At 41.0% G+C, this 144,179-nt stretch overlaps 1 protein-coding gene and 1 pseudogene across 1 annotated transcript; one reads left to right on the forward strand and one right to left on the reverse strand.

Annotated features, from left to right (window-relative positions):
- Nucleotides 1-3,115: 3,115 nt before the first annotated feature.
- Nucleotides 3,116-116,574, reverse strand: SIM1 (SIM bHLH transcription factor 1). Its single transcript, XM_063917040.1, has 12 exons — nt 116,169-116,574; nt 114,843-115,368; nt 90,308-90,390; nt 88,228-88,321; nt 87,751-87,855; nt 87,557-87,642; nt 84,419-84,618; nt 83,264-83,370; nt 75,418-75,565; nt 35,811-35,973; nt 10,875-11,280; nt 3,116-6,967 (listed from the first exon to the last, which is right to left on the reverse strand). Exons 2-12 carry the CDS (start codon nt 115,015-115,017, stop codon nt 6,243-6,245), a joined length of 2,292 nt encoding a protein of 763 aa, XP_063773110.1. The 5' UTR covers nt 115,018-115,368; nt 116,169-116,574; the 3' UTR covers nt 3,116-6,242.
- Nucleotides 116,575-124,415: 7,841 nt separating this feature from the next.
- On the forward strand, nt 124,416-124,535 carry LOC134913181 (5S ribosomal RNA; annotated as a pseudogene).
- The last annotated feature ends 19,644 nt before the right edge of the window (nt 124,536-144,179 follow it).

Genomic DNA, 144,179 nt, shown 5'->3' on the forward strand with positions numbered 1-144,179 from the left:
GATAAAATCACCTTGAAAAAAACTTATTTTTTTACATTGTTTTTTATTTCACAAGAACATTCATTTTCTGTTTACCATTGTACTGTTTTACTGGTATTTACACTTCTAGAAGAATGCTTTCTTTGTTTGATTTATTTCTTTCTCAACAGAATTGGTCTTACCTATCTATATCTCAAGAGGATAAAAATCAATACAGCACGAAATAGCTATTTCTTTGTTTGGCCACATATTGCTGATCAGAGTTCTAATCTTCCCTTACTCTTACTTTCATTAAAAGCTTTTTATTGCATTTTATAGAAATTGAGAAACCACAGGAACACATTTCAGCTATACAGTAAATACTGCTGTCATAAATGTGTCCAAATTAAATTGTTTTTTTTTTATCTAGAAAGTAAAGCAGCAACAATATTGATTAAGGAGTCTAGTTATACATTAAGGGTATAATTTCTATTTGCTTCTTGTATGTTGGAACACATATTTAGGTATAGAGTTTTTCTGTACTTAGAAATACATTACAATGGAATTTGAAGGTTTAAAGGGTTTACTATTGCTTGCTTAACTACGATTTATTGTATAATTTGTTTCCATTTGTGTTCACTATATATTTATAAACATTTTTACATATTAATTGGAATGCACTAAAGTGAATTGAAAAGTTAATTGAAAAGTCTATTAATAGATCTTTATTGTGGCTTACATAACCATTAAGTCTTTTAGTTGTTATTATTATTATTATTATTATTATTATTATTATTTACAATGACACGTTACATCAGCGGTGGCCAACCTGTGGCTCTTGAGCCACATGTGGCTCTTTCTTTATTCAAATGTGGCTCCCAACACTCTAAATCATGTGACCACAACAGATACAGAAACCGCTGCACTCCAGCCAGACACGCAGCAGCACTACAAGGACTGAAAACTGAAGGAGTCAGATACTAGAGGTGAGACACCCACAGAGGACACATTAGGGACTGCTGCAATGGCATGTGTTGATGGGGGGGGGGGGCTGTAGTGATACATGGGGGTGGGCTACAGTGACACATGGCAGTGTCGGTATTCCGACCGGCGGGATCTTGACCGCATCCCCATGGGGGAGCAGAAGTTTATTATGTGAATCTGGCTTTTTCAATAATTTTTTTTTGCGAAAGTGGCTTTTTCAATGGATCTGGCTTTAAAAAAATTATTTTATGTTGTTCTGGCTTTTTCAATAAATTTTATACCAGGGGTGTGGTCTAGCAGGCACAAGGCCACATTCCATTTTTGGCAAGCGCTCCATCGGCTCGATGCCGGCTCTTTGACATACCTAACAAGGCTTTTTTTGGCTCTTTGTCACTGACTGGTTGGCCACCCCTGCGTTACATTATATTCTTTTACATGAACTTTTCCTAGTGGTCAGCTCATACAGGGGGAAATTCAATTAGCCCCATTAATTTAATGGAGGTGAAAAAAGTGATAGCCTCTGGCTTTTACAGTGGCTCATTGTATTCCCCCCAATTTGTAGTATAGCTAATATTACATTATCTTCTATTATAGCTAGTGTGAATATTATTTGAAAAAAGGAAGTGTCACACTTTTTATCTATTCAGTCTCAGAGTTTTCAAAGAATATTTAAAGATCACATGAAGAGAAAAATTAAAAATGTAAAGTTATCCTTTATGTAAAAATGGGGTAGACAAACAGTTCATGTTTTCCAGATGTACTCTCTGGTACTCAGGTGTATTAATTACTAGCTTACATATTATAAAAGATTCACAGGTGATCTGGAAACCATGAACTGTTAGAGGTGTTTGAGGACTGACTTTAGCCACCCCTGATAAAAGATATATAAGCGTTCCCTTGCAGTAAGTAAAAGAATAGTTCTATTTTAACACTGTACTCTTCAATTACAGAAGAAAGGACAAAATGTATTCATATTGGTAGGTTTATTGTTAATAACTTCCTTTGGCCTTAAGGAAAACAAAAAATAGACCTACCCACCAGTCAGTCTCAGATTATGAAAAGCCTTAGATTAGATTATGTTAAGTAACTCACTATTTTAGAATTATAGGCTAATGTAGATATGAATTGTCAAATTGCAAAAAATATATATAAAATGTAAAATAATATAAAAACACATTTGAAGATTCATGGTAACTGTTGTCACCTGAATAGTTGACATCGTAATAATCATTAGACTATTTTATTGGCTCATGTGATTCAATTTCTGTAGTCAGAGGTTTGTTCTTTAAACCTCATTAACCTGGTATATAGTGAAAAGTTACAATGTGTTTTTACATAATAAACTGCAAGAAGAGCCCATCTCAGAAATGGTTCGATCATTTCTGCTGCTACATGAGAAGTCTCTGTAAAGTATCGTGCATCTGAGAATGCAGTATTCACTTTCCCAATAACAAATGGGAAATGCAGCACTTATTTTTTAAGATCACATTGAGCAGTGAATTCTTGTCACAGCCTTACAGATTTATAGAGCATTCATTAAGAAAAACATTTTTTATTGTAGATACTAATAATTTATAATGAGGCATTCATATCAATGTACGTGAAAATATTGCTGATCGTACCAAGGATTCCCAAAACCTGAAGACAAACGCCACAGTCCCAAGGACCAAGAAAGAGAATGAGGCTAGGAGGAATTTTTTAAAGTATCAAATCCCTCTCATTTCATTTTATATTTTGTGAATTTTGGATTTCATTTTTCAAAACAATGATACAAAACTTATAAAGTGTATAACAGTAAGAATAATAAAACTTCGTTTTCACATCCATATATATGCTCAATAACCCCACTAAATGTTGCCTGTCTAATTTGTAATGCCATATATAAAACAAGCAGACCAACAATCCTCACCTTAATCTCAGTTCCTCAATTCAATCTGAATTTTGTTAGGATGAGATAATATAACAATCGATTTTAATGTAGAAAAGAAAAACAAGAAGTATTAAACTGACCATATTTTTTACACTTAACATATATTCGTGTAAAATTGAGACATAGTCTGAGACAGAAAGTCACACAAAATTAGGATTTTTTTTGTTATATTTTTAAAACAAAGGAAAAAAATCTTCACATAATAAATACAGTATATGCACAATTAACTTGAAAATGACCTCAGAAAGCTATGTACAATATAAATAATTATAAATGGGAATACTTTGCAAGATATCATTGACATAGTTTAGTCATGTTTCCTACATTACATTGCAAAAGATTACTTCAAGTTACAGATAATACTGTACAATGTCACTAGAGATATACATTGCAAGGCATGTCAGTTCTGACATTTGAGGCTGCACATCCAATCTCATAAATATTTCAATGTGATTTAGGGGCACCAGTCATAAAAGCAAACATAACAGGTTGAATTATTTTCATTTGCTAATGTCAGACACCATTTTATATCCAATGTAAACACACCTTTGATTTTAAAGTGCTGTCCACTGCTAATTGTGTCCACTATTTATTATAGCAGACAATACTTAAAACCCATTATTTTTCCTCCCAAAAACGCATTTAAAAATAATCTAAGCTGCAGAGTCTTGTTGTATTATTGTATTAATACCAATCGGAAAAAAAAGCATTTATTTGAAGGTGCATCATAAAATAATTTCAAGGTAATCTCTTATTTACATTTTTTTTCATATGATTATATTTAACAATGTATTTTGTAAGAGACAAATTATACTTCTTATTTTGTATAATGTGCACCTGTTATGTGTATAGTATTGTATTTTAGGTAGTATATTTTCATAGTCTGGAATTGCCATGGATTAAACATATAGACTTAGTCAAGCACTAGTAGCTCTCCAAATTTGGTAACAAACCAGAGATGACGTGTACAGAACAGAATGCTAAAGATAAAATTAAAAAGCTTCACTGCAGTTGAGTTACAAACAGAATTGACATGCTTGCCAGAGCAAGGAATTAAACAAAAAGGCATCTTAAATTAACTTTTATTAATAATGATGAATATTGTCAGATGTGTTTTTAATAATTTCTTTTAAATGACCAAACAGCTTTATAATATACTGAAGCAATGACACATACGTTCAGCTGAATAATAAATATTTAATGGAAGTTAAATTCTAACAATAATTTGAGCCATAATAAAATATTTTCCTTTTTTACCCCATTATAATGGCAAGGAGAATTAAATTACTTTAGTACTCAGATGTTACTTGAAACAATTTTCATGCAGCTCTTAAGACATTACACTGTGCCTCCACATACTTCACAACTTAATTTAACATAGGTTACTTTCAGGTGCTGAAATGCAAATAAGAAAATGCATATATCTTGGTTACAAAAGAATCCAATTTATGTTTACTTGGACATATTGTTTTTTCCACCAATGTTATTGTATGTGCTTGATTCTTTTTTTTCGAACACCTCAACATGTCATTACATTTAAAAGCATGTTGATTGCTATAGAACATTCTATTCTGGTAGAAATATCGCTGTTTAAAATAAAACACCAATCAACTAAAAATATATGATTAAATTAATAATCATATGTGAAATGCAAGTTATATTTAATAGCAAAGGCCAGTTATACTGAGCATGCATGCTGAAAAAATATTACAGCTATTTTTTGAGCAGTTATGCAATCGAAAGTAACCATTATGCCCAATAAAAATCTTCAAGAAATTAAATTATTAACTGACATATTGGTAAATGGTATTGCAAAATGACAGCTATCTGTGTGAGTGGCCAGTTTTCAACTGTGTAAAGAAACATTAATGATGACTAAAGTAAACCAGTAATCTAATCCAATTTGGGCATACATAAATTAAGCTAAAACACTGGTCCTTTTATTAAGTGCAGGCAAAAAGTGATAGGATTGGACCATGAGTCTTAGTTTACTGCATAAATACTGTATGAACAATATAGTTAGACACATTGTTCTTTAAACAAAGGCAATTATTTTTTAAGGAGACTCTGACATTACAAGACTGTTACAATAGGTAGTGCTCACTAGTCTGCTTAGTGTTAGTTGTTCATCCTATTACAGATGTCCAAGTAATTAATTAATTCTTATCAGATAATTTACCAAAGAAACTGCAAACTGGAACCTAAATATTGGTACCCACGAATTGGACAACTATGGCTAAATTCAAGAAAAATCACAGGCTTTAAAACCTTCAAAAGGCAAGAAAAACACTCCAGTGCATAGACATGTAATCTAAGTCCTATTTTATTCATTCTGTCCAGCCCATTTGCCAAAAAACACAATTATTTTAAGTGACTGTAATAATAACATAGGCTTTGCAAGATATTTGGAATGTTTTTCCCCTGATTATTTCGATGAAGAATTTCAAACACAATGAGTTCTTTTGTATGCAGATGTCCCATTGTTTTGCATACTAGCATAAAATACTTCTAAAATTAAACGTAGCCTATTTGAACAAGCATGAAACAAGAGAATTGTTGTTCCAATTTTAGGGAAATATATCTTATAGTGAGAAATACATAGTATAGAAATAAATTAAATATCAGGTCTCCAGGTGTCATTTGCATTCAGTTTAGTCAACCTGCATCAAATTTTGCACAAAAACATTTCTACAGTGAATTTAAGAGCAATTTTACATCATCATTATGAAAGCCACAGTGATAGTATGGTAAGGGAACGTATAAAAACAAGCAGTATGTTTTTATTATTAATATTTATTTAATATTCAGTAACTGTGCCCTTAATATAAGAAGAGGCTGGAAATGTAATGTAAGCAAACATAGAATGATGAATAAAGTAACAAATGTATTTTGTATTAATGCTGTTTTTTCATATCATAAACATATAAAGATCATGTGCATTTGTGCATGTGTATACATAAAGTTGCGTTGTACATTCAACTTTTCTTCAAGTTCTATGTGCATAGTTTTAGGGGATTTTGTTTTCTCTGTTTTATTTATTTATTTTTTATTTATTTTTTATTTTACTGGAAAAAGGGTCTTTATGTACATGCAAGTATAATTAGCAAAAACCTGTAGCATTTGAACAACAATTAATTCCTATTTTTAAAAAGCCCACGCAACTGGCTAGAATTAGACATATGACATGTACAGTTTCCTTAACATTCTCTTATGTAACAGTGTTATAAATATGAAATCCAAACCTAGACTCTCTTTGCGGTTACATCCAGTGCACAGTAATTCTTCAGATGCTGATTGTAATGGCATGAAAAAGACTTATTTTAATTCCATTGTAAAGATTATGGTGCAGATGATATGTCAAAGAAAGTCATCAGCTGCCATTTGTTATTATAACTGAGGTGCCCTTGTGCACCTGGGTAGGATCCTGTTGCATTCTTAAATGAGAAGTCACATCAAAGTGTGATCCACTACAGCCCAAAGAGTAGTTTCTAATAGAGTCAGTGTCGTATAGATGTTCAAGAGCATATCCAGTAAATGTGTAAGCATGCTTATCAAAATATGGACGGTGGGCACTGTAGTAGTTTGGTGATGCAGAGTGTTCAGCTGTTTGTTGAGGGGATACATTTGTATGTAAATAGTCTTTTGCTATAGTTACTCCTGTTTTAGAAATTCTATCAGAATTCGGACTGTTTATCCTGGACAGGGTTGTAGGACTGTTTTCAAATTCATTGTCATGTGGGCTCAGGATTTTTCCATCCCTTTGCTGTAGATGGTCACAGGGAGAAGTGTTAGTAACGGAAGGGCCACGACACACGACTCCAGTTAATTGGGGTTGTTGGTAATTTGCAAAGCAAACTGAATTTCTTTTTGCTGCTCCGTTAATAGACGTTAATTGATCTGGACTAGATTTATGTATCTGTAACCTATTTTCTTCCTCTTTAATCATTTGTTGAGTTGCACGTATAAGAGTTTCAATTTTGCTTGGTTCATGATGACTGTTTTGATATTGCTCAGTACGATAACGATCTCCTGATTCACTTGCGGAACCAGGATCCGGAGAACTGACAACACTGTCTTCATCCCAATGACTTCTCCCTAGAGATAGCAAACAAAACAATAATAATATCTCATAAAGTATAGCGAATTCTATAGGAAAACTGGGGGCTGGTCACAATTTTCTTTAAACAATCAATAACATATGATAAAACTTGAAAACAGATCATAGCTCTTAAAAAAAAACATTAAACGCCACATTTTTCATTCTGCACAAATAATGTACTGCAGCAGTGCTGTATTCATATAAGTTTAGCAATATAAATGACATTTCCTTTGGTGTAAATATGTCCCTGTAGCAGGATACATTTTGCTCACAGTCTTGTGTTTTTATTCAGCTTTGTGTAGCAGAGGCCTACTATTCACTTCCCTATATTACAACCAGCCATTTCAACAGTTGCAGGCATGTCAGTATGTCCCTCCCAGGTTTCGCACTGTCCTATGGCCCTCATTCCGAGTTGATCGGTCGCAAGGCGAATTTAGCAGAGTTACACACGCTAAGCCGCCGCCTACTGGGAGTGAATCTTAGCTTCTTAAAATTGCGACCGATGTATTCGCAATATTGCGATTACTAACTACTTAGCAGTTTCAGAGTAGCTTCAGACTTACTCTGCCTGTGCGATCATTTCAGTGCTTGTCGTTCCTGGTTGACGTCACAAACACACCCAGCGTTCGCCCAGGCACTCCCACCGTTTCCCCGGCCACTCCTGCGTTTTTTCCGGAAACGGTAGCGTTTTCAGCCACACGCCCCTGAAACGCCGTGTTTCCGCCCAGTAACACCCATTTCCTGTCAATCACATTACGATCGCCGGAGCGATGAAAAAGCCGTGAGTAAAATTACTTTCTTCATAGTAAAGTTACTTGGCGCAGTCGCAGTGCGAACATTGCGCATGCGTACTAAGCGGATTTTCACTGCGATGCGATGAAAAATACCGAGCGAACAACTCGGAATGAGGGCCTATGTTAGCAGGGTTGAGTGTATAGGAGATGCCACTTTATTATTCATGGTTACCTTATAATGCACTAGAAAGCTGCCCTTAATTGGGCCTGCTTGCTGCCTTCTTGCTTAACAAGGGAAATGAAGCTGAGGAGCACAGCCATGTCTTTCTGGGGCCTTGGTTCCATGTTAAATTTGAGCACTTTCAGTGCGAAGGACAATGCCCTTTAGTATAGCCGCTTCAAGCTTTTCTGGATACTGAAAAAGGAAAAAAACCAAACGAGAGAGCGCTATTCACATCTAATGTGGATTTTATTTTTTCTTAAATATTAATATATCTCAAACGCACATTATATACTTAAGGGGCCGGCCTGCAATACAACAAATCAATAAAATATCACAATAAAAACAATATTTATGCTCTAAATGCTTAATTTCATATGCACAATTGGGTTATAACCACAGCAACTCTAGCTTGTTACATCTCTCTGATGAGACAGATATTATGTGCAAAACATGTAACGAACTGTTATATTCAGATACATTGTAATAATTTACCCAGGTTAACAGTGGACCATGTACCTTTGTAGCAATCTTATATGGTACTTATGTCCATATGTCCATTGATCTGGTTAATAAACCACGTGTTAATAGCAATGAGTTAGGCAGTCTTAATATCAGCTTGTTTAGTGATATTTAAAGCAGTTCATGCAACAGCTGATTATGAAAGATAATCACTGTCCCGCAGTGATGTATGATAGATTTGTGTACCGTACATACGCCTCTGTTCAGTCACAATGCAAGTGACGGTCCTCCTGGCTAATCTTTCACGGGTAGCCTTTTAACGGAGTGAGACAAGTGTCTGCTTTTTCCACGGTGCGGTGACTTTTTCCCTCCCGGCCGGTGCAGATATTCTCGGCCTTATCCGGAGTCCGTGGGCAGGTGATTGAAGAGGCGTCCCCTCTGCTGTGGGGATAAACTCAGCTGGCCGGCTGATAAAGATTGTCCGCTGTAGTATGCAAACGGAGATGCTGACAGACGCGTTTCCCCGCCTACTCGCAAGCATCGGCGGCTTCCTCAGTGTTTATCCCCACAGCAGAGGGGACGCCTCTTCAATCACCTGCCCACGGACTCCGGATAAGGCCGAGAATATCTGCACCGGCCGGGAGGGAAAAAGTCACTGAGTCACTTGACACTGAGGAAGCCGCCGATGCTTGCGAGTAGGCGGGGAAACGCGTCTGTCAGCATCTCCGTTTGCATACTACAGCGGACAATCTTTATCAGCCGGCCAGCTGAGTTTATCTCCACAGCAGAGGGGATGCCTCTTCAATCACCTGCCCACGGACTCCGGATAAGGCCGAGAATATCTGCACCGGCCGGGAGGGAAAAAGTCACCGCACCGTGGAAAAAGCAGACACTTGTCTCACTCCGTTAAAAGGCTACCCGTGAAAGATTAGCCAGGAGGACCGTCACTTGCATTATGACTGAACAGAGGCGTATGTACGGTACACAAATCTATCATACATCACTGCGGGACAGTGATTATCTTTCATAATCAGCTCTTGCATGAACTGCTTTAAATATCACTAAACAAGCTGATATTAAGACTGCCTAACTCATTGCTATTAACACGTGGTTTATTAACCAGATCAATGGACATATGGACATAAGTACCATATAAGATTGCTACAAAGGTACATGGTCCACTGTTAACCTGGGTAAATTATTACAATGTATCTGAATATAACAGTTCATTACATGTTTTGCACATAATATCTGTCTCATCAGAGAGATGTAACAAGCTAGAGTTGCTGTGGTTATAACCCAATTGTGCATATGAAATTAAGCATTTAGAGCATAAATATTGTTTTTATTGTGATATTTTATTGATTTGTTGTATTGCCGGCCGGCACCTTAAGTATATAATGTGCGTTTGAGATATATTAATATTTAAGAAAAAATAAAATCCACATTAGATGTGAATAGCGCTCTCTCGTTTGTTTTTTTCCTTTTTCTTTTTCTATTGTAGGGGTAAAATACCAATTGCCCCTGAGAGAGCAGCATACACACCTATTTAAATCACAGCACCAGGAATCTTTCTTGTGTTATTTTCTGGATACTGTCCTAAGGTTGTATGGTTGCCAAAGGCATATCTATAATGGGTGCAGGGTGTGCAGTGCACATTGGCCCCTGGATCCAGGAGGCCCACACCACACACCATGCACCCACTCAAAATACTCACCTCTCCCTTGATGCTACAAATATCTTATGGCACTATTTTTCTGTAGATGTGCCAGAGTCTACTGGGGACATGAACCATGAAGAGGGATGGGGCACAGAGACTGCACACAGCCCTCCTCTTTTATACTGCCCTGAATCCTGAACATATTAATATTTTAGATACTGGAGTATGCTGCCATTAGTTTTATATGTATAGGGTCCCAAAGTCTAAATATTGCTCTAGAACTCTCCTAACACCATCGCCACTACATGTGAAGAGTATCTGACTGCTTACCCTTGTCTTCTCACCTAGTGGTCTCCCTTTGGCAGCCTGTTTATAACTCGGAATCTGAGCCCCACAATCTGTGTGTGGCTATTTGGCTTGCTTGGCCCACATTAGACTACACAGCACTGCAGTGGTTGCTGTGGATGTGAGAATATGTAATGCTTTATGGACAATTTATTTATCTGACATTTTGACTCAGACAAACAGTTTAAGCTTATTTTTACTCTTTGCTCCCCTTCACTTCAAAAGCTGGATATGCCAATATTTACATATAGTAGGAAATATAGATTGTAAGCTCTACTGGGGCAGGGACTGATGTGGATGACTATATAATTTTCTATACAGTGCTGCATAATATGTGTGCTATATAAATAGCTGTAAATAAAAAAGTATACAATTTTATCTATTTTTAATACATTGAAAAAATAATTGAATATGATGATAATAACGATAATAATAGTGCTCTAACCAAATTAATGATAATTTTTATCCAAAAATGTTCTTACCATGGACTCTCTGAACTGAAGTTATATGTGGCATGGAGTTCTCATAACCATCTCTGCTTTCTGGGGAAGATTTTGGCACAGGAAGAGCTGAACGAGAACCCCACCATGTCTCCCTGCCAGTTTGTGGACTTCCAAGAAAGTATCTACCAGCTTCACATCTACCACTGTCACAAGACTGACTATGATGGTGTCTTTCATCATTTAATCTTGAGTGGTCAAGGGCAAATCCAAAACAGAGGGCACTTCTTTCTGGATACTGTCGATATGCACAGGATACATCATGTTGCTGGGAGTTTGGTCTTTCTATTGGATCCAGAAGTTGTGGTGATGTGGTATCAGTTAGAGGGCTACCACCCCATTGACTGTCATGGTCTGATTCAGATCTTTCTGTGTGGAATCCAGAATACTAGGGGAAAATATAAAAAATGAATACATTTATCAATATGCATGGTGTCTAAGTGTGCATATATAGAAACTATTCTTATTGAACTATGGTTTGCAGAACATAGGGCTGCGTACAATATTCAGCAAGTACAGGGTGTGATCAAGTCCATCACATCTAATAGGATTGACCCCCCCATATGCTTATTTTGCCATCCTGTTGTTACTTACCACTGTATGGGAAAATCTAGCAATAAACTATGTTTAAACAAAAGTTTGCATTAAAATAAACATGGTGCTTATAATAAAGAACAATCAGAAAACAGATTAAGACAGAACAATAAACAACAGATTGCTAATTTATGTTTTTACACAATGATAAACATGCACTTACATTAATAGCTTAGAAAAAAAGAAACATTAGAACTGTATCAACAACATTTCCTCCAACTATCTCTGTTTCCATCCACTTGGTTCCCCTTTTGGATATTATATATTTTCCAATAGTTTACAAAAATGATCTTCCAGCTCCAAAATCATACAATGTAATTAAAAGTATCCACATTTTGTTTTGATTGAGTTTTAGACGTATAGTTATAAAATAGATATAAGCCTAAAATTAGTGTTTTTGCTGGAAATATTGCTTCTCCCTACTTAACAAGCACCGAGTTGAGTAGAAAAAAGCCATCACTGGGTATAGCGGGCTAAAGACTTCACTGGCTACTTCTGGTGACGGCGTCAGCATGCAAAGACCTATTTAAATTGGATGATAGCTGTACATGTCTCAGGATGGCAATAGCAGGTGATAAAACAATAAAAAATGTTTTTATTAAAATAACAAATTTTTCTGAAACTAATTACAGATTGATAAATCTATGTTTTCCATTCTCCACTTTTTCCTTTTTAAACAAAATTAGAATTGGTGCATGTGCAGTTCATGCATACACATAGCGATCCAAACTCACGGTGAAGCAGTGAGATCAGTCTTACCACTTGGAGTCAATATCACAAAGTAGCAGAGATATCCCAGAAAACTTTTATTGTTATGTTCCAGGAACAGATTTATATCACTGAGATAAGTAACGATCTTACTTATTGCCAGAGAATAACAGAGAAAGCCTTTGGTGCTTAATCTTGCCTATAGGTGTAACTATCAGGCTATGTTTATTTTAATTAGCAAATGTCATCTTAATTTTGCATCTGTTTAGTCTAAGAGACATGTGGGTTCAGATTTACTCCGTTCTTAACGCCAAAATTAATGTGAGTTCGGATTTATTCAGCTTTTTCTTATTGGCTATCCAAAACATGTGACATCAGAGAGCCACTAAGATGCCATTTTGAGATCCGGATAAATTCGAACCAGCACATCTCTAGTTTAGACCACTGTAAAATGTCCCACTTTAGAAATTCACTGTAATGTGAAAATAATACTGTAAAATCATTACAGCATTTCACTGTGTTACAGAAGTTTGCACTCATATCCTATTAGTATTCAGGTGACTGTCAGTCCATTTAAAAAAAAAATGCATAGCAAAGCGTATTAAGATATTCTTTTAAATATATGGATTGCTCTGTTAACTTGTAAAGCAAGAAGGTCATGAACTTAAGTGCAAACTGTGCAATTGGTGCACGGTATGACTGTGACTTAACTTCATCATATGTCAAATATATACGCTGAAATGTAATGTTCACTGATTGCATTATTAAATACATTTTTGATTAGTTTAAGGAAAATTTATTTTGTCAGGTTTTATGTGTGTCTTGTATTTTAGGGAATTTCGGGGACTTTTAAGAGATGGATGCAGATCTTTCTTCTGCAGCAAGATTTGCATCCATCTACTCACATGCAGGGGATCCCAGCACAAAGCAAGGCCGTCCAGCATGTGTGTTGCGTCGCCCCGCAATGCGGTTGCAATTTAATTGTGAACGCATCGACTAGAGGACGACCCCTGTCTGCGTAGCCTGGATGCGCTGGCAGGCAGTCTGGTGTCATCTTTTGTCTTGCGAAAATGGTCTGGATACACCTGAGTCGTCCAGGTCATGTCCACCAAACGCTGTGGCGCCACCCACCTCCCGACGCCCTCAACTGTCATGATGCGATCGCATATTCCGGGAAGCAATCGCATCATGATAGCCTGCACATGCGCACTACGGCCGGTGCACATGCGCAGACCCTCTAGATGCTGCCACTGTGCAGGACTGCGTCTGGGTCTGAATAAGGCTCTTAGTACATTAGGGAACTTAGACTTAGACTGCTTTTTATTTTTTCTAAAATGTGAAACCTATGTTTTTTCATGTTTATTTACTCTAAATAATGTGAGGAATAAAACTATTCATGTTTAAACAATCTACAAGATGAAAAGTAAAGGATAAAAAAACTTGAGTACCAACAGAATGGATATAATTCCTTTATCTGGGACTATACGAACAGCCCTTAAATCTGTACCTGAACAAAAAAAGAAAATGCCACAGATGTCTTGCACTCAGCCAGATGGTGGCCATTAAATCACTTTTATCTTATGTTTTACTAATGTAAACCTTAAAGTTAAAATATGTTTTTTGCATTGAATATTATAGCAAAATACAGCTGGCAAAAGTCTTCTGTAAAGTAACATAATATAACCATAAAAATAAAAGACAACATGTAAGAGCTTTTAATATGTTTTCTGTATTTGAAAATGTTTTAAAACTAAAAACACACGACCAAGCAAACATGTATGCATATTACTGCACTATCAAATACCATGGCCCTAATATTAAATATAGGGTTTGACATTTATTCACATTTAGATAATAACCGTAAATCATTTAAATAGTTGTATTGAAAATATTGTATTGTAATCTCTGAAGTCTTAGTAAGTGCAAACTTTCATTTTGCATGAAGTACTCAATTATTGTAATGTTAAATGGTTAGAAACCATTCACTCTATCTTTATTTGAAACTCCTTGTACATCCCATAATTTAACACATTGTAGCCAAGAAAATCACAATCAGCAGCAATGCATACAGGGCCTAATTCAGATCTGATCATAGATGTGCTAAGTTTAGCACATCTACGATCAGTTTCACAGACATGCCAGGGGATGCCAAGCACCAAGCTAGTCTGCCCCGCATGTCTGGCTCCACCCCCTCCGCACAGGTGCAAAAGCATCACACGGCAGCGATGCTTTAGTTCCTGATGAGTAGTTCCCTACCAGTGCAGCACCTGCACGATGGAAGACCGCTACTCACTGCATCCTGCAGTGTGATGACTCGCAACCACCGTGGCCCGCCCACCCAATGGTTCAGACACGCCTCTATTGTCCAGGCTGCGCCCCGCCAACAATGTTTTAACACCATTGGCATGCCCCCTCCCACTCCATGACCACCTCTGCCTGTCAATCAGGCAGAGGCGATCACAGTCCTGAGATGCTGATAGCATCTCACTGGGCTCCGGGGGTGCCCACGCGCAGTGCGGCCTATGCATGTGCACACTCATCAAAGTAATTTAGACTGCGATCGCTGCTGCTGCAGCGATGCAGTCTGAATTACCCCCACAGTACCACACCTAAGAGATTGCTCCTTTGTAGATCAATCACATGATTCTCAAATGCTACCCTAGAACAATCTCACTGGGCATGGCCTTTTGCTGCTGAGCCACATGGCAATAGTGTGATATACTATGTGGTGCTTCCATTTCCTTCCTATTCAATCAGAAAAACTATTCTTTTTCAGGAGCTAAAAAATTGTTTCTTTTTTGCTTTCATCTAAACTATTATTTAGGTAGAACATGCACACATTTATTTTTCACATTTATATTTTAAAAGAGATCGGATATCTCACATGATTGTCCATTTCATATACCATTGTCTTGGTGACAATCCCAGAGGGAGATGTATCAAGGCTTGGGGAGAGATAAGGTGGAAAAGTTGCCAAAGCAGCCAAATTACTTCCAACTGTCACTTATCTGGGACAATCCATAAGATGGTAGTTAGAGGCTAATTGGTTGACTTAATTTGTGAACTATATTTCCCTCCAAGGCTTGATACATCTCCCCTCTATTATTTTAATATTAAATTAAAACTGTGATAATATTATGTGGCACTGAATGGACAGGTGCTGTTGTCATTTATCCAGATATCCCCTTTACTGTACACTTTGCTGTATTAAGAATTGAACTGCCCTAGGTACTATAAGTAACTATAAAGTGGAGATGGATAAAGAGTGATAATTGACCAGCCAATCAGCTTCCTAACTGCAATGTCACAGGCTCTGTTTGAAAAATGACAGTGAGGAGCTGGGTGGCTGGTCATTTATCACTCCTTATCCCTCTCTACTATATCACTTTTTAAGGCTTAATACATATGGGTCAATGTGCTATATAAGTAACTGTGCTTCCACCTATTATCTATCCTACACTCTCCTCTCTATTATTTTAACTACAACAGTAATTCATTGATAAAGACCAAATAGCAACAAAAAAGGAAAAAAGTAATATGATAATTAAAATTGAAATAAACATTTCTGTGCTGTCCCCTAGACAGTGATTCCCTCGGCATGTGCCTAATTATTCCATGTAATAAATGTATCATTAACTTCACATCCATTTAAGAAGCATCTTCAGTAGAAAAAAATTATAAAAATGGATTAGAGAAACTTTTAGAATTATTTTCTCATTAAACAACAAGATTATTTTATATGTAAAACATGTGGACAAATTTCATTTTGAAAGGCTCTATTATTCTTAATACCACCAACAATTCTTTTTTACTTAAGGTAATTTAGTACTATTTTATGACAAATGATTTAAAGGGACATTTGTGACACATCAAATATATTAACATGAAGTCAGAACCTTAGAAAATGTGCATCACATAAACCATATGCTCAGTGCAGACAAGAGTTTACTTCTACAGAAATTCTAAGCTACATACAATATAATCATTCATTTATATAAATCATTTTAAAAACTAAAACCAGAAAAAGTCAGGGACATATCATGTGGTTTATGACTGGTTAAGAAATATATGTAGATATTCTTTGAAATTTTAAGAAATAGGAAATTCCAGAAATATATAATGGCATAATATTTATATTAAAATATATGGGGCTTAACCGTCTATAATAATTTTCACAGCATAAGAAAGGGTTCATCGGCTATTAATAATATGCTTATATTTAGGTAACATCTGCTGGTTAAAAAGCACAGAGTTTAAGAAGTAGAAAGATTTTTCACTGAAAAACAGGTGCTATACAGTTCTATTTGCACTGTTCAGAGTTAGGAATGGTCAGGTACGAGTGTCTCTAAAATACTAGCAACTTGCATTTAAAATGCTTTACCTTGGACATGTATAGTATTTAACGATAAAAAGCATAAACATATGGATGCATTATTCTATCTTGAAAATATAATGTCTACATTTCACACTTCCACATGCTACAAATATAAAATTAAACCGTGCACTGTTGACTATGTCTACTTCATTCTTTCTTAGTAACAATAAACAATCAAATATAAATGCCTAAGCTCTAAACATAAATGAAAAAAACACGCAGAACGTACTTAGAAAGCACTATTCTTGATAAGCGCTTTATTGCAGCTGCTATTACTCATACATCTCTTTATCCTACTCCCACCTATCCATCTTAACTGTGCTGCCTTACAAATGTACAATAATAAGACTTTTAGTAAACTAGAGATTATCACTATAAATGGTGGTCTTGGGGGTCAATGGAATATCTACGCATGTTCTTAGCTATAATGTAAAAAGGGACTGCTAAAGGTGAAGCCCTCAAGTAGTTTAGATCTTTTGGAATTCACCCTAGCATCAAAGATTAAATTATCAACAGAGATGTCCAGAAAACCGAATCCACACAAATTTGTGTATCTGACCCAGAACCAAAACCTGGGCCGGATTCCCAATGGAGATCCGATCTGAACACAGGAGATGGGTTCTCCTGGCAAAGAGGCGGAAGCAGAGTGATACTTCTGCTTCAGGTCTTCGGCACACACTGTGCATGCAGGGCCATTGTCAATCGACCAGCGCATAAATCAATGAGGGGACACAGAAAGGGATTCAGAGGATCCCTCCCAGAGCAAATCCTCAATACAGTAGTCCATAGGCAACCATAAGCAAATGCTGGTCTGGATTAAGGGGAAAGGGGCAGTCACCTCACAGCCCCTAACACAGAGGGGGCTCCACACAGGGTCAGTGTGACCCTGCAATTGCTGTGAACAGATGATCAATGGCACCTGTTCCCAGATGGGGGCTGCTGCAGCTCTGTGTTCTTCTTGTACAGTCAGTACTGCATACATCAGCTTCATGTGACACATCCCTTCCGTGGCGCTGATGAGGGAATTCAAAAGTCAATCTGCACTGTATGTTTTGTGCATGCAAAAGTTGAACACAGAGTCGCAAGCACGCAAAAGGAGCAGACCACGGGAGGTGAGGTGATTACTCAAGGACACTGTACGCCATACAGAGGGCATTGTGGGACAAATTGGAAGGGGCACTGTGAGGTATATTGGGCACTGTGTAGCATATAGGGACTGTGGGGTAGGGTGTCAATTTTATTGGAGGGAGGCCCCAGAAGTTACTTTGTCTGGTACCCCAGAAGCCTTGATCTGGGCTAATGTCATCTTCATATTGCACTGGATGACCGGGCCAAGCTACTAGAGCCTGGTAACGTGCAACACAGCAGCCTAAAAAAAACCTATGGAAGATGCTTTGTCATAGAAGTCAAGGGACCACATAAGATATCAGAGTTATCTACTGCAAACCCTCCATGGTACATCTGGGGGATACTTCATATTTGCGGGTATACCCCAAAGATGGATGCTTTCAGGGGATAGCCTGCAAGTATTAATTGATAAACAGGCCCCCAGGTGAGTTGTGCCTAGCATTGTGTATTGAACCTGCTGGGATGGCACCTGCTATTAACATCTGTCACAGAACCATGGGTACAAAATTTAGAAAGAATATTAATCACTCGAGTTGAGTGTCAACAGAATGCTTATATGGAATTATAGCAAAATTAGGTAATAGACTAAAGAATGCTGTGCCTATTATTATTTATACAGGGTGCAAGTATCCATGGCCTTATTTAGATGGCGAAGGAGTAGAGTGTACTGAACCTGTTATTATCTACCTGTCTATCACTTAGCTGGTTTATGGGCCTATAAATTGTGTCCAGTGATTATCCAATGTTTAGTATTGCTGTTGTCAGCCTGATGTGCTTACACGTGGACATCCGCAAACAGCAAAACTACTACAGCAGGTACTCACACTAGAGAAATACACTTGGGGATTGATTCCAAATTTTCTGCAGGTCTCTAGGTGGTCGCATTTAGTGAATTTTATCTAATTGTGAGTGTGCTGTAGCAAACATATGATCTTTGCATATATCTGTCTGATTATGAGTGGGTAAGATCTCAGCCATTGTCCTCTGTTTATGAAATAAGAGTTAAGTGTGTCAACTGGGCAGCAATTGAGTGTACACATGAAAGAAAGCATCATGGAAGAGTGTAATGGGAGATTTGTGAGTGTGCATTTCTATTCTGAGTCATGCGTTGGGCGAGGGGGCACCTATTCAGACATAAGGCCAGTATTGAGTCATGTGTTGGGCGAGGGGGGACCTATTCAGACATAAGGCCAATATGCGTTATGGCTAAGTGCATATACTAATGAATGATTGCTGCACTAGTGGATGGATAACAATGGGGTATCCGCATTCTAAAGGTGGCCGCATATGGACCAGGAAGCATTTCAGAATCAAGCAAAAATGTGCAATTTTCCCAACAGGATAAATTGGGGGTTTACCCTGTTGGGGATCCCGGTGGTCAGCATACCAACCACGGGATCCTCTGCAGCTAAAATAAACTGTTATACAGACAAAAGTTCCAGTTTTATAAAAGCAGAATCATATGTTCCGCTATCACAATATTTTAATAACAACCTGTATAGCCAGTGGCGGATTTAGCGGGGGGCGATTAGGGCGAACACCCCCCTTATAAACATACCGGCACCGGGATGGATGGCCGGATCCCGCCACGGTGCCGGACTGGAGAGCGGTGCAGCGCGGCGGGGGAAGGGGAGACAGAGCGGAAGAGTGACAGTGTAGGCATGCGCACAGGGGTTCCTGGTGTGCACAGGCATCCCCCCCCGCACACACGCCTGCTGCTGCCGCCGATTCCGTCTCTTCTTGACGCTGAAGGGAGGAGAGTGCTGCGCGCGCCTCTCCTGCCCACAGTATCCCCGTCTCCGGCAGTCATTTTAAATGTCTGTGGTTGTCAGCCAATCAGAGCTCACGGACCGGCTCTTGATTGGCTGCTGGCCCGTGAGCTTTGATTGGCTCACAAGCCGGCACTATATTTCAAATGGCCGCCGGAGACATGGACTCAGTGAAAAGGGAGGCGCAGGAGAGACAAGCGCTGTGCTCGCTCCCCCTCAGCATCAGAGACGGGAATTGGTGGCAGTGGACCTGGCAGCAGGAGGGTAAGCACCACTGGGGGCATATGTATCTGGCACCACTGGGGGCATTTGTATCTGGCACCACTGGGGGTATTTGTATCTGGCACCACTGGGGGTATTTGTATCTGGCACCACTGGGGGCATTTGTATTCTGGCACCACTGGGGGCATTTGTGTATCTGGCACCGCTGGGGGCATTTGTGTATCTGGCACCGCTGGGGGCATATGTATCTGGCACCGCTGGGGGCATATGTATCTGGCACCGCTGGGGGCATATGTATCTGGCACCACTGGGGGCATATGTATCTGGCACCACTGGGGTCATGTGTATCTGGCACCACTGGGGTCATGTGTATCTGGCACCGATGGGGGCATTTGTGTATCTGGCACCGCTGGGGGCATTTGTGTATCTGGCACCGCGGGTGGCATTTGAGTATCTGGCACCGCTGGGGTCATTTGTGGATCTGATGTGAATTTCGGCTCATTCTACGTGCTATAATGTGAATTTCGGCTCATTTTGTTTGCTTTAATGTGAATTTTGGCTCATTTTGTGTACTATAATGTGAATTTCGCCTAATTTTGTGTGCTATAATGTGAATTTCGGCTCATTCTGTGTGCTATAATGTGAATTTCAGCTCATTCTGTGTGGTATAATGTAAATTTTAGCTCATACCGTGTGCTATAATGTGAATTTCGGCTCATTCTGTGTGCTATGCAGGAATGGTGATTCGCCAGTCTGTATCACCAGTGTGCAGGGTTCTCTCCACTAACTGGCAACATTTTATTAGTAATGGCAACAATAGGAAATTTTAGAAGCGAACGGGAAGAGCATCTCTAAGTGGGAGGAGCTATGATTAGGGGGAGGAGTCATAATTCTTAAACCGCCCCCCCTAAAAGTTACGTCTAGATCCGCCACTGTGTATAGCCCACATAAGAACATACATTTAGATGTTACCTCAATGCTCATTACATTTACAGACCTTCCGCTTTAGAGATAGAAACATATTTTCAATCTGCCAGGGAAATATACTAAATACTGTTACAGGCATGCATAACTACTAATGACATTATGTTGTGAAGTAGCTTTTCATTTGCACCTACTGTAGTTTACCTCTGATGTGCCACCCACTAGAAGTTATTGATTATGTAAATGAGTCATTTAAAAATGAAATGAGCTAAAATGAGCTAAAACTGTTTTTACATCTTAGTAAGAATAATATATTTTATGTTTAAGGATGGAAATAATTATCACTAAATACAATTTGTGATTTTCAGATGCTATAGGACTGGTAAAAACATTAAATGTTTAGAATTAATGATGCTATGACTGATGGTTTGGCAGAGATGCTATTCACAAATCTCTTTTTGGTCCCACGGAAAACACATAAGCAAAAACAAATGACATTATTAAATTGTATCTGAAAAGAATTATTTCAAACCACGTTTGCTAGAAAAAAAAATCCTATGCAACTGATAAGGCCAATACAGGTATATGCAAGTCATATTGATGTTATATTCCTGCTCATCCGCCATGGAATTTACAAAAAAATTATTATTGGCTGTTTGTATTTTTTATGATAGGATACGGTTGCATGTTTCCTCCCTGAGTTACCATGGAATATTTATTTATTAAGGGACCATGGTCCTGCTTCAGAGGTGTATGCAGGGGTGGATTGGGATCGAACACCAGCCCGGGAAATTTATGGAAGCAGCCCTAATATGGGTGGAGTCTGTTGAGGGGGAGGGGTCTGTTAAGAGGGTGGGGTCACTCCTCAGAGGTCCTGATTCCAAGATAGACACAGTTGGGGCCTTTATGTTAATGTTTACCTGCGACTTTATGCATATGCTGCTACAATGCCCTTCCCTGATGTACATCCATACGTCTGAATATCCAAAGACTGATATGCCCACTTTCAGTGTCTACTTCTGATTTTATTGATTTTTAATTCTACAAACCCAATATGTTTCAAAGTACAAGGAGGGGAAGCACACACTACATAGAGCACAGTACAGGGAGGGAGCATTCACAAGTAGTGAAACACATCACAGGGGACTAGCGCAGCAGAATCTTACCCAGTGGCCAATCCACCCCTGATTACATACATAGTCACCACATTATTACAGGAATTGCACCACATTACACGAATAGCACCACATCACATATATAGCACTACATTACATGTATAGCATTGCACTACACATATAGCACCGCATTACACAAATAGCCCCACAATACATGTATAGCACCACACTACACATAGAGCACCGCATTATACAAATAGCACCACATTACACGTAAAACACCTCATTGTACAAATAGCACCACATTACATACATAGCCACCACATTACACACGTAGCCACCGCATTACATATGTAGTCACTGCATTACATACGTAGCCACCACAATACATACTTAGCCACTGAATTACGTTTTTTAGCGGCACCCGGAAGTCCTCTCTAGCCTAACTTCCGGATTGTGTTCCAATGAACCGCAAGTACTGGAAGCAGTGTGAGCCAGCCCAGCCTGAGTGTGAATCAGTCTGGCTGAGGGGGATATGTGACCGGCCCATGGGGATCTGTCATGGTGTCCTGGTGGGCTAATCCACCCCTGGGTGTATGCAATGCCAATGTTTACACAGTTGAGCTATTATCGGCTGACTGTGCACACGCCAAGATACCTTTGCGTAGTCGATTACAGCAATGTTTTATTCGCAAAGTGATTGATAGTAAGGGATCATTTGGGGGCAGTAACGGTGAGTTGCAGCAAAAACACAGATTTGTGACCATTTTGGGGGCGTATCTGAGTCTACATCTGCAATCTGGTAAGCAAAAAAGATGGTGGTAACATCTCAGTTCCTGTAGTTATTCTGCATGACCATAGGGTTAATGAGATTATTGGAGGCTCTGTAGCACAGATGCTGATATCTGCCAGGCTGTATGTTGGTATCTCAAACCATGTCCAGGCTGCAGCAGCATTAGCATATTTTTGTACACTACATCTGCTACGTACAGGACCGCAGCTGCGAATGCTTTAGCATCCATCTATTATTCAGGCCCTATGATCACAAAAATAACAAATGATCAACTTAAACTCACATCCAGACAGAAAAGGGCCATTTCTAATTAGGCAGTCTGTAAACTCCACATATCAGCATACAGGCAAATTTTAATAAATCAATGCCAAAGAAGGGAAAAGGAAGGCACCAGTAAATTTGGGGGTTTCAGGCACCAACCAGGCTTGAAGAGGTAACTGATAGAATCTCTAAAAATGTATACTCTAATGGTAATTAAATACCATGTGAAGGAAAGTGTTCTTCACAGTAAGAGCAGTAAGGTTTTGGAATTCTCTGCCATAATAATGGTGGACTCAGTTGATAAGTTTAAAAATGGATTAGATAAATTCCTAACTGAAAAAATATCCAAGGGTACAGCACTTAAGATTTATATTAGAAAAAGCATGAATTTTAGTTGATTTTAGACTAATAAACATAACTTCATCCGGGTAATTATAGTAAACTATAGTTACATTCAGATTAGCATAAAGATTACATTACAGGTTGAACATGATGGACAGTTTGTCTTTTTTCAACCTCATCAACTATGTATGTTACTATGTATGTTACTATGAACCTCACATAATCAGCTAATATGCAGTAGGCCCTCTGGTGGTTTGTCAAGTTTCCAGTTTTCTATTCCTGATAACAAATATCTACTCCCACTTACACATAATGTAAAACATTCTTTATTGAGATACGTGTGTAGAAAGTGACCTAAACAATAAATGAAATGTCTTCATAGATTTTATCTCATGTTTTAGTTGGCTTTTTATTATTCCGATTAGAGAAATAGGGCTTCCGATCCCCTAGAGATCAATCTCCTTTCTTGCGTACTATCTAGTGTTATGTTGTAACTTAGAAGGTAGCAGTAACCTTTAACAAATGTAAGAACATAAAGCCTAAACACTATCTCCAAATGCTTGGTTCTGCCTACACATAGTAGCGCGCTCTTTCTGTAGACACAGATGGAACTTTGTATAACTAAATTATGTCCAGAGAGATGATGGTGAGGAAATTTCAGAACATGTCATAAACTCTAATTTAAAAATATAAGTGATAACATCTGATTAAATGTTCTGCTATCACTGACTAATAAATGACATGATGCCTTTTTTTTAATAGAGGAGAGTGATTAGGGTTTTATTTTGCACCACTCTATATCTTTATTAGAAATTACATGTCAGGCTATCACAGCAGTTATCCTAATAGCCAAAGGGCTAACATCTATGTCATGCCCTACAGCTCCCTGCAGTGTATAAGTTGTTGGAAAGATTATAATTAAGAGAGAAAAATTAGATTATAATGAAGAAGAAAGTTCTATGTATTTATTCTTGTTATACATTTTGACCATTTGCTACAAGGTTGATAAGTATTAAGGTGGACATTTAACAAAAATGTAATGGAAACTTTATCTTAAAGGAGAACTATCATTTCTCATTACAAGCTACATGGTATGGGTAGGAAGTAGCATATTTATTTTCATTCTCAATTTAGCCCTTCGATCATTTTTCTCATCGCCACATATCGCGGCACTAAGAACTGAATTATAGGTGTAGTGTAACAAAGAACCACTGCAGGGAGAGGTTGTGATAGGAGCCGATTAATGCGAAGAGTAAAAATTAAAGTGATTGTGATGACTATATTACCAGGTTCCAATACAGGATTCTTACTGCACATTCATGGTCATATTGTGCCTACAGATTGTGTTACTAGAGTGACCTTGGTTTTATAGAATAAAGAAAACAATATAAATGAGTGTTTGCCACATCTTACAGTAGTAGAGTAGTCCCAGTCTAGGCATTGGGGACAAACCTGACATCATGGGGATATAGAGATGCCCCAGTCTAGGCATCAGGGCCGCACCTGACATTATGGGGATACAGAGTAGCCCCAGTCTAGGTATTGGGGCCAAACTTTACATCATGGGGATATAGAGAAGCCCCAGTCTAGGCATCAGGGCTGTACCTGACATCATGGGGTTGTAGAGTAGTCCCAGTCTAGGCATCAGGGCCACAGCTGACATCATGGGGATATAGAGTAGCCCCAGTCTAGGTATCAGGGATGCACCTGACATCATGGGGATAGAGAGTAGTCCCAGTCTAGGCATCAGGGCCACAGCTGACATCATGGGGAAATAGAGTAGCCCCAGTCTAGGTATCAGGGCTGTACCTGACATCATGGGGTTGTAGAGTAGCCCCAGTCTAGGCATCAGGGCCACAACTGACATCATGGGGATATAGAGTAGCCCACAGTCTAGGCATCAGGGCCACAGCTGACATCATGGGGATATAGAGTAGCCCCAGTCTAGGTATCAGGGCTGTACCTGACATCATGGGGTTGTAGATTAGCCCCAGTCTAGGCATCAGGGCCACAGCTGACATCATGGGGATATAGAGTAGTCCCAGTCTAGGCATCAGGGCCACAGCTGACATCATGGGGATATAGAGTAGCCCCAGTCTAGGTATCAGGGCTGTTCCTGACATCATGGGGTTGTAGAGTAGCCCCAGTCTAGGCATCAGGGCCACAGCTGACATCATGGGGATATAGAGTAGCCCACAGTCTAGGCATCAGGGCCACAGCTGACATCATGGGGATATAGAGTAGCCCCAGTCTAGGTATCAGGGCTGTACCTGACATCATGGGGTTGTAGAGTAACCCCAGTCTAGGCATCAGGGCCACAACTGACATCATGGGGCTATAGAGTATACCCCAGTCTATGTATCAGGGCTGTACCTGACATCATGGGGCTATAGAGTATCCCCAGTCTAGGCATCAGGGCCACAGCTGACATCATGGGGATATAGAGTAGCCCCAGTCTAGGTATCAGGGCTGTACCTGACATCATGGGGATATAGAGTAGCCCCAGTCTAGGCATCAGGGCCACAGCTGACATCATGGGGATATAGAGTAGCCCCAGTCTAGGTATCAGGGCTGCACCTGACATCATGGGGATATAGAGTAGTCCCAGTCTAGGCATCAGGGCCACAGCTGACATCATGGGGATATAGAGTAGCCCCAGTCTAGGTATCAGGGCTGTACTTGACATCATGGGGTTGTAGAGTAGCCCCAGTCTAGGCATCAGGGACACAGCTGACATCATGGGGATATAGAGTAGTCCCAGTCTAGGCATCAGGGCCACAGCTGACATCATGGGGATATAGAGTAGCCCCAGTCTAGGTATCAGGGCTGTACCTGACATCATGGGGTTGTAGAGTAGCCCCAGTCTAGGCATCAGGGCCACAGCTGACATCATGGGGATATAGAGTAGCCCACAGTCTAGGCATCAGGGCCACAGCTGACATCATGGGGATATAGAGTAGCCCCAGTTTAGGTATCAGGGCTGTACCTGACATCATGGGGTTGTAGAGTAGCCCCAGTCTAGGCATCAGGGCCACAACTGACATCATGGGGCTATAGAGTATACCCCAGTCTATGTATCAGGGCTGTACCTGACATCATGGGGCTATAGAGTATCCCCAGTCTAGGTATCAGGGCCACACCTGACATCATGGGGATATAGAGTAGCCCCAGTCTAGGCATCAGGGCCACAGCTGACATCATGGGGATATAGAGTAGCCCCAGTCTAGGCATCAGGGCCACAGCTGACATCATGGGGATATAGAGTAGCCCCAGTCTAGGTATCAGGGCTGTACCTGACATCATGGGGATATAGAGTAGCCCCAGTCTAGGCATCAGGGCCACAGCTGACATCATGGGGATATAGAGTAGCCCCAGTCTAGGTATCAGGGCTGCACCTGACATCATGGGGATATAGAGTAGTCCCAGTCTAGGCATCAGGGCCACAGCTGACATCATGGGGATATAGAGTAGCCCCAGTCTAGGTATCAGGGCTGTACTTGACATCATGGGGTTGTAGAGTAGCCCCAGTCTAGGCATCAGGGACACAGCTGACATCATGGGGATATAGAGTAGTCCCAGTCTAGGCATCAGGGCCACAGCTGACATCATGGGGATATAGAGTAGCCCCAGTCTAGGTATCAGGGCTGTACCTGACATCATGGGGTTGTAGAGTAGCCCCAGTCTAGGCATCAGGGCCACAGCTGACATCATGGGGATATAGAGTAGCCCACAGTCTAGGCATCAGGGCCACAGCTGACATCATGGGGATATAGAGTAGCCCCAGTTTAGGTATCAGGGCTGTACCTGACATCATGGGGTTGTAGAGTAGCCCCAGTCTAGGCATCAGGGCCACAACTGACATCATGGGGCTATAGAGTATACCCCAGTCTATGTATCAGGGCTGTACCTGACATCATGGGGCTATAGAGTATCCCCAGTCTAGGTATCAGGGCCACACCTGACATCATGGGGATATAGAGTAGCCCCAGTCTAGGCATCAGGGCCACAGCTGACATCATGGGGATATAGAGTAGCCCCAGTCTAGGCATCAGGGCCACAGCTGACATCATGGGGATATAGAGTAGCCCCAGTCTAGGCATCAGGGCCACAGCTGACATCATGGGGATATAGAGTAGCCCCAGTCTAGGCATCAGGGCCACAGCTGACATCATGGGGATATAAAGTGATACAATAAATAAAAAAAGGTTCCACATGGCTTTAATCCCTGTTATTCTACAATACACCTTTACTATTTTTAAGCATTATTAAAATGACCAAGAAGACACATAACATTCACTTAAACTTAAAAAAAAAAGAAAATTGTATAACTGTCAACTGTGGCTACCCCATTTATCCAGGGACATGTTTGCTAATGGTTTCCTCTGGGAGATTTTTGTCATGACTGTCATGATTATCTATGCAGTGTAAGTCCTCTCAATATGTACATTAACTGCAATTACAACTAGCTGTTTGTATACACTGGGCTTTATAAATTAATTCATATTTAAAAATACTATAAGAAACACAAACCAAAAAAATATACAGTATATAAATGTATGCATAGACTTTGTGTAGCAAGCTGCCTTACATCTGCCCCTTAGTAATATACCTAGAAAATAATAAGATTAAATAAGCATTTTTTTATTAATTGGCCTAATTCTGCTGTCCTCTAAAACATGCAGGCTGAGACAGCAGGCTTCAGGTTTACTTATAACTGACACCCTCTGTTTATAACCATGCAGATAGTAGTGATGAGCGGATTCGGTTTTACTCGGTTTTACTCGGTTTTACTCGGTTCTCAAAACGGCATCTTATTGGCTCACGGATGTCACGTGTTTTGGATAGCCAATAAGATGCCGTTTTGAGAACCGAGTAAAACCGAGTAAAACCGAGTAAAACCGAACCTCGCTCATCACTAGCAGATAGTCTCTGGATTATCTTCCATTAGCTGTGAGCTGAAACAGTTATCATGGTTCAGATCAGCATAAAATGTTTCGATGGGTTTTGTATTTCCATTGAAACAAATTCATTTAACAACGTGGCATCCTGTTATTTATAGATAATTTCATGTTCCCTACTTAGGTGTGAACTGTATCCTGTAATGAAATATATACACTACACTACCAAACCTATTTTTAACACTTAGTATTTGCTAGCAGGGAAAAAATAGATAGCTTTCCCCAACATGACCCATTTCATTCAGGTCACAATGTTCTTCACTTCTGATTCCAACTTATTTTCTAATTACAGTAACGTGAAAAATGAGTGATGTTTCTTTCCATGAATTTTATTTTCAGAAAAATCACCACTTTTCGATATTTTCCTACATACAGTGTAATAAGCCACATAAATGTGATGTCTCTGTGTCCATGACAAATCCTGCACAAACTCATGTAGCGCTTAATCATCATTCACCTATAGCACCGGATTGGGTTCAGAATGCCAGAGGTCAGAATACCGACCGCGGCATCCCGATTGTGAGAATCCCGACAGGGGAGAGGTAAATATACTTACCTTCCCCCACTGGCCTCTAACCCTCCCTTACTGCAGCTATGGGGGATATTCTGATCCGATCACACGCTGCAGTTTATCGCAGCGGTGCGATCGGGTCAGAACTAGAGATGAGCGGGTTCGGTTTCTCTGAATCCGAACCCGCACGAACTTCATGTTTTTTTTCACGGGTCCGAGCGACTCGGATCTTCCCGCCTTGCTCGGTTAACCAGAGCGCGCCCGAACGTCATCATGACGCTGTCGGATTCTCGCGAGACTCGGATTCTATATATGGAGCCGCGCGTCGCCGCCATTTTCACACGTGCATTGAGATTGATAGGGAGAGGACGTGGCTGGCGTCCTCTCCATTTAGATTAGAAGAGAGAGAGAGAGAGATTGACCTGATTTACTGGAGCTTAGGAGTACTGTAGAACTGTAGAGAGTGCAGAGTTTACTAGTGACTGACCACAGTGACCACCAGACAGTGCAGTTTTATTTAATATATCCGTTCTCTGCCTGAAAAAAACGATACACAGTGACTCAGTCACATACCATATCTGTGTGCACTGCTCAGCCCAGTGTGCTGCATCATCTATGTATATATCTGACTGTGCTCAGCTCACACATCTTATAATTGTGGGGGAGACTGGGGAGCACTGCAGTGCCAGTTATAGGTTATAGCAGGAGCCAGGAGTACATATTATTATTAAAATTAAACAGTGCACACTTTTGCTGCAGGAGTGCCACTGCCAGTGTGACTGACCAGTGACCTGACCACACTGACCACCAGTATAGTTAGTAGTATAGTATACTATATTGTGATTGCCTGAAAAAGTTAAACACTCGTATCTGACTGTGCTCAGCTCACACATCTTATAATTGTGGGGGAGACTGGGGAGCACTGCAGTGCCAGTTATAGGTTATAGCAGGAGCCAGGAGTACATATTATTATTAAAATTAAACAGTGCACACTTTTGCTGCAGGAGTGCCACTGCCAGTGTGACTGACCAGTGACCTGACCACACTGACCACCAGTATAGTTAGTAGTATAGTATACTATATTGTGATTGCCTGAAAAAGTTAAACACTCGTCGTGTGACTTCACTTGTGTGGTGTTTTTTTTTTTATTCTATAAAAAACTCATTCTGCTGACAGACAGTGTCCAGCAGGTCCGTCATTATATAATATATACCTGTCCGGCTGCAGTAGTGATATATATATATTTTTTATATCATTATTTATCATCCAGTCGCAGCAGACACACTACTACGGCTGTAGCTACCTCTGTGTCGGCACTCGGCAGTCCGTCCATAATTGTATACCACCTACCCGTGGTTTTTTTTTCTTTCTTCTTTATACATACATACTACTACTACTACATCTCTTTATCAACCAGTCTATATTAGCAGCAGACACAGTACAGTACGGTAGTCCACGGCTGTAGCTACCTCTGTGTCGGCACTGGGCAGTCCGTCCATAATTGTATACCACCTACCCGTGGTTTTTTTTTCTTTCTTCTTTATACATACATACTACTACTACATCTCTTTATCAACCAGTCTATATTAGCAGCAGACACAGTACAGTACGGTAGTCCACGGCTGTAGCTACCTCTGTGTCGGCACTGGGCAGTCCGTCCATAATTGTATACCACCTACCCGTGGTTTTTTTTTCTTTCTTCTTTATACATACATACTACTACTACATCTCTTTATCAACCAGTCTATATTAGCAGCAGACACAGTACAGTACGGTAGTCCACGGCTGTAGCTACCTCTGTGTCGGCACTCGGCAGTCCGTCCATAATTGTATACCACCTACCCGTGGTTTTTTTTTCTTTCTTCTTTATACATACATACTACTACTACATCTCTTTATCAACCAGTCTATATTAGCAGCAGACACAGTACAGTACGGTAGTCCACGGCTGTAGCTACCTCTGTGTCGGCACTGGGCAGTCCGTCCATAATTGTATACCACCTACCCGTGGTTTTTTTTTCTTTCTTCTTTATACATACATACTACTACTACATCTCTTTATCAACCAGTCTATATTAGCAGCAGACACAGTACAGTACGGTAGTCCACGGCTGTAGCTACCTCTGTGTCGGCACTCGGCAGTCCGTCCATAATTGTATACCACCTACCCGTGGTTTTTTTTTCTTTCTTCTTTATACATACATACTACTACTACATCTCTTTATCAACCAGTCTATATTAGCAGCAGACACAGTACAGTACGGTAGTCCACGGCTGTAGCTACCTCTGTGTCTGCACTCGGCAGTCCATCCATAATTGTATACTAGTATCCATCCATCTCCATTGTTTACCTGAGGTGCCTTTTAGTTGTGCCTATTAAAATATGGAGAACAAAAATGTTGAGGTTCCAAAATTAGGGAAAGATCAAGATCCACTTCCACCTCGTGCTGAAGCTGCTGCCACTAGTCATGGCCGAGACGATGAAATGCCAGCAACGTCGTCTGCCAAGGCCGATGCCCAATGTCATAGTACAGAGCATGTCAAATCCAAAACACCAAATATCAGTAAAAAAAGGACTCCAAAACCTAAAATAAAATTGTCGGAGGAGAAGCGTAAACTTGCCAATATGCCATTTACCACACGGAGTGGCAAGGAACGGCTTAGGCCCTGGCCTATGTTCATGGCTAGTGGTTCAGCTTCACATGAGGATGGAGGCACTCAGCCTCTCGCTAGAAAAATGAAAAGACTCAAGCTGGCAAAAGCAGTAGCACCGCAAAGAACTGTGCGTTCTTCGAAATCCCAAATCCACAAGGAGAGTCCAATTGTGTCGGTTGCGATGCCTGACCTTCCCAACACTGGACGTGAAGAGCATGCGCCTTCCACCATTTGCACGCCCCCTGCAAGTGCTGGAAGGAGCACCCGCAGTCCAGTTCCTGATAGTCAGATTGAAGATGTCAGTGTTGAAGTACACCAGGATGAGGAGGATATGGGTGTTGCTGGCGCTGGGGAGGAAATTGACCAGGAGGATTCTGATGGTGAGGTGGTTTGTTTAAGTCAGGCACCCGGGGAGACACCTGTTGTCCGTGGGAGGAATAGGGCCGTTGACATGCCTGGTGAAAATACCAAAAAAATCAGCTCTTCGGTGTGGAAGTATTTCACCAGAAATGCGGACAACAGGTGTCAAGCCGTGTGTTCCCTTTGTCAAGCTGTAATAAGTAGGGGTAAGGACGTTAACCACCTCGGAACATCCTCCCTTATACGTCACCTGCAGCGCATTCATAATAAGTCAGTGACAAGTTCAAAAACTTGGGCCGACAGCGGAAGCAGTCCACTGACCAGTAAATCCCTTCCTCTTGTAACCAAGCTCACGCAAACCACCCCACCAACTCCCTCAGTGTCAATTTCCTCCTTCCCCAGGAATGCCAATAGTCCTGCAGGCCATGTCACTGGCAATTCTGACGAGTCCTCTCCTGCCTGGGATTCCTCCGATGCATCCTTGCGTGTAACGCCTACTGCTGCTGGCGCTGCTGTTGTTGCTGCTGGGAGTCGATGGTCATCCCAGAGGGGAAGTCGTAAGCCCACTTGTACTACTTCCAGTAAGCAATTGACTGTCCAACAGTCCTTTGCGAGGAAGATGAAATATCACAGCAGTCATCCTGTTGCAAAGCGGATAACTGAGTCCTTGACAACTATGTTGGTGTTAGACGTGCGTCCGGTATCCGCCGTTAGTTCACAGGGAACTAGACAATTTATTGAGGCAGTGTGCCCCCGTTACCAAATACCATCTAGGTTCCACTTCTGTAGGCAGGCGATACCGAGAATGTACACGGACGTCAGAAAAAGACTCACCAGTGTCCTAAAAAATGCAGTTGTACCCAATGTCCACTTAACCACGGACATGTGGACAAGTGGAGCAGGGCAGGGTCAGGACTATATGACTGTGACAGCCCACTGGGTAGATGTATGGACTCCTGCCGCAAGAACAGCAGCGGCGGCACCAGTAGCAGCATCTCGCAAACACCAACTCTTTCCTAGGCAGGCTACGCTTTGTATCACCGCTTTCCAGAATACGCACACAGCTAAAAACCTCTTACGGCAACTGAGGAAGATCATCGCAGAATGGCTTACCCCAATTGGACTCTCCTGTGGATTTGTGGCATCGGACAACGCCAGCAATATTGTGTGTGCATTAAATATGGGCAAATTCCAGCACGTCCCATGTTTTGCACATACCTTGAATTTGGTGGTGCAGAATTTTTTTAAAAACGACAGGGGCGTGCAAGAGATGCTGTCGGTGGCCAGAAGAATTGCGGGACACTTTCGGCGTACAGGCACCACGTACAGAAGACTGGAGCACCACCAAAAACTACTGAACCTGCCCTGCCATCATCTGAAGCAAGAAGTGGTAACGAGGTGGAATTCAACCCTCTATATGCTTCAGAGGTTGGAGGAGCAGCAAAAGGCCATTCAAGCCTATACAATTGAGCACGATATAGGAGGAGAAATGCACCTGTCTCAAGTGCAGTGGAGAATGATTTCAACGTTGTGCAAGGTTCTGATGCCCTTTGAACTTGCCACACGTGAAGTCAGTTCAGACACTGCCAGCCTGAGTCAGGTCATTCCCCTCATCAGGCTTTTGCAGAAGAAGCTGGAGGCATTGAAGAAGGAGCTAAAAGGGAGCGATTCCGCTAGGCATGTGGGACTTGTGGATGCAGCCCTTAATTCGCTTAACAAGGATTCACGGGTGGTCAATCTGTTGAAATCAGAGCACTACATTTTGGCCACCGTGCTCGATCCTAGATTTAAAACCTACCTTGGATCTCTCTTTCCGGCAGACACAAGTCTGCTGGGGTGCAAAGACCTGCTGGTGACAAAATTGTCAAGTCAAGCGGAACGCGACCTGTCAACATCTCCTCCTTCACATTCTCCCGCAACTGGGGGTGCGAGGAAAAGGCTCAGAATTCCGAGCCCACCCGCTGGCGGTGATGCAGGGCAGTCTGGAGCGACTGCTGATGCTGACATCTGGTCCGGACTGAAGGACCTGACAACGATTACGGACATGTCGTCTACTGTCACTGCATATGATTCTCTCAACATTGAAAGAATGGTGGAGGATTATATGAGTGACCGCATCCAAGTAGGCACGTCAGACAGTCCGTACTTATACTGGCAGGAAAAAGAGGCAATTTGGAGGCCCTTGCACAAACTGGCTTTATTCTACCTAAGTTGCCCTCCCACAAGTGTGTACTCCGAAAGAGTGTTTAGTGCCGCCGCTCACCTTGTCAGCAATCGGCGTACGAGGTTACATCCAGAAAATGTGGAGAAGATGATGTTCATTAAAATGAATTATAATCAATTCCTCCGCGGAGACATTGACCAGCAGCAATTGCCTCCACAAAGTACACAGGGAGCTGAGATGGTGGATTCCAGTGGGGACGAATTGATAATCTGTGAGGAGGGGGATGTACACGGTGATATATCGGAGGATGATGATGAGGTGGACATCTTGCCTCTGTAGAGCCAGTTTGTGCAAGGAGAGATTAATTGCTTCTTTTTTGGTGGGGGTCCAAACCAACCCGTCATATCAGTCACAGTCGTGTGGCAGACCCTGTCACTGAAATGATGGGTTGGTTAAAGTGTGCATGTCCTGTTTATACAACATAAGGGTGGGTGGGAGGGCCCAAGGACAATTCCATCTTGCACCTCTTTTTTCTTTTATTTTTCTTTGCGTCATGTGCTGTTTGGGGAGGGTTTTTTGGAAGGGACATCCTGCGTGACACTGCAGTGCCACTCCTAGATGGGCCCGGTGTTTGTGTCGGCCACTAGGGTCGCTAATCTTACTCACACAGCTACCTCATTGCGCCTCTTTTTTTCTTTGCGTCATGTGCTGTTTGGGGAGGGTTTTTTGGAAGGGACATCCTGCGTGACACTGCAGTGCCACTCCTAGATGGGCCAGGTGTTTGTGTCGGGCACTTGGGTCGCTGAGCTTAGTCACACAGCTACCTCATTGCACCTCTTTTTTTCTTTGCGTCATGTGCTGTTTGGGGAGTGTTTTTTGGAAGGGCCATCCTGCGTGACACTGCAGTGCCACTCCTAGATGGGCCAGGTGTTTGTGTCGGCCACTAGGGTCGCTTAGCTTAGTCATCCAGCGACCTCGGTGCAAATTTTAGGACTAAAAATAATATTGTGAGGTGTGAGGTATTCAGAATAGACTGAAAATGAGTGTAAATTATGGTTTTTGAGGTTAATAATAATATGGGATCAAAATGACCCCCAAATTCTATGATTTAAGCTGTTTTTTAGGGTTTTTTGAAAAAAACACCCGAATCCAAAACACACCCGAATCCGACAAAAAAAATTCGGTGAGGTTTTGCCAAAACGCGGTCGAACCCAAAACACGGCCGCGGAACCGAACCCAAAACCAAAACACAAAACCCGAAAAATTTCAGGCGCTCATCTCTAGTCAGAACTGCGCATGCGCCGGTGCCACAGTGCGCTGGCGCATGTCAGATGGCCTAAGGCCGTTGGGCCGCTACGATCGCCTCTGCCTGATTGACAGGCAGAGGCGGTCGCTGGGTGGAGGGGGGGGGCGGAACGGCGGCGTTTGGCCACCGTTTTGTGGGCGTGGTCCGGCCAACGCAGGAGTGGCCGGACCGAATGGGGGGCGTCACACGCAGCCGCTGCGGGCCGGGGAGCAATGAGTAAAGCTGCGCTGGTCGGGAGCTACTCTTGAGGTGCAAAGGCATCGCCGCTGTGCAATGCCTTTGCACTTCTGCGGGGAGGGGGGCGGCACTGACATGTGGGGCGGGATAGCCCTGTGCTGGGCGTCCCAACGCATGTCAGTGTGAATGATTGTAGCTGTGCTAAATTTAGCACAGCTACGATCAACTCAGAATGACCCCATTATTTCTTATTCCTCACAAGGAAGATTGATAGTGCAGATTTCTGTAATCAAGTCAAACAACTTTCATTTATGTCCTAAACACTCTGGTCCTGTATATACATATTTATGAGACAAGCAAAGATTACTTTAAAAAATGTGTTTCTAAATACATGTATATCTAAAATAGAATGAAAAGGATGCTAAATACCTTTTTATGTTACACGTGTTACTGCTTGTTCTCAAAATGTATTAACATAAAGCTGAAAGTTGTAAACAATTATTTACTTATATATATATAAAAGGGAAAATCATAATTATATGCAAATGCCACTTACCTGCGGGTATGGCGATGTCCTAGGTTTTGACTTTGTACTAGGAAGACGTGACTTACTGCCCTTCCTACTGTCATTTATGGCTGGATTTGAACTTGCATAAGAGAATGTCGGCTTTGTGGTTACTTGATCCAATGATAGTTGCAGTCCTTTGTATTCTGTATCTCTGTGTAAAATATTAACATATAATTATTTTATTATTTTCAGATCCAAAGGGAAGTGCATCATTTCATTCTATTAAGTGCACTATTGTGCTGGACACCTCCTCACTAGCTTAAGACTTCTGACCAGGAGAGTGGACGGTGTGAGCCATTGTCACCCCAGTGTTATAACTGGCAGCCTGCAAACCTCATGTCATCTGCACAACATCTGACCACACGGGGATGTGCAATTGATAATTCTATCAGCATAACAGGAAACGTGAATGACACACACACACCCTTTCCATGGGGCAAGTTCCAACTGAACACAGACGTATCTTGGCCTGCGCACAACTCTCCATAGCCTGCAGTTGCATCAACACACCTTTGCTAAACTTTGTGATTGCCTTATTACCAGCCATTTATGCCCCTTCAGCCACTAGTGGAGACACTCTGCATCACCCATAAATGTGTGCTCCTCCCAGCTATGGAGCATGTGCCATGAAATAACCCACACAAATCCAGCCATTCAACTTTGTATCACCCCTTGGGTGAACAACATTACATTTTATAAGATTAAATTCAATGTTGCTGTAGAAATCATTCCTCAATGGCTACCAATGTATATTGAGGATTTGAAATACCTTTTCTTAGCATATAATGTTGTTTTTGACAATAGAAAAGTTTGACTGCAAACTAAAAGTACCACAAAAGAATACATTACCTACAGATGGGCATATACATCAAGTGTAAAATCATACTGAAATGGCTAGTTTGGCATTGTTTATGGAATTTTTTTATGTATGGTTTTAATTTACCAAGAGGAAATTATTCAGAATACAGTAGTACCGTAATTCTCATTGGGCACTGTGACGTGGAGCAACATATGCAATTTATTTGGAGATCGCTGAATATGGATGTTGAGACACTAAAGACTGGGTGACCCTAAAGATGCCAGGTCTGAATATGGAAGTTCATTCACTTGCAGGTGAGGTAAGAAAAAGGTGGAGGACTTCTCAGTGTGGCCAGTCATCAGGGGGACAGCCTCTTGCGTAGCAGTGATAACAGATGTTCAGTAATGGGGCAAAAATGCAGCCACTGATGAATTTAGCAATTAAATTAGCAAGATAGTCTCAAGGGTATTAAATGTTTACATATGCTAGCCTGTAGCATAGCTAATCATGGCAGGTGAAAAGAGATGATTGGATTATGGCCAATTTAAAGTACATAAATTAAATTGCAAATCAATTAAAAATTTAGGATAGGTGTAAAGGAAGGTATCAAAATGCATGAAACATAACATGGTTGCAGATCTCAAACCCTCTTTATACAACTTTATGTATAGACTACAGGGGATCAAAAAAAGAGAGAAAGAGGGGTACATTTACTAAGATGGAGTTCTATTTAAGATGGGATGTTGCCCATACAACCCACCACACTTGAAAAAAAAATCTTAAAAACATTCATGGAAACCCCTGAAATATTCTGAACTGAGGTAACACTTGCACTCCTATGGGGTGCAAACATAAACAATTAAATATATACGCCTGTACAGAGTTGAAGAGGAAATAATTGTTTTTCTTGTGGTGCACAATAAATCTAAAACATAACTTTTACTGGTAACTTTATAAATAACATAATAGTACTAATATCAGCAAATAAAATTATAGATTATAGGGCCTAATTCACTATGGATCTCTATTGAGGCTGAAATTGCGATTTTCCCAAAACTGCTACTGCTAAAAAAAAAAAAAAAAATGTGACGAGTGCCCAGAAAGGGTAAAAGACACCTATGCGAATGCATTAGCAGAATTGCAATCCATACGCAAACACTGAGTACCGTAGACAGTTGCGGCTGACCTATGCCTACTCAGAATAATGCAATTGCAGTCCCATTGGGGGACATGTTTGTCATCGCAACGATCGAAGATGATGTCAGATTCATGCCGCACAAATGGCCATGACACACCTGCATTTTCCCAACCACTGTCCACAAACGCCATGTTGCCATCCAAATACTTCCTTTCAATAAAATTGTGATCGCTTTTCACTTAGGCTGCAAATGCAGAGCAATTGGATTTTTCCCTTCCTGCATGCACAATGCATTTACAGCACATGCGCAGTCTGCCAATAAACGGTCAGTGTGTGCATTATCACAATTGCAAATGATAGTGACTCACGCCCATAGAGAGCATATACAGAAATGAGAAGCATGCAATTAAAAAGTTTGCTGTGCACTCTATAGTTGCTCTTAAATGTATATATAAGCATAATGTGTATAAGGAGCTCTATCTGGCATAATGTGTATAAGGGGCACTACCTGGAGTAAAGTGTGAAAGGGGCTCTACCTGGAGTAATGTGTAGAGTGGCACTACTGTGTGGTGTAATTTGAATAATGGAGACTACTGTGTGACGTAATATGAATTGGTATTATTTTGTGACCACCATGAAGCCACACCCCTATATTTTTTACACACACCTTCGGCGCACACTGTCCCTATGTTAAATGGGGGGGCACCAATTCTCTGGTTCAAGGCAACAAAATGTCTAGTTATGGCTCTGGGCACATATAAAGACCTCTGTGGATTGAGGGCACATTGGAGACAGGAAATAACTTTTTGAAAGAGTTGGAAAGTGCTGTATTATTCCTATTTGTTTCATACTGTATCAAGGAACTCTGTTGATTAGCTGCTTTATTCCTGGCGACATACAGTATTCCACACTCATCACTACTGACCTTTCTGGTGCCAGTCTACAACCAAACAATTGTCATTCAAACACAACAAAATGATCACAGAAATAGGGAATGAGTGTGCGGATGTGGTGGAAGATAGTGACCTGTCCGTGAGCGTAATTATGTTAGTGCTGGCATGCCTGCATGACACTGAGGTAAGCAGGATGATGCAGGATGAGAATAAGGAGCAATGCATCATAGCAGAACAGATTGGAAATGTTCATGGTTTGTGGTGTCTAAATTATCTTTAGATAGAACAAAATTCATGTATCCAAACTGTTCAATAAATAGACTCAAATGATGTTTTTTATCATAGAAAGTCTTTCATCTGATAGCAATATAACTGTGATTTCATGATCACAGCGGATTACTGCACACCGTGACTAGGGGGCGCTGACAAGGCTTTTTATCAAACAAAGAAGATTGTACGGGATCCTGAAAACTGGGCTCGCTTGGCGTCTATGCTCATTAATATTTTTTTTAACACAAATGTTGTACAACTCATATACCTGATTAAATCTCATCTGCAGCCAGCCATAATGTTTTGTGCAAACAGTTGATTCATGTCCCTGATATAATGCAATTCTTAGACAGCTCCGTTAATTACTTTCATTTATTTCTAATCTGCTTAATGCCTTAGTACAGTAATTCTTGACTAAATATGCATTATGCTCTTTTATTTAAACTCCTAAAACAATTTTCTGCTACGCCAAATGCAAACACTTCTTATACACACAGTGAGTCACAGTGCTATGAACAACAGTGCAGATGTCTAGAATGTATTTCTTATTTCCAGAGAAAAGCATCTTTTAGAAGTACTTGCTATATAGCTCATAGTTTCATTACCACTGTTTCAGCAGAGTTACAGTAATAACAAGACAGTCTGAAAACGCATTATGTAGTACATGAAAACTGGAGGTTTATTCAAGACTATTTTTATTTTGTATTATAATTTGTATTTTGATATGTGATACGGACTTCTATTGCTTTATAGCAATACCTCAGAGGACAGTAGCTTATACAAACACAGTAGTAAGTAAATTTGGCACTGGATATAAAACTAGTTCAGGCTGCTTTGTCGAAATATTGTCAGGCTGCTTTGTCGAAATATTTTAATACTACTTCCAAATTTTGCAATTTAGAAAGAAGAAAAACATCTATTGACACAAGAAAGAAAGCATATTACAGGTGACACTGTCATGTGTGTTTTGTCATACACGTTGACAGTCTCTTTTATAAGTTGATCCAGTTAATATATTTTATTCATGATAATTATGTTGCTGTTTAAACTGTTGTTTGCTATAGGAGGGCTAAGGCAAAATTCTGTTAGCCCCGTAAAGCAGGAACGTGCGGTGAGGTAAATGTCTCAGGAAGCAATGGCTAGTACCAGGGCCAGATTTACACACAATATATGAGCTGAAGGGTTCATGTGGGCATTATACACAGGTGCCGCAGTTTTGACTATAAAAATGATTTGAATAATACAAAAAAGATATTTCTAACATATTCTTTTCATAGTTTTTCAAATACTTTATTCAGTCAAAACTCCAGTGCAAACATTTAGTATGACAGGAAAGGCTCTGCCCCACCTCACCGCACGTCACCTGACGTAAAATGAATGGGGGTAAAAAAGGGTGGTACACTTGGCCTTTGTCACCTTGGACACCAATTCCTTCTTCTTTTTCACTTGATCCCCTTTTTAAAGCCGTTATATGACCATGTTAAAGGGTGTTAACACAGAATCAGTGAAAAGTTCATGGATTCATGCATTAACAGGATCATTGCACCAGCTAAAATGCTAGTTATTGGGTATTTTTTTCACGATAAGTGCTGCCGACGGGCTCACTTCAGGGCTAACTGAATAGCCCTGGGGATCAATTAGCCCACGGTAAATTACCGCAGCTAGTTGAATTTCCCCCTAAATTGGTTGCTATTCCCATATGCGAAGATAATTATACTGTATAATTAACCAGGTGTCATCTTTAGGTCAACGTTTGTTCTTCTGAAGTCTTCCCACTTATTTATTAAAATCACTTATTATATGGGCTGGACAATTAAACACTCTTAATAACCCCAAATGTACCTTATTATATTGACTTAATTTCCTGGTCCAAGCCTGTCACTAACCTTAGTGCTAAATAATCAGAATGTAATAAATGTATATGAGTACTGTATTACCGTTCCTTTAAATGATTAATGAGCCAGTAATATAAAAAGACAAGGTACTATATTTGAAGTGAGGACAACTTTATGGAGAGTATTTCATACCAGTTCTAAATAGCAACAGTTAATGTGTCTGTAATAGATCTGTCATTGCCAAATTCTCATCCTTGTGACATAAGCCTGCATTGGGTAGGCAGGGAAGGTTAAAGCCACTAACCAAGTTGTATGATTTTAAATGTGTAAATAACCTCTTGTCTCATTTACAGTAATAAGTAACATTAATATTGTACATGCTCTGCAATTTCTCTATAATAAATATGTTCACTAGAACGCTATGCCACATGCAGTAATGTACCCAAAGAAACTGGATTCTTCTAGAACAGAGCAATAAATATATATACTGAAGGCAATAACATGGGAAGAAACTGTTAACATCTGTAAATATGTCAGATGTAGAATATTCCCAATGCATTCCTATTTTCATCCACTTTTTATTTATGCACACTAAATTAAGGGGCATATGTATCAAAGCTTGCATAGCAATAAAGTACCAACCAATCAGCTCCTGTTTATTTACAGGATATGTTTGAAAAATGACAGTTAGAAGCTGATTGGTTGGTACTTTATCTCTCTCCCCTATTGATCTCTCCCAGCTTTGTTACATACACCCCTAAGTAGTATAAGTCATGGATAATCCATCTCCTATTATTTATAGAATCTAAAACCAGATAAGCCGGCGCGAGATGTGGCTTATCAGGGATTTGTTTCACCGGCAGATGAAGCCCTGTTTCAGCCAAAAACGGGGCTGTTTCTACCGAAAACACACAGGTTTCACTGAACCTGTGTGTTTTCGGGTAAAAAGGATGTTTTTTTCCGGGTGAAAAAACATTGAAGAAACTGCGGGAAAAATCAGCTTCTTCAACGGTAATTGAATACCCCCCTAATAGTTAAATTTACTATTCTTTATGCTGTCTAAAAAGCTATTGTTAGTTTATATCACTATTTGCAGAGTCGTAACTAGACATTTTGGTGTCCTGTGCCAGAAAGCACATTGGCAACCCCCCTCCCCATACTTTAGATAGGGGTAGTGCCCAAAAAAAGGGGTGTGGTACTGTGGGGAAGGGGTGTGACCATTCAATAGTACCCCCAATTCAAATTACAGCACACAGCCTTATAAACATTACAATACACAGTAGTGTCCCTTATTCACATTACACAGCACATTATTGGTGCTTATTCACATTACCTCACACAGTAGTACCCCATATTCACATTACATCACACAGTAGTACCCCTTATTCTTTTTAAGTTACACAGTAGTACCCCTTATTCACATTGTGTCACACAGTAGTACCCCTTATTCACATTACATCACACAGTAGTACCCCTTATTCTTTTTAAGTTACACAGTAGTACCCCTTATTCACAGTGTGTCACACAGTAGTACCCCTTATTCACACTGCATCATACAGTTCAGCCCCATATTCACTATAAGCCACACAGTAGAGCAACGTATAGTACATTATGCCACACATTAGTAGTGCCCCTTATACACATAATGCCCCTTACATTATACCCTTACATATTACGTGCCACATTAGTAGTGCCCTAATGCACATTATTATACACATTAATGCCCCTTATACATCATGCCCTTACCCATTATGCCACACATCAGGCCCTTACCCATTATGCCACACATCATGCCCTTACCCATTATGTCACACATCATGTGCATACATATTATGCCACACATCATGCACTTACACATTATACCACATATTATGTACTTATACATTATCTCTCTGAAGCCTGCCTGCCTGCCCTCCCAAATGCCGACCCGCAGCTCCTGTGGGAATGGGCTGGTACTGGGAGAGACGTCATGACATCTCTACCAGGAGACGCAAAGGGGTGGAGTATATGGGTGGGCAGCACGTATCATCAGGCACGAAGGTGAACCCTTAAGACTTCAGAATCAGAACTTTCACTACCCATATCTGGAAAGTATTGAGACTCCCCTTTTAAATATTAGTGAATACCATATCGGAAATAGAAACTAAGTTCCCTTTCTCCACTCTTCTTTTTTAAATTGTATATGAGAACACAAGGACTATGCACTCGTCGAAAGTAACCTTGATGGGACTCTGGAAACTATTTTGGTATACTGCATTTCATTTATTAATACTGTATTACTAATACTCATCCTATTCGTTAGAGCACCCCGGAGGGTGTTAACACTTTCTGTTTTGCATATTGTTACCCTTGTATGTGACTGGTGACACATTCACGTTGACACCCACTGTAGCTGCTCTAAAGTGTGCAAGGAATATCTCTTATTTTTTATATAGTGCATCAGATAGTATTGTTGGGGACTCTGACTGGCCAACTGCTGTAGGAGTACAAAGCCCAGCATGACAGTCAGGACCTAGGGTCAATTAAAGAAGAGGAGTACCAACTTTCTGGAGAGGGGGATACACAATGTGGGTCATCCTGGCTGCAGAGAGAAGTCCCTAGGACTGTCTGGTATTATATACCTGATATAAGCCATGCAGTCACTGTATCACACACATGGGAGGGATGACTCTGAAAGACTACAAAGCCCTGCATACCAGTCGGGACCTAGGGCCACTCTTTGGGAGGCAGCAGCTGTCCTGGCGTATAGAGACCTCACCTCAGTGCCCAGACTAATTATCGGCTGCTGCTTCCTCTCACCCTTTCCTCCTCAGGTGGAGCTGCGTGCAGGAAGGGGGAGGCGCTGAGGAACAAGTCCGGGGGCAGACATAGTTTACACAGGCACAGAAGTGTGTGAACAGCTACCCCCGCCCTATTCATAATTGTTCTAGTTGCTGGGGAGTAGTTTCCCTTTCCCTGGAGTCCACATTGGTGTTACTGAGGAGCGGGGACCTGCAGTGAGGGTTCTGTCTGGAACCTGGCAGTAGGTATCCCCTTAGAGCCCTGTCCTCTTCTGGTGGAGCTGTGTGTGGGAATGGGGAGGTGCTGGGGAACAGGTCTGGGGACAGACATCACTTACACAAGCACAGGAGTGTGTTAACGGCCATGGACCAGCACTCAGGAAATGAAAGTGGGCAGCTGGAGAGTCCATGTTCAATGCCCCTGCCCCATTCATTAACGTTCTACTTGCCGGGGAGGGGAGAGTTTCCCAAGAGTCCACATTGGTGGTGCTGGGGAGCGGGTACCTGCAGCAAGGGTTCTTGGACCTGGCAGAAGGTAGCCCCTTAGGGCTGAGAGGAAGGAGGGGAGGTAGAGTACACCCGGCGCGCATGCCCCTTAGTGTCCCCCTAGTTGCAGCCATGCACAAGGTTGACATGGACAAAATGTCAACATATGAAAGGTCAACACTGGAAAAGGTCGACAGGAAAAATTGTTGACAGGGTCAAAAGGTCATCATGACAATGGTTCACACACCTTTTTTTGCATTTTTGGGGTTAGTATGGATAGTTTTTTCATCTGGAACCCCCAATTGTAGAAACACTGCCCCTCATGGGCTTGCTTCGCTCATCACGCTTCGGGCATAGTGTCTCACTTCGCCGCCACTAGGTTACTAAAGGTTATGATTTGTGACATGGATAGTCAAGGTAGGAAAAAGGAGTTGAGGTCATATGGATCGGGAGCAGGATCACACCATAACACGGTTTTCCAATTGATTGTTAGATGGTATGTACAACTAAGGAGATGAATAGGAAAGTGCTGTTTAGTTCAACAGGCAATAAATAATTCATCAGGCCTGACAGTATTTGAAATTACCACAAAAAGTTAAAAATATATTTCTGTAATATAAAATGACTACTCATAACATGGACACAAATAATAAAAACCTGTTAGGTATTTATACTGTAATGGATAGGAATATTTAATATAAAGCTGTGAACATAAAAGAAAAATATTTTCCTTTGCACATTACATTTCCTGTGTTTGTCCAGAAACCCCCACTACTCAGAGCTAGATGAAGTCTTTGGGGGGCAGAGCTAGACTAAGGCTTTTGGGGGCACTAACCACTTAAGAGAAGAGAACTACCAAGGTATTGAATTTAAAGCACTGTGTGAATATTCAAAAAAATACTATGTACTGCCAGAAGGGTCATGGCCAAGACAGAGGGATTCTCCTAGTACAAGACCACAATCCAACCAATTTCCTCCCCATTCTTTCTGGGAATGCAGCAAATACATGCATAAACAAATCACAAGTAACAATAATCAAATATCTATAATAAAATCCAGGCTAATCATCCATCTAAAATCTACACACTAGAGTCGAAGTTATAGAATACCCCCTTATAGCTTATAGTGCCTGCAAGTGACAACACAATTCGGCCTCGTATTTCAGCTCACATGGCACTGAATCAATGTGAATCATTCAAGCCTCCTCTTACTATGGCTTGCACTGCCTGCAACATAGAAAGCTCCTCACACCCACCAACCAACTTATCTCTTCATTTGACTTTTCTGAGTCCTGGCACTAGGTCATTGCAGCACAGCACACCAGCATGTCTACACCCCAAGCTAGAAGATCTCCCCAAATCTGTTGCCACATACATTATTATTATTATTATTATTATTATTATTATCCTTTATTTATATTGCGCCACAAGGGATCCGCAGCGCCCATTACATAGTACATAATCAAATGAGCATTCAAGAAAACAGCACTTACAGTTCAAGACAATATAGGACAGGTATAGAAAACCAGGGTTTAGGTGCCATCAAAGGGAGTAAGGAGTGTACGATTGTGTAAGTAAGAAAAGGAAAGGCACATGAGGAAAGAAGTCCCTGCTCTTGCGAGCTTACAATCTAAAAGGTGAAGGGCTAACAGACTAGGGTGACACAGAAAGGGTAGACAGTGAGCATAGACAAGAGGGTTAGGAGGAGAGTTGACTGGGTTTAGTGAAGAAGTGGATCTTGAGAGCCCGTTTGAAGTATTGTAGAGAGGTGGAGAGTTGGATGGGGAGAGTTAAAGAATTCCAGAGACATGGAGCAGCACATGCAAAATCTTCTAGGTAGGAGTGGGAGAACGTAATCAGTTGGCAGGAGAGACAGCGTGCATTATCAGAGTGAAGACGATGGGTGGGAATGTAGAGATAAGGTCAGAGATGTAAGAGGGAGAAGAGTGGGTGAGGGTTTTGTAGGTGAATGTGAGAAGCTTGAATTGGATTCTGAATGGGAAGGGTAGTCGGTGAAGGTCCTGCAAGACAGGGGATGTGGATGTTGTATGTTTGGTGAGGAAGATAAGATGGGCGGCAGCATTGAGGATAGATTGGAGTGGAGAGAGGCATTTTTTAGGAGGAGATTGCAGTAGTCCAATCTGGAGATGACCAGTAAGTGGATGAGGGTCTTAGTAGCGTCCTGGGTAAGAAAGGGTCTGATCCTGGAGATGTTTTTGAGATGGAAACAGCAGGTTTGTGAGAGGTACTGAATATGTGGTTTGAAGGAGAGGGAGGAGTCAAAGATTACTTCAAGACATTGCACTTGGGGGCTAGAGGAGATAGTTGTGCCATCAATAGATAATGAAATTGTGGGAGGTGAGGTTATGCGGGAGGGAGAGAAGATGATCAGCTCAGTCTTAGACATGTTAAGTTTGATACGAGTGAGGAGAGCAGGGGAGAGGTCAGGGGAAGAAAGGTAGATTTGAGTATCATCAGCATAGAGCTGATATTGTAAGTCAAAAGATCTAATGAGCTCACCTAATGAGGATGTGTAGAGAGAGAAAAGGAGACGCCCAAGAACAGAACCTTGGGAGACACCTACTGGTAGAGGAAGTGGCTGGAGATGGAGTCATGAGAGAAGACAGAGAAGAAAAGGTCAGAAAGATAGGAGGATAGCCAGGAAAGAGCAGTATCACACAAACCAAGGGCGTAAAAGATTTGCAGGAAGAGAGGGTGGTCTACAGTGTCAAAAGCAGCAGAGAGATCAAGGAGAATAAGCAGAGAGTAGTGTCCCCTGGATTTAGCAGCAAGGAGGTCATTGCAGAGGTCCAGCAGTGAGTGGGAAGAAAGAAAGACAGTGAGGCGGTTGTAGACAATATGCTCAAGAAGTTTGGAGGCAAAAGGGAGGAGAGAGATGGGTCAGTAGTTGGAGAGATTGCTTAGATCAAGGGTAGATTTTTGAAAAATAGGGGAGACAAGTGAATGCTTGAAGGCGGAAGGGACAGTGCCTGATGAGTGTGAGATATTGAGAAGATGGGAACAGGCAGAAAAAGAGAGGAAGTGGAGAAGGCGGATGGGAATAGAGTCAAGTGGGGAGGTGGATGGGGGTGAGGATATACAGAGCAGGGTCAGGGAGAGATGCATGTAGGCATCTCCATAGTGCAGCTGGGGCAGGTGGTAGGTGCACTACACCATACTAAAAACAAAAAGACAGAAAAGTGCGCTTCAAAACAATAGTGCTGCAACAGCTGCTAGGGTGGTCACCTCACACCCAAGGACAAATTCAATCTAAAAAGGTTTGCAGCCATACGCACTTCTGGGATAGAGTAAATCAGTCAAATATAGAGTAACAAGGTGGTAATTTCAAACCATCAAGTTCATCAATTGGACCCAAGGTCTTCAAGTAATTTTCCTCCTCTTTGTGGTGTGATTTTTTGGGGGGAAACTAGTCCACACTCGTCCACATGGAAGAGAACAAGAAGGGCATATATAGTGTAGAACAGTTATTATAACAAATTTTATTTCATCATCCAATCCACAGTGTCCATAAAAATTCATGCATATACAATCCACCAATAAAGTGCCAATGTGCATACCGAATAATGTGGGGTGTTCAAAATGCCCACCCTAAACAGCGTGATGATAAAAATCAGTTCCTTCCCGGGTTCAGGACACTGCAGCAATTCTGGAATAGGGCAACTTAATTCTTCACACTAGAAGACTGGTAGGTCAAGCTGGCCACCAACGCGTTTCTGCTCACCAGGAGCCTTTATCAAGGTGTGTGGTGGACTGGGGTTATTACTTTTATATCCCCTTACATATGACCTGATTGGTCCAGAACAAACTTAATTAAGTCTCATTTACCTCCCATTTAATCTCCCTTCTATCTGTAGGCACATTGGCTCACAAACTTAAGCATTCCATACTGTATAAGTACAACAAAAACACAACACAACTTATAAAGCACATTAAAACTTAGCGTGCGTTCCATTTATCCCGCTGGTGGAATGCACGCTACTTCCGGATTTTACATCATATGCATGTGACTTCCGATTCTCAAAAGCGGAAGTTTGGGCTCCATCCTATTAACCATGCGCTTTCACGTCTCTCCCCGCATCACACATACTGTGTGACATACTTCCGGCTATTGAGTCGCAATGGTGAGGCTTTCCCCGGCTCTTGGTGTGCACGCGTCACTTTCGCTTATTAAAGCTGGAAGCGCATGCCGCATCCTGTAAATGGAACGCATTCCTCCCATGCTTCTAATATACCCCTCTTACAAATAATAGGTCATCTATTGTGAAACACATATTTAAAGTACAATAGTGGATCTAGCAGCAAGGAGCATGTAAACTCATGTAGATTCATAACAGTTCTTCCTGCTGGAGGTATAACTAACCTCCAGAAGTTGAACCGCAACCAACTAGTCTCTATAATTAAAGTGCATTATTTGAACTAAAACATTCAGAGAAATAGATTATCATATGAAAGGAGTAGCATAAAATTAACCAATATATAAAATTCATCATATAGCAGCATTTGGTTAAAATATAACAATTTAAAAATATATATTTTTTAAAAAGTACCTTATTATAAAAACCACTTAAGTTCAAAATCTAAATTAAGACCTTTAGGAGCTAAAGTGCTCATATCATATATCCATTTCATTTCTTCTTGTGCTAACCTTTCGTCTATATTATTCTTCCTCCAGTGGCTTTGTACAACACTAATTCCCAATACATTTTTTATTCCTGAACAACTCTTATTATGAATTTCTTTGAAATGATTGGGAACCGAATGTTTTTCAAAACCGTTATTTATATTACGGACATGTTCCGCCCATCGGTCTTTTAACAATCTTGAAGTTCTACCAATGTATTGTAATCCACACATACACTCGATAAGGTAAATACAATTCTTTCTTACAGGTTATAAAATCCATGATTTTATATGATTTTCCTGTAACCATAGATAAAAAAAAATTCTGTTTTACTTGATTGCGAGGTATGGCATCTGCACATCTTACATACGCCACATCTATGGAAACCTTTGGTCTTGATACAATTCGACCATTTCAGTGGTATAGCACTTTTTACCAATTTCTGTTTTAAATTAGGTGCTCTTCTATAAATAAATTTTGGACGATCAGTTAAAATTCTCTTTAAAATGGGATCTCTTGATAATAGATACCAGTGTTTGGTCACAATTTTTTTCATTTCCTTATATTGTGTATTATATGATGTAATAAAGGGAAGGACTATTTGGTTTCCATTGTCTTTTACCTTTGGTATGAGTAATACATTTCTGTCTATTTCTGATAGCTCAACTATGTGTTGGTCTATGGTTTGTTCCTCATACCCTTTTACCACAAATTTTTCTTTTAGTTCTTCTGCTTGTTCTTTATACATGGCCTCATTGGTACAATTCCACCTAATTCTTTTAATTTATCCTTTCGGTACGTTTTTTTTATCCTATTCGGATGATGACTGCTAGTGGTCGATATGTAAGAGTTACTATCTGTAGGTTTGAAGAAGGTTTTGGTTTGTAGGACTCCATTATCAATATACAGTGTTAAATCTAAAAAAATAATTTTGGTATTACTTAAAAGTCAAATTGATATTAAATCATTTTGATTTAATCCTTTGCAAAACAACTCTAAGTCTTCCTTCTTCCCTTCCCAGATAAAAATAATGTCATCAATAAAACGATACCACAATTTTATATGCTTTAAAAAACGATTATTATTCCAAATATATTGTTCCTTCCATAAATCCATAAAGATGTTTGCATAGGAGGGGGCAAATCATGTGCCTATAGCGGTACCTTTTATTTGTTTATAAAATTTCCCATTAAACCAAAACACATTATTATTTAAAATAAAGCCAATACTTTCTAAAATAAAGGGGATTTTCTTATTCTCAGCATCCCCCTTTTCTAGACAAGGTTGAATAGCTTGTATCCCTTTTACATGTTCAATTACAGTATATAAGCTACTGACATCCGCTGTCCCTAAAAATAATCTTGCCATTCTACTTGTGATCATTTTTCTAAAATGTCCATAGTATCTTTAATATGAGACCTAATCTTTAAAACCTCTGGCTGTAAGTGATGATCAATAAAATGGGACAAATTAGCAGTTATAGTGTTTGTTCCAGCTACTATAAGCCTTCTGGGGGGATTTTGAGAATCCTTGTGGATTTTTGGAAAAATATAGAGAACCAGAATACTTGGATCATTTATTTTCATTTAGTTCTCTTCCTTTTCAGAGATTATACCCTGTAATCTATATGTATTCAATAGAGCCTTCATATCCTTCTCTATTTTTCACTCGGATTACTCCTTAATGGCATATAGGTTTCCTTATCATCCAATTGTCGTTTCACTTCCATATTATATTTTTCAGTATCCATCACAATGACCCCCCCCCCACACACACACACACACACACACACACACACACACACACACACACTTTGTCTGCTGGTTTTATAACAATGTTATTGTTATTATTTAAACTTTATGGCTTCCCTCTCTTTTTTGGTCATACTCTGATGTTATATATCCTTTTGTAACATTTCCTCTAAATCTAGTGTAACTGCTTTGTTAAAACTCTCAATAAAACAACCTCTATTGAGGGTCAGATTAAAAGTTGATTTCTGTTGAAAGGGGTCTCTTGTTGTAGTGGTCTCCCCCTTTTGGGTTAAAAAAATATTTCTTTAAAGAGACCTTTCTTACAAACTTCTGGATATCTAAATACATTTAAAATTTGTTTAATTTATTATCCTGAGCAAATTTAAGACCCCTTTCAAGTACTCCTTTTTCCTCAGTCATCAAATGATGTTTGTTCAAATTACATTTTTAATTGTATCCTTTTCATGATGAATGTGCATCTCCTTCTGTTCTCTATCTACACTCTTTTTTCTCTTTCTCTCCCTTTTTTCTACACCCTTCCCTCTTTTCCCTCGCTTTTTAGGTGGTCGTCTAAAAACTAAAATTTTCTGGACCATCTCCTGCTCTGCCCTAAAAAATCTTCATTATTGAAATTATGGAATCTATTTTCATTTCGATCACCAAACTACACCACTCTGGCACTTCCATTTACTATTTGTGCTGAGCTCCCCCAATGCTATGGTGTGAGAGAGACAATTGAACAAGAGGAGAAGGAGGAAGCTAAAGTAGAATTAAAGAAGGAGGACTGCAATTATGACCTCTAGTGTCTGTCAGTGGAGCCAGCTGCAGCAGGTGCCCACACAGCCCTGGTGTCTGCTGCAGCCGGGTAGAGGAGAGTGGGGATCAGTAGTGGCTCTTGCCATGGCAGCGGAGGCGCCCTGGGGACAGCGGCGCCTCAGGCAAAAAGCCTGCTTGCCTGTGGCAAGAACTGCTACTGACTCTATATTCCCTATTACATGTACACCATACACATTCATGCTAGGGTTAATTTGTAGGGAGCCAATTAACCTACATGTATATTTTTGGATTGTGGGAGGAAACCGGAGTACCCGGAGGAAACCCACGCAAGCACAGGGAGAATATACAAACTACACCAGTTAGGGCCATGGTGGGAATCAAACCCATGACCTCAATGCTGTGAAGCAGTAATGCTAACCATTACACCATCTGTGCTGCCCCAAAATGTTATATGGCCTGTTTTATCTAATGCGCTGATATCTTCATAACAACACATTTTGGTGTTTCCAATCTGAACAAACAATGTTGTTCCAAATGTCACATACCCAAACCAAATACTGCTGTTTTATATTCATGAATTTATCAGCACTAATACATTGTCATCCAGTCAGTAAATCATTCCCAAACATAAAAGGTAATTGATGTATATAATCGATTAGGTCAGAGTATAATCACCCCACAAGGCTGTTAGTGTATCCCCTTTAAGATGGTTAGTGTTTATAACTGATTGATGACATGTTCTTTGGCAGCCAATCACATGTAGTTTAGGTGTGGTTAGGTAATTTTATATTAGTATCTAGCAGCCATTTTGTCTCTTGTCTTTTGTTGAAAACCTTCATGCCTTTCTCTTTAGGAGATATTTGTTCTGTGTGGTGGCAGTTATTGGTATATAATAATTACATCCCATCAGGGTATTTGAACCGCCCATCTGGGTGTGTCTAATATGGAGAGTTGTACACCATCTATTGAGTTTTTGTATGCATGAATGTGTCATGGGTTCTTGTCTGACCACATACTAACATTAAATAATAAATTTAAACTGAATTATATCACATAAAATGTTATCTAATATGAAGCCAACTCCTGTTGTGTGTTTTATTTTATAAGTTAAGTAGTATATATGTTTTAATATTAAAGTGGAGTAACCATGGCAATATTAGTCATAATTTATGAGTAATTCACAGTGCTAATTACTACCTTAATAGGTTTCAAAATGACACTGAACATTTTTGGTTTTCAAGGTAAAGTGACAAAGTAGCCTTTGGCTGACACAAATATTTATACTAAGTGACTTGTATATTACATATTTTAATATGAAATATTTGGTCATTTATTGGCATTGCTATTATGAGAGTGTAAAGAATTGGAAAGGTTATACTAGCATAATCAACAAATGGGACTCAATCAGTGATTGACCTCACAGACGACTTAAAATTCAATTCTCCAGTATTGATGTGGTCTACTGTTCCAGAATGGCAAATCATGTTTGCTAGCAGTGCAAGTTTTCTTTAAGGCTGCATCTACATCAAACGATATGTTGTCTTATCCCTTGAATCAGAGAGATGTGTCATACACATCGTCTGATGTGTACCAGTGATTGCACATTCTTGCCCACTGACATCGGGGTCATCACATCTGATGTTCTGCACATCAGATGTGATCATGTGGTGACCAACGGCATGCTTCTGGATGCATCTACTGAATGATATATCGTGCAGTCATGTGCTATATTGCTCTGTGTGTATGGGTGACCACTGTAATGTTACATCAGTTGTCCCATCGACCATGATCCAGGATGGTCTGATGTGTACCAAGCCTAACACCCCATAGAAGTGTGACAGAAGACTTGTGATATTGGTACTGCCATAACCGGCTGATATGTCTCCAGTCGGTAGCAAATAACAAACAATTGAATTCCTAACATAGACCAGAGTATAACAGAGAGTGGTCACTTAAATGAGGATGGAGCATCTTTGACTTTTACAACCTGAGGTCAAGAAAAAAAAAGAAAATTATAATAAAGCACCTCATTTGAAAATTTGAAATACTGGAGAAAAGAAAATGTTAGACTTTGAATATATGCATCCATTTCTTTAGAAGTGTTCTTCTATTACTAACTTACATAATAATTTAGATGCCATTTAATTTTATTTTTCATGTTAACATTTAACAGATCAATTAAGATGATTAGTTCAGTGGATTGTTTATTCTGAGGAAGGAGATCAATGATCTCAGCAGTGCTGTACACTAATCTGCTTAACTCCCCCCAGAGCTATTTAATAGTCTAAAAGTAATCTTATCTAGTCACCACGAGTGGACTCTGTTGCTATGCAGAATAAATATCTCAGTTTTTTTACACAGTATATGTCCATAATTTATATAAACCTTTTATTGTAAGGAAAATAATAAAATTGACCATTTTAAAGTTAACATTTGTTATTCAGTAAACTAAACTACTTCAAACAAAGGGCATAATTCAGACCTGATCACAGCCACAAAATTATTCTCTAATGGGCAAAATCATGTGTACTGTGGGGGGAAGGGCAGATATAACATGTGCAGAGAAATTTAGATTTGGGTGGGTTGTTTTGTTTCTGTGCATGGTAAATACTGGCTGCTTTACTTTTACACTGCAATGTAGATTTCAGTTTCAACACACCCCACCTAAATCTAACTCTCTCTGCCCATGTTTATATCTGCCCCACCTGCACTGCACGTGGTTTTGTCCATTAGAAAACAATTTTACTGCTACGATCAGGTCTGAATTAGCCCTAATGTACATATGGGTGGCTTTGCTGAAAATACTGCACATTGTATGTAAAACATTAGCTAGAAATATATTGACATAAAGCATTACTGTTATTGGAACATCATATTGCATAACGATGTACTTTTATTATTTGAGTATGATAGAATGCAAGACAACATGGGGAAAATATTTCACATACAAGGGGAAAAACATATCTAGGCTTCAAGATGATTCAGAGTTCAGTTTCTCATCATCATTTGATGATCATACAGCATATTTGTCTTCTCTGCTAGTTTATTATGCGTATGGCATGAAGGGTTCCCCGGAGAACTGATTACGTTACTACCAACTGCATTCGTATTTTCTACTAAACTGAAATTGCTTTTCCATGTATGGAGCCACTGACTTACTTGGAGATGCCCATGTCACTTTAACTCTTTAAGGCAATAGTGATACTAAACGAGTACAATGGAGCCATATACAGAAAACTCCAGCCAAAAATGAACATGCCATCAGAAGCAGTAAATAAACTGGCAGTATGTTTCAATCTAACACTTATAACTCCAACAGTTTCTAGCTCTGGGGTAATGGTCGCCAACAGGCAAAGTGATGAGAAAGGGCAGCTCATTTCTGCGAAAACCAATTGTGTTTGTGTTCTTTTCTCATGGAGGCTTTATCCAATTTCAGGCTATCATTTCACGTAATTAATTTAAGACGAACTATCTTGAAATTAGTTTTAAGAGTCATATGTCATTATAATAGTCACACAAGAAGAATCTATTGATTTTCTCCCCTCAAGTTCTAAGGTTCTAAATGGATATAGAATGGTCTCATATAGTTTGTGGTGTTGGTTACACAAGATTACAGTATGAGTGCAATTTGTGCTTATCATGCCTTGGAGTAACTTGATTTTACACTGACCAATCCTGAGCCCAAAGCTGCAGGATATGTGTTCATTTTGGAAATACATGGACAGGTCTATCTAACAGGTGAAGATCTATACTAAAACCATAGTAAACAATCAAATATTTTATTTTATTATCTATTTTGCACTCAGTTTAAAGATCATTGCTAATGGTTTGCGATAAGACAGACGTGCAGATTACAAGAGCAGGGAGGAGGGCACAATTCGTCTGGAACATGCTGCAATAACATCCAGTGGCTTACATCTAATAAGGGTGTAAGAGTTAAGCCTTCACCATACTGGCAATGTCATAGCAGGGCTAAAATATGTATTGTGCAGGTCAAGGGAAGCCGGACCAACAAGCAGAGGAATGCTGGTGCTATGGAAACTCCTGATGGCTCTACTAGTTGCCGGGTGAGTGCCCAGAGTGTCCTTAGGACTCTATGGGTGGCATGCTGCAAGCTAAATGTAGGTGCCGTGCCATTAGGCAGTGACAATGAAATCTCCTGGGCCTGGCACACTGCGCAGCAGCACCACTCACATTCTAGTTGCAGCCTTGCATATTGGTGTTTGCTTTATGAACATTTCTGTTTCATGATGCTTTTATCTATGATTTCAAATGTCTAATTAAACTCTGAAAATACAAAAAAATTGTTGTAATTAGATGATGCCACATAAACGTGCCTTACACACTATAGACACAAAATATCAGACAGCCTACTAAACTGGTACAGAAATACCACTTGAAATCTAAATAAATCTGTCTGATGATGAAAATAGGGTTGCTGTACTCCCCTTAAACAAAAACAAAACTGCAAGAAGAGAAGCACTGACTAGACTTAGGGGGATATTCAATTAGCCACGGTAATTTGCCATGGCTAATTGCTCCCCCGGGATATTTAACTGTCCCCGATGCTGGCAGTCATCTGGGATTTGTTTTCACATGCCTAAGGCGGTCAAAAAAAAAAATCCCGATAACCAACCCTATCATCCCAGATTTTTCCAGATCCTATGTGTTTTCACCTGAAAAATGAAAATTTTGCAAGAGAAAATAACAGGGATTAATTGAATTGCCCAAAGCTAAACATTGGGCAAAAATCATGATAAACCCCCATTTTGTTCTCCTGAAAAATGATCAGGGCCAATTGAATATATCCCCCTTAGAAGTGATATGATGAATTTAATAACAGATAAGGTAGATCTAAAGCATATATGAATAATACTAAACAATTACTAATAAAAATATAAAATATACAATTTGAGAGCTGCCAGTTTGTAAATTCAGTATGCTGTTGTGCTGGATAAATACTTCTTATTTTACAAAAACATTCCCAGAAAGAAAGGTGTGGATTTGGTAGAGCTGTTTTTTTTAAACTTTTCGGTATTTAAGTGTTATAGGGACTACAGGTCTACTTGGGAAGTAATCCTCAACATGTACAAAATGTCAGACATTGACTGTGTTGACAATGTGCATTACTGCCAGAGTAGGCTCATTACCAGATATCCAGAATTTATCCTGTTCTAGCTTCCTGTGCTCTGATCTGGTCCGTCTCACGATTCTCCTCATCTGCTCCTTTGGTACTGCTTCAAGTGACTTTCTGGGACCAATTCTGGCTTTTTTCTGATCTGATTCTGCTCTTCCCTTGGTATCACATTGCCTGCCTGTTTCTGATACATTTCGGATGACAACTCTTCAGTACACCTCACAGCGCCCAGTTTACTGCCTGCCTTCAGTTCCCCCAGAGTCCACCAGCCCCATACATTAGGAACACAGTCAGAGGGCCACAATCTGCTTATTGTGCGCAGCAAAGTTCAAACCTCCTTCCGGGGTTTGTCACATGGTGAAAACCACTAATATAACAGACTCTGCCCTCTGTTCTCGGTATTCGCAAATCCTACAAGTACTTGCAACCTTTCTTTATGAACTTTCATAATTATCACAGTACTGTAGGGAATAGCTGTGTTTATTAATAGATAATTAGATGAATTACTGCCTGTTTTTGAAACATTTGTCATGTATTAGATGTTTCAATGTGCTGCTGCATATCTTTGATTAATTTCTTGTTGCTGGTTTTCTTTGTAGTTTTTAATTTATTTATTTTTTTGTTTTTGTTTTTTCCATTTACCGTAAATTGTCAATAAATAACATTGTTAGCTTGAAGATAAGTAGTCTGTCCTGCGCTAATTTTGGCATACTGAAATTCTGGGAGCTTCCCCTTACTGAAAGTGAAGCAGTGTCTTTACTGCAAAGTAAAGGTGTTCTACCAGCAGAAAGAAAATGCAGGAATGGCCATTGTGCCACACATTTTGGGACTTGTGTTTTCTGGAAATGCAATCTAAAAATATGCCATGGCAAAAGATATATTCAAATTGTCAATTTCTATGATAGGTGTCACCTTCCAGCATCTACCTTTGTCAGCATCATTTACTGCTGGTGTGCGGATATGACCTTTATTAAATGGTGTAAAAGACAATTAGACATGGCTGATAAGGCCGTCATGGTTCTGAATAACTAGCTGAGGGAAATCAGTTCGGCATCTGTGTAGAAAATGACTCCAAAAAAACATTGGAGGAAAAAATCTGATCATTTAAATTGACAAAAGCTTATTTTTTATAAAGAACAGCCAACAATGCAGGGAGAGAATTGCCTCACCAATGGGTCTGTGCGGTATTTATCAGGAAAGTAGCGACATTTTATTTCTTACAGAACTCCCAGATAGAAGCGCCAAAACTCTGTTACCTCTGGCAAAGCAGAATTTTACTGAGAGATCCATTATCTACGCTGATTCTTGCCAAGCGTACAAGACAGATGAACTGATAGAGACCGGATTAGCTCTCTTCAAGGTTGTTCACAGGTACATATTTGTGGGCCCTAAGACCGATGTAAATGTGTAACATGTGAAGACGATGTGGGGATCATCAAAGTGGAGAAATAAGAAACACAGATGAACAATCTTATTTTTCCAAGTTTCTACAGCACCAAAAAAGGAGAGAAAGAGAACTATTCACAGCAATTATATCCCCAATTCAATTTGTGCTATTTGCATCATGTTATTAACTAAATATATCTGAAGTTAGAAACTAACACACAAAACTAGTGTATTATACAATACAATCAAAGTGGGGCTCATTTACAGTGGCGTAACTACAGGGTGGCAATACTGGTAAATGTACAGGGATCCACAAGGTGAAGGGGTCCACCACACTCCAGCGTCTGAGCTCTGTCTGTATAGGCCCGAAGCTGCGGACTGGATTTCCAGACTCCCAGATCATCATCCACAACCTCCCTGATGCTGCTGCCTGCTGCGCTCACCTGACACTCCCTCCCCCATCACCATCATCTGTCCGCAGCTTACCGGAGGAGGTTCCGCTGTCATTGTGGTCCATCTATGGAGGTTGGCGTCCCCGTGGGTACCCCTACAGCTGCCAATTGGTGTGTCCCCTTGGAGTACTTCTGAACAGCAACCTGTATAGCTCCCTTCTCATCTCCTGGTTCCCTGTCTGGCTCCGTTGGTACCTACACAACTGCAGTTGCACATGTAGTCCTACAATAAGGGTGTATAGAATTCATATAGAAGGCCCATTCGAAGAGTTCGCCAGGGGCCTCCAAGCCACTAGTTATGCCACTTTGACTCTTAATTAATGTAGTAAAGCGTACATTTTATTTTATATTATTAGGTTGTGTAGGAATAGGAAATGCTACTTCTGTACTGAGTGCTAACATATATGCCTACACTCAGGGGCATAACTAGAACTTTGTGGGCCCCATAGCAAAATCTTGAAAGAGCCCCCCAGCATTTGTCACTACAATGCCCCTTAGGGGCAGGAGAGAGAGGGCAGTGAGAGAAAAGAGGGTGTCAAGGGGAGAGAAGGAGAGAAAGAGAGAGATGAGCAAGTTAGGGAGGGAGGGAGAGAGAGAGAGAGAGAGAGAGAGAAAGAGAGAGGGATTTCACAGAAAAAGAGGGAATGAGAGAGAGACAGTGTGAAAGAGAGAGAAAAAGAGAGTAGCGACAGAGAGTGTTAGGAAGAGAGAGGGGGCAGAGATAGAGGAAGAAGGACTGAGCAGGAGAGACACTATTTGACTACAGCAGAGGCAGGGGTGGAGGTATAAATGGACAGACGGGGAAGGGGGACATATGGAGTATGGGCGGACAGATGGACGGACAGAGCACACTACATGGGCATAGATGGACGTTGGTGGTAATGATTGACAGGAGGGCGCATGGACCGAATGGGAGGGGGCATAGACAGACAGACGAACAGACAGAGCACCATATGGGGGTCTAGATGGACAAATGGGAGGGGGCATAGATGGACGGACGAGAGGGGGCATAGAGGGACAGATGAACAGACAGAACACCATATGGGGGTATAGACAGACAGACAGGAAGGGGCATACACAGACAAATGGATGGATAGAGCACCATATGGAGGTATAAACAGACAGACAGGCAGGGGCATGAGTGGACAGACAGAGCACCATATGGGGGCATGGACGGACAGAAGGGGGCATAGACCGATGGAAGGGAGGGGCATAGACAGACAGACAGACATGACCAAAACCTTTAACTATATAAGGTGCAGGGGATGCAGCTGTTATGAGGTTTGGGGAAGACCGAAGGCAATCCCATTTCACTCTCTAAAATGTATTATTATTTAGTATATTTTTATTCTTAATTCTTATATTTTTACTTACTGATGCCGTGACAAGTGCGGGGCCCGGCAGTGTACTTACTGATAGGGAAGCCACTTGTTCTAGAGAATCCATCAGTGTGACTGCGCATGTAGTAGAGGCGACGACGGTACACTGCTGACAGATGTGGCACTGTATAAGCACAATCAGTGCGCGTCAACCAACCCTGCTGCCCCGGCGCCACTACTGCAGGCGCCGCCATGCTTCCAGATTCTAGAACAAGCAGCTCCACCTCCCTTCTCCCTACCAGTAAGTACACTGCCGGGCCCCGAACCTGGCGCAGCAACAGTAATTACAAATAAAAGAATTTAAAAAAACATGTTTTTTAGAGGGTGCAGTGGGATTGTTTTTGGGGCCCCCCAAGTCGCTGGGCCCCATGGCAGCTGCATATCCTGCACCCTGCATAGTTATGCCACTGCCTACACTTGCAGGCATACATACCCGCACTAGTACTCCTGGCAAACGACTGGCATAAGTACTATTCTTGTTAAATTATTTTCATTGCAAGAAATCTTAAGAATACTATAAGTACTTTTTTATATTTTATATTTTCCTACATGTAACAGAGGTGCATATGCATCCACCTCTAAATAAACCCATCTATGCATATATACCGTATATGTTTCTTTTAAACTAAACAATTTAATTATATACAGAAAGTATACTTATCAAATACATCTATTTTACCATTTAAGAAACATAAATAATTTACACTTGAAAATATTTATTGCTTATGCTACCAACCATGTCATAGTCTAATAACTTTTTATTCCAGCAATTTGATCCAGTCAGCAAATTCGAGCATAGTTCCCAGATGTACTTAAAGTATAATGATCCAGTAGGGTCAGAATGCAATTAGGATGCATGAAAATTGAAAAGTAGTAAAACATCCTATGTTACACATAGTGACTTTGCTGGCCAATTTAGCAAATTGAATACATATTGGCCCAAAATAGTGACTTGTGTGGGGTAACACCCATCACCACCATGTATGGCCAACAGATTTAAAATCTCTCTGTATCTAAACCATTTACAGCCAAAACAAACTATTTAGCTGGATGGCTAAATTGGATATAACTCAGACCAAGTGGCAATATCTAAATGTAATTGACCCCATTTACTATACAAAGATCAGTCAGTGATCTCACTCCATCTACTAGCCTGTTGTACACCATATTGGATCAAATGAAATCTGACTAGATTTAATCCAATCATAAAATGTATGTTGTTGGGACCATACATTATACAAGTTTTGCCATTATAATAGTTCCTTATAATAAGCCATCATATTAAGGACTTTTCTCTGTTATGAATATTTCCATATGCTTTAAATGTGCAAATACATATAGTGATGGATCTTATGTGATGGATTCCATTATTCAACATTTGGTCTGAACATGCAAATCTGACAGTTGTTCTACATAAGTGCCAATGTAGACTGCACAAGTCGCCGGGGAATGAAACACTCGCCTTCTTCATTGACTGACAATGTCAGAGTGGGGTATGCCCTTCTCTCCTCTCCCTTGCCATTTGTTACCTTGTAGAGCAGGTAGGCACATCAGTATCTGTGATAGGCTGGGGAGCATGGAGCTGCACAGGTGTCACAGCCCTTGTTTGTATGTCTATCATATAGTCAGGCCGTGCGTATTTCACATGGGAACTCTAGAGGAAATAGGTTGGGTTTGCTTTGGGGGGGGGGGTTCTACTTAATACGAATGTTTTATTGGATATTCTCAGTTCTTGCTTGCCCAAAGGCTTTTTCTTCTTGTAGTATTTTATCACAGCCTATATATCATGATTTAGAAGAAAATGTAAGACAGTGGCTTCCACAGCTATCCTTTGGGAAACGCAGTGATAGCAGACACATTCACATTCATATGAAAACGATGTGAATCTCTGTTTGCTTACTAGATCATCAATTATTCAAGAAAAAAATATGATGGTTGCAGGTCTCTAAGGAATGATTTACAAACTGTTGTTATAAATCTGTAGGTAAGTTGACTGAGGACTTCTTCATGCAAATGTACAGACAAAAGGGAGGCAAAAAAACATTGTTTTCTAATAAAAGCCAAATATTTAATTCATTTAGAATATATTTGAAATATAAACTGACTGATCCTGAGTTGCAGGCACAGATATAACTGCAGATCTTTGCCCATCTGCATTACTGCAGTATCTATGATCTCCCCTGTCCATCCACTTGTGAAAGTATCCGTCATTACTATCAACAGCCCTGACCATGTGCAAGACATTCATCCTCAATCAGACATCTCAGCCTGGCCAGCAATTTCACCAACACACCGGTGTCACACCCTTAGAACACTTAGCCAGCAAGCAAATGCCCCAGTGCCACAAAATTGCCCCCATTCAGTCGCAAATGGAGATGCGATTGAGCTGCCTACAAGTCACCCATAGTTGGCCCTCGTTGCATACACCCAGTAACAAAACATGCTGAGTTCTACAAATCACAAGATCTAGCTGCAAAACTGAGTTGTGCAACTTTGAATCAGTCCATAATCTTTAAATGAAACATATACAATCAACAGTATAAGGCTGTAGAGAACTCTATGATATTCACAGGGATGACAAATGAAATCTCTGTTTTACTCATAACAAGGTGAATTGTGAGTGATCCATTGCCTCTTTATAATAGCATTTATGGTATGACAAAAAGTAAATGTAAATATTGTACACACCTAATCCATATGCCAGTATATATCTATAGCAAACAAGAATAAAACATATTTTCCATATACCCATTATCCAGCAATTTCCCAACATTAAAATGAAGCAAGTTGTATATAAGAACATTAATCTCATAGTGGAGTATTCTTCAACAAGGGAAGTCAGACATCATTATCTCCCAGCCTTTGGCTTTCTATTTACCTTTATGCCCAGCATGACACTTTTCAAACCTGTTCAGGTTAGTGCCCCCCATAAGATCAGCACACTCACTGAAATACGTATTGCTTTTGTGAACATGCCAATGCTCTTGTTGGCTACATGTGTTCCTTCATTGTCCTCTTCAAAATGAGGACACCCCAGATGAGCAGAATAAACAAAATAAAGTAATCAGACCTATGGCCTGATTAAAAGTGTGGTAAATATTAGAGATGAGCGGGTTCGGTTCCTCGGAATCCGAACCCGCCCGAACTTCATGTTTTTTTTCACGGGTCCGAGCGACTCGGATCTTCCCGCCTTGCTCGGTTAACCCGAGCGCGCCCGAACGTCATCATGACGCTGTCGGATTCTCGCGAGGCTCGGATTCTATCGCGAGACTCGGATTCTATATAAGGAGCCGCGCGTCGCCGCCATTTTCACTCGTGCATTGAGATTGATAGGGAGAGGACGTGTCTGGCGTCCTCTCCATTAGAATAGAGATAGATTAGATAGAGAGAGAGAGATTGTGCAGAGTCGCAGACAGAGTTAGTTTACCACAGTCAGTGACCAGTGCAGTTGCTAGTTAACTTTTATTTAATATAATATATCCGTTCACTTCTCTCTGCTATATCCGTTCTCTGCCTGAAAAAAAAAACGATACACAGCACAGTCAGTCACACAGTGTGACTCAGTCTGTGTGCACTCAGCTCAGCCCAGTGTGCTGCACAGTCATCAATGTATAAATTAAAAGCTTATAATTAATTGTGGGGGAGACTGGGGAGCACTGCAGGTTGTTAGCAGGAGCCAGGAGTACAATTATATTAATTAACAGTGCACACTTTTGCTGCAGGAGTGGTGACCAGTGCCTGACCACCAGTATAGTATTGTTGTATACTACTAATATCTCTTTAAATATCAACCAGTCTATATTAGCAGCAGACACAGTACAGTGCGGTAGTTCACGGCTGTGGCTACCTCTGTGTCGGCACACGGCAGGCAGTCCGTCCGACCAGAATTGTATTATTTATTATTATATACCTACCACCTAACCGTGGTTTTTTTTTCATTCTTTATACCGTCATAGTGTCATCCTAATTGTTACGAGTATACTACTATCTCTTTATCAACCAGTGTACAGTGCGGTAGTTCACGGCTGTGGCTACCTCTGTGTCGGCACACGGCAGGCAGTCCGTCCGACCAGAATTGTATTATTTATTATTATATACCTACCACCTAACCGTGGTTTTTTTTTCATTCTTTATACCGTCATAGTGTCATCCTAATTGTTACGAGTATACTACTATCTCTTTATCAACCAGTGTACAGTGCGGTAGTTCACGGCTGTGGCTACCTCTGTGTCGGCACACGGCAGGCAGTCCGTCCGACCAGAATTGTATTATTTATTATTATATACCTACCACCTAACCGTGGTTTTTTTTTTCATTCTTTATACCGTCATAGTGTCATCCTAATTGTTACGAGTATACTACTATCTCTTTATCAACCAGTGTACAGTGCGGTAGTTCACGGCTGTGGCTACCTCTGTGTCGGCACACGGCAGGCAGTCCGTCCGACCAGAATTGTATTATTTATTATTATATACCTACCACCTAACCGTGGTTTTTTTTTTCATTCTTTATACCGTCATAGTGTCATCCTAATTGTTACGAGTATACTACTATCTCTTTATCAACCAGTGTACAGTGCGGTAGTTCACGGCTGTGGCTACCTCTGTGTCGGCACACGGCAGGCAGTCCGTCCGACCAGAATTGTATTATTTATTATAATATACCTACCACCTAACCGTGGTTTTTTTTTCATTCTTTATACCGTCATAGTGTCATCCTAATTGTTACGAGTATACTACTATCTCTTTATCAACCAGTGTACAGTGCGGTAGTTCACGGCTGTGGCTACCTCTGTGTCGGCACACGGCAGGCAGTCCGTCCGACCAGAATTGTATTATTTATTATTATATACCTACCACCTAACCGTGGTTTTTTTTTCATTCTTTATACCGTCATAGTGTCATCCTAATTGTTACGAGTATACTACTATCTCTTTATCAACCAGTGTACAGTGCGGTAGTTCACGGCTGTGGCTACCTCTGTGTCGGCACACGGCAGGCAGTCCGTCCGACCAGAATTGTATTATTTATTATTATATACCTACCACCTAACCGTGGTTTTTTTTTCATTCTTTATACCGTCATAGTGTCATCCTAATTGTTACGAGTATACTACTATCTCTTTATCAACCAGTGTACAGTGCGGTAGTTCACGGCTGTGGCTACCTCTGTGTCGGCACACGGCAGGCAGTCCGTCCGACCAGAATTGTATTATTTATTATTATATACCTACCACCTAACCGTGGTTTTTTTTTTCATTCTTTATACCGTCATAGTGTCATCCTAATTGTTACGAGTATACTACTATCTCTTTATCAACCAGTGTACAGTGCGGTAGTTCACGGCTGTGGCTACCTCTGTGTCGGCACACGGCAGGCAGTCCGTCCGACCAGAATTGTATTATTTATTATTATATACCTACCACCTAACCGTGGTTTTTTTTTCATTCTTTATACCGTCATAGTGTCATCCTAATTGTTACGAGTATACTACTATCTCTTTATCAACCAGTGTACAGTGCGGTAGTTCACGGCTGTGGCTACCTCTGTGTCGGCAGTCGGCAGGCAGTCCGTCCATCCATAATTGTATTATTATTATAATATATACCACCTAACCGTGGTTTTTTTATACCACCTAACCGTGGCAGTCCGTCCATAATTGTATACTAGTATCCAATCCATCCATCTCCATTGTTTACCTGAGGTGCCTTTTAGTTCTGCCTATAAAATATGGAGAACAAAAAAGTTGAGGTTCCAAAATTAGGGAAAGATCAAGATCCACTTCCACCTCGTGCTGAAGCTGCTGCCACTAGTCATGGCCGAGACGATGAAATGCCAGCAACGTCGTCTGCCAAGGCCGATGCCCAATGTCATAGTACAGAGCATGTCAAATCCAAAACACCAAATATCAGAAAAAAAAGGACTCCAAAACCTAAAATAAAATTGTCGGAGGAGAAGCGTAAACTTGCCAATATGCCATTTACCACACGGAGTGGCAAGGAACGGCTGAGGCCCTGGCCTATGTTCATGGCTAGTGGTTCAGCTTCACATGAGGATGGAAGCACTCAGCCTCTCGCTAGAAAACTGAAAAGACTCAAGCTGGCAAAAGCACCGCAAAGAACTGTGCGTTCTTTGAAATCCCAAATCCACAAGGAGAGTCCAATTGTGTCGTTTGCGATGCCTGACCTTCCCAACACTGGACGTGAAGAGCATGCGCCTTCCACTATTTGCATGCCCCCTGCAAGTGCTGGAAGGAGCACCCGCAGTCCAGTTCCTGATAGTCAGATTGAAGATGTCAGTGTTGAAGTACACCAGGATGAGGAGGATATGGGTGTTGCTGGCGCTGGGGAGGAAATTGACCAGGAGGATTCTGATGGTGAGGTGGTTTGTTTAAGTCAGGCACCCGGGGAGACACCTGTTGTCCGTGGGAGGAATATGGCCGTTGACATGCCAGGTGAAAATACCAAAAAAATCAGCTCTTCGGTGTGGAGGTATTTCACCACAAATGCGGACAACAGGTGTCAAGCCGTGTGTTCCCTTTGTCAAGCTGTAATAAGTAGGGGTAAGGACGTTAACCACCTCGGAACATCCTCCCTTATACGTCACCTGCAGCGCATTCATAATAAGTCAGTGACAAGTTCAAAAACTTTGGGTGACAGCGGAAGCAGTCCACTGACCAGTAAATCCCTTCCTCTTGTAACCAAGCTCACGCAAACCACCCCACCAACTCCCTCAGTGTCAATTTCCTCCTTCCCCAGGAATGCCAATAGTCCTGCAGGCCATGTCACTGGCAAGTCTGACGAGTCCTCTCCTGCCTGGGATTCCTCCGATGCATCCTTGCGTGTAACGCCTACTGCTGCTGGCGCTGCTGTTGTTGCCGCTGGGAGTCGATGGTCATCCCAGAGGGGAAGTCGTAAGCCCACTTGTACTACTTCCAGTAAGCAATTGACTGTTCAACAGTCCTTTGCGAGGAAGATGAAATATCACAGCAGTCATCCTACTGCAAAGCGGATAACTGAGGCCTTGGCATCCTGGGTGGTGAGAAACGTGGTTCCGGTATCCATCATTACTGCAGAGCCAACTAGAGACTTGTTGGAGGTACTGTGTCCCCGGTACCAAATACCATCTAGGTTCCATTTCTCTAGGCAGGCGATACCGAAAATGTACACAGACCTCAGAAAAAGAGTCACCAGTGTCCTAAAAAATGCAGCTGTACCCAATGTCCACTTAACCACGGACATGTGGACAAGTGGAGCAGGGCAGGGTCAGGACTATATGACTGTGACAGCCCACTGGGTAGATGTATGGACTCCCGCCGCAAGAACAGCAGCGGCGGCACCAGTAGCAGCATCTCGCAAACGCCAACTCTTTCCTAGGCAGGCTACGCTTTGTATCACCGCTTTCCAGAATACGCACACAGCTGAAAACCTCTTACGGCAACTGAGGAAGATCATCGCGGAATGGCTTACCCCAATTGGACTCTCCTGTGGATTTGTGGCATCGGACAACGCCAGCAATATTGTGTGTGCATTAAATCTGGGCCAATTCCAGCACGTCCCATGTTTTGCACATACCTTGAATTTGGTGGTGCAGAATTTTTTTAAAAACGACAGGGCCGTGCAAGAGATGCTGTCGGTGGCCAGAAGAATTGCGGGACACTTTCGGCGTACAGGCACCACGTACAGAAAACTGGAGCACCACCAAAAACTACTGAACCTGCCCTGCCATCATCTGAAGCAAGAAGTGGTAACGAGGTGGAATTCAACCCTCTATATGCTTCAGAGGTTGGAGGAGCAGCAAAAGGCCATTCAAGCCTATACAATTGAGCACGATATAGTAGGTGGAATGCACCTGTCTCAAGTGCAGTGGAGAATGATTTCAACGTTGTGCAAGGTTCTGATGCCCTTTGAACTTGCCACACGTGAAGTCAGTTCAGACACTGCCAGCCTGAGTCAGGTCATTCCCCTCATCAGGCTTTTGCAGAAGAAGCTGGAGGCATTGAAGGAGGAGCTAACACGGAGCGATTCCGCTAGGCATGTGGGACTTGTGGATGCAGCCCTTAATTCGCTTAACAAGGATTCACGGGTGGTCAATCTGTTGAAATCAGAGCACTACATTTTGGCCACCGTGCTCGATCCTAGATTTAAAGCCTACCTTGGATCTCTCTTTCCGGCAGACACAGGTCTGCTGGGGTTGAAAGACCTGCTGGTGACAAAATTGTCAAGTCAAGCGGAACGCGACCTGTCAACATCTCCTCCTTCACATTCTCCCGCAACTGGGGGTGCGAGGAAAAGGCTCAGAATTCCGAGCCCACCCGCTGGCGGTGATGCAGGGCAGTCTGGAGCGACTGCTGATGCTGACATCTGGTCCGGACTGAAGGACCTGACAACGATTACGGACATGTCGTCTACTGTCACTGCATATGATTCTCTCAACATTGATAGAATGGTGGAGGATTATATGAGTGAACGCATCCAAGTAGGCACGTCACACAGTCCGTACTTATACTGGCAGGAAAAAGAGGCAATTTGGAGGCCCTTGCACAAACTGGCTTTATTCTACCTAAGTTGCCCTCCCACAAGTGTGTACTCCGAAAGAGTGTTTAGTGCCGCCGCTCACCTTGTCAGCAATCGGCGTACGAGGTTACATCCAGAAAATGTGGAGAAGATGATGTTCATTAAAATGAATTATAATCAATTCCTCCGCGGAGACATTGACCAGCAGCAATTGCCTCCACAAAGTACACAGGGAGCTGAGATGGTGGATTCCAGTGGGGACGAATTGATAATCTGTGAGGAGGGGGATGTACACGGTGATATATCGGAGGGTGAAGATGAGGTGGACATCTTGCCTCTGTAGAGCCAGTTTGTGCAAGGAGAGATTAATTGCTTCTTTTTTGGGGGGGGTCCAAACCAACCCGTCATATCAGTCACAGTCGTGTGGCAGACCCTGTCACTGAAATGATGGGTTGGTTAAAGTGTGCATGTCCTGTTTTGTTTATACAACATAAGGGTGGGTGGGAGGGCCCAAGGATAATTCCATCTTGCACCTCTTTTTTCTTTTCTTTTTCTTTGCATCATGTGCTGATTGGGGTGGGTTTTTTGGAAGGGACACCCTGCGTGACACTGCAGTGCCACTCCTAGATGGGCCCGGTGTTTGTGTCGGCCACTAGGGTCGCTAATCTTACTCACACAGCTACCTCATTGCGCCTCTTTTTTTCTTTGCGTCATGTGCTGTTTGGGGAGGGTTTTTTGGAAGGGACATCCTGCGTGACACTGCAGTGCCACTCCTAGATGTGCCCGGTGTTTGTGTCGGCCACTAGGGTCGCTAATCTTACTCACACAGTCAGCTACCTCATTGCGCCTCTTTTTTTCTTTGCGTCATGTGCTGTTTGGGGAGGGTTTTTTGGAAGGGCCATCCTGCGTGACACTGCAGTGCCACTCCTAGATGGGCCCGGTGTTTGTGTCGGCCACTAGGGTCGCTAATCTTACTCACACAGCTACCTCATTGCGCCTCTTTTTTTCTTTGCGTCATGTGCTGTTTGGGGAGGGTTTTTTGGAAGGGACATCCTGCGTGACACTGCAGTGCCACTCCTAGATGGGCCCGGTGTTTGTGTCGGCCACTAGGGTCGCTTATCTTACTCACACAGCGACCTCGGTGCAAATTTTAGGACTAAAAATAATATTGTGAGGTGTGAGGTATTCAGAATAGACTGAAAATGAGTGTAAATTATGGTTTTTGAGGTTAATAATACTTTGGGATCAAAATGACCCCCAAATTCTATGATTTAAGCTGTTTTTTAGTGTTTTTTGAAAAAAACACCCGAATCCAAAACACACCCGAATCCGACAAAAAAAATTCGGTGAGGTTTTGCCAAAACGCGTTCGAACCCAAAACACGGCCGCGGAACCGAACCCAAAACCAAAACACAAAACCCGAAAAATTTCAGGCGCTCATCTCTAGTAAATATGTATTCTGATAGTGGTGCCATCAATTGTGTGAAATCTTTAAAGAGTTAACACAGGATAAGGTAATAGCAAAAGCTCTGGCAATGTTTATTACTGATTTAAGCATGGCAAATCTTGATGAAAAAGTACTGAAAATATTTCTGGAAAGAAGGTACCATGACAAGTGGTATGTGGGGGGTGCTTCACGGAGGGGAGATCCCTGCACCTGGGCGCTCCAGAAGCTTAATATACCTCTGGAGGAGGCATACAATGAGCACTGTGAGAGGCACGTGGGAAGGTCTCAGGGCATGTAGGAGGATTTATTGGGCTTGCAAACGGCATGTGGCTGGATCCGATGGGCATATAAAGCTTTTAGGGAGGTCTGAGTTCATACAGGGGACCTGATGTGCATATAAGAGACATCTGGGGAGCGGTGAGGGTAAGTAAAGTGTATGTGGTTTCAGATGCATTTAAGGGGTATGTCAGTAGATCTGATGGACATTTAAAATCATGTAGGGATGTATTAATTTGGACCTGCTCAGACCCTAGTTATGCCCCCTAAAATCTAATCAATTCAACATATCCATAGCAGAGCTATCCATATTAAAATACCAAATGTATAGTTATTTAAGTTTAACCAGAAAGCTATTAAACTAAATACTAATGGGTGTATTTCTTAATATGCTGTGACAAAATAAATAAATAAATATTTTGTATCCACGGCAATAGAAAGTCAGTTGACAACTCAATTTACTAACAAAATGTAGCTGGGGCAATTGAGTGACACTCATGTCCCCTGTGGTACTGGCTGGCAGGAGTACTGCTGAACTGACCACTTTGCCTACCAGTCTGGATACATATGTACAAGTGTATGCACAGTGGTATGGAATAAATGTATTTCATTGGGCTGTGTCTGCAATCGCCATCCTGAGATGGCAATGACTACAGATGTGTCCTCATGCAAAGTGGCTTCAGTCATGTGAAATAGCTCCTCTCAGTGCACCAAATCCCATGCAACTTGGATGCACCAGTCATCTTTCTCACTCACAATGGGTGTCTTATTCTCAAATAAAACAGCCGGAAGCAACAAAACTACTTTTCTAGATTACACTGATCTAATTGATGTGTGACATTTGAACATCTGTGTGTGAATGGGTCTGAATCTGCATGCAAAGTGCTGCAACGCAGCAGGCGCAGCTTTTTCTCATGCCAAGATCCTTTGTGCTTCGTATGTGACTTTATATGTATTGAAAACTAATAAAAGTCGCAGCCCAGTATCTCTAGTACATTCTGAGTGGTATTTTACTGCATCTGCGATGCGATTAAAACACAAAATGTAAAGAAAAAGATGGTACATGTGCCATCACAATCCTTCTTAAATAGGCTTCTTCATAATATGCAAGTAGAAGCATTTGCAGGCAAATAGTTTCCCCGCCGCATTGTCCCGCCTGCTATTGTAACCCTCTGACAAAAACACCCGTATTCTGTATAGGGAAAGAGTTTATCTAGCTTTAATAAATGGACACACAATATATTATCTTTGGATTAGCAACATATGTTATCACACGGGGCTATTGTCAACAGCCAGCTAATAATGATATAATGTAGCTGTGCAGTCTCTAGCGCTAATGCTTTCAGAATACTGTAAATAATCAAAAGGGTTTACTATTAATCACAGATGCCTACAGTAAATAAGCCGCTTAGCTCTATCTCTTGGCTCAGTTCATCATACGTTCTTGTAACGGGGTGATGAGTGAGTATGTCATGAGCAAAGAGCAGCAAACAAGTCCCTTAGCCTTAAATAAGAGTTCTATGACTGCCAGGATTGCAGAAGTATGTAGCAAATAGTATGCATGCTCTTGGATAAAATTAACCATTAGTTAAACAGTGAAAATGATAAAGGCTTCTTTATTGCTTGTTTTTTCCTGCAATTATTTCTAACAATTATTTGTATAATTACAAAAAAATATTTTCCATGTCATTATATTTTAAACATTTGAGAATTTACATTATTTTTTAGAAACGCATGGATGAAAGCACTTCTGCATATTTTATATCTGTTATAAAATACAGTACACATTATGTATATTTTTACACTTATGACAATATAGACATCTGTAAGTTAGATTGTATACTGAAATGTATTATAGGAGCTATCTCAACAATTAGGTTAGTAAATTGCCATCATAGCAAATATGGTAAACATCAACAAGTGTAATATAGAAGAAATGTAATTTATGAACTTTTTCTCTCCATATTACCAGCATAGAAACATAAAAGTACAAGACACAATAATTACAATTATCATCTAATAATTGTAACATGATTGTGGTCGGTGGACCAAGTTGTATATTTTTTATTGTCTACTATGTTAACAGCATAAAATAATAAAAATACAGTTTGCTATCCATGCTCTCAATTTGTTGCATTCTCTAATATATGCCTCAATTGGCCCTCTAAAAACAAGCTCTGTGTGCGCTTTGTAAGTGGGACAATTTGCAGTGATTTGCAGTACAAAGGATTGGGATCTCTGCGATACTCATGTGAGCAGATCAAGAGAGAAAACAACACATGCGTCCTACATTGGGATGGAATTGTGTGCCCTCTAATCAGGGGAGGTGTTTCTCTTTCTGGAGAAATGAGCCCTTTCAGAAGGATTTGCTGAATAGTGGAATGCAGGAACGAGCAAACAAGGGTTTGTGTGACTGGGAGCCATGAAATGTATCCCCATACAAATAGCAGACATTAACTGTGTTACTGGGAAGTGTTTCATGGTTATTCTTTTATTGTAATAGCCGTAGAAGTGTACTGTATGCCATTTTTACTTTTTACAAATTTACCTATGTCCTATTACCTACAATCCACACATAGTTTTCAGTTTTTGTCTCGATTTGGATATATTTCTATTACTATTCCATTGTCCTCTTGACAACTGTAATAGTTAGTTGTCACTCCTTACTGCCGTTCTCTGGGGTAGTCTACTAAATGGTGGTGTACAAGCCAACAGCATTGATATACAATGAAGTTAACTTTGGCAAGCATTCGGTGAAGTGTGGCAGAAGAAACCCAGTGGTATTGTTGGTGCTGAATTGAACTTGAGTCCCTGTATAATGGGCAAGGATTTCCATCTGCCCTTGGTTACCCTCCTCTCTCTTTTCTGTCTTCCAGCTAATGTTACCAAAAGGAAGATGACAAAAAAAAAGAAATCCTACAAAGTTCCCTTGCAAAACCTACCAATGATTAAAGCCTGGAATAGCAGACTTCTCTTCCCCAGTTGACCAATCAGAAACATTAGGATTTTTTTCCACATGGTTCTGATTGGTGGGTCAGTATACAAGGCATGCACAGAATCAATGTATTCCTGACTTCATTCAGAACATTAATTTATACCAAAATAAGTTAAGCTAGTGCTAAGAATTTAAACAAGAAACATATACCAAGTCTTTTTTCATATGAAAGTCCAGTATGGTAAAATGTATTCTGTTTTTTTCACTGCATCATTTAATATTATTACAAGATTGCACTTGAAATTTATAAGCCTGTTACTAGTTCTGCATTTATACTGAATATAATTCAAGCAACCCAATATGAAGCATATATTTAATTATGAACTAAAAAATCATCACCATCATTGTAGTTATTTATATGGAGCTATAGATACCATAGAGGCTGACATAAGTGAAATAGAGGACAAGACAGAGCAAACATTGCTGAGCTCAGTTCACAGACAGAGGGGGTAATTCCAAGTTGATCGCAGCAGGAATTTTTTTAGCAGTTGGGCAAAACCATGTGCACTGCAGGAGGGGCATATATAACATGTGCAGAGAGAGTTAGATTTGGGTGGGGTGTGTTCAATCTGCAATCTAAATTGCAGTGTAAAAATAAAGCAGACAGTATTTACCCTGCACAGAAACAAAATAACACACCCAAATCTAACTCTCTCTGCACATGTTATATCTGCCTCCCCTGCAGTGCACATGGTTTTGCCCAACTGCTAAAAAAAATTCCTGCTGCGATCAACTTGGAATTACCCCCAGAGTCTTTAAAACAGCTAAACCTTCTCTATGATAGAGCCCAGTGTCAGACTCCCTCCCCAGGTAACATGGAAAATACTCGCTATGCCATTGCCTGAGAACTTTGCCTACTAGCCTATGTATCATCTTTTCCTACTCTACTAAACCCTCAGCAAGCTGGCTGTTTTGTGGGCCCCTGCTTCCCTTGATGAGTCCTTAGTGAGTCCTATGTACCTTAGTCCAACACTGGGAAAATCATGCACCCAATGCAGTTACAGTGCATATTGAGTGCATATATGTAAAATAGAGGAATAATTACTAGAGCCACATGCAATATATCCTGCACTTGGACCAAACACACAAATTCTATTCCTTTACCTCTACTGCTCACTGAATTAGAGACTCACATGAAAAAAGAAATATATCCTTTGCACTAAAATAATGGATATTTAAAAGCAAGAAAAGTTTTATTATCCAAGGCAGTGTTAAACTACATTGAATAATAGTTCTGAAATATATGACCTTTACTAAGGTTGTCCATCATGCTCTACATCACTTTACTGCAGCAGACTATCATGTTAGGAGGCAGATGTTTCTCTAACTTAACAGGCCGTTTTGAGTGACATGTTGGCAGACTTGCTCAGTTTAAATGCTCTGCATGGATTGGCAGATTCCTAAACTGGGTCAATGTCAGAGATTTCACAGCAGCTCAAATGACTGCAGTCTCTTTTTTTGTCTTGTATCAGATCCCATTAGTAGGAAGGTGTGGGAAGGACTCTAGCTCTCTGTAAGAGAGCGAGGAGAAAATACATTAGTCTTTAAAAGAGTTTGGGAGACATTTCAGCTTAACACTGTGCATTGCATTTTGCCTTCACCGTTCGTATTTGAACATAAAATGTTGGGATATCATACCTCCCAACATGAATCCTCTCCAGGAGGGACAGAATGCTCTGCTCCTGGACTTTCGTATCCATTAACCTGTTCAAAACAGGTGCTGGCAATCATAAATTAAGAGAAAAGTCCAGGAGCAGAGCATTGTGTCCCTCCTGGAGAGGGTCATGTTGGGAGGTATGTGATATAGAGCTCCTCTAACAAGGGAGCAAGGCAAATGGACTATGGGTAAGCACCGGTTTTATTATACATTACAAAGAGGCTGCACCTGAGCAAAGTACAGAAGTCATTGCTATACCATGGTACTGCAAACTGTAGTCAACATTTATATAATATCTGTTACATTATTTATAGTTTACTGTATGTTTCTTTAGTGTTGGCTTGTATTGATATGGTTTAATTGTGTATGATTGTTTGTGTGATTTATTTGTATATGTTTCTCAACGGGGTTTTTTGCATATTTAACTTTAATTTGTCCTGCAGTGTTGATTGCATGTAGCAACATTAGTTATATATAGAGCAGACACTATTGTGTTCTCCGGCACGCAGGCTCCCACAACAGTTGAGCATAGATGTGGTTTATAATAAACTTTATATGACTTATAGAGAAGTCTTGTTACATTACAGATACTATTCCCATGGAAAATCATCTTGGTCAAAGTGCTGCTATTCTCTCATGAGCCAGATTTCTATTAAATAAGTGCACATCAATGGCATCTAACTTCAGTTTCTTGTTATAAATAAGCAATAGATTAAAAAAAATATCCCATCACTTTTATTTTTATGGATTTATTGGCCAATCTGGTTCAAATTAAGACACTCAAACTGTGCTGCATTGAAGAAAACCAGATGTGCTGTTTAAGTGCTATATAAATATCTCAATACATTTAACGTGCGAACCATGAAGAACCAACAAAGGGGTTTTTCCCTCGGTAATGTTAGCCAAAAACATCACAGCATTAGCAAATAAGGACACTGTTTATTAGCCATAATGGAATACAATTATGCCCAGGTTTACTTACGTAAGCACATAATTCACACTGACAATACAGTGGGGTCTGGAGGATCGGCTGTTGTGCACAATCGTAGCATAGCTCTGCACCCACACCCAACCGCCATGTTTAGCCAGGAACCGATAGTACTTAGTCGTGACCTGTCCTTTCACCAGCACTGCAAAGAGAAACACAGACATTACTTTATTGATTGTGTGTATGTCTGTAATGCACAATTATCTATACTAAGCATCCCTTACATTCACAGAGCATATACTAAGCATCCCTTACATTCACAGAGCATATACTAAGCATCCCTTACATTCACAGACCATATACTAAGCATCCCTTACATTCACAGAGCATATACTAAGCACCCCTTACATTCACAGAGCATATACTAAGCATCCCTTACATTCACAGACCATATACTAAGCATCCCTTACATTCACAGAGCATATACTTAGCACCCCTTACATTCACAGACCATATACTAAGCACCCCTTACATTCACAGACCATATACTAAGCACCCCTTACATTCACAGACCATATACTAAGCATCCCTTACATTCACAGAGCATATACTAAGCACCCCTTACATTCACAGAGCATATACTAAGCACCTCTTACATTCACAGAGCATATACTAAGCACCCCTTACATTCACAGACCATATACTAAGCACCCCTTACATTCACAGAGCATATACTAAGCACCCCTTACATTCACAGAGCATATACTAAGCACCCCCTACATTCACAGACTATATACTAAGCACCCCTTACATTCACAGACCATATACTAAGCACCCCTTACATTCACAGACCATATACTAAGCACCCCTTACATTCATAGAGCATATACTAAGCACCCCTTACATTCACAGAGCATATACTAAGCACCTCTTACATTCACAGAGCATATACTAAGCACCCCTTACATTCACAGACCATATACTAAGCACCCCTTACATTCACAGAGCATATACTAAGCACCCCTTACATTCACAGAGCATATACTAAGCACACCCTACATTCACAGACCATATACTAAGCACCCCTTACATTCACAGAGCATATACTAAGCACCCCCTACATTCACAAACCATATACTAAGCACCCCTTACATTCACAGACCATATACTAAGCACCCCTTACATTCACAGACCATATACTAAGCACCCCTTACATTCACAGACCATATACTAAGCACCCCTTACATTCACAGACCATATATTAAGCACCCCCTACATTCACAGACCATATACTAAGCACCCCTTACATTCACAGACCATATACTAAGCACCCCCTACATTCACAGACCATATACTAAGCACCCCTTACATTCACAGACCATATACTAAGCATCCCTTACATTCACAGACCATATACTAAGCATCCCTTACATTCACAGAGCATATACTAAGCACCCCTTACATTCACAGAGCATATACTAAGCACCCCCTACATTCACAGACCATATACTAAGCACCCCTTACATTCACAGACCATATACTAAGCATCCCTTACATTCACAGAGCATATACTAAGCACCCCTTACATTCACAGAGCATATACTAAGCACCCCCTACATTCACAGACCATATACTAAGCACCCCTTACATTCACAGACCATATACTAAGCATCCCTTACATTCACAGAGCATATACTAAGCATCCCTTACATTCACAGAGCATATACTAAGCACCCCTTACATTCACAGAGCATATACTAAGCACCCCTTACATTCACAGACCATATACTAAGCATCCCTTACATTCACAGAGCATATACTAAGCACCCCTTACATTCACAGAGCATATACTAAGCACCCCTTACATTCACAGACCATATACTAAGCACCCCCTACATTCACAGACCATATACTAAGCACCCTTTACATTCACAGACCATATACTAAGCACCCCTTACGTTCACAGACCATATACTAAGCACCCCTTACATTCACAGGCCATATACTAAGCACCCCCTACATTCACAGACCATATACTAAGCACCCCTTACATTCACAGACCATATACTAAGCACCCCCTACATTCACAGACCATATGCTAAGCACCCCTTACATTCACAGACCATATACTAAGCATCCCTTACATTCACAGACCATATACTAAGCATCCCTTACATTCACAGAGCATATACTAAGCACCCCTTACATTCACAGAGCATATACTAAGCACCCCCTACATTCACAGACCATATACTAAGCACCCCTTACATTCACAGACCATATACTAAGCATCCCTTACATTCACAGAGCATATACTAAGCACCCCTTACATTCACAGAGCATATACTGAGCACCCCCTACATTCACAGACCATATACTAAGCACCCCTTACATTCACAGACCATATACTAAGCATCCCTTACATTCACAGAGCATATACTAAGCATCCCTTACATTCACAGAGCATATTCTAAGCACCCCTTACATTCACAGAGCGTATACTAAGCACCCCTTACATTCACAGAGCATATACTAAGCACCCCTTACATTCACAGACCATATACTAAGTATCCCTTACATTCACAGAGCATATACTAAGCACCCCTTACATTCACAGAGCATATACTAAGCACCCCTTACATTCACAGACCATATACTAAGCACCCCTTACATTCACAGACCATATACTAAGCATCCCTTACATTCACAGAGCATATACTAAGCATCCCTTACATTCACAGATCATATACTAAGCACCCCTTACATTCACAGAGCATATACTAAGCACCCCTTACATTCACAGAGCATATACTAAGCACCCCTTACATTCACAGACCATATACTAAGCATCCCTTACATTCACAGAGCATATACTAAGCACCCCTTACATTCACAGACCATATACTAAGCATCCCTTACATTCACAGACCATATACTAAGCACCCCTTACATTCACAGACCATATACTAAGCACCCCTTACATTCACAGACCATATACTAAGCACCCCTTACATTCACAGAGCATATACTAAGCACCCCTTACATTCACAGACCATATACTAAGCACCCCTTACATTCACAGACCATATACTAAGCACCCCTTACATTCACAGAGCATATACTAAGCACCCCTTACATTCACAGAGCATATACTAAGCACCCCTTACATTCACAGAGCATATACTAAGCACCTCTTACATTCCCATAGTGTATACTAAGCACTCCTTACATTCACATATTGTATATTAAGCACCCCTTGAATTCACATTTTGTATACTAAGCACCCCTTACATTCGCATATTGTATACTAAGCACCTCCATTCACAGAGTTTATAAGCACCCCTTACATTCACAGAGTGTATACTAAGCATCCCTTACATTCACAGAGAATATACTAAGCACCCATTACATTCATAAACTGTATACTAAGCACCCCCTAAGGGGTGCCATGAAAGTTTGGGAACCATTGACATAGTGTATACTAAGCACCCCTTACATTCACATAGTGTATACTAAGCACCCCTACAGTCACATAGTGTATACTAAGCACCCCTTACATTCACAGAGCATATGCTAAGCACCCCTTACATTCACATAGCGTCTATTTATAAAACCTTGGAGAGAAATGCAGTGGAGAAAGATAAAGGACCAGCCAATCAGCTACTATCTGCCATGTTAGAGGCTGTGTTTGAAAAATGGCAGCTAAGAACTGGTTGGCTGGTACTTTGGGGGGGTTTGTCTTCAGTTTGCCGGCTGTGGGGATCCCGGCGCACAGTATACCGGCGCCGGAATCTCGATAGCCGGCATACCGACACTTTTTCTCCCTCTTGGGGGTCCATGACCCCCCTGGAGGGAGAATAAATAGCGTGGCGCGCGTAGCATGCCACTGTGCTCGCAAGGGGCTCATTTGCACTCGCCACGCTGTCGGTATGCCGGCAGTCGGGATCCCGGCGCCGGTATGCTGGTCGCTGGGAGCCCGACCGCCGGCATACCATACTACACCCTTTGGGGGAGAGGTACTAAGCATGGAAAAGGGTGGAGAAGTGAGCCAGAGGAGAAGTTACCCATGGCAACCAATCAGCATTCAAGTAACATTTTTCATTTGCATACTATAAAATTATACAGAGCTGCTGATTGGTTCCCATGGGCAACTTCTCCACTGGCTCACTTCTCAACTCTTTTCACTGCTTAGTACATGTCCCCCTTTATCTCCATCCAAGGCTTAGTAAATAGACCTTTTACTCTGTCCACTTTATCTCTCTGGGGTCTATGCAGCAAGAAAGTCGATATAGCCCCGATCATTATCAGGCAATAATGACACAAAAAAAGGTGTTAGCCCTTTTTTATCAGGCTATTCAGCATAAAACTTCACAGGAACAGCGGTCGCGGTAACAGCTGTTCCTGTGAAGTTCTGGAAGGCTTTGTTTTCAAAAATCCGAAAACAAACCCTTCTGGTTTTCGTTCTGTGCATGTCATGCTTTTACATAACAATGTAAATAGTCTCCTGTTCGCATTGTTAGTTCTGCAGTGTAACAAGCGCCAATTGATAGCCCAATTGTCATAATTGTCATAATATCCTGCAGGGACTGATGTAAAAAAATCCCTCTGTCCCTATATTTTTGGGAAAAATTAAAGATTTTCTTTATATAACGCTATTATGAAATGGCATTATATAAAGTAAAGATATTTTGTGAAGTGTAACATGTATATGCGTGCTGAACAGCATAACACGTTAAACCATAGTAGAGATCAATGGAATGATCCCTACTGTGCGATAATCAGCGAGATGGGTACAGACAGAGAAGATAACTCCATTAACCCTCTGCTGAATAGCGGGGTTGTGTTAAAAATGCGGAGATACTCCTTTCTTCATTTTTAACGTGTAAATCAACGTCCTGAATAGACCCTTCTGAGGCTTAGTAAGTATACCGCATTGTGTATACTATTACATTCACTGTACATAGTGTATACTAAGCACCACTTACATTCACATAGTGTATACTAAGCACCCTTTACAGTCGCAGAGTGTATACCCAGAGGAAACCCACACAAGCACGGGGAGATTATACAAACTCCACACAGTTAGGGCCATGATGGGAATCAAACCCATGACATCAGTGCAGTGAGGCAGTAATGCTAACCATTACACCATCTGTGCTGCCCATACAATTACAAAACATATACTAAGCACCCCTCACAGAGCAATAATTATTCCCATTAACAATCACATTTTGTCAGTCAAGAGAGACTTTGAAAGATTACATCCATATTTCTTCTTTTTAGAAAGGAGAAAATGAATAAAGATGATCACGCAGTTGTTGTAATCCTACATTAAAAGATCATTAATAGAAGAGATTCTAACATTCATGATGACCCCCTACAAAGGCACAAAAAAAAAGAAACATAGCGTATGGGACATGTTGAAAAATATTTGTTATAATACTTATATGCTCATCAAGACATATTCATGAAATACATATATGCAAATATGTGTTACAATGTAGTTTTCTCATGTTATTTTTAATATAAAATTAAGTGTTATGTTTGCGTGTAAGACAAATGGTATGAATGAAGACTGTGAATAAATACTACTTTCATATATAGGGTGCTATGAGACAAATAAAACAGCTACATCATAAGATGCATCTGAAATAAATTCTATAAAAATGTGATATTTTCATTAAAAAGACTAAAGTGTTCTTGATGTTGTCTAAATGGACAAAGATAACAAACATAGATTCTTTCATTCAGTAACTTTCTACTGTTTGTTAAGCTAAGAAAAACATTTAGAAATATTACACTATCCCAGTATATGGCTTTGACCTCATTTTACATACACAAAGAGGGAGATGTGGGGGAAAGGAAATAATAGTTCACTCTACCTGGAGAGTTGATACTAGAAAACCCCTAATAATAGTAGGACAAAAATAATGTATCAAGCAAAGGGGGTGGAACCACAGATCATATTGTCACATAGAAACAAAACAGAAAGAAAAAGGATCTGTTTAGGGTGCACTATTGTTAAAATATAACATTTATTGATTGATTTAAAAGTGGATAATATTGTATATCACACTATAAGAAACAACATTTATGCAAAATATTTTTTTAAACATATAAAGTGGTGTAAAGATTAAAGACAATGTGAATATTAGAAAGAGAAACGAATAAAGATATTGAGTGTAAAAAAAACAACCTAAACAAAACAGATCCTTTTTTCTTTCTTTTTTGCCCTCGTTTTAGTCAGCAAAACATATATAGATACAGATATGAAAGTTTTGTTACCGATACTGTGCTTTTTTTTATTTATTAATTGTTTGGCGTGGTATATTATTATCCAGGAAAAGCCTTTTCTGTAGGGCTTTGGCAGCTAATTTCCTGAAGATGGTCCTCTGCCAGAGTGGACCTTATCAGACTAGAAATGTAATTGGTGTATCTACAGGGGGGGGCTATATTCTTATTTTTCACTCTTCACTTTTAGTATAGCCTTTACTTTTCCAATATTAGTTCAGATGACAAGTAAACCTTAACAAAAATTAGCGTTTTGAATACAACCAAATAGATGTTTGAAATATAATTGTTCAATTTATTTAAAACACATTTCTGTTAAAAGACATTGAAACTTTAAAAGCAATACATCAGACTAGTACATAGCTTTTCTCAATTTGTAAGTAACACCCCAATTAGGGCTGAAGCTCTTAACTAGCTTCGGTTTCTCAAATTGCGTATCACCCAATAGATATATATATTACACTGTCACAATTATTATACAACCAAATAAGTCTGATGCTATACACAATAAAGTCTACATTATTTTAAAAGAGAAACAAAAAATAAACGTACATCACAATTAAATACTTATCCTTTGGAAATATACATATATAAATATATATAGATAGATAGATAGATAGATAGATAGATAGATAGATAGATAGATAGATAGATAGATAGATAGATAGATAGATAGAGTTTTTGAACAACAATATTAACAGTTTGGTGTGTAAGAAACATATGTCCCCTTATATACATCAGTTCATGGTGCATAAGTCATGCAAAACCAATAAGGCAATTTTATGCACATGTTATAATAATAATAATAATAATAATAATTAATAATAATAATAATTTTATTTATATAGCGCTCTTTCTCCAAACAGGACTCAATGCGCTTATGCACTACAGGCTTGGGAATCTTAGTATGCACAACAGCATAGGAAAGGACATAATAAACTGGGCTGTCACAAGAGAACTCTACTGACAAGTCTATACATGAACATAAATATACAGAATTTTTATACCATAGATGAGAATTAGTGAATACACAGTGAGCCTGTTGCAATTGTACGTTACATCATTAACTAACAATATATCATTTGTGCCTCACATTCAAGTTTCATATGCCAGGTCGTGTGAACAGGGGTATGTACAGAAAATCCCAGCTTCAACCCGTACTCAGTGGTCCGGATCTGAGCCGGGTTAAAGCTGAGGTTTTAAGTCTGAAAGGGGAATTACACAAGGGATGTGAGTACAGCTGGGCACATTTTGAAAACTATATCCCAAAATATGAATTCATCTCATTCTGCATATGAGGGCTATATTATACTCCTTTTCGTCAGTATACTTTGGCCTTCCATATATGCACAGTATAACCCTATTTACATTCCAGAAAATGAAAGTTTACATTACAATCTGGAAAGGTACAGTAGTCTCCAGAATGATGATGTAAAAGCTAATACCAAACACGGGGCCTGATTCAGGTTCGGACAGAAGGAGCACCGCTGGAACTATAAGCATCTGCATAAAGGCTATTTTGCAGCAAATTTCAGCATAGCATCAGTCATCTCTAGATATCAGTTAAGAAGTCAATAGATGGGGATTAATGAATACTTAGATTTCTTACATAAGTGATGTGCACACCGCAGGTGGAATGTGTCGCATCCATGGACATGATGATACAATGTCTTTTCAATCAGATCTTGAGGTTCATATCCAGTTAACTCTGCAACTCTGTTGAAGATCAAACACATAATTAGAATATTTCAGGTTCACTGTCCCAGTTTATGAAACATAGTAAGAGGGTGAATAATTGCAGCCTGTAACATATTCTTGGTGGATCAGAGTTTAGGCCCAGATTTATCAAGCCTTGGAGAGTGATAAATTGCACTGTGATAAAGTACCAGCCAATCAGCTCCTAATTGCCATATTACAGGTTGTGTTTCAATAATGACAGGAGTTGATTGGTTGGTTGGTACTTTATCATTGTGCAATTTCTCACTCTCCAAGGCGGAGATGAACTCAAGCTTCTGAAAGCTATGGACAGCCCATTTTCTATACAGGTTGAGTATCCCTTATCCAAAATGCTTTGGACCAAAGGTATTTTGGATATCGGATTTTTCCGTATTTTGGAATAATTGCATACCATAATGAGATATCATGGTGATGGGACCCAAGTTTAAGCACAGAATGCATTTATGTTACATATACACCTTATACACACAGCCTGAAGGTCATTTTAGCCAATATTTTTAATAACTTTGTGCATTATCAAAGTTTGTGTACATTCACACTATTCATTTATGTTTCATATACACCTTATATACACAGCCTGGAGGTCATTTAATACAATATTTTTAATACCTTTGTGTATTAAACACAGTTTGTGTACAGTGAGCCATCAGAAAACAAAGGTTTCACTATCTCAGTCTCACTCAAAAATTCTGTATTTCGGAATATTTGGATATGGGATACTCAACCTGTATTATGTTATATACACATCCTTTTCGTCACAACTAAATAGTACATACTGTTGGAAATCTCGCCACCAACTTTTTCGCTCTAGATAATACTAAATGCAAGTGATATTTCATTCCTTTTTACTTATAGTATTATCTAACAACTTTTATATACAATAGCTTAAAGTGAAGTGGAATTCACATTTAATGTACAGCATAAGCTTCATAGAATAATGACTGGTGAAAGATAAGAGCAATTTAATTTTTATTTATTTTATCATTTGCCCTATTTACTATCCACTTAGTTAATGAGTCAAACCTACCTGGAATCTAGAAATATGAGCTTCATGTCAAGGCTGGCTCTGAACATGAACATATTGCTATGGAGTTTGATCTCAGTGACTGCACTGGGAGGAAGGGAGTGGCCAACAGCAACCAAGCCTACATTCTGGTAACAGCCATCGAAAGGAGACATGTCCAGACTGTACTGCCTGATCTTGAGGTACCCGCTGCAATGAATCACCTGCAATACACAAGAATGAGGACCTCATGTTCCTTCATAACAGAAATGTTGTTTTCACTCACATTTGTTATAGTAAAACCAGTGGAGATGTATCAAACCTTGAATGGTTGCTGTGGGCAACATCTAAACTTTATCTTTCTCGATGGTGTGTTACCTCTCCGCTTCAGTCCTGTACACTGTCCTCCCTGTTGCATCAATGCTTGAAGAATGGAGGTGGAGAGAAATAAACTACCAACCAATCAGTTCCTGTCATTTTTCAAACACAGCCTCTCCAAGTATTGAGGCATATGTCCCCCTGTACATTCTCTCTCCTGATGAGTTGCTACAGTGTAAATGCTAAGTCAGGCAATGCATATAAATACTAAGGGGTCAATTTATCACCATCCGCATGTGAGGATGCAGATAGGATGTAATAAAATCAACCCAATCCACAATTCGATATATCGCATGGATGTATCAATTATGGCATGCCAGGACAGAGCAGGGTTTGCACTCCGCAGACATATTAAGGTATTTTTTTGTAAAAAATACCCCAAATATGTGCTGCCGCCAACATCCCCACTACTGCAGCTGGGCACCAGTCGCGATGACACTCCTTGCCCACCCCCACCCCACAAACTTACTCTGATCATACTCACCAGAGGCAGGAAATAGTGATCAGTGCTCCTGGAGGGCTGCCGATCATCAGGGCTCCCTGCTGCTGTGACCTCCGGTGCTGTAACTTGAGCTGCCACTTTGCAGCATCACTTTACTGCTTCAGGGGTCACAGGAGCCCTCATCGGAGCACCGATCGCCGGTCCCTGGGTATGTTTTTTTATACTTGACAAGTTTGTTTATTTTTAACACAGTGATCAGTTATCGGACACACATAGCTGATCACACTGCCAGGTCCCTGCACAGCTTTCTCTGGGCGCGGGCAGAGAAAGCTGTATAGGGGTACAGGATTTGCAGTGAGCCCTGTGATTATGCTATCTGAAGCTGGCGTAATTATCACAGGGCTCACTGCAGTGTTTTTTTACTTTTTTTTTTTTTTTTTAGTAAATTCATCCAGATTGCATTTCCTATTATAAGTTTTGGAAATGTGAATTGGTTACTAAAAAATAAGAATTAAAGGGTCTGGAGCAGTGTTTCATGAAACGGATCTAAAAAACCATTTAATACATTCAGGTGATACAAAATAATGTGAAATGGGTGTGAAAAAAAACCTTTTCACATTATTTTAGTATAAAAAAAAAAAATGTTAATAAAACTGCCCATAAGAGCACTGGCACCACAGTTCATTATTGTGTCCACCCAAGGAAACTTACAGAGGAACACTCCAAGAGGAATGTATACCACCCCCCAGGTTCTAACACTATTTTCATATCATCAAGTCCCATAACCCCCCTTATCTCCCTCCCCCCACACACACATACACTCTCTATATCATACACCACCCAATTCCTTCCCATAGCATCATATCCCCATAAATCCTTCTAACTCATTCCTGTCAGGGGAGGACGCCATGGCACCGCTACTGTCACAATGCTGTTATTTCATCAATTCACCACTGCACCAGTCATTTTACTGGCATTGTGGTACTGGGTAATGGGGGTAATTCCAAGTTGATCGCAGCAGGATTTTTGATAGCAACTGGGCAAAACCATGTGCACTGCAGGGGAGGCAGATATAACATGTGCAGAAAGAGTTAGATTTGGGTGGGTTATTTTATTTCTGTGCAGGGTAAATACTGGCTGCTTTATTTTTACACTGCAAATTAGATTGCAGATTGAACACACCCCACCCAAATCTAACTATCTCTGCACATGTTATATCTGCCTCCCCTGCAGTGCACATGGTTTTGCCCAATTGCTAACAAAAATCCTGCTGCGATCAACTTGGAATTACCCCCTATGTCTAGTACTGGGAGACTCAATCTATCCACTCATTAATAATCCATCCAATCCAATTTAATAGAGCCATGTGATCTGGAGATTTTAGTCAGATAATGTAGCATGGGGTGGGGGGCTTCTTCTTCGTACAAGTGAGTATTCTGTAGTGGGAAATCACTTTTACAAAGGTGTAAATACCATACAGGCAGTAGATGTGTTTGCTGTGAGGCCCACAGTTTGGAGGTGCTATATCCACTGTAACACTTTTCTTAAAACTGGGAATTGCTGAATTTAAGTCCAATGTTGAACATCAGTCTTTTTAAAATGTTTTGATTTGGTTTTTCCTGTAGGCTAATAGAGATCATTTACATTATAAAAATCTTCAGAATTTTTAAGATACATTTGAAGCTAATGGCATCAAATTAACAAAATCTGTTTGGATAAAAAATGTTGCTGTCTTTTTGGTGATTTTAACATGAAATTAGATATGAGTGGTCTACTGTTTTAAGACTGAACACACCATAACTTTGGGGGTCTGAGTAGAACTGAGTTCCGGCTCGGATCGCTTTTGGGGAGCCGAGTGGACTGAGTCCTGAGTCGGGTCTCCCCTTGAGTTCGCTACTCAGATTTAAAAAACAAATCTTGGTTTTTGGATTGCATGTAAGTCCCTCCCTTGTGATTTCAGGGGCCATTTCTCTCAGGAGAATTTATGGTGCGGTGGGCAAAATTGACTAGAAATGACTGGAAATTTATGTTATTAATGTTAATAATACTACAGGAACAAAATCAGGTCCAAGTTACGTGATTTTAGTTGTTACTATCGATCTTTAAAGAAACCCAGATCCAAAACCAAAAGCAAAGGCAAAATACTTGATGGTGGTTTTGCAAAGTCAAAACACAATGATTTAGAGCAAAATACAGGAGTCTGAGCACATCACTGCATGAAATGTGTAACAATAATTGATTATGGTGCTTATACCATGGAACAAAGAATGCACTTAGCTTTAATAGTTAAAATCACAGTGTCACAAAAAATTTGCATTTTGCCATTATTGATGGCAACCCACCTTATACCCCCCACAGGTCAGCCCTGCGTTCCTTTTTGCCAGCACACACTTCATCCGTAGGAAGAAAGAACGTTCTATCTCATATTCTGCAAGACAAGTAAACTAATGTTACCAGTACATTCTAATAGCTTGGAAATGACTACATGGTTATAAGCCTTCACATAAACAGATAACAAGGAAATACAGTGGTTTACCCTGGACAAAGTGGGAATGGTAGGGCTGGTGGGCTGTGAGGACTGCAGTCATCTCATCATGATCAGCTGGGTGAATGTACTCATAGATGCTGTTCCCAGTCAATTCTACCTACAAAAGGAGAGGATTTTCATTGTATATAATAAAAATGCAAATATGCAACAACTCAGAATTAAAATAATGAATTACCAAATTTTACCAATAGTACCAGAAAATTGGGCTGTTTTCTGTTATGATCCTATGCCATTATTGATAAGGGAATGCAAAGAGGGAAAGGGAGTAACATAGACAAACAAGCATTACTGAAACAGTTATTAAAATGCTACAGCTCCCCTAGTGGCTCTGTGGGGACACAGTGTAAGCTTCCATACTGCTAATCTATCAATGTTTGACTGATGATAAGAATTGCTACAGAACACATCCCCTCATTAACACCTGCATGTGTGAGTAATTGTACATGCACAAATAGTCACAGTCACCTACCTGTGATAAGCCCAGGTGAACTGAAGCCGTTTCAGAGATATACATGATTTTCCCATCGGGTGCCACCACAAAGATGAAACCATCTAGGGTCTAAGTGGGAGAAGGGAAAATAAACTGAATGGAAAAATCAGACTCCCTTGTCTGAATACACAGAGTGCAGCAATTTAAATACGATTTACATTTACAAAACGCAGGGGTGGTCAGCTGTCCCTTCACCCCTATTTTAAACACCTCATTGTTGAATCAAACATGGTCTGAGGCAAGAGAGTGCGATAAGGGGAATGGGTTTAATCTTCTATTGTTTGACATATCAAAAGCTTATCACCTGTAAACACTGTGAAGATATCTGACTCTCAGCAGGGAAAGTGGCTTTAAGCTACTACAATGCAGAAATCGACTTTTCAGACTATTCTGCCTCTCACTTCACTGGCGTCTGATAAAGAATTTATACAAGTAACAACAGGGGATTAGATATGTATTTTCCTAAACACAACACTCATTCATTCTATTACAATCTTATTTCCCAGACTTTGTGTTCAGCCACAATATGGTAAGAAGAAACTCTTGCCTTTATGAAGCAGGTAGTGCAATGTACATATCCCTATTTTGCATAATCACACATTTGTTATTTATAAATCAATAATATATAATATCTCATAGGGGGTATCTAATTAGCTCAGGTAACATGATACACAATTGGCAGTAAAATTATCGCACCGAAAAATATGGTTATTGCAAAAATGGGTGACCTACGATGTGTTAGCCAACAAAAAGTGCAGGTGAAAATGGGGAAATCAGTCTGTTTCCCCAAAAATGCTAAAGTGACATAGGATAACAATATAACAGTATATTAGAGGGTATAATAAAAAGATTGTGGGGACTAAAAATGTGTTAAATATGCAATATGTATTTGAAAAAAAAATTGGGAAAATTATAAAAAAGCAAGATTTTCTGTAAAATAAATGTTCTCATTAAATTTGGGTACATGAAAATGGGTATAAGTTTATATTTGAGTCAATTAAAGGCAATTTTAAAAAAAACTTGCAAAAATAACCAATTACTCCCATCTGCAAGCCTAAAAACACTTGCCCCACTCATAAAGCACCTCCATATACCTGTCCCATACCTTGTAACCCAATTTCCATAATTTTTTCACCCCAAAACTGAAATCTTATTATTGGATAATTAAAAAAATAATTAAAAACTTCAAAGTGCCTAATTAGTCATTAAGGGGGGTGTTCAATGGGTTCTGAACCAACTCAACTTCTGCCATTTTTACTCAAAAATAGGGTTCCCCCCCCTTCTTTTATCCTACTCAGAGTATGTCAAGATAAATTTGCGATAAACCCAGGGGCGTTTTAAGAGAGGAGGAGGCCCGGGTGCAGCCTCCTCCGTTCGGGCCCCCTCCTCTCTGCCGGCAGCGTTGAGAGTCTGAACACTAGAGTGCTCAGACTCTACTGCGCATGCGCAGATCTCCGGGAAAATGGCGCGGCAGCCATTTTCCCTGAGATTTCTCTACTGCGCATGCGCAGAACTCCGTGAAAATGGCCGCTGGGCCATTTTCACAGAGTTTTAACACCGCCATGGACGTCGCTGCAGGACTCCGGAGGGGTGAGTATTCAGAAATTGGGTGCAGCGTGTGCGGTGTGGGCCCCCTCTGAACTCAGGGGCCTGTGTGCACCGCACACACTGCACCCATTATAGAAACGCCAGTGGATAAACCCTAAGGAGAATTATCGCATGCGAGTAATTGGATAGCTGCGATATTGCAGGTCCCAAAAAAAGCTGCATTTTCCCATTTTTCCCCACAAAAACAGCTAATTGGATACCTTCCATAGTCATAGGTAAAAGTAAAACTTCAGCTACAGTACATATTGATAGTAAATCAAGTAACAAATAATACTGAACACCAATTAGCTATAGAAAGGTAAGATTGCTTTTAATTCATAGCAATGAGGCTAAAAGTAAAACATGTAGAAATGTATAAATTGCTCCAGTAGATGATTAATGAATCACTGAAAGTTCTGCATTCTTTAATCATTAATTGGATATGGTACTATTCCCTAAATTGAGTACCTGCAAAAGATGAGATCCCAGCTCTCGACCTACATTATCCAAGGAACTGGGCCTGCTGGAATGGCCCCAGGCTTCTCCAAGCCCTGTATGCATAAACAAACAGAAGAAGTGGTGAGAAAGCTGAATATGGACTCCTGGACCCAGAGGTCACATGCTACATTATCTCACTGCAAACAGAAGCTATTCATTCCCAGAACAATTCATTTCAGATGAAAGGCTGACTGGACAGCTGGAAACAACACAAAGTATGACAGTTCTAAGAAACCAAGTTATAGTTATACATAAATAAAATGTAGATGGTTACATATGTGACTTACAGCAAAAAGTGTGCGTGCGTGAGTGCGTGCGTGCGTGCGTGCGTGCATGTCTGTGTGACAGACAGAGAGAGAGTGGGAGAAAGAGATAGAAAATAATTTTACAACAGAAGTCAGTGACTCCTTTTATTTTGTCTTTAAACAGAGAGATAAAGTACTAACCAATCAGTGTCTAACTAAAGGGGGGTACACACGGAGAGATCCGTGCTTAAAATCTAAGCAATCTTGCTAGATTGCTTAGATTTTAAGCACGGATCTGCCGTGTGTATGCCCTCCAGCGATAGCGATGCGCGGCCCCGCACATCGCTATCGCCGATGCTAGATTGAGCCTGCATGCAGGCTCAATCTAGCGGGTCGCTCACTTCACCGTTGTGTGAAGTGAGCGGCCCCCCGTCGGCTTTCCCCCTCGCTCAGCACATCGCGCTGTGCTGAGCGGGGTGAGAGATGTGTGCTGAGCGGTCTGTGTTAAGATCGCTCAGCACACATCTCTCCCGTGAGTACCCCCCTTAATTTTACAAGCTGGATTTGATAAATGACAGGTGATTGGTAACTAATTTATCTCTCTCCAAGTAATAATAATAATAATAATAATAATAATAATAATAATAAGTTGCTTTGCAGACATCAAATACATAGTACATACAGTACATTTCCCCTTTATGTAAAAAAAGGGGAGACCAATAAACCAGACTATCTATTGCATGCTTCCTATTTATTGGTCTAACACAGCAAAGGGACATATAGAATTGCTCTTTAACCATGGCTGCATGCAGTGATTCCCTTCAGGATGTTTCCCTGAGTAACCAGAGGAAAGAGCACAGCTCATCTTCTACAGCATGTTCTACAATCTGTTTTGTATGTGATCTATACAGTACTAGAGCTTTTACAAATGTTATTAGAAATGGGAAATTCAGCTACAAGGTGTGTTTGATGGCCAGGTAGAATGACATATATGTCATTGCATGCAGCAGGATATATCTAAATATGTTTTGTAATACATTCAACTATTATTGGGGAGACAACAAGGTTATGGCATGCCCTGCCTTCTACAACACTGTATTTGGGGGGTACGCAGTTGTTAGGTCGACCCAGAGGTGTCACTAAGCCCCTAGACACCCAGTGCGGCAGAGCACAAAAGGGTGTGTGGCTTCACTGGGTGGGGGTGTGGCTTCACATGATGGGGGCGTGTCTCGTGGGACAGGGGCATGGCTAACCATCCCGAACCCCGTTTTAATCATGACGAGGGTCCGGGAGGAGCGAGCTGCACCCCGGTTGAGCTACTGCTGCAATGCCGGCTCCTACACAGTGACAGGAGCCGGGTTGCCGCACTGTAATGTTACAGTGCCGCACCCGGCTCCTGTCACTGAGCAGGATCCGGCACTTTGGTGTCACCCCTTGTGACGCACTCCCCTTGTGAAGCTACTGGGTCACCACACTAAGGTCAACAGCCAATAGGATGACTACTATTGGTCGACATGCATTAGGTAGACATAGTTAAAAGGTCAACATTGACAAAATGTTGACATGTCAAAGGTTGACACAGGAAAAAGTCGACAGGAGTTTTTTTTAAAAAATTCAATTTTGACTTTTTCATACCTTACCATCCACGTGGACAACGATTGGGAATAGTAACCCACACCTTACCCAAAGAATGGTGAGCGAAATGAGCCGTGCAAGGGCACGCGGTGCACTAATTGTGGTTCCCGCATATTTTACAGAGTAAACAACACCAAAAAAAAACAAAACAAACCTCATGTCATCCTTTTCTTGTGTCAACCTTTTTCATATTGACCTATTGTCTATGTTGACCTTTTTCCTGTGTCAACCTAGTGCAAGTCGACCTTTTAGGTCGACCCAATGATCCACACCCATTTGGGGATATCTTACACTGTAATATGCACTAAAAGGGTTTAAACTATTGTAATGTGTATATAAGTCACTTAATATTTTTATTTATAATATAACTGAATGTTATCGCAACCCTAGTTGTATATGAACAGGTATTTGATATGGTTGCATAGAAAAGCAATAATCTGTACAGAAAAGAAAAAGTGATAGTGCAGCCAGCAAGATTCATTTTCCACTTTTCTTAACTGATCTCTAAACAAAGCACACTATGGGGGTCATTCCGAGTTGTTCGCTCGTTATTTTTTTCTCGCAATGGAGCGATTAGTCGCTAATGCGCATGCGCAATGTCCGCAGTGCGACTGCGCCAAGTAAATTTGCTATGCAGTTAGGAATTTTGGTGGTCATTCCGAGTTGTTCGCTCGTTAATTTATTTTCGCAACGGAGCGATTAGTCGCTAATGCGCATGCGCATTGTCCACAGTGCGACTGCGCCAAGTAAATTTGCTATGCAGTTAGGTATTTTACTCACGGCATTACGAGGTTTTTTTCTTCGTTCTGGTGATCGTAATGTGATTGACAGGAAGTGGGTGTTTCTGGGCGGAAACTGGCCGTTTTATGGGAGTGTGTGAAAAAACGCTACAGTTTCTGGGAAAAACGCGGGAGTGTCTGAAGAAACGGGGGAGTGTCTGGGCGAACGCTGGGTGTATTTGTGACGTCAAACCAGGAACTAAACTGACTGAACTGATCGCAGATGCCGAGTAAGTCTGGAGCTACTCAGAAACTGCTAAGAAGTTTCTATTCGCAATTCTGCTAATCTTTCGATCGCAATTTTGATAAGCTAAGATTCACTCCCAGTAGGCGGCGGCTTAGCGTGTGCAAAGCTGCTAAAAGCAGCTTGCGAGCGAACAACTCGGAATGAGGGCCTTTACTCACGGCATTACAAGGTTTTTTCTTCGTTCTGGTGATCGTAATGTGATTGACAGGAAGTGGGTGTTTCTGGGCGGAAACTGGCCGTTTTATGGGAGTGTGTGAAAAAACGCTACCGTTTCTGCGAAAAACGCGGGAGTGGCTGGAGAAACGGAGGAGTGTCTGGGCGAACGCTGGGTGTGTTTGTGACTTCAAACCAGGAACGACAAGCACTGAACTGATCGCACTGGAAGAGTAAGTCTCGAGCTACTCAGAAACTGCACAGAGAAGTCTTTTCGCAATATTGCAAATCTTTCGTTCGCAATTTTGATAAGCTAAGATTCACTCCCAGTAGGTGGCGGCTTAGCGTGTGCAAAGCTGCTAAATGCAGCTTGGGAGCGAACAACTCGGAATGAGGGCCAATGGGGGTCATTCTGAGCTGATCGCAGCAGGAACTTTGTTAGCAGTTGGGCAAAACCATGTGCACTGCAGGGGAGGCAGATATAACATGTGCAGAGAGAGTTAGATTTGGGTGGGTTATTTTGTTTCTGTGCAGGGTAAATACTGGCTGCTTTATTTTTACACTGCAATTTAGATTGCAGATTGAACACACCACACCCAAATCTAACTCTCTCTGCACATGTTATATCTCCCTCCCCTGCAGTGCACATGGTTTTGCCCAACTGCTAACAAAGGGGGTAATTCTGAGTTGATCACAGCAGGAACTTTGTTAGCAGTTGGGCAAAACCATGTGCACTGCAGGGGGGGCAGATATAACATGTGCAGAGAGAGTTAGATTTGGGTGGGATATTTTGTTTCTGTGCAGGGTAAATACTGGCTGCTTTACTTTTACACTGCAATTTAGATTTCAGTTTGAATACACCTCACCCAAATCTAACTCTCTCTGCACATGTTATATCTGCCCCATCTGCACTGCACATGGTTTTGCCCAACTGCTAACAAAATTGCTGCTGCGATCAACTCAGAATTACCCCTATATCAATACATCACCCTGTGTTAGAATTCACAGAGGTCCCTACAACGTCATCTGGTGGCAAAAAAAGGAAACCCAGCCATTTTATAGAACAAGTCTGATCTGTGACTGAGAAAAACAGGTGGCAGATCATAAAGTATTTGTCATGCCAAGTGGAAAGGAGACTTCAACATCCCACCAGGTGTTTCATTAACTCCATAAGACTTGTTACCTAATTCCTTGTATGAGCATCGCCAGTACTACTGCTATTCAGGCACAGTTTTTTGCATCCTCTCAAATAGTACAGTCCAGTTTCAGTCATAAAGTAATAACTGACTGACTGACTGACTGACTGACTGACTGGATTTTGTTATGATTTTCATTGAAGGAATTTTACTGCGCAGGATGAGTGGGACGCGTCAACTGGAATAGTGCACTTATTTGTCTGCAGCAAAGTGGTGATCAAGACAGTTTGGTTGTTTTTCTTTTTTCTTTCTCTTATGCTAGCAACATGCATTGAGATTAGGCAGAGCAAATTCGTCATTATGACCAAATTGACCAAACAGTACTCCTCGAGTGAGGTAAATAAGACAGAGACTGATTACAGCATTGCCTCCTGTAGCATCTCCTCCTGTGGAAAATTATTAGAACAACAGTGTTTGTAAAGTAGCAATCTTGGTGTTTTTATGGGCCAATAAAATCAAAGGACAGAACAACTCACCATGAATCATACAAAACAAACTGTTGTACATGTAGTATCTTAATCCACTTATTTAATTTCCTTTACTAGCTCCCACTTATGGGAAGGAGAAAGTGGATTCTACACAAAGGTGGTTTAACATTCTCCTGTTGAGCATCATGCTCGTACAAAGCATTTCTTGAATGTGGAACACAGCGTTGGCACTACTCAGATAGGGATATTTACAACACAATCAGCAGCACTCTAATTGTACTCACAGCAGTTTCCACCAGCACGTATGTCCATTCTGTGAATTGTCTTTAACCATTTTTTCTTTCTTTTCATAAAATCAATAGCAAATTAAAATGTCTTCCAATCTGGGCATTATTATTGATACTTTTATTAACTGAAGAATTCTTTACTCTAAATCATTTTCTTTATCATGCACAGCCAGTTTGAATCCTAGATTTTGCAATACTGCAAATTACATTTTAAACATTAAGGGGGACATGTACTAAGCAGTGATAAAAGTGGAGAAGTGAGCCAGTGGAGAAGCTGCCTATGTATATGTTTATAGTATGCAAATTATAAATGTTATGTCAGTGCTGATTGGTTGCCACGGGCAACTTCTCCACTGGCTCACTTCTCCACTTTTATCACTGCTTAGTACATGTCCCCCTTAATGCTTGATTCAGCATGGATCGCATGAGCAAAATCTTTCTCTAATGAGCAAAACCATGTGCACTGCAGGTGGGGCAGATGTAACATGTGCAGAGAGAGTTAGATTTGGGTGGGGTGTGTTCAAACTGAAATCTAAATTGCAGTGTAAAAATAGAGCAGCCAGTATTTACCCTGCACAGAAACAATATAACCCACCCAAATCTAACTCTCTCTGCCCCACCTGCAGTGTAACATGGTTTTGCCAATTTGAGAAAGATTCTGATTTTGCAATCCACGTTGAATCAGAATCTTAGGGGGTCATCCTGACCCATTCACATGCTGTTGTTTTTCGCAGGGGTCAGATCTGGGCATGCACGGCGGCCGCAATGCGCAGGCGTGTCGTTGCCCAGCGACGAAGAAAGCAATCACAAGAAGATTGAAAGGAGGAAGGCGTTCCGGGGAGTCAACTTACCGTTTTCTGGAAGTGGAGAGTCCAACGCAGGCATGTCCAGGCGTTTGCAGGGCAGGTGTCTGACGTCAATTCTGGGACCGGACAGGCTGATGACATCACAGCGGGTGAGTAAGTTGAAAGCTACTCAGAAACTGCACAAAATGTTTTTGCATAGCACAGCTGCACAAGCGTTCACAGCCTTACTATCCAAAAAAAACTGTCCTCCATTGGTGACGTCTAGTTGATTGCACGGGCAGCAAAAAGTTGCTCCATGCGATCAGCTCGGAATGACCCCCTTAGTGTATTGCACAGGTAATACTCGTTGTGGATTAGGCTTCACAAATGGGACCGGTATAGGATGCACCGGATGCCGAATGTCAGTATACCAACGTCAGCATCTGGTGCAATAGAATGCCGGCAGGGGGCCGAGCGCAACAAAGCAGGTTCTATTCTCCCTCTATGGGTGTCATGGACACCCACACAGTGGGAAACACCTACCTCGCCGGTATTCCGAAGGCAGTAAAGTACCCCTGTCCGGACCCTGGCATCGGTATTGAGACAGCTGGGATTCCGACGGGTAGTATTTTAACTGTATACCTCACAAACTAACATTTAATGGAACATAAAGCAATAGCTTTTTAAGGGGGCTATTCACGAAGCAGAGAAAAGAGTGGAGAAGTGAGCCTGTGGAGAAGTTGCTCATGGCAACCAATCAGCTCTCCATACAATTGTATGGTATGCAAATTATAAATGTTACTTCAATGCTGATTGGTTGCTATGGGCAACATCTCTACTGGCTCACTTCTCCACACTTTTCACTGCTTCATGAATAGACCCCTAAATCTCCTAGAAACAAGAGCTAGGGTAGATTTACTTACACAAGTAAATATTCCGGGGTTTTGCTTGTGACTGAGCAGCGACTCTGTATATTGTGCAGTGTAAAAGCACCCTTTTGAAATTACCTGGGTCAAGCGACCTAGCATTTCAACCCGGGTAGCGAGCAGGGTTGAATACGGCTCTACCCATCTCACAGTGCATTGTAAACAGGTAAGCCAGGTCGATGTAACCCAGGACCCGTTGACTGCATAGAGAAGAGGCGGTACTTGGAGATCATCTGGTTTTCAAGCACCGCCTCCACACGCATCACCAACCTGCCATACTTCTGGGTTAGGCCGACTATCTGAAAGGGGTCTCACCAAGTCACACCCGGGAAGGACCTGTGCACAAATCCTGTGTGCGACTCTGTAATGCAATACAAAAGTAGTAGAAATCTTTTAAAAAGGAAAAGTGGAGGTCTTGCTATAGCAACCAATCAGATTCTACCTATCATTTATCCAGTACAGTCTAAAAATTATAGCTTCATTCTGATAGGTTGCTATGGGCATCAACCACAGTTGTATGCCTTCCAGGAGGTCCCCATTAATGACGATTAGCTTCTAGTTAACATTTATCTATTACATTCTCTAAAATGATATGTAGCTGGGGGTATGTTATCCCCTTTTCCTCTTTATAAGGTTTGACACATATCACCTATTGAACTATATATACAGTATATCAGTTTATATTGGGCAATTGGCCTGATGCTGCAGCATGTGTCTCCAGGACCAGCCAATAATAATCCAATAGAAATTCATTCATTATTGGGCAGTGGTTTAGATGACTCCAAATAACAGTTATCATGATGTGACTTGAATCAGCTCCATTCTCACTATCAGGCCTCAAGTGTCTCCAAATTGGATATTCAAGGCGAGAATCAAATGGCCTATATGTGACCAACTTAACAAATAAAATAAAAAGATGCCTAATAAAAATGTATTAACTGGTATGTAAGAAGGTGGGTCCTGATTTTAAATAGGCAATTGCTTTTCAGTTATCCACCACAGAGCGTTGGCTGGTCCTTTTTTTTTGTTTATAAAGTAATGGACAACCGACCTTAGTGCAGCACTTTCTAAATCACATTTGATCTAGAATATTATAAAGTTAGGTCACTTATGACAACAATTGGTGCATGTAATGTAATGATAGAATTTTCCACCATATTCTTATTAGCAATCCAATCATTTAGTCTGGGCATTAGCAAAGACATCTGTGCAATTTGGCCATTCATGAGTGTAGACAGATTGTTAACAGATGTGACTATTCAAGACTCATTCGAAACAACAGAAATGTAACATATATGGGCAGTTTAAAGTACACAGTGTTACTTCGAGTGGATATGAGGTGTCATATTCACAAGAAAGAGAAGTATTCTGTAGCAACCTGTGGCCTGGATAGGACAAGCTGGAGTACCTAATTTCAGAATTCACATTATCTTTTTGTTTCCCTGTAAAGAGATATGAGTAACCCATTTCAGAAATCAAGCACATCGAAACAATTTCACAGAACACAGTCTGTACAAAGTGTCTGCTTCTCCTTCCCTTTCAATAAATAAGGCTTGCAGCACATGCAGCAAATTGACCCAAAATTTCCAGGTCTGACCCCAGCCAAAATCTGCCAGATCACTTTCAGGCAGGCTCATAAATCTGATCAGAGGATGTCTACTATCTTCCTCTGTTTGCGGTCATCTGCCAGCCACACTCATAGACCCCCCCAACCCATATGATTTGGTTGCCCTGACTGAACACAGTTCCCAGGTTAGTCACCTACGCGTGTGGTCAAATCAAAAAATCTTGTCCCCTGTGGGATGGGGATAAATTGATAAACGATCAATCGGGTCAATTCGATACCCAATAGCTGCCCTCAACTCCTCCTACATACACGATTGCTACAAATGTATGATCTGATGTCATGTGGTATTATGTGTGCTTTGCTTCATAATAAACAATTACACTTTCATTACGAGTAAGGTAATCCATTGATCCATCACAACACAAGCGGTTGTGCAGATACGGAATACACAAAAACTGCAATAACGAATTTCACACAAAATAACTACGAATCTACATCCCTTGGAGATGAGCAGGACAGCTACTTTGTGGAGGAAAAAATCTTGTATTAAAAAAAAAGTGTTTAAAACATGAGCAGCAGCTTCTATATAAATGATATGCAGGATATATATGGTATAAATGAAATATTTATGTAGCTTTCCTATATGAAAAGGTCTGAGCGAGGCAGGAGTCTTCTTGATTGTAGAGTTATTTTTATGCAAAGTTCGTTTCATAAATTGTATTTGTGTTATTGTGCTGTTGTGTTATGTGCAAAGTAAAAGTGTAATGCGTTGAATAGAACACACATATGTCTCACACACATACTGTATGTCTCTATATTGAGCCGCCCAATGAGTGCATTACTCTTACTATAGCATCTTACTATATACATCTTACTCTAGCAGGGTACCACAAACCCCAGCTAGATGTTTTCCTCAGTTTAGATGGTTGAAATGTCATCGATGCTGTATCTGTCTCTGCCATTAAACGGGGGTTTGATACTGACAGAGCTGTGATTTAATACAATAGCCATACGCTGTGTCAAGAACACAATAGCTAACAGCACTCCCATTAGTCCTGCAGACACTGGCTGATAGCTCTATAAAGAGATGCTTACTTACAGGTTGGTAACATTTTCCTCCACAATTATTATTCAGATCACTATGAATCGAGCGAGGGGATAAAGTAGAATATTGGGAGACAGCCTGTGTCTCTTGTCCCTTTGACCAGACTCAGAGGGGCTTATGTCTGCAAAGGCTCCCAATAGCACTATCCAAACACGCTTCCTTTCACAGTGCCATCTGGCTCATACCGTCCCAAGCTTTATCTGGAAACCTCTCATTATTTCCATCCCTTTCACTACTCCTGGTTTTATTCGTGTTTTCCTATGACGCTTCCACAGCTTAATGCGCCTGCAGGACCACCTATCCAGACAGCCCAGATACCCAAAGTCAGCCACTGCACACACTCACTAAGAAAATGAGGGGTTGTTACTCAGGTTCAATTTATAATGAGGTTGTTTTGTTCTTTTATTAGAAAAAGTTAGAATTTGACTCCATGAATTATCTTGAATGTTTTATATGTTATTCCTAGAAATTATAAAATTATTTTTATTATTTTAAAAAAAATGATACATATATTTATTGAAAAGTTAGTTTATGATAGATAGATAGATAGATAGATAGATAGATAGATAGATAGATAGATAGATAGATAGATAGATAGATAGATAGAGATGTATATAGATATATATAATCAAATTAGTGGTCAGACCCTGACTCAGTTTTTACAACGGTGACGCAAAAGTTTCTTATGCTGGAGCCTGGGACAATAGTTGTTTATTAATCCTAGGTGAGCAGACTAATTGCTTTGGTTCTTTAGACAGGAAATAAAGCGACAGTTTGGTGTTAATAAATAACCAGGTCACATTACAGTTTAACGCCAACTTTAATTTTCTCCGTCCATTTCTTCACGCAGAGATGCCTTTCATTTATACACCCAGTAATGCTTCCTTCTGTGCTACCTGTAACAGGGATCACAGCTCTCCTATTAGAACTGTCATATGACATACTATAGAGTGCAAGATTATTATTTTTACAGCAATGTATAAATAAGAAACCAGTGGACTAATGGAGTATGAGCAATTGTTATTTGCGGTAATTCTCACATAGCACTCATCCATGAGTTTTTCTTACGCTAAATAAACAATTCCAATGTGTTTGCATCCACCGGAGAAATCGCAATTAGAATGCTTTGAAGAGACAGTGATACAGATACATATTAAGTGTATATTCATTATATTTATAGATAGATATATGTACGTAAGTGCGTGTAACTCAAACAATTCCGTGATTTGGGGGAGGGGTAGCATGTGTGCACTTAACTTTTTCTTTATACACTTTTACACATGATTTTTGCACTTGACCTACCGCAGCAAAGTCTACAAATCCTTTGATTAACTCTATTTAAAAAATAAATGGAAACTCGCCATCCCTTTCATTGGGATTACACTGAAAACGAGATTTAAGCATCCCCTAGTAATTTGGAGAGGCTGGTGAAATAATAAGATTCAAATAGAATCAAGGAGCTTACTGAGACAGAGAGGAGGTAAAACAACTAAGTAACTCCATAGCACCGAATTTTCCCAGCAGCTGGGTTTATATATATATATATATATATATATATATATATATATATATATATATAGTCCATGCAAGTAGCCCGGCACTCCGCTGTCCCCCGAGTGGGTAAATGCTCCGGTGCCTTCCTAGGGGCGGAATAACCCCAATATGAACTGGAAGGTGTAGGCGGCACACAGAGCCTTGCACACTCAATTAAAGTGAAAAAGCCATGTGCATTTATTTGCACATGGCTTTTTCACTTTAATTGAGTGTGCAAGACTCTGAGTGCCGCCTGCACCTTCCAGTTTATATATATAGAGAGAGAGAGAGAGAGAGAGAGAGAGAGTGTGTGTGTGTGTGTGTGTGTGTGTGTGTGTGTGTGTGTGTGTGTGTGTGTGTGTGTGTGTGTGTGTGTGTGTGTAAATGCATCTCTCATATGTATGTTATATACATATATATATAAATTATTTGCATTTTGTAATGTTACGTTATAAACAACTAAGAGGGTTCCATTTTATAGTGAGATCAGACATAGATGTCACTGTTGCTTTACACTTTACAGCATTGTGGAAGTCTATTTCCATTTTAATACAGCGTGACCTGTGGATTACCTCAATGGACTAGCTTCACGGTTTTTGTAATTTCCTGAAAATGAGATTTCGATTTATAAAACAAGAAACCAATTAGTAACCAAATGAGGCGGAGTAGATCCACTAAAATTGACCTAATCCCACAGGCATCATTTAGGCCAGTTCTTGGCGAATGAGTAATGAGCACCAGACAGCCCCGGCCTCAAAGCTCATCCACGGCGTACAGGGGAAATTGATCTAGCTACTTCACAATGAATTCCTTACTAGGCCGATATAGATTTCATCCCTAGTTACAAACTCTTGTAAGGCAATTCATTAGTAACTCCTAGAAAATCCTATTTCCAGCGGAATGCCCATGTATAGACGGAGACTGACATCTTTTCTCTACACTTTTATCCACAGTTATAGATTGCGGTTTATTGCATTTATTCTGTATCCTGAGCAGCCAATTTGTGGCTCTCTAGCTGGTGTGGAACTACAAGTCCCAGCATGGCAATCAAGTTTACACAAACCAGTTCAAGCGCCACCGTTGCCTGTTACCATGCTGGTATAAAATCAGGTCAAGAGCCACCGTTGCCTGTACCTGTTACGACGCTGGTATTTGTAGTTCCACGACAGCTGGAATGCCGCTAGTTGTCTAATCCTGTGGTTTATATCATAAGAGACACAACATTTTCACCAGCTATATGATTTGTTTATACGATTTTTGAAAGCACATTATCTTATAAAGAGGAAATATTTGCTTTTAAGGGATCATGACCAGGCCCTTAATTGATGTGTTGGTTGGTTGGTTGGTTGGTTGGTTGGTTGGTTGGTTGGTTGGTTGGTTGGTTAAATAAACACAGATAAGTCACCTTGATCTAAGAAATTGCGGAGTGGCTTATCAGGTTAAGGAAACAAACAGTCCGAGATTCTAATGTAACAATTCTTCGGTTCAAAGGAAAGAGTGGATCCAGAGTCATACATACAGCATCGCCGAGGGAGGCTGAAAAACGTTCATAGAAAACACTGTATTGACAGCTTTTGTTTTCGTTATTGTTTGTACATAAATCAGGCGTACAGCAGTGCTCGGTATGCAGAGTATGCAGTGTATCCATCCATAGATGGGAAATGACTTGCTGACCATCATTATAAGGGGCAAAGTTTCCCTGCATCAAGGACAGAAGAGCACTCCAGCGCCTAGACGAAACGTTCCAACCCCACAAAATGTGAAGGCGTTTCGGGAATAATTTGCCCTAAAGTGGCTTTTTTCTGCCTGCACGTTTGATATATTTATCACTGGTCAGACGAGTACATTCGTATACATCCTTATAAGGGGATGCGCATAGTTCTATTAAACTGACGCGATCATTTGCAATAGGACAACATAGGGATTACTTATCTTGCCTCCAAATAGGAGCATATTACAAAAAAGGGTTAAACAATGCATTTCATAGCTGAAAGTGGAATTACATTTAATAGACTGAATTTTAAAAGGACAACACAAAATCACGTTGTAGGTCTGACCCATTGACAAAGTGACTACCTTCGTTACACAGTCTTAATCAATGTGTCTTTTGTCTAAAACATCATTATTGTTTGTCACTTAAACCTTGGTTTTATTCTTCCCTTATGAGTGTCTAACTAGCTTAATTGCATCAAGGGCCTGCCTCATCAGCTTCATTAAAGAGTAATGTAGGAACACCTGGACAAGGTACTGTATGTCAGCTGAATGGTTTAACATTTCTTAGAACCATGGGGTAAATTTACTAAGATGGGAGTTCTATTCAAGATGAGATGTTGCCCATAGCAACCAATCAGATACCAGGTATTATCCTCTAGAAGGTGCTAGATAAATGAGAAGTAGAATCTGATTGGTTGCTATAGGCAACATCCCATCTTAAATAGAACTCCCATCTTAGTAAATTTACCCCCATGTCTGCATCAGCCCATAGATACATTAATTCCTTAATACCACAATTTGGGAGCCGAAACTTTGCTGTTTTGAAAAGGAAACAGACCACGGTAAATCAATTACTTTAATTTTTATTTTACAAATTCAATTTCATAAATAAAAAAATAAATAAAACCAACACCGATTCCTATTGAAGAGATGTTCCTTACTTATTAGGCTTTTTTTACATTGACAAACAAAGGTGGTTTATTTTAGGCATATTTAAATGTTTCCTCATGTTACGATGCTTAGGGAAAAAAAAACATTTTAAAACCCTTTAAATTGGTAACTTGTATCTGTGACCATATTGTATGAAAATCACGTTTATCTGGTTGAACTGCGGGGCTAGTCTGTGTATTGTACATTTTGGGGGACATTTAATAAGCAGTGATAAGAGCAGAGAAGTGAGCCAGTGGAGAAGTTGCCCCATCAACCAATAAGCAGCTCTGTATAATTTTATGTTATGCAAATTATAGATGTTACTTCAGTGCTGATTGGTTGCCATGAGCAACTTCTCCACTGGCTCACTTTTCTGCTCTTATCGATGCTTATTAAACGTTCCCCAAAATGTACAATACACAGACTAGCCCCGCAGTTCAACCAGAGAAACGTGATTTTCATACAATATGGTCACAGATACAAGTTACCAATCTTCTCAGCTACAAAATCATTCAGATGTGCTCCAACTCCTATACAGTTTGAAAGCTGGATACACACTAACAGTATCTGTCCAATCTTTCCAGTTGGAACGGAAATCTGGTAATGTATGGTAGCTAATAACAATTAATAATTTGTTACCAGACACTGGAAAACATAAAAATGGATGTTCAGACAAATTGGTTAAATCCATTTGATTTAACCAATTTATCGGAACCACCATTTTTGCCTATTATCTAGTTCAGAGGTTCCCAAACGCGGTCCTCAAGGCACCCCAATGGTCCTGGTTTTAAATGTATCCATGCTTGGCCACAGGTGACTTAATTAGCACCTTAGTCAATTTGATTTAAGAATCTGCGCTGAGCCATGGATATACCTAAATCCTGGACTGTTAGGGTGCCTTAAGAACCGCGTTTGAGAACCTCTGATCTAGTTGATTTGCTCCCAGACATTACCAGATTTTCGCTCCAACCGGAAAGATTGGACAGATAATTTTATAGTGTGTATCCAGCTTTACAGGCGCACAGCACTCATACGCAATGCATCTCCAGTCACATTTTCTTCTCACTTTCCGAAAGGTATTTTATTGTGGATTATGGTGATTAATAGCTGCTAAATCAAGCTAGTTGCTCAACATGGCTGTGACAGGTCTTTTGAGATCCGTGTGACATCAACATTGCAAGACACTGTCCACTTTTTACCTGTTAAATTACCTGTGAAAAATGGTTGGAAACTGTACCTGACTCCCCAGAATGAAAGATCATTGAGATTATCAGAGTAAGCAAACATGGCACGTTTCATAAATCGCTTTCTATTGTGTTTAGCACAAATAAAATACTCCATTTAAAGCTAAATACATAAGTTATATGTCATTGAAGAATTAATATGGGGGGAGGGAGGGTTACGCTTATTAATGGATGGACCATTGGCCAGATTACTCTTCACGTTTTACTGGTTTCTAGGTTCACCACGTGGCCTCTTTCAAACATGCCAAGCAGGTGTCAATAACCCTATCCCATAATGCGCACGTGACTGTGAAGAGCACAAGGGAGGAGCGTTGACACCTGCTCAGCTGGTTGAAAAACAATGAGGTCTAAAGTGCGCTGTGGGACCTTTACAGTCATCTGACTTTGGCAAACCCTGGGGTCCAATGTATTAAGCCCTAAAAAGTTATAAGGGGAGCACTTGAAAAGTGATAAAGTACCAGCCAATCAGCTAAGGTTCAAAGAGGGTTGCGATTACCTAAAGGATAAAAAAAAAAATTGGACAGACTAGTTGGGCCAAGTGGTTTTTATCTGTCGTCAAATTCTATGTTTCTATGTTTCTATGTAGCAGGATGTATTTGAAAAATGACAGTTAGGAGCTGATTGGTAACTTATCACTCTTCATCACTTTATAAGGCTTAATAAATTTGAGCCCCAAATGAGTGGGTAAGGTAAGTATGCATATATTTTTTCTCATTAACCCACTCAATTCCATGTACATAATTTCTTTCTTTTCTTTTTTTATTATTATTATTATTATTATTATTATTATTATTTTTTTGTGGGGATAGATACCTTATTAATTGCGAAACCTAATGAGAGAGGAATGGGGACTGCAGAACTTTGGTCCAGTAGTAGACCAGATTAGCTAACCAACAGACATTAAATAAGATGAGAGGAATTAGTACATCAATCTCTATACGCAACTGAGCTAAATAATATACTTGAGGTTATTAGTGTGTTTATATGTAATTGCCCTATCTCTCTAAAGTAGAAACGGCTTTGGGGAATGTACGTACCTATTTTGCAATACCTTGTACAAAGCCAGAGCTGATGCTCTATGTAACAGAAATAGAAACACTATGAGGTCTCTCTACTAAGCCTTAGAAAGAGATAAAGTGGACGGAGATAGATATTAATAAACCAGCTCCTAACTGTCATTTTCAAACACAGCCTGTAATATGACAGTTAGGAGCTGATTGGCTGGTACTTTATCTCCAATTACTTTACCTCTCTGCAAGGCTTAGTAAAAAGACCCCATATGGTATGTGCAGAATGAGAAGCGACACACAGTAATGGCACCAAAAGTATAGTTGGTGTGTAGTGCTGTACCATTTGAGCCTTTATCATCTGCAAATACCAAACATTACATGGATAGATGGGTAGTTATATAGTGGTAGCTACAGCAACTTCTCATGACTTGGAAGGACTAGCAAATCACACTTTTCGCCAGATGTAAATATATCATACTTGTTTAAACTTTCTCTTCGTACAATGCTCCATTGGAAAGTTGGACTCCACTGAATAATAGCTGTGTTCTTCATTTTACAAAAATGTCATGATTTAATTTATGTTTGATGTTGATTAGTTTACATTTCTGCACCAATAAAACAGCACCATCGAAGAGCGGACATTGGGGAAAGTGACACATTGTTATTTGGAGAGTCCAAAGAAACATTTATATACATAACCAAGGCCTGTGTATTCACTACTCTTTAGATACAATGTCCTTGTTGTTTGAGAGACTTATAGATGCTTTTCAAAGAATACTCTATATTTTGACTTAAGTGAATGAACCCCTTTGTCCAGAGAAAAGGCTCTAGAAAAAGCTTTCTAGATAATGTGCTTCCTACCCACGTCCTTTTGTCGAATGATGTTCTCTATCTTATCAGCAATGATTTCATAATCATAATAAGACACGATGTGCTCATTTACCGGTTAAATGTTGTCTGCAAAGGTAGTTAAACATTTATAATTTATTCTGCTTTTACCGCATCTAAAGAATCCCATTCTATACCATGTGTAATATAAGCAATCCACAGCATAGTATGCACAGCCTACCAGTGTGTCTACAAAACTTGTCAGCTGTCAGATAGTTTGATACATATGGAGTGTCTTACTAAAGCTGATCAGTTTCAGCAAAGTGGCAGGACTGAGCTTACCTCCATTCTATCAAAAAATAAAAAAGATAAAAGGTAGAGGTGGTATTGTTTCTCCAAAGCTGATTGGACAAGACAAACAATTACTGAAGCAGCAGCAGGCGCAAAGTAACTACGTTAGCAATTCAACAGATAATACGTACAACGTCTATATTCTCCCATAAGGCACTAACAAGCCTTATAGGACATATGCTACAATGTGAATAACTCAAGAGGCAAGTGCAAAAAATATTTTAGATGATAACTTTATTATGAATTTGTTTTCTATTTGCCTGTTTCGTCCAATAACTATGCATCTATTACAGAAAACTAACCTTTCATCATACATTATTTTTAGATATTTCTCTATCGTTAGGTCTGTTTTATAAACCATACGGTTTTCACATCGTTTTATTGGTGTATATATTTCATAAATAGCGATATTCACAAGTCTTAATTGAAGTGTGAAGTGTGTTGGGGCTTATGTAATAAAACTTACTCATTGAAGGGGGGGTGTTTTTATAAATTAGACTATATTTAACTAATACTATAATACGGTCTAGTAAGTAAATTTACACAAAGATTAGTTTTACTTTAGTACAAAAATATTAACACACATTTTAATGTATATTATTTTAACGATACAAATATTAAAGGGGATTAATAATGTAATGTGAATGTGAAAAGACAGCAAATCTACGTTATGATCTACATTTCGTGGCTACATGTACTTGATGTTACCTACAGTATGTTCCAACGTTGGATTTTATATTAACACAATTCGGATTCTGAGTATGGGTATGTACTGTCATATTTATTTTTGGTGCTGAAGGGAGTGGTGAATGCAGATTGTAATTTAAGGAGCCGGTACTGTACCAGGTGGTTGAGTAGATTACTAAAGCAATCATTCTGCATTTTCCTACAATACTTTATTAAAATAATTAACAGATTAATTTTCCACCAGCAGGGTTATCTTTGTACTGTCCAGTCGAGTTTGTAGGTGACATGGGATTTCCAAATCTGATTGGACAGGACGAAATAGATAAAGATTTTACAAGCTGTAAAAAGTTAGAGTGTAACACTTGTATTACTTGTTTTACTTCACCCGTACTTTACTTAATAGAAATGTTTAAATTACTATAGACGAACATTTTCCCCATATTGGGGAGATATATTTGCATCCCAAAATTGAATGGAAAAAAAAGTCAAAATTATGATCCATACAATTTGGTTGTATACAAACCCATATCCACCAATCTGTGGGAAATTAATTGCTCTTTACTGTAAGTGATTCCCCATCATCTAGAACCACTATTTGTGTTAGGACAATTCGTATGTAGTAGGTAATCCCCATCAATATGTAGGAAATAATACCAAATTAAATTGAAAGTGGCTGATTGCATATCGGTAATTAGGGACCGTTTGGAAACTTGCATATTACTGATTTGGTTGCTCATTACAGAGCTCTGGTTCAACAGATTGTTTTGTAGTACTGTCCATCCTATTGTAATCTACCACTTTTGTGTTCACACAACAATGACTTGATGAAACAACAGGTACCAGCTATAACAGATTGGTTGAACACAACTACAGTAATATAATAAAACTGAACATAGGCGTCAAAATACGGGCTAATCTTTCATTGGACGAATACAACTGAACAAATGCGACAATACTAGGAATCAAAATAAATCACATGAGCATCTTTTCTAGCGGTCGAGGGTCTTCCATTGGAAGGTTTGGTCTGACCTGCCAAAGTCTTATCATGCATATACTTTAAATAGTCTTCAAAGTGTGTGTGGGGAGGGGGCATGACCAACGCTGTAATATACAGAAAACGCATAGGTGAAATTCCGTGATAGAGCTAATTAAATACAATCGCACTTGCCCTCTACAAGCAACTTGTTAATTCGTTCATTCCTTTGAGCGTTTATATGTTTAATTATTTACACAGCCACTAAAATAGAACCGGGACCAACATAGCATGGTCAGATGAAGCACTTTAACTCCTTATTCTGATGGGTAGGCATGGCAGCGACAGCCATACTTACCTCTGTATAGACGAATTCAAGCAAACCGAATTTACTCATTATGGATATATGAACTGCAGCTAGTAGTTTTCTCACTTGGTTAGACATTCATGATGGAAGATCCGTTATTGTTTGTAGGCTACATTTAGCTTTATGGTTTGAAACTGGTAATAGAAGTAATTATACATATTACCAGTACCCATTACAAATGCACCCGGTCTTCTGTACTATTACAGGGAGAACACATAAGTAGCTTGTACTGTGCTAAACAGAATAAATCGTCACCTGTTCCAAAAAAAATGAAAAATTAGCTGATCGGAGGGAGGTGCTGGATCTAGTGTGATGGATGGTGCTTCTAATAACCCTACGGGCAGCGTTTTATAATTCTATATAATCCAAAACACCTAAATCCGGACACTGCCTGACATGAGAGCACCATATACATTCAATCTTATAATAACGATGATGTGAATATTACACTTGTTCCCAGACAAAATCTAAACAATATTGATATTGACACTGGCAACACCAACAAGCAGCGGAACCTTCCACTTTCCATTCAATCTTCTTAATAAAGGTCGCATTTTATTCAACCCGCAATAATCCCCACTGACCAGTGTAATGACACTACATGCAGTCATTGCTTGTCGCTCTTGTCTAAATCCATGGAGTTTTTGGTGATCGCTGCAGGCTACAGAAATGTGTACTTATAGATCAAGCACCGGTGTATAGAAAATGTAATCGCTCCACGTTTCTCTTCACATCTCCTAAATGTAAAATACTTTTATTTCAAGCCACTTTAGAGTAAAGCATAGTTTAATATGGTTACATCGAAGACTCATGCCATTCTATTAAATTACGTGTTAATAACGTATTATTTTTCTTTTATTACCATCCAGGAGCCTACAATGTGCATGATCCTCAGTCCGGAAGGGATGAAAATAAATACTTTAATGGTACGCTATATCCGAGGTTTTATAACTCATCTATTCGAATGTCCTGAACCCTACTTAGTATTCTGTCTCCGGAAATCATTATTCATATATAATATCTGTTGAATTGATATAACGTGGCCTCGAAAAAGTATCAGCGTTAAATAATAATATTGCCGAAATGTATACCAATCTGACAACTAAGCAAGCAGGCTTTTATACATTAAACCACTGTTTTAGTTATTATAAACGTGTAAATTCATGTGTGGAAATGCCTTATTCATTGTCCTCTTGTCACATTTCTAGAGTATCATCTGACGGTGTCTATATAATTGATCATAAAATTATTACAACAGTGTCAATTTAAAGCCAAGCAAATCTCATGTTGTTATCCAATATTACTGTAAATAATTATACACAGTACATGGAATGGGTCGTGTGGCCTTTTTGCTTGTGTACTTGCATAATTATGTACAATTAAAATTGTCAGGACCCGGAGCTAGATCTAAGATTTCTGTTCATTCTATGTAGAATCCTGGAGTTCTATTCATGAAACCTACCGCTGTAATTATGTGCGCGCTATATTATATGTCACTTTTTGATTTAGTAGTAATTACTAAAATGTCATAACTTTTTCAAAGAATCGTACAATTAACTTAATGTGTCTCAGGCATTTCAAGCACATATAGTTTGCATAGTAATTTGACGCTATACTTTAAGTATTCTCATAACTATTTTATTAGTATCTGAGAACAGCGATCTTTACATAGTATCGGTTCCTTTCAGTAAAACAGCAATTATTTATAAGATATTTGCCAGCAAATACCTCATTTAGCTTGTAATTTCCAGAAACCATAATGCATGTAATAATAAATAAAAAGATTTTACAATCTGTATTCATGCTGCATAGGCATATGTTTAGTTAAGGAACGGTTGCCCCGGCCACCAGGCACAAATTGTCTGATTTTAGAGTTTAGCTATTGGATTTCCTATTATTCTGAGCTATAAAGAAAGACATTTTATATTTCACTTATAAATGATCGGAAATAGTATCTTGGAACTAAGAAGCAACAAGGATATAATAATCAGTGTTGATTACTGTCGTTTTCTGTGTGTAGATAATTGCGTTTTGTATGTGCTAACATACCGTTTTTTTGTACTTTTTTTTTTATAAAGCATAAAAAATGTAATATTAATAAAACAAATCTATGACTAAATGAAATAGCAGGAAAAAATAGGAGAGAAGCTAAAAAAAAAAAAAAAAAAAAGTTAAAAACTTAAAAATACCAGATTTAGTGCACACACAAAAAATTATAATTTGTAGTTATTGTTTTATTGTAATGGTAATAAAAAAATACACCCAATAAAATATGCTTACGCAAATCGTAAATTTTAACAGAGCGTGAGAATGCATACATTATGTATCAAAGGTAAAAGAAGTCCCTCGCCAAACAAAAGGTGCATGCGTTTTCTCTTTAGGGTCCAATACTAATGTGTCGGTATGCCGGCTGTCGGGATCCCTGCGCCGGTATACTGTGCGCTGTCAGTCGGCATACTGAAGACCACCCTACTAAAAACACATATAGACAAATGCTATAAGGCTCCGCATAGCCATCGCTTCGTGCTTGATTACATGCGCCTGAGTGTATGGGTTAATTATTGCTTCTATAGCTGATACTCATTGTAAAGCTAATTGTGATGTCATGATAACATCCCGCATCTCTAATGCTCTCACATTAACAAATACACGGATAGCATCTCATTTACTAAAGGGCTGAGAACTATCTAGTATTGCACGTCATTTTTATTGACTTCTTTTTGTTTGTCCAGTCACCTGGCAATAAACTCTAACACCATGAGCTGAGCAATAGCCTAAATTTGCTGGAGTGCTGGTGGCTAATGATATTCAGACCTAAAGTTAAATTATTGGTTATACAGTATGGCTGCGGCACTTTACATTTCAGGATAACATTATGTAATCTCCCTGCAGTGGAAATATGAGATAATTGCAGCAAACGCCTCTGCTAATGATATAACCAGGTAAACTTGAAAAGCCCTAGTTCTAAATGCCATGAGATTGCACAGTGTAATAGATGGATCAGGCTGATATCACATTAAGGGGCGAATTCAGGTTATATTTTACGAGGGTGTAAAAATACTGACTATAAATCAAATTTACAATAATTTTATGTAAGGTAAATATACATTACACAAATTCATCTGTTCGCTGCTGGTAGCACATAAATCTCGGGTTTAACTGTTCTATTAGAAGTTTAGTTCAGCACATCAATGTTTAAGCCCACATCAAAAAGGGGGGATTAATGTAGAGAAGTAGCTGGGAGAAAAGTGCACAGTTTAAAGGCACCGAGATGAGAAAAACGTCTGCAGGGAAAATAAACATTGAAACCTAACACCCGTACCCTCCTTTACCTCTCACAGAGGCATTGTGGCACACAGGAACCACGTGGGAATGTGTACTGTACCTGCATAACACTACACCCACACAAGGGGATTGCGGCAGCTAATTACAGGCGTTTATGACTGGAGTCGGGGACCCTTTAAATACACACTACTGATGTCGTGTTATAAATTATATATCAGGATTAAAATAATAGTGATAAATTCCAAATCTAGGCTCCACTCAAGCCAATATTTTTTTATCAATTTGCTTTAGCACCGTAGGCGAATTTATATATGAATGTATTATATTGATCTTGTTTCGAAGTAAATTCTTGATTTAAAAGGCCGCTTGCAAGCATAGAAGCCTGTACAATATGTAAGCATAGAAGCCTGTACAATATGTAAGCATAGAAGCCTGTACAATATGTAAGCATAGAAGCTTGCACAATATGGAAGCATACACGCTTATACAATATGTAATTATACAAGCTTATCCAATATGTAATTATCTAAGCTTATACAATATGTCAGCATAAAATAGAAGGACATGTGGGATATCTCACGAGCAGGGCCCTCTTCCCTCATGTGCTTATCCTTTCTTACTTTAATAATCTTCAACTGCACCACATCCAGCAGTCTTCTGCCACCTGATACTTATTCCAGTGTCATCTGCTGATGTAACTATGTTTATTTACCCTGTACTTGTCCTATACTGTCATCAACTGTAAGTTGCTGTTTTCCTGTTTGATTATTTGTTTATGTACTCTGTAATTGGGCGCTGCGGAACCCTTGTGGCGCCATATAAATAAAGGATAATAATAATAATAATAATAATAATAATAATAATAATAATAATAATAATTGCAGTAGCAAAATATGAATCGTTGTCTATTGGTCGACCTAATAATTCTTATCTGACGGCTTCATGAATTCACATAAGAGAAACACTCGCATATTTCCTGTTTACCTCTACCAGCAGAATGTGTGGCTAGGATTTTCTGTGCCCATTACCTATTTAAAATACAATTTATATGAACACTTGGGGGTGGGGGGAGTGATTATGATTCCTAATTACCCCTAAGAAGTCAATACAGAAAAACCTGTTAGATTATTGTTAGAGGCAAAACAAGGAGGCTATTGGTCTAACAATACTTTCATTTGGTTTTCCTGTGTTAGTCTTGAAGACAGTGTCGTCTTTAGTATATGTATTGTAGAGATATTAGCATATTCTTTGGACTGAGGTTTCTGTAGCTCTGCCGCACTATGCCAGGCTATCCCCAGGTGTATTGAGGTATTCTGTCCGCACCCAGGGACAGGGAGCTGCTATTCTTTTCCTCCCATGATTAGGCACAGCCCTACAGGCTGCACCATATGCTTCTTCTGATCAAACAAGCAACTACCTAGGCAGAAATAATTGACGAGATCTGCTGGAAATCACGCAGAAAAGGAGCCTACTGAGACTGGGAGAGTTGACAAATCATTGCTAATAATCCTTTTAGGGACATCACTGACTTTGGAGTTTACAATAGCTTTATTTTTTTTATCTAGTAAGCGCTGAGAGAATGAAGAGCAATCTAGAACCCATATTTTATCACACTATAATTACACAATACAGGGACTGATCATCCTGCACAGGTGCCATGGGACGTAAATTACCCAAATACTGCTGATGCCTGTCTGTCTGTCTGTCTGTCTGTCTGTCTATCTATCATCTTTTTGTCTGTCTGTCTGATAGATAGATAGATAGATAGATAGATAGATAGATAGATAGATAGATAGATAGATAGATAGATAGAATTACTATTCTGTTACTAGGTAACTATTATATGAAATCCGGAAGATGTTTCCTAGCATCAGTGATGAAGAAATACTCAGCTGCCCTTTATAAGTCGCATGTTAGTGCACAATCAGTGTCTCTCTGATAAACCCCACAAGTGATTGGTGAATAATAAAGGGTAAGGTGCCTGGCAGTAGGGGCGAGGGGAGGTTCGGCCTGGCAGAGTTTGCAGAGAGAAGGTAACCTGTATGAGTGTAGCAGTGCTTCGTGCCCCGGCCTGTGGACAATGGAATAAGAGGCAGGAACTCTGAGGGCCAGAGCCTGGGACATATGAAGCAGTCACATACCCTTACAGAGATACTGTAGAAGCATGTGTGGAAAGTTTAGCAGATCAGCCCTGAGTGAGAGGACGGCAAACAAGTAGAAAGAGAACCTACCTTCAGGAAAGACCACTCTCATTTTTAAATAGCTGGTTGTCAGTCTGATGATAGACGCCTTGTCCAGCTGGGAGGTGATGGCAGAGGGCAAGGGCAGCAGCTTGGCCAGTTCATAGAACTCGCTGTTCTCTTTCTCCCGCCTAGTCCGGGCAGCGTTCTTGGACTTCTCCTTCATGGCTATGTACTAACCCTTTATTGGCGTATATGTAACTCCACAGAATCATCAATAAGGGTGACAGATAACATCAGCTCCTTTTTCCTAAGCAATGAGCATGTAAGGGGAGAAATAGGCAGCCTCAGACACTAATTCTAATAATGATGTAAGGCAATGGTTACTGGCAGGTAAGTAACGGCGAATCCACAGAACTGTGATATCCAGGTATGGAGGCTTTTCTGGAGACTTTGCTGATACGGTCAGTTTTTCTTTTGTCCAGTACAGAAACTCGTGTCATTCCAGGACAAGTACAGGGTGGCCGGCGTGTCAGTGTCAGGTCAGAGGGCCTCATATGCCGGATACAGTGTTACCCTGTGTAGGGAGCAGAGAGATCAAGATCAGCATGACACTAGCATGTGAATCCGGTACAGACACCCCCCAGGCAGTGTACACCATCCCTGCACACATCTCCATACAGGTGTGACATAGATATAGACATGTATATCTATATCTATGTGTGTGTGTGTGTGTGTGTGTGTGTGTGTGTGTGTGTGTGTGTGTGTGTGTGTGTGTGTGTGTGTGTATATATGTTATATTTCATTTGCAACGGATTTTATATATAAACGTATATTGATTTTGCATGTGTATATTCAAAACATATATTGTGTATTTTTGTTTCAATATAAACATGTAAAATTGTATTCTTTGTTTAGCTGTTTTCTGACCATTTGAATCCCTGTGGATACATTGCATTTTATATTATTTAATTTCACCGTGTTATCTTTACACTCTCTATAAAAAAAATTAGAAACATATATATGTAATGAGCACTATACTAATCTGTTCTGCAATTATATCTATATATATATATCTATAAATAAATATATATATATATATATATATATATATATATATATGCTTTAATTTTATACAAACATTACTGTAGACAGGCGCACACATACATACATACATACATACATACATACATACATACATACATACATATATACATACACACACACTCTCACAAACACCAAAAAAAGAATCGCTTCCTTTCCAACAGGTACATAATAGAGTACAGAAGAAGGAACATGTAGATGATCCCATCATGTCCTATACCTGTGGAAGAGGATAGAATGCTGTACAGAATGAGAGCTACATATCCCCCTCACCTCATTGCCTTGTGTCCTGTGGAGCGCAGCTCCGGCCCCGGTGAGGAAGCGCCTGGGTGATACACAGCGGTAAGTGCGAGCTGAGGAAGCCCATTAACTTGTTCCTATCCCAGCACTGTAGTTAGTAAACTTCATTCTTGGTCCAGCTCCCTGTATCCCCCCCTCACTGCCACTCACACAGCCCCGCTCAGCTCCATTGGACGGCTCCTTCCACAAGCAGTCTTCTGATTGGCTGGCGGCCGCCATGGCGCAGTAATGGTGGGACACATTGCGGGGCCCCGGCCTGTGACCCTCTGGAATTGTCCTTGTGCTGGGTCAGTGCCTGGCCGCCGGCGCCGTGATAGCGGGATAGGCGGTGTGCGGGAGCGCTGTGCGAGCGGCGGGGCGGGGCGGGGCTGCTGTCAGTGCGTGTTTGACCAGAACGTGACAGCTCATCACACTTATAAGTTTAGTTTATGTCCACCTGGAGCCCCAGCTGACGTGCAGTCTGTTGTAGCCCATGTTGTCACCTCCCTCAATGGCTGGGGGGGGGGGGTCCTCCAAATGTCCGGAACAAGAATTTGCTTATTGTGCTAAAATTTACTAAGTAATGACACCTTGGTATTATATCATAACGTTAAGGGTGTATGGATTCTACGAGAGAGTGAGAGAGAGAGACTGGCACTGGTATGGCACAGACGTGTGGGCAGTAAGCAGGTGCGTGCTGGGCGTTATGGGCTAGCTATTAGCCGCTGGCTGGTGATGGGAGAAGTGAGGGGGCACCATGATCTAGCAGCTGACAGTGGGGCCTCTGTCACACAGCACCTGGCTGCAGCACATGAGAGCTGACTCCTACAGAATTCATCTTTTACTACACACTCAGCTGCACCCTCTATGGTAACATAATGTCCTATAGACAAGTGACATGGCGCGAATTACGTGTTTGGTGCTGCTGGCTGCCACGTGATGCCCGTAACCTGTTATTACTACGCATGGATCAGTTCACTGCACAGTGTGCCAATGCCCACAGCATTTCCCAGGTATGATATACTGTAGTGGTTCATGTGGCATGTATACCAGTTACTAGAGAAGTAATATTCCGTATAGATTGCTCACATGGATGGAACCCGGAGAGTGATCTGGGTGCTACTCCAGACTACTAAAAGTAATTGAAAAGTAACACTGGAAACAAACATCAAACCTCAATAATCATCGCATTAACTACATGTTGGTACAACTACTCTGTTGGCAAATAATAATTAGCGGCGGCGTGAATGCTCCTATGTACATCACAATGCATCGTTTAGATGACCCTGGTTAGATTAAGGTGAGGACTGCTACACCTGCAAAAATAAAGCCATTTCTTACATGCAATTCAGTTATGCATTGAAACTATTTACAGAGGTATAAGATAATGCAGGAGACACAGTCATCCTAGATATCAGATTGGTAAATGCTGTGTCTTCCATTATTTGGCATTACAACCTATTACTTGTCTGTATTTACCCCAGGCTCTGCCAGCGCCCTCCCCAATCAGCGGGCGGGTCGTCTTTACGCCGATTCTAATGTATGTACAATGCGTGTTTAACCCTTTCCGTACACTGATAGTTAAGCTGTTTTATAGAAAACAATTCATATTCTAACAATACATCAGTTTCAATGCAATGATAGGCACTTTCATTGTTTACTTATCACAACAAAGGTATGGCAGCTATATACACTGTACCATTTAACTGCGTGCGTGCGTGTATATATATATATATGTATATATACACACACACACAGTATATATATATATATATATATATATACATACACACACTGTGTGTGTGTGTGTGTGTGTGTGTGTGTGTGTGTGTGTGTGTGTGTGTGTGTGTGTGTGTGTAGATATTCTGAAGAACCGATAAACGTATATTGAACAATTATGACGCTGTTAGTGATGTGGATAGCTGTTATTACTAACAAACACAAACATTGTCATACTTTAGTTTACATTTTAAGCACAAATTCATATGGGCAGTATACTCCTATCTCCATAGTATGAGCTATACCAGCTATTACATCGTAGAAACAGGTTTTAGTGATCTTTATTGCTGTATTAAATAAGATATAGAATAGTGTATAGAAGTGAATAGGCTAAATATTCAGCACGATCTAAAATCTGTTTAGTTTCTTGCTTGCTAACAGTGAATCAAGGCACTGTATACAGTCCCTGCCTGTTGCATATGATTAGTAAGAGCACTACTGTGAACTAGCCACAGTGATCGCGCGCACCAGCATATAGCACGCCTATTATATGAATTGTAACCCATATAATACCATGCAATGAAATTAAATAGTAATGCATGTTTACAATAGAGTCATACACTGAGGGCAATCCTACATAACAAATAACGTGTTTGAAATGTTTCTTATACATTTGTGCTGTAAATGACAAACTAAACTGGAACGATTTTTTTTACAGCAAATATTCAGATGGTCTCATAAATCTCTCTCTCTCGCTCTCTCTCTCAGAGGATGAGAATGATAGCAAACGTACATGGGATGTAAAGTTCTGATGAATTAATTAAATAAACGACGAATTGATGTTCACCTGCAAAAATGTGCAAATGAGTATAATTAGCCAGCTAGCGTTCTATGCACGGAATGAACAAGTTACTGTAACCTTTGGTGAAATAGTGTTTCATTGATAATTAGTATCCACCTAATGAGAATAAGTCAGACATTTCTACATGCTTGTGTCTTCCAACTGTCCTCGATAGATGTGAAAATATAAGTGTGTAAGTATACAGATTATATATAAAAGCATGCTTTCATATTGCTAATGTTATGACTTTTGCTTGTTTTAAAAAGAAGAAAAAAAATCTAGCAGTGGGTTCTAAATATGAGCTGTGTGTGCATTATGCCATTAAGGATTTGCCGTAGAGTCTCTCCTAGGTCTCTATTCTCATTCTGCAACACGAATCCATTACACCACCTGCCCCTTTCTATTCACAAGGCTGGACACAAGACTGCGAAGATATCCGCTAACACAGCTTCTTTCTATGCAAATAAAGGAAATGTCCGAAACTTCTCAGAGTTCTAGAAATTAAAACGTGAGGAGCCCACTCTGACCCTGCCATCTATGCATGACAACCCCTGGCTGCTATGCAGACTGTAGAACCCTGCTCCACACGCACAGTAGCACGCAGAGGGGCTTTGTTTCTGGGTGAGCTAGGTGCTTAGATATTTGACAGGCTTACATGCGTTGCTAATCCTCTCGTATAGCTTCAAAACCACAATAATAATATCTATCTATCTATCTATCTATCTATCTATCTATCTATCTATCTATCTATCTATCTATCTATCTATCTATCTATCTATCTATCATAAAATATATGTAGATAGATTAGATAGATAGATAGATAGATAGATAGATAGATAGATAGATAGATAGATAGATAGATAGATAGATAGTATAACAATTATAGTATGTGGATTACAGAACCTTTATAGACACAAGCTCTGTTGAGGTGACCGCTATAATTGTACCTAGAAAATGGAATGGGGTGGAGGGGGCTCGTTGTACCTGTTCTCTGAATTATTAAAGGAGGATCTGTTATGAAAAGCAGATATTCTGAGAACTGGCTTAGCTGCCCATAGCATTAGTTTGGATCACAGGGTTATTAAAAAATCAGCGCAAAACAGCAGCAGAGAAATAACGAACTATGGAAAGTATAGTACCAGAAAACCAAATCAACAAAGAAAACAAAGGCATCTCTTGTTTTAGCCTGCAGAAACCCCTCATTGGAACCAAGGAACTGTAGTACTTTCATCATAATATCAATCAATATTTAATATGTATTTTAACAGACTTTAAATAGAAAAGAAAATGTAAGTGGAATTAAATGTCATCGTTAAAACTTGAATGAATAAAGGAGGCAAGGATGAGGTTACTGCAGGTGAAAATCCAACTTCATCTTTTTTATATAAACCATGACCTCTACATACTGTAGATTTCTGAAAGTATATGTGCCATTTATTTATCCCGACTATGTGAATCAGTGTTCAACCATATTGTATGGTTAGGGGAATACAAGAAAAAAATAAGGAAATACAAATAGTTTAAAAGGCTCATTTAAATCGATTCATTGTTGGAAGCTAACACAAATCCACTAGGTGGAAAGAGTATGCCTTTGCTAAATCACCCCTTTGTGAATAATCATTTCAGCAATGGATCAGTCTTTGTTTAATAATGCAAATTTCTTTAATTTAATTTACTATTTATGTATTAGTGTTTTATTAAGTATACATATAATGCATATGATATTTTAAAGCTGTAGTGTAATACTAATTTAACAATTAGTTTATTTTACAACACATTCAGTTTGCAAAAAAACAGGATTATGGTATCCCGATTTACATGAAACTGTTACCATTCAAATACCGATCTACCCGAGGTATACACAATAAATGAAACGCATGTTAATGTCACTTTTCTATGTGCATGCAATGTTTAGTATATTTCTAAAAGATAGTTTACTACCATATATAGGATAATATATATGTGCTTGTTGGATAAAGTCCCTATTTGGAGTTATTGCATTACGTTTATATGAAGTCTTTTAGTTTATTAGTTGGGGATGGGGATACAGGAAGAATGATTGAGAATGGAATGACCAGAATCTGCCAAGAAAACAGAGACATTGTGTAAAGAGCATATCAAAGTGATGCACAAAGATCACGATCTCAAAGCACACTGTTTAAACAGCACAACATATTTTTTAAATATCATAAGTAAATGGAAAAATAAATTGCATCGCCTTGTTGAGCCCCTCCCCCTCCTCTGTTACTGTATCTGAGAATCTAGTTCTGTGGACTGAACTTATAATAGAGGTTCGGTCTAATGAGATAGCACATGTGTAGCTAATGTGGAACCTTCTTGGATGGCCTAGTAGTGTAAATATCACAATCGCTAAAGTTGCAACTGTGAATATGGCCTGCAGGAGCATTACCACATAAAGTATGCCATTTTAGTGTCCTGCCAATGTGTGCCATGAATTCTAGTATCCTAGTGATCAACCACTTTAGCTAAGTTATTGTGGCTTACTTCTTTCTGAAACACTATATAATGGTGGGCTTAGTGTCAGTTGCCCCCCCTTTACTACAGATCCTGCACCCTCTGCTTCTTTACTTGTGTGGAGCAGGGGATGGGCTGGCATCTTCTTTTATGTTAAACTGAGTGTGTGTCCCTGAGATGTGATTTGGGCCTTATTTTACATGATTTCGACGTATCGGGATAATGAATCACGTGAAAAATGTCAAATCGTACAGTGTGTCATTTACTTCCGATTCTGATCCGATGCGCAGTCCCACGTGTTGTAGGTTGTATACACAGATGGTCAGTGCTGCAATAAGAATCTATCATAAAGGTATGCAAAATGGTGCACATCGTGAGTGTTTTTAGTACCTCCGATTTATTGCATGATACATCTGAAGTTGAGTCACTATACTGGCATTACCATGGACACTCCCTCCCACGCGGTGGCGGCGGCAGCAGCAGCAGCAGCACACAAGCCGCGGATTTTGGTAGGTCAAATCATTTATAGGTAGATACAAGTGTGCTGTCAGCAGCAGCTAGTAGAGAGATGGTCGAGGTCCCTTAAAATATGTGAAACAAAAGAATGTACCAGTGCTGTCTGTAAAGAAACCTATACAATGGACATTTTTGGCTTTAAATAATCACAATTTTATTATCTAGAATACACATATAAATAAAAAATAATAATTATGAGAAATTAAAATGTATTGCCACCTGTATAAATTATACAATCAAGAAATGTCCTCTTGTATACTCCTATATGTAATTCAAGGAGCTTGGCTAGGATATTCTCCAATGTGTTAATAAAGTCGCTATATTTAGCAGCAAAGGTTTACCGGGAATGTAGTAGAAATCCCCTGATGGTATCTCAGCTTTAGGAATGATCCATTAGTAGCTGGAGGGGTAAAAAAAAGAACGCATTTCACTTGTTAGAGAGCACCCAGCTTCCTCAGGAGCATAAGATAGAGCAGGGGTGGGCAATTATTTCAGCTGGGGGGCCGCTTAACACTTCCAGTGAATATGCGAGGGCCACATACAAAATATCTTGTATAAACAATACAAGACAATTTTACACATAACGACAGCAGAGTCCCCCTTTTTACACATTACGGCAGACAGTCCCCTTTTTACACATTACGGCAGACAGCATCCCCTTTTTACACATTATGGCAGGCAGAGTCACCCTATTTACACATTAGGCAGGTAGAGTCCACAATCTTACCTGGAGGAGGAGGAGCCCAGCAGAGTGTTGCCTCCTTGTTACTTTGTGTTACTTGCCACTTCCAGCACAGGACAGTTGAAGGGAGAGGAGCAGACCCTGGATCCAGCTGCTGCTGCTGGGTTGTTACCATCCAGAGTACCTGGACCCCCAGCAGTCTCTGATCCTCCCCGTCACGTCTGCTGCCTGGGAGCGCTATAAGGGCAGCCGGGAAGAGTAGAGCACACAGAGGCACGGGAGCGGCATTAAGGAGGAGCCCCTGAGCGCTGTCCGACTGTCTGCACATGGATGCAGGGAGCCAGGGACGGGTGCTGGACATGGCAGCGGGCATCTCAAATAATGGCGCCGGTTCGTGAGCCAATCAATGCTCGCGGTCCGGCAGCCAATCAGGAGCTGCCGGTCCGCGAGCTCTGATGGGCTGAGGACTCGGCTCCATACTTGAGATGATTGATGAAGGCTGACGGGGCAGCGGGCTGGGAAGGATCGGTCTGCGGGCCGTAGTTTGCCCACCCCTGAGTTAGAGTGTGTGCTGGGGTCTCCTTATATACCCCTTTAGGTGGCACCTGTGTAAATTAATAATAACAAAAAACCAAACCATCAATAATAATATACAAATATATTTATTATAATCCTATATGGTCCCTTTTATACTAGAATAATTTTTATATTAAAAACAACAGTTCATATGCATTTAATTAATGCCCAGAAATACTAATTATTCTAGATAGTCCGGTCACGTGACCGCATCCAATCACGTGATCAGAAAATATCACACATTCCTTGGTTGGCCAGACACCATGTCCTCTGTTGTAGTTTTTCTAGGTACTTCGGTTATGTGGCCACGACTGGTCACATGGCCGAGACATGTTGCACGGTGATTGGTTAGCTCATATCATGCACTGTGTGTATACAATCTGGGAGGTGAATCCAGTATGCTCCAGAGTGGTCAAGGGGCGTGCGTCGCATCACTCATCGCACGCCACATCCCCAGTAGTAAGCCGCAGTCCGTGAGGGCAGATGTGGTGCACAGTTAGTTACCATAGTGATATATATACAAATCAGATCACGTGTTATATGCAGAGTCTTAGTGTGCACAAATCCAAAAGTAAGTCTACGATCCGCTATAAGACAAGGGAGCATAGTTGTTAATGTGGAATCAATACAAGTAGATCATATAACAATGGGGGTTATAAGGATTCTTTGTAGTAATTTTGGGATCTTTCTTGGTGATAAATTTATGCTTTACTTATCCACTTATTATTTGCTTTCTTAACATGTTTTTTCTAAAAACCATGAACTGTATTGAGAAACACCTAGTTTTAATCTATATACTTGGTATCAAATGCACCTTAACTCTCTGTAGATACCATTAATGAGCTACCTGGTCATTTACTAATTAAAGGTGATTATACCAATCAGTGATAAGCATCTAATTGCGGATGTACCCCACTAATGGTGCTTAACTGCATCTGAGCATGACTGCTATATAGTGGTGGACAGGGTCGGTACTTGGATGGGAGACCACTTTAGAACACCCTGTTACTGCAATATTTGCTTTCATTTTGTTTACTTCAGAGATTTATATACCAATGGTGGATCTTTGGTTGTGAGAAAAATACAGATGCTAACCCATTAACTATAAAGGATTCTTTGTAGTAATTTTGGGATCTTTCTTGGTGATAAATTTATGCTTATTATTGTCTTATTTAGACAGTACAACCAAGAATGAGTTTGTTATCTATACATAATTGACTGGTGTACAGTACAATACAAATAAGGAAGGATTTACCTTGATTGGATATCTATGGCCTTGATACTTTCTTGCCATATAATTGTCATATCCAATCTGTACTTTTTGAGCCTGCTTGTCACATGTGTGTCTGTCCCTTCTTTTCATTTTTCTTGTTGAAAATATGACCGATTCCATTTCCAATTTAAAGTGACAAATGAAAGGGCTAGCTTAAAAAATTGCGGACATACCCCACTGGAGATGCCCAATCTCTTCCGATCTTGGAAGCTAAGCAGTGGAGGGCCGGACCAGTACTTGGATGGGAGACCACCTTGGAACATCCTGGTACTGCAAATAAATTTTGCTGCCCAATTCTAAGTCACAGATAGGTACTCGGATCCATATGACCTATGATTTAATTTCCTGCAACTACTTTTTCCATTTGGGATTCTTGCAGTATGAATGATGGTCATATACTCATTTGACGGACACCACTGAGACTAGAAGGTGATATCCCCCTTTTTTTGTGAATTTTAAAGCTTTTTCGGCTTACACTAAACTATAGCAATTTTCGCTAATTATTTACTAAAATTGATATAAATATTTTTGCTTAATAGTCTTGAATCACATATAATAATTTTTGAACTCCGACAATTCTATATATTTTAATAAGAACCTATTAAAATCATGATTTTACCAGCCTAAGACATTAATATAACTTAGTTCGTCTGAGGTAGAGTGCTCCCAAACAAGAGTCTACTTCTTTTTCCATTTTCTCTTATTTGGTATTTTTTCTTCAATATACTTTTGACTCATGGGAGCACCACTGAATGGTAACTATACTCAGTGCACCTGAAAAGATACAATATCTTTCTATATGCACAGTTACCTTAATCTGAAGCAATTCTATAACATAAATTTCAGTTTCTCAGAGGACATTACTCAGATTTCTTTTCTTACAAAAATTGTTGTTATAGAACAAAAATGTTAAATAAAATACTGTGAGCCAAAATGGCTGCCCTCTGGTCTCAAAATGGAAAAGAAGTGTCGCCTGTCACTTCAAACTAGATACAGTCATAGGAAAATCACCATTTGAGTCCGTGAGCGCTCATGAAAGAAAAGGAAAAAAGAACATACATAGTGTATACCATTTTCTCATTTAGCATTTCACTATTAGGAAAATATCAAATCTCCCGTACCAGAATGATTGGTCTACCTGAAAGGTAGACAAACACACTTTTTATAAAGCTGAGGTCTGGCCCATCAGAAATCCTCTTTATCGAATCTCCTCATCAGCATGGTGCACCCGAAAAGAGAAATCAAACTCCAATAGTGCAACACCGTTTTATTAAAACATTAAAACACATAAACCTCGAAATTATAGATGGTCTCTCACCAATTGAAATGGTCCACCTTACGGCAGACAAAACAGCAAGGTTAAGATGATAAACACAGGCGTCCCTGGAACCCGCAGTCCAAATCCAATGGTGAAGTCCCAAATATTCTCCAAGGATAATCCTCCCGCCAACGCGTTTCGACACGTCCTGTGTCTTTCTCAAGGCATTGTATGGATTACCATTTGAACCTATATATACCCCATCCAATTACACTTTACACAAACCTATTTCCAGACATGGATCAACTGCAAACTAATATTCCTATCCTATACATGTAACCCTCTCCATTCCCCAAGTCCATTCCTTCTTTTAACACTATTGAAGACTCCCGCTCTGTATTCCGTGTGTCCCTTCCGGAAATGCGTCACCCGGAAGTCGTCATCGCGTGGCAGCTTTTTTACCGGAAGTTGTCATCCAATGCAAGACAATGCTAGACCTCATGTGGCTGGAGTGTGTCAGCAGTTCCTGCAAGACGAAGGCATTGATGCTATGGACTGGCCCGCCCGTTCCCCAGATCTGAATCCAATTGAGCACATCTGGGACATCATGTCTCGCTCCATCCACCAATGCCACGTTGCACCATAGACTGTCCAGGAGTTGGCAGATGCTTTAGTCCAGGTCTGGGAGGAGATCCCTCAAAAGACCATCTGCCACCTCATCAGGAGCATGCCCAGGCGTTGTAGGGAGGTCATACAGGCACGTGGAGGCCACACACACTACTGAGCCTCATTTTGACTTGTTTTAAGGACATTACATCAAAGTTGGATCAGCCTGTAGTGTGTTTTTCCACTTTAATTTTGAGGGTGACTCCAAATCCAGACCTCCATGGGTTAATAAATTTGATTTCCATTGATAATTTTTGTGTGATTTTGTTGTCAGCACATTCAACTATGTAAAGAACAAAGTATTTATGTCAGGAATCGACTTACCAGACTGGCATCCGTCCGCCGCTGCGGACTCCGTCCTGGCTCCCTGCGGTCACCTGTCGCCTATGCCCCTGCCATGGGACATCATCAAGGTCCTGGGAACACTCCTGAGCCAGCGGGCGTGTGCGCGCCGCGTCCCCGCTGGGCCGCGGCGTGGGCGCCGCCATGACAGTTTCCAAACAGCTAGTATGCTGCGGCCAATCCGGTGCGTGGCCGCACCCACTGTCCTTTCCTCCATCCAATCCCTGCACACCATGGGGTATATAGGAGGCTACAGTTTCACCTCACAGGCATCCTGGACTTCGTGTCATTCTGACAACCTGCATGAAAGGATCGGCTCCTGTTTCTCCTGAGTTCCTGGTTCTCTGCTAAGAACTTATACTCCTGGTGATTCTGCTTTGCTCCCGTGGAACTTCAAGGCTCAGCAATACCAGCAACCTGCATTGGGCTTCACACTCATCACCACCTTGTGTGCTTCAGCCTGCAGTTGAAGACTAAACTCCAGGTGTGTTCATTCCTCCACCTGTGACACAGCTTGCTGCTGCCAGTGCCTCATCACCTGCACTGTGAGTTGGTCTCCTGCTTATGCTCAGGTTTGCAATATCCATCAACTGCCTTAGTTCTTTGTTTTAAAACCCTGCTCTGGTTTTCAAACCAGAATCATTTCATTGACATTCATTCTGTTGTTTTATATTTCCGGATATGATTTCTCAAGTCACCTATCATCCATTGCCATAGACTATTTGTTATCATTCCAAGTGTTTTCTCATCTGATATATTATTTCTGCTGCATTTCTGTTTAAACTTATCTGCTAAATAAAATACCATTGCGCTCATGCGCAAGAACGTGATACAACCTCCTCGTCTCTTTCCTCCTACCTCCACTGACCCACTAGCGCCCCCTCCGGGGACACAGACCGAACACAATCTGACAGTAAGTCCAGGATCGATGGACTCGGATGGTGGACGGAGTGTGGGGTCAGAGGCCTTGCAAAATCTGGTCTCCCGTCTGGATGGTCAAGAGGTTGCGCAGCAGCAGATGCTTCACTTTCTACAAGGGATGTCCTCCCGATTGGATACACTGCAGCAGTCCCTGCCAAGTGTACTCTCACCTACTGTTACCCCAGCACCTGCCAGTGCTGTAAGTTCTTCTATGTCGGCTGCATCAGCTCCAGTGTCTCGTCTGCACTTGCCCGTGCCGAGCAAATATGATGGCAGTCCTAAATTATGTCGCGGGTTTCTTAATCAGTGCGAAATACAGTTTGAGTTATTGCCACATAACTTTCCTACACCAAGGTCCAAGGTTGCCTACATCATATCCTTACTCTCTGGATCTGCTCTGAATTGGGTGTCTCCTCTGTGGGAACGTGCTGACCCTCTGATCAATAACTACTCAGACTTCGTGTCAACCTTTAGACGGATCTTTGACGAGCCTGGTCGTGCAACATCAGCTTCGGCAGACCTGATCCAACTTCGTCAAGGTAACCGAAGCATGGGACAATATGTCATCCAGTTCCAGACGTTGGCTGCAGAAGTCCAATGGAACAACCAAGCTCTGGTAGCAACCTTCTGGCACGGACTTTCGGATCGGATCAAGGACGAACTGGCAACCCGTAACATTCCTGTTCAACTGTCTGACTTGATCTCCCTGTGTATAAAGCTGGACTCTCGCATCCGCGAACGCAATAATGAACGCGCTCGGAGTGAGCCTCGCAGAGTAAGGTTCATACCTTCTGTACAGTTTCAGCCTCCTTCTTCTGACGAGCCTATGCAGGTAAATAGGTCCCGCCTAACCCCTGAGGAGCGGGCAAGAAGAATACGAGAGAGGCTTTGCCTATACTGTGCTGCTGCGGGTCATCAAATTAACTCCTGCACGATGCGTTCGGGAAACGCCAGATCCTGACTTGTAAGGGAGGAGTCAAGTTAGGATCATTCAGTCAAGCTCCTTCTCAACAAGATCTCATTCTTCCAGTGACGCTAGAAACTTCCGTTGGGCTCCAGTCTGCGTCAGCATTAGTGGACTGCGGTGCTGCAGGAAATTTTATCACCCAAGCTGCGGTAAACAAATTTTGTTTGTCTACCTGTGAACTCTCTTATCCTGTATACATTACTGCTGTGGATGGTAGTAGAATCTCTAAAGGGAACATTTCACATCAAACTACCCCAGTGGTTCTGGGAGTTGGATTTCTCCATTCAGAAGTGATCAAGTTCCTGGTCATCCCTCAAGCCACCCAGGAGATTGTCTTGGGCATGCCTTGGCTTCAACTACATAACCCACAGTTCGACTGGACAACGTTGCAGCTTACCTCATGGAGTTCACACTGTCATCATTCCTGCTTAGCCCAAGTGTGTCCCATCAAGTCTACCGAAGTAAAGTCACAGCTAACACTCCCAGCAGCTTATCAAGACTTCGCAGACGTCTTCTGTGAGAAGGCTGCTGATATCCTGCCGCCCCATAGGGAATGGGATTGTCCCATCGATCTCCTTCCTGGCAAGAAGCCACCCAGGGGGCGCACCTACCCTTTGTCTGTTCCTGAAACAGAGGCGATGAGTAATTACATCAGAGAGAATCTTCAGAAAGGATTCATCCGTCCGTCATCATCACCCGCTGGTGCAGGTTTCTTCTTCGTCAAAAAGAAGGATGGTGGATTACGTCCATGCATTGACTATCGGGGTCTCAATGACATTACCATCAAGAATAGTTATCCTCTACCACTTATTACCGAACTTTTTGATAGAGTTAAGGGGGCTCGCATCTTCACCAAGTTAGATCTCCGCGGTGCCTATAATCTCATCAGAATCCGGAGTGGTGACGAGTGGAAGACAGCCTTCAACACTCGAGATGGCCATTATGAATACCTGGTAATGCCATTTGGGTTAAGTAATGCTCCAGCAGTATTCCAACACTTCGTGAACGAGATCTTTCGTGATGTCCTGTATAAGTACCTTGTTGTTTACTTAGATGATATTCTTATCTTTTCTCAAGACCTTCCATCTCATCGCCTACAAGTCTGTGAAGTTCTCCGACGTCTTCGTGAGAACCGTCTCTACGGGAAATTATCTAAATGTACCTTCGAAGTTCCCTCTATACCCTTCCTGGGGTATATAATTTCCGGATCGGATCTTCAGATGGACCCGGCAAAATTGGAAGCCATTGCCAATTGGTCCATTCCAAACTCCCTCAAATCTATCCAGCGGTTCCTGGGTTTTGCCAACTATTATAGAAAATTTATTCGAGGATTCTCCACTCTCATCGCTCCTATTACCAACCTGACTCGGAAAGGGGCAGATCATTCCAACTGGTCAGAAGAAGCCTTGGCAGCCTTCCGGAAGATCAAGCTAGCCTTTATGTCTGCTCCAGTGCTGTCACAGCCAGATGTCAACAGGCCGTTCGAGTTGGAGGTAGATGCCTCTACAGTTGGGGTTGGAGCTGTTCTCTCCCAGAAGGGATCTGATGGGAAAGTTCACCCTTGTGGATTCTTTTCTCGCAAGTTTCTTCCCGCAGAAGCTAACTACTCCGTGGGAGATCAAGAGTTACTAGCAATCAAACTGGCTCTCGAGGAATGGAGATATCTCCTAGAAGGGGCTAAACATCCGTTTAACATCTTCACGGATCATAAAAACCTGCTATACCTAAAAGCAGCTCAGTGCCTTAACCCTCGCCAGTCCAGGTGGGCTATGTTTTTCTCACGTTTTAATTTTAGGCTTCATTTCCGCCCAGGTTCACAGAATGTGAAAGCCGACGCATTATCCCGGTCCATGGAATCAGAAGAGGGAACAGCTGACTCTGTGCCACATTCCATCCTGAGTCCCGTGGTTTTCGCTGCCTCTCAAGTCTCTCCAGCTCCACCTCCGGGTAAGACTTTTGTTGCCCCAGAACTCCGTCCCAAGTTGCTAGCTTGGGCCCACCAATCCAAGTTCACTGGTCATCCTGGTGTCCTGAAGACATTCAAGTTCCTTTCTGCGTCATATTGGTGGCCGAAGATGAAAGTGGACATCCAGGATTTCGTGGCATCCTGTCCGAAATGTGTGCAGCACAAGACTCCTCGTCAGTCTCCAGCAGGTCAGTTACAACCCTTATCTGTCCCTAATCGTCCTTGGTCTCATCTATCAATGGATTTTATCACTGATCTTCCACCTTCTCAGGGACATAACACTATTTGGGTTGTAGTGGACAGATTTTCCAAGATGGCTCATTTCGTTCCTCTCCAGGGTCTCCCTTCTGCCCCGAAACTTGCCCAGATCTTCCTACAGGAGATCTTCCGTTTACACGGTTTACCCTCCGAAATAATATCTGATCGGGGGGTACAGTTTGTAGCGAGGTTTTGGAGGGCCCTCTGTTCTGCCATGCAGATAAAATTGAAATTCTCGTCATCATACCATCCTCAGACGAATGGGCAGACAGAGAGAGTCAATCAAGAACTTGAGACTTTTCTAAGGTTATATGTGACATCCTCCCAGGATGATTGGTTCAATCTGCTCCCATGGGCCGAGTTTGCCCATAACTTTCGTTACCACACTGCTACAGACACGACACCATTCTTTGCAGTCTACGGGCAACATCCCCGAGTACCTGAATTCCAAGAACTCCCTCACTTGGATGTTCCTGCTGCCACTACTGCTCTGACTCAGGTTTCCTCCATTTGGAAAAGAATTCATGTTTCCCTCAAAAAAGCCTCCAGTCGATACAAGATCTACGCCGACCGCAAGAGACGTGCGGTTCCCCATTTGAAACCGGGGGACAGGGTTTGGTTATCAACCCGCAACCTTCGTCTCAGGGTCCCATCCATGAAGTTTGCACCACGCTTCATTGGTCCTTACCCTATTGAGAGTGTCATCAACCCAGTGGCTTACAAGTTGAAATTACCACCTTCACTTCGTATTTCTAATGCCTTTCACATTTCTCTCCTCAGACCTCTAATCCTAAACCGCTTTCAGAATACTCTTCCAGTAGGTCCCAAGGTTCGAACTCAGCGGGGCGTGGAATTTGAGATCAATAAGATTCTGGACTCCCGTTGCCGGTATGGACGTCTCCAGTACCTGGTCGATTGGTTCGGTTATGGCCCAGAGGAGAGAAGCTGGGTGAATTCATCTGATGTCCATGCTCCTAGGTTGGTCCGTGTCTTCCACAGCACTCATCCCTCCAAACCACGTGGGTGTTCGGTGTCCACCCCTAAAGGAGGGGGTACTGTCAGGAATCGACTTACCAGACTGGCATCCGTCCGCCGCTGCGGACTCCGTCCTGGCTCCCTGCGGTCACCTGTCGCCTATGCCCCTGCCATGGGACATCATCAAGGTCCTGGGAACACTCCTGAGCCAGCGGGCGTGTGCGCGCCGCGTCCCCGCTGGGCCGCGGCGTGGGCGCCGCCATGACAGTTTCCAAACAGCTAGTATGCTGCGGCCAATCCGGTGCGTGGCCGCACCCACTGTCCTTTCCTCCATCCAATCCCTGCACACCATGGGGTATATAGGAGGCTACAGTTTCACCTCACAGGCATCCTGGACTTTGTGTCATTCTGACAACCTGCATGAAAGGATCGGCTCCTGTTTCTCCTGAGTTCCTGGTTCTCTGCTAAGAACTTATACTCCTGGTGATTCTGCTTTGCTCCCGTGGAACTTCAAGGCTCAGCAATACCAGCAACCTGCATTGGGCTTCACACTCATCACCACCTTGTGTGCTTCAGCCTGCAGTTGAAGACTAAACTCCAGGTGTGTTCATTCCTCCACCTGTGACACAGCTTGCTGCTGCCAGTGCCTCATCACCTGCACTGTGAGTTGGTCTCCTGCTTATGCTCAGGTTTGCAATATCCATCAACTGCCTTAGTTCTTTGTTTTAAAACCCTGCTCTGGTTTTCAAACCAGAATCATTTCATTGACATTCATTCTGTTGTTTTATATTTCCGGATATGATTTCTCAAGTCACCTATCATCCATTGCCATAGACTATTTGTTATCATTCCAAGTGTTTTCTCATCTGATATATTATTTCTGCTGCATTTCTGTTTAAACTTATCTGCTAAATAAAATACCATTGCGCTCATGCGCAAGAACGTGATACAACCTCCTCGTCTCTTTCCTCCTACCTCCACTGACCCACTAGCGCCCCCTCCGGGGACACAGACCGAACACAATCTGACAATTTAATAAGAATATTTCATTCATTCAGATCTAGGATGTGTTGTTTAAGTGTTCCCTTTATTTTTTTGAGCAGTGTATTTCAGGTTCAGCATCAATAAAACCTTTAGAGGTAATTCCACCTGTTATTCTCTGTTGTGAAAGGAAACTTTGGACAAGATTGTTCTTTAAAATTTTGGGCCCTACAGTATGTAAAAGACAGTCTGTCCATAATGTGCCCTTTCAACAGAGGGTCTCTGGTTAGGATACCCCAATGTTTATTAAAAATACGTTCAACCTGTTTATACTGACTGTTAAAACCCATAATAACAGACAGTTGCGTTCTTCCTTTTCTTTTTAGATTCAGGATCAATCATCACAGCTCTACCTAGAGTAGAGAATACCTGATGAGTATTTTCAATTTGTACAGTGTTAAAACCTTTAGCTATAAAAGTTTTCTGATTGTTTTAAGTAAACATCCTTCTTAGTGCAATTGCGTCTTATTAATTGAAATTGGCTATTGGGTATGCTCCTCAGCCAGTTGCTATGATGATTTCTCCTGCAGTCAATAAAAGAATTACAATCAGTGGGCTTGGAAAAGTTCTTAGTTAAAAGCTGACCATCTTCTACATATATGGTAAGATCTAAAAAATTAACCTGAGTCGCATTCTTATCAAAAGTAAGATTAATATTGCAATCATTCAAATTCAAAGCATCACAAAAATTATCCAGCGATATCCGGTCTCCCTTCCATAGGAAGAGCACATTCTCTATATATCGAAACCATGACACCAGACCCGCACCCTGAGAAGTGTCCCCAAACGTTATGCTCCTCTCAATGTGACATAAATAAGTTAGCATAACTGGGCGCGAGTTTGGTGCCCATGGCTATACCCTTCAATTGCAAATAGAAAGAACCGTATTTAAAAAAAAAAAAATCATATAATTGAAATACCCTCCAATTTAAAGCTTTTCTTATCCACTGGTATAGATTCTTGTTCCAGATAAAATTTGACCACTTCTATGCTCTTATCGTGATCTATAATTGTATATAGCGACATTACGTCTGCTGTAACAAGTATGACACTGGGTTTCCAAGTAATAGAACTTAGTTTGTTGATGACCGCAATGGTGTTCTTTAAATATGCAGGGGTTTTAACCACTAAGGGTTGCAATAAGTGATCAATAAAATGAGACAAATTAGCTAAGATAGAATTCATTCCTGCCACTATAAGCCTTCTGGGTGGTTTAATCACGGTTTTGTGAATTTTTGGTAGAACGTAGAGAATCGGTATAGACGGATTGTCCACAGTCCTATACAGTTGTTCTCTTTCCGTAATGACAATTTTAGAAGTATATAGGGCCAATAAAACACTTAGTTTCTGCTGGATTTTCTCTGATGGATCCCCTCTTATATATGTATTGTTTTCTGCTAATTGATGAAAAACCTCTGCGTTATAATCATCACGGTTTAAAATTACAATGCCTTCACCTTTATCGGCAGGTTTAATGACTATGGGGTATATTCAATAAGAGTTGGATCCATTCCGACATGCATTTGTCGGAAATGGATCCGAATAGCCCTATTCAGTGAGCGGCCAAATCCGACAGTTGGATTTGAGCCAAATCCGACTGCCGGATTTGGCCGTTCCATGTGTCCTGTCTGTGCTGCAGCTGTCAGCAGCTCCCTGTGTGTGAGATCACAGGAAGCTGCTGGAGGAATCCAGTGAGCCATGGAGGAAGCTGCAGTGGGAGCTGTGGATGGAGCAGCAGCTGGAGCCGTGAAGGGAGATGCAGCAGGAGCCATGAAGGGAGCTGCAGCGGGAGCAGCTAGAAGCAGCCGCAGCTGGAACCATGAAGGGAGCTGCAACGGGAGCAGCTGGAGGGAGCAGCTGATGGGAGACATGTAGCCCAGTGCCAGTCAGGGAGCGTTGCCAGGAGAGAGGAGCCTGGCCGGGGGGACACCAGTCATAACTACCTGCTCAACGGTAAGCACTCTCCCCTCCCTCACCCCGCTTACCATCTCATAAACTCAATCCAAATTTTTTTGTCGGATTGAGATTGTCGGAAACGGGGCCAAAACCTGTCAGATTTGGCTGCATTTCTGACAAAAGCACATGAATCCGTGGCTATTCCTCTCTCAGCAAATGTTATATCTGCCACACCAGCAGTGCACATGGTTTTGGCCAACTGCTAACAAATTTGCTGCTTCGATCAACTCTGAATTACCTCCAAAGTCACTTCAATTATACACCTTACTTTTATTACTTTCTTTTATAACTTCTGTCCTAGTTACAGTAGATTCTATGGACAGAGGTTTGTCTACATTTACTTTTATTTTTATTCACATTATGGTTCTGATGAGCTCTTTTCCCTCGCTGTTTACGTTTAATTACCAGTGTGGGGAAAGAGCTGGTTTTGGGTCTAAGAAACGTTTATGTTCTCTCAAAGGTCCATATCGATTATAATTATTCCTATGTGAGAGATCATCCTCTTTATTTCTGTGTTTTTTCGGGCTCCAAACGTGGTCTTCCTTCCTGCTGCTGCAATTGTCACCATTAAGTTATGGTGTCCCATGGTGGAGGGGGGGGGGGGGGGGGGGGTGGTTCCTGCCAGAAGTTGGATATATATCCCAAAGAGCTGAACATAGCTTTTTAACTTCAGTTACACAATACTGCTATGACTAATACCTTTTGCAATCAAAATTCCAAAGAGGTCTTCAATTGGTTTTCAGTCAAAGCAGTTTATGCCAACTCAAAGAAAATATGGGTCTTTGGAGAAACAGTTCTAGAATGCAGTGGCGGATCTACATTGAAATGAATAAAGGTTAAGCTTCAGGGCCCCTAAAGGTTAAGCCCCTAATCTTGGAGAGGCCCTGAAGCAACTTTTTTTTTATGAGTGAATTTTTCAACAAAGTCGATAACACCATGACAATAAAACTTCTACTGCAGCATAGCTGCTATAACAGCTTGGATGCGCAGGAGCTGATGGGAGTTGTAGTCTAGCTCTGAATCAGAATTCTCATTATTGCCAAGTACCAGAGGCGGAACTACCGCCAGTGCAACCAGTGCGTTGCACTGGGGCCCACCACTGTCCAGGGGCCCAGAGCATGTAATGAGTCAAACTGACTCATTACATGCCGCTGTGTGCTGCGGGCAACCGCTGCCCGCAGCACACAGCCGCCCGGAGAGAGAGGAGAGGAGCGCAGCGGTACGGGGGAAGGAGGAGGGAGGATGAGGATGGAGCTGCAGCAGCGCTGTGTTATTGGTTGAGGCGCTGCTGCTGCTGTCCCTCTGCTTCACTATAGGCTTTCTTCCGCCGCTGTGAAGCGCATCCCAGCATTCACAGCGGCGGAGAACAGCCTATAGTCAAGCAGAGGGACAGCAGCAGCAGCGCCTCCACCAATAACACAGCGCTGCTGCGGCTCCCTCCTCCACCTCCCTCCTCCTCCTCCTCCTGCCTGGAATCTCTGCCAGAAGCTCCACCAAGGAGCCTGAGCCAGCGGAGAGAGTAAGTATAATTCTTTCTTTCTTTATGTGCAAAAAGGGGGACTATCTGCTGTAATGTGTAAAAAAGGGGGAATCTGCCTGACGTAATGTGTAAAAAGGGGGAATCTGCCTGCCGCAATGTGTAAAAAGGGGTCACTGTCTGCCGCAATGTGTAAAAAGGGGGAATCTGCCTGCCGTAATGTGTAAAAAGGGGGACGCTGTCTGCCGTAATTTGTAACAAGGGCATGCTGTCTGCCGTAATGTGTAAAAAGGGGATGCTGTCTGCCGTAATGTGTAAAAAGGGGACGCTGTCTGCCGTTGTGTAAAAAGGGGACGCTGTCTGCCGTTATGTGTAAAAAGTGTACGCTGTCTGCCGCTATGTGTAACAAGGGCACGCTGTCTGCAGTTATGTGTAACAAGGGCACGCTGTCTGCCGTTATGTGTAAAAAGGGGACGCTGTTTGCCGTTATGTGTAAAAAGGGCACGCTGTCTGCCGCTGTGTAAAAAGGGCATGCTGTCTGCCGCTGTGTGTAAAAAGGGGAATCTGTCCGCCGTAAGGTGTAAAAGGGTCTCTACCTGGTGTAGTGGTGCTACTGTGTGGCGTAATTTGAATAATGGAGACTACTGTGCACCGTTTTATGAATTGGTATTATTTTGTGGCCACACCCCTTCCCCACGAAGCCACGCCCCTATGTATTTTTACACGTGCCTACGGCGCACACTGCCCCTATTTTGCATGTAGGGGTGGGGCTCCGATGCAGTTTCTTGCACACAGTGCTAAAATGTCTAGTTACGGCACTGTTGCTAGGTATCCATTTCTCTGGCCCTGAGCAGGTTCCCCTCACCAGATCCTCTCCAGGGGTGAGGGGGTGACTTGGATGGGATGGGGGGCCCCAAAGCATTTTGTCGCACCTGGGCCCATCGCTCGCTAGTTCCGCCACTGCCAAGTACATTTGCACATACAAGGAAATTAACTTGGTGAGGTTGGTGCATTAACAAGATATAGCTAAAAAGGTAAAAATACAATAAAAATTACAATAAATATAAATACAATATCATACACTTGTATAAATCAAGGATGGAATTGAGGTAAGGTGGTAAATCCCATAGTCAGTGAGAGGCAGAGGGACTTGTTGATGTGCCCCACTGCGATGCAGAAGAAACTTTGATGAGGTGTGAGGCTTTGATCTTGATAGACCAAAACCCTTTTACCAGATGGCAATATAAAAAGGTGATGACTGGGGTGGGTAGGGGGGACGAAGATTTTCCCTGCCCTCTTCTTATTCCTGGAGTGGTATGAGCCAAGGAGATGGCAAGTCGCATCTGATAACCTTCTCAGCTGACTGTATGATCCGCTGCAGTTTGCCTTTGTCCTTGGCATTTGAAGCAGCGTACCAGACGGTGATTGATGAACGGAGGATGGACTCAATGATGGCAATGTAGAACTGGATCATCATTTTCTGTGGCAGGTTGAATTCCTTCAGCTGCCTCAGGAAGATAATCTTCTGCTGTACCTTCTTAATGCTGGAGATTATGTTCTCCTCCCCCCTAAGATCCTTGGAGATAATAGTCCCCAGAAATCTGAATGACTCTACAGAGTTAACTAGGAAGTCACATATGATGAGGGGACAGTCAGCGCTGAGTTCCTCCTGAAATCTACTACCATCTCCACAGATTTTTGAGCATTTAGCTCCAGGTGGTTCTGGCTGTGCCAGGAAACCAAATAATCAAGTTCCCTTCTGTAGGCAGACTCATCTCCATTGGACATTAATCCAAATAGGGTGTCTCATCTGTAGACTTTCAAGAGTTTGCCTGATGGGTGAGTAGAGATGCAGCTGTTAGTGTAGAAAGGCTCCAGTGCTGATGGTCTGACTAGCTTACACAGCCTCACGCACTGTTTCCTCTCTGTCAGGAAATCAGTGATCCAACTGCAGATGGGCTCAGCCACGCTCAGCTGGGAAAGTTTGTCTTGGAGAAGGACTGGGACAATGATGTTGAATGCAGAGCTGAAGTCCTCAAAAAAGATTCTGGCATAGGTGTTGGGAGAGAATAGATGCTGGAGGATGAAATTGAGTCTCATGTTAACTGTGTCATCTACTAACCTGTTGGCTCTGTAGGCGAACTGCACTGGGTCAAGAAGGAATTTGGTGGTTTCCTTGAGTTGGGTCAGCATGAGGCACTCAAATGTCTTCATTACCACAGAGGTCAGAGAGTGACTGGTCTGTAGTAATTAATGCCTGAGATCCTTGGCTTTTTTAGGAACTGGGATAATGGTAGATGTTTTGAAGCAACCAGAAAAGTGTTGAGGATGTCTATAAAACATAGTAACATAGTTTCTGAGGTTGAAAAAAGACAATTTGTCCATGAAGTTCAACCTCTTTGTGGTCTCCCACGCTGTATTATTTTTAGGACTAATTTTATCTGATGTGAGTGTCGGCCGTTGTGTTTATTCCTCTTTTGTTAACTATAGTGCTTGAACTACCCACCATAACCCTGTATATCCTTATCCATTAGGAATTTATATAGCCCATTCTTAAAAGTATTGACCGAGTCTGCCATTACTACTCTCTCAGGCAGGGAATTCCAAACACATATTGTCCTTACTGTGAAGAAACCTTTTCGCCTGTGTGCGAAATCTCCTCTCCTCTAACCTAAGCGGATGTCCACGTGTCCTCTGTGTCGATCTTATAAAAAAAACAGATCCTCTGCAAGCTCTTTGTATTGTCCCCTTATATATTGTAAATGTTAATCATGTCCCTTCTTAATCTCCTCTTTTCCAGTGTAAACATGCCTAGCCTAGCAGACCTTTCCTCGTATTCCAGCATCTCAATCCCCTTAATCAGTTTGGTTGCATGCCTCTAAACCTTTTCTAGTTCCAGGAGAGCCTTTTTGTAGTATGGTGCCCAAAATTGTGCACAGTATTCAAGATGTGTCCTCTGTCAAGACCGACTGATTTTGTGAATCCATTAACCTTGGACCAACCGAAGGTGTTGGTGCCGGAGTATGGTGGAAACAGGGAGGACGAAGAAAGTTCAGTTTCATATATTTATTAGAAAGCTACAATTCCAGTTAGGAGTTAAATGACAATCATTAGACACCATATATAAACTGATGTACTGCAATGAATGGCATAACGATAAGCATGATCTGTATTAAAGATGCATTGACGAAATGTTCATATGAATAAGATAAAACGTGCCTGAAGATCAGTGAAGAATTATCCAATATAAATCAAAGATTGGTGCCAAACTGTAAAGATGTGTTAACTGGATATTGTAGACAAAGATGAATAACTGTGAAGACTTGTTACTGACGCTTAAAGGCTGAACTAGAGAACTGTGAAGAATTCTTTGATTGATGCAAAAACGTAGATACAATACTGAAAGAAGTACTTGCAGGTTGTGAAGATTATACTTGAAACACTGTGAAGAGCTGCAGCAGAAGACAACAGTGAGGAATGGGTTAACGGAGAGATGAGTAAACGAGGACCAGGATTAAGTAGAATCTTACACAGGTTGTGTGATTATAGCAGGCAGTCACTGAATGAACAGGGTAACCTCTCACGGGACTCCAGGAATCCACTTATTGCCACTTGGAAAGCAATTGACTGACAGCACAGCAGGGAGCTGGTGGATCACTTGCGGTGAAGGCTGCAGGCAGACCTCTGGGAGCGGAGGCAATATGAGGACCACTGGAATCACCCAGAAAATCACTGGGAGAGCATAGAGCTAGGGTACAGAGTAGCTACAACAAAGCATTGGCCAAGAGTGAAATAATCCCAGTCTATTTATAGGCAGCACAGGCACGGGATTGGCTAACACTCACCCACAGGTGCTCACAGGTTCTGCATTTGGTCTCCAACATGGCCACCTCCTATACTGCAGACACAGAGGCGACTCCTACCATTAGGTCCCCGCACTCCCGACTCCCAGAACCTGCATCACCTCTGCCACCGACCCCGGTATCGTCTGCAAACACTGGGGATAGCTGGTCCTCACAATTGTTCAACGCAAGGGGGAGAGAGCATCTGGTCCAGCTGCCTTATGTGGGTTCTGTCTCTTAAAAAGTTTGTTAATGTCTCTCTCCTGAAGTGAGAGAGGTGCAATGGGGGAGAGGAGGTAGTCATCTGAGTCCATTATGTGGATAGGGGTATTGTCTCTGTTCAGACTGGGACGAAAGGGTGTGATAGCTGTGGGGATAGGCTGAGTATGTGGCTCAACGTCAGGACTGTTCCATTGTCTGTCAAATTTGTAATAGAACTCATTCAGGTCATCTGTGAGTTTGAGATCATTCATAGAGTGGGGGGGATTTGGCTTTGTAGTTTAATCTCCCTAAATCCCTTCCAGATTGATAAGGCGTCATTGGCAGAGAATTTCTGTTCCAGCTTCTCAGACACCTGTCGTTTGGCCTTCTTGATCGCCTTGCCAAACGAGGACTCAGCCAATAAAAACCTGTCCCTGTCTCCACTCTTGAATGCTATCTCCTTCTTCAGATGAAGCTGTCTGAGTCTTGCTGTGAACCAGGGTTGGTCATTGTTGCAACTCACCCTGGTGCACGTTGGAATACAAGCACCCTCACAAAAACTGATGTATGAGGTCACAGAATCTGTATATTTATTCAGGCTATTGGAGACAGCCCTAAACATTTTCCAGGCTGTTTTCAAGGCAGTCACGCAGTACCTCCACTGCTTCTATGTTGTTCCAATTCTTCCCCCCCACGGCAGGTTTAGGTTTCTGCCTATATGCCAGGATCAGATGAATAAGAGCGTGCTCATATAGTCCCAGATCTGCTCATGGGAACACATGATAATCTCTTCTGATAAGTAACCCAAAACCACCTCCTCCCTGGCTGGACATTTAATTAGCTGTTTATATTTGGAGAGATTGTAAGATTTCCCTTGTTAAAAATCTCCAAGGACAATAACCGGGGAGTCCAATTCCCTCTCTCCATGCCTAATATTTAGTCAACAAATCGGCTTGCAGGTGAAAACATTGTGCCTAAGAGGTGAGCTGTTTCAAAATCTTCTGCTGCCTCTCTGATAAGATAACTTATTCACTGTCTTGATACTGACAGCGGACTATTTGAAAACTCTGTTGAAGAAAGCTAGCGAGCTATGACAGATCCCATATATTTAACAATTTCCCTTTTTAAGAATAATAATAATAATTTGAAAAGTATTGTAATGTGGTAAAACCTCATAAACAGGCTCCTCCAACTGGGTTATTGTCAAAGGTAACCCTATTAATAGGTGAAAGTAGGCGCAAGGTGAAAACAACCATTTCCTCCCTCAAAAGGGTTTATTTTAAAATTTGACCAGTCCTTGGTTTTTATACCTAAAAACTTTTTTTTTTGTAGTATTTCTGAAACTCTTTCTTGTATGCCTGTATCTTGACTTCTATAACAATCTACAAGGGGCTTGTTTGGAAGGAGTATAACCTTTTTGGGCTTTGCTGAAATAAAAAATAACTAACATCTGTTCCTAAGATTTTTGGTCCTGGACAAATACACACTAAATGCCTTCATTAAATCTAGTATCTTATTTTTACTCTCCATTGACAGTGGGTAAAAACAATGGTCAAACAAAATGAAATGTAGATACCACCTTTGGTAAGAAAGTTGGTGTCAGATTGTGTTTGGTCTGTGTCCCCGGAGGGGGCGCTAGTGGGTCAGTGGAGGTAGGAGGAAAGAAACGAGGAGGTTGTATCATGTTCTTGCGCATGAGCGCAATGGTATTTTATTAGCAGATAAGTTTTAAACAGAAATGCAGCAGAAATAATAATATCAGATGAGAAAGTCAAATACTTGGAATGATAACAAATAGTCTATGGCAATGGATGATAGGTGACTTGAGAAATCATATCCGGAAATAAAACAACAGAATGAATGTCAATGAAATGATTCTGGTTTGGGAACCAGAGCAGGGTTTTAAAACAGAGAACTAAGGCAGTAAATGGATATTGCAAACCTGAGCATAAGCAGGAGACCAACTCACAGTGCAGGTGATGAGGCACTGGCAGCAGCAAGCTGTGTCACAGGTGGAGGAATGAACACACCTGGAGTTTAGTCTTCAACTGCAGGCTGAAGCACACAAGGTGGTGATGAGTGTGAAGCCCAATGCAGGTTGCTGGTATTGCTGAGCCTTGAAGTTCCACGGGAGCAAACAGAATCACCAGGAGTATAAGTTCTTAGCAGAGAACCAGGAACTCAGGAGAAACAGGAGCCGATCCTTTCATGCAGGTTGTCAGAATGACACGAAGTCCAGGATGCCTGTGAGGTGAAACTGTAGCCTCCTATATACCCCATGGTGTGCAGGGATTGGATGGAGGAAAGGACAGTGGGTGCGGCCACGCACCGGATTGGCCGCAGCATACTAGCTGTTTGGAAACTGTCATGGCGGCGCCCACGCCGCGGCCCAGCGGGGACGCGGCGCGCACACGCCCGCTGGCTCAGGAGTGTTCCCAGGACCTTGATGATGTCCCATGGCAGGGGCATAGGCGACAGGTGACCGCAGGGAGCCAGGACGGAGTCCGCAGCGGCGGACGGATGCCAGTCTGGTAAGTCGATTCCTGACAGTACCCCCTCCTTTAGGGGTGGACACCGAACACCCACGTGGTTTGGAGGGATGAGTGCTGTGGAAGACACGGACCAACCTAGGAGCATGGACATCAGATGAATTCACCCAGCTTCTCTCCTCTGGGCCATAACCGAACCAATCGACCAGGTACTGGAGACGTCCATACCGGCAACGGGAGTCCAGAATCTTATTGATCTCAAATTCCACGCCCCGCTGAGTTCGAACCTTGGGACCTACTGGAAGAGTATTCTGAAAGCGGTTTAGGATTAGAGGTCTGAGGAGAGAAATGTGAAAGGCATTAGAAATACGAAGTGAAGGTGGTAATTTCAACTTGTAAGCCACTGGGTTGATGACACTCTCAATAGGGTAAGGACCAATGAAGCGTGGTGCAAACTTCATGGATGGGACCCTGAGACGAAGGTTGCGGGTTGATAACCAAACCCTGTCCCCCGGTTTCAAATGGGGAACCGCACGTCTCTTGCGGTCGGCGTAGATCTTGTATCGACTGGAGGCTTTTTTGAGGGAAACATGAATTCTTTTCCAAATGGAGGAAAACTGAGTCAGAGCAGTAGTGGCAGCAGGAACATCCAAGTGAGGGAGTTCTTGGAATTCAGGTACTCGGGGATGTTGCCCGTAGACTGCAAAGAATGGTGTCGTGTCTGTAGCAGTGTGGTAACGAAAGTTATGGGCAAACTCGGCCCATGGGAGCAGATTGAACCAATCATCCTGGGAGGATGTCACATATAACCTTAGAAAAGTCTCAAGTTCTTGGTTGACTCTCTCTGTCTGCCCATTCGTCTGAGGATGGTATGATGACGAGAATTTCAATTTTATCTGCATGGCAGAACAGAGGGCCCTCCAAAACCTCGCTACAAACTGTACCCCCCGATCAGATATTATTTCGGAGGGTAAACCGTGTAAACGGAAGATCTCCTGTAGGAAGATCTGGGCAAGTTTCGGGGCAGAAGGGAGACCCTGGAGAGGAACGAAATGAGCCATTTTGGAAAATCTGTCCACTACAACCCAAATAGTGTTATGTCCCTGAGAAGGTGGAAGATCAGTGATAAAATCCATTGATAGGTGAGACCAAGGACGATTAGGGACAGATAAGGGTTGTAACTGACCTGCTGGAGACTGACGAGGAGTCTTGTGCTGCACACATTTCGGACAGGATGCCACGAAATCCTGGATGTCCACTTTCATCTTCGGCCACCAATATGACGCAGAAAGGAACTTGAATGTCTTCAGGACACCAGGATGACCAGTGAACTTGGATTGGTGGGCCCAAGCTAGCAACTTGGGACGGAGTTCTGGGGAAACAAAAGTCTTACCCGGAGGTGGAGCTGGAGAGACTTGAGAGGCAGCGAAAACCACGGGACTCAAGATGGAATGTGGCACAGAGTCAGATGTTCCCTCTTCTGATTCCATGGACCGGGATAATGCGTCGGCTTTCACATTCTGTGAACCTGGGCGGAAATGAAGCCTAAAATTAAAACGTGAGA

This window comes from Pseudophryne corroboree, chromosome 4, assembly GCF_028390025.1.
Source record: "Pseudophryne corroboree isolate aPseCor3 chromosome 4, aPseCor3.hap2, whole genome shotgun sequence".
Classification (NCBI taxonomy): domain Eukaryota; kingdom Metazoa; phylum Chordata; class Amphibia; order Anura; family Myobatrachidae; genus Pseudophryne; species Pseudophryne corroboree.

Coding starts and splice junctions, on each gene's coding strand:
- SIM1 (XM_063917040.1), bottom strand. CDS start 115,017: ATGAAGGAGAAGTCCAAGAACGCTGCCCGGACTAGGCGGGAGAAAGAG. Junction 87,643..87,750: donor CCATTCCCACTTTGTCCAGG/GTAAACCACTGT, acceptor CTTGTCTTGCAG/AATATGAGATAGAACGTTCT. Junction 84,619..87,556: donor TGACCTGTGGGGGGTATAAG/GTGGGTTGCCAT, acceptor TGTGTATTGCAG/GTGATTCATTGCAGCGGGTA.